At 38.0% G+C, this 144,179-nt stretch overlaps 3 protein-coding genes across 3 annotated transcripts in view; all 3 read left to right on the forward strand.

The window, feature by feature from the left end:
• The first annotated feature begins 1,361 nt into the window (after positions 1 to 1,361).
• LOC127527283 (Fc receptor-like protein 5) lies at positions 1,362 to 38,006 on the forward strand. Its single transcript, XM_051925471.1, has 6 exons — positions 1,362 to 1,523; positions 19,157 to 19,192; positions 26,796 to 27,074; positions 30,150 to 30,443; positions 34,196 to 34,495; positions 37,650 to 38,006. Exons 1-6 carry the CDS (start codon positions 1,472 to 1,474, stop codon positions 37,952 to 37,954), a joined length of 1,266 nt encoding a protein of 421 aa, XP_051781431.1. The 5' UTR covers positions 1,362 to 1,471; the 3' UTR covers positions 37,955 to 38,006.
• A 2,454-nt stretch (positions 38,007 to 40,460) lies between these two features.
• Positions 40,461 to 61,389, forward strand: LOC114648139 (Fc receptor-like protein 2). Its single transcript, XM_028796988.2, has 8 exons — positions 40,461 to 41,171; positions 43,903 to 44,175; positions 44,269 to 44,550; positions 46,362 to 46,463; positions 50,933 to 50,977; positions 51,875 to 51,940; positions 52,018 to 52,084; positions 60,591 to 61,389. The coding sequence occupies exons 1-7, from the start codon at positions 40,859 to 40,861 to the stop codon at positions 52,068 to 52,070; spliced, it is 1,134 nt and encodes a 377-aa protein (XP_028652821.2). The 5' UTR covers positions 40,461 to 40,858; the 3' UTR covers positions 52,071 to 52,084; positions 60,591 to 61,389.
• Positions 61,390 to 138,260: 76,871 nt separating this feature from the next.
• The window catches only part of LOC114648140 (synaptotagmin-2-like), a 392,683-nt gene continuing 386,764 nt past the window's right edge, over positions 138,261 to 144,179 (forward strand). Inside the window, exon 1 of the mRNA XM_051925469.1 lies at positions 138,261 to 138,523. The gene's annotated coding sequence lies outside the window, so the exon portion shown is untranslated. The remainder of the gene's footprint in view (positions 138,524 to 144,179) is intronic.

Below are 144,179 nucleotides of genomic sequence, written 5' to 3' on the forward strand. Positions count from 1 at the left end.
CCTATGCTACCTAACTATGCTTTCCCCTGCCACTACTGTGCAGTCTCCAATCTCCTTCAGACTGATCCTCCTGCATAGGATATAATCCACCAATGTGCATCTTCATCCATTCTTGTACATCACCCTGTGTTCCTCCCTCTTCTTAAAATACGTATTCACCACAGCCACGTCCATCCTCTTCACAAAATACACTATCATCTGACCTTAATCATTACTCTCCTTGGCACCATTACTTTCTCATCCCACCTGTTCCCTTCACCAACATGTCCATTGAAATCTGCTCCAATCACCACTCTCTCTCTATTGGGTACACTCTCCACCACTTCACCCAACTCACTCCAAAAGTCTTCTTCCTCATCTATCGGACACCCAACTTGCAGGGTATATGCACTAATAACATTCATCATCACACCTTCAACTTCCAGCTTCAATCAACACTCTGTCCAACATTCTTTTAACCTCGAAAACACTCTTGACATACTGTCCCTTCAGGATAATACTTACCCCATTTCTCCTCCCATCCACACCATAGTAGTATAATTTGAACTTGCCTCTGATCCATTTGGACTTGCCCCCCTTCCATGTGGTCTCTTGCACGCACAATATATCAACCTTACTTCTCTCCATCATATCAGCTAACTCTCTCCATTTACCAGGCATTCTGCCGACATTCAAAGTACCAGCCCTCACTTCCTAACCTTCCTCCTCTCCCCTGGCCTCCAGGCACGCCTTCCCCCTCTTCTTGTCCTTCTGCCAAGTAGCTCAATTTCCCCCAGCACCCTGTTGGTTAACAGTACTGGAGGCAGCCATTGTTAACTCGGGCCTCAACCCAACTGGTATAGAAATCTGTATTGTTGTTCACATAGTGATCTGTCAAAATTTTTACACTTGATGCCTTTCCTGACATAGCCCTCCCCATTTATCTGGGCTTGGGATCTGGCACGGAGAAAGTCTCTGGTTTGTGCATCCTCTGTGGCTGTGTTAATGTGCCAATACTAGGACCAAATATGTGTCTTGGCTTCAAACTAGCCTATCAGCACTTTTTTAGGAAGACCATTGAAGAGAAACTTGTTACCTGTATCTATTTGTCTACAATTTCAACTTTACTTAATTTTTGAACAGGTTTTCAAAACTATGTTGTGCTCTAAATTTTACATTTCTGTTATTTTGCATGCAACAATAATGATGAAGATGTACATTATTAGTGACTAAAAGACTAGAGCAATGGTATCTAGAGATTGAGAGTAAAAAGCAATCAACAGTACACTTATGCGCTAGAAATAAGTTAAATATGTGGTAACTGACATTTTTCATAGGACGAGTGGTTGACTCATGTTTTATATCTGTCCACTTAACAGGTTTTAAATAAAAGAGAACTGCAGCGTATATACTCTGTAAACCACAAGATGATGGTTTTGAGATCATTCTTGCTAGAAAATCCATATAAAGAGTTAGTGTTTTAAAAGGTTACATGCAACTTTTGTTCTTGCTCTCCACCATGAGGCAGCTGTACATCATGCTCTGTAAGTATCTGAGACTGTAAATCTTTAACACTTCTTCTCTTGTTTGAACTTTATTCTATCAGAAGTCTTAGCTGTGTGTTAAGTTTAATACCTCTTACAGAAAAAGGTTGACTTTAATCATAAACAATTACATTGATAAAAATATGTAATTTTTTTAAGATATTCACAATTTTCCCACAGCAACAGTGACATACAGCAAATTCTTCTTATCACTTTTTAATGCTTGCTGTCTGTGTAAGTAGGTGAGAACAGAGAAAAGAAATCATGTAGTATTTAGAATAAACAGTTTAACAAGTCGGATTTTTAATCTCCCTGATTGGATAGATAGATAGATAGATAGATAGATAGATAGATAGATAGATAGATAGATAGATAGATAGATAGATAGATAGATAGATAGATAGATAGATAGATAGATAGATAGATAGATAGATAGATAGATAGATAGATACTTTATTAATCCCAAGGGGAAATTCACAAGATACATAGCCTTATAAATCACTATTCATAGTATTTCTGTTATAAATCAGTGTCATATAGTTTTAGTAAGTGGGAGTATTTAAAGAATAGCCTAACTTTTGACCTTTTAGAAATAATAACCTTTTCAACAGCAGAAATTAAATCTTTTGTTATTGTTACCTGTTTCAGTTTAATCAGAAATACAGCAGATGTGATATGTCTGTGTACAGTTCAGATATGATCAGTTTAAAGGTAAAAGTAAAGTGCTAGTGCTGTGCTGATGGAAATCATTTGTTGAAGTGCTTCAGTGGGCAGTGGTTTCTATTGCTGAGCTCGTAGGCTCATGTTTTAAAGTGTTTTTGCTAGTTATTTTTACTTTCTCCATCTTTCACATATTGAGAACTATTGTTTTAATGAAAAAATCAGCTTTGAGTTTTAAGTGTAAAACATGTTTTGGTATCCTTAGAACACATTTTAGCCATTTTTTAAAGACGTGTCTATGAGTTTGAGTAACTGTGAACACTATAACTCACAAATCAATGGAATGGTTCTAAAGTTTGCCAACAATTTGAATCCAATAGTTGTAACAGCTGAATTGGTTTTAATAATAATAATTTATTTTATTTATAGGCACCTTTCAAGGCACACAAGAACACCTTACAGAACACATTAATAGCAACAGTCACAATATAAAATTAATAGAATATTACAGTACAATAAAACCAGAATAAATACAATAATAAAATTGAATTCAAATTTATCAGCTAAAATTATCGAACAGAATAAGCCAGTTTAAAAAGATGTGTTTTAATATGAGATTTAAGGGTGGGAAGAGAGTCAATATTACAAATAACTTGTGGGAGAGAATTCCAGAGGCATGAGGCTGCTTGATTGAACGCTCTAAACCCCATAATAGTTTATAATAAGATTGATAGAGGAAGGAGATCTAAGGAAACGAGAAGGAATTGAGATCTGAAGACGATCAGAAAGATAAGGAGGTGCCAGATTATGAAGGGTCTTGTAAATAATAAGCAGAATCTTAAAATCTTAAAAAAGTTGCTGGAGGACAGGAGTAATGTGTTCTGTGTAAGGGGTTCTGGTAATAATACGAGCTGCAGCATTCTGAACCAATTTAAGTTTGTTAAGGAGTTTGTGAGGAAGACCAGAAAGGATAGAATTACAATAATCAATATGAGATATAACCAGAGCATGAACAAGAATAGAAGTCCTGGTAGCTGAAAGAGATGGACATAAACAGCTGATATTATGTAGATGGAGATATGCAGACTGAATAACATTATTAATATGTGCCTCGAATTTTAAGGTACTATCGAGAATAACACCTTAGCTCTTAACCTGGGAGGAAGAAGATATTAAAGAATTATCAATAGTCAATAAAATATTATCACATTTGTCCAAAACAGATTAAGTTCCTACCAGAAGAACCTCTGTTTTATCACTATCTAATATAAGAAAATTAGCAGACAGCCATGATTTAACTTCTTGCAAACAGCCTCTGCTGCTGCAGCCTTTTAATGCAAGATTGATACAGAGACATTCAAATGACACATAGAATGAACCTTATTTAACTTTAAACAATGCCTTACAAAGAAATCATGCTTTTCATTAGTTCAAACCATAATATGTCCTCTAGCATCCGCCACACACATTTCAATATCTGTATATTATTTTTTCCTAAACACACATGGCCATTTCAAATCTAGTAACATGAATATTGTGAGTCATTCTAAGCAAATTATGGAAGTACAGAAATGGACTTATCAAGTCATGGAAACTAAAGTATACATCAAGAATACACCAGTAAAAAAGTTCAACCAACATCAGGCCTAAAGATAGAGCTATCTATTTTCTTGGTTTACTTACAGATTCAAACTTAATTTTATACAAGTGTATACCAACAGATTAATAATTCCATTTTTACATTGGTGTGGTTAAATAGTCACTTTATGAGCAAGTATAAAGTAAAGACTGAATAGTTGATTTTAGATCTTTATCATGTTAAGTAACACATTCTTTATTAGTAAATCATTCCTAAAAGGGACAATGGTGTTATTGTTAATTGTATCTAAGTGTATACACTGTACATTTACTTGCTCCCTACATTTATTTTTATATTGAATAAGAAGAAGAAGCAGGCTATGTTTATATGCACCATTGCCTTCCAGAATAGATTGTAACTTCCTTAAACCCAGAATTCAAGAAAGCAAACTCAGATGTTGAGTGAATACATTTAATATACTCTTATAGAACCATCATTAAAAAATCAATACACAAATGTATGAAGTTTAACTTTGAATTTATATATTGTGAACTGAATTAAAAAATCCAAGCATGAAGGCATCACATTAAGGAACATGCTGCAATTGCATCCTGTAGCCACATTGTTTCTCTTCCTCTTTCTGTTTTATTTTTGCTGGTAACCAGAGCAGACCCACTGTGATAAAAGTATAATAAAATGAGGGGAAGAAACAATATGATTTGATTTTAGACCCTGAGCCTATCCCTCTATCTCTACACCTGTCTTGTGTTTGACCTTCTGAGCTTGGTATACAATGGTTAAAAATGCGCACACACACAAACACACACCCACAGAGAAATACACAGAGGAGATGTATATAAAGAATGTGAACAGGCTACTTATTATAAGTTGTCTGTGTAAGATTTATAGAACAGGAAGACGCCCCTACTCCAGGGTAAATGCACACAAATATTATCATCATTTAAAATCTAACTTTTGCTCTCATTAAATTTCTTTGACTATGAGTGAAGTAAACAGTTTTTAATTTCCACTTAGAGCAATAAGAAATATAACATGCACCTGTAACTTTGATCTCATGACGAAAACATTGGTTACAAATAGCCAGCTGATATAAATGTATAGGGATACATGGTTCTGGGTAGTGTGGCTTAGTGGCCGGGGCCCTGGACTTTAAAACATGTGACTCCCAGTTCAGTCCCCGCCTCTTTTTCATTTGGTTGACCCAGCGCAAGTCACTGAACTTGCCTGGGAACCAGTTGTAAAAATATGTGTAAACAATTGTAAAATGTCTTGGTCTTGTATGTTGCCTTGGGTGAAGGCATCTAGTACTTTAAATATACAATAATAATAATAATAATAATAATAATAGTAATAATAATAATAATAATATTGACAAAAAAATGTTGAAAACAAATGTAGTAGCTACATTTCTAACATGACTATATGCTACAGTAAGTGTCCTTGCATAGACAGGGAGTGTAGCATCAATCTATATGTCTATCTATCTACATGTTAATGGTTTACTGAATTCCTCAATATTCCAATGACCTCTGCTGAGAATGCGTAACACCAGATGATTCACTATTACCTTGGTATGTGTAAGTCTGTGCAGTTCCATCCTGGCCAGGGCTCCACATAACCTTTAATTGAGTTAATGGGTAAATCAAAGAATACATTCAAATTACATCTAATTTTTTCTAAATATAAGTGGATTACTATAACAAGGAGTAGTCTACCATGGCAGGTTCCAGTGTCTGCCACAGTGTTCTTTTCTCAGATCTCACACTTTGTGGATGGGTATTTTATGGTTGCTGTCATTTTCCCCCCATATCCCAAAGATGCTCAGGTTACACAGGCTGTGATCTTAAATCCCCTTCATATGTGTTTGTAAGTGTGACCAGCAATAGACTGCCATTATAGGTTGGATTGCTTCCTGCCTTTTACACAGTATTACCAGAACTGCCTCTGCTCCTTTGGGAGTTTGAATTCCGAAATAAGAAGAATTAGAAAATAGAAAGATTGAGCCATTTATAACCATATGAGGACTGTTCTTCTTATCCATTGCTAGTTCTTACCTTGCATATGTTGCAGTTATTTTAACTAATGGCTTCCTGTAACTGTCTAAAACATGACTAAAAATAAGCAGAAGGATTAGAAGTTGGCAAAGAGGAATGTATACTTTCAGTGTGTAATAACTGGAATGGCTGTGTTAAGATTTTGTTATGTTATGTTTCTTGAAATTTGTAATCACCCCCTATTCCATTTTTTGCTTCCTGTTTATGTTTTTTTTAGTATTTGTAGATTTGCCATGGTACCATTCCTCACTTATTTACAATTAGGACTTTCCGGTGTTACCTAAAGTGCCCTATATATTCCTTCTGTTTGCCTCAGTTCTGTACTGAGGCGTTAGCTGTCCTGCTCCTAATTAGCCCTTTTCACAAAATCTGAAATGACATATTGACAGGTAAATCTACTTTCTGCTAGTTTGTCATTAATAGTAGGTGTGTATTCTGCTTTTCTATATCAACGTCTAATAATAGTTTTTTGCAATGTAAGAAATATTGTTGAAAAGCACTACATAACAAAAGAATCAAAATTGGAAAAAGTAAAAATTAATTGTGAGGAATTCTTTATTAAGGTGTGTCTGTTAACTTTCTTATGCCAGTACACTAACAGTTTCAGGTAACCTGGTCTTTTTTTCATATTTAAAGTTAGCTCACTCCATTTTGACAAAGTCAATCAAGTCAAGTTGGGGAGCATGCACTAGTACATGTGTTGCCACACCCACCACACGACGAAACAGCTCAGGATCCTGGTTGGCAACCCCCGAGGCAGAGACGCTGTCCAGTCCCACCCTCTGGAAATGACCCTCTATCTGCCGCAGCCAGGTGTTACGTGGGCATCCCCTTGGCCTGGTCCAGCCATTCAGGTCCTCATCAATGAGGCTCCTGCGAGCCGGATCACCCTCAGGGAATCGCACCACATGGCAGTAGTGATGTAACTGACACTCCCTCACGATGCAGGTAATGTGTCTCATTCGGGACTCCATGAGCAACCACACATTCAACACAAAGACAAACCAGCAGTACCCAATGATTCTCCAAAGAGACACAGTGCCAAAGGAGTCCAGTCTTCATCTCAGGTCACTGGATAGTGTTTATGTCTCGCAACCGTATAGCAAGACAAGAAGCACCAGGACTCTAAAGACTTGGACCTTCGTCCTTTTGCATAGATATCGGGAGCGCCACACAACCATTTCCAGCGACCTCATGACCCCCCATGCTCTCCCAGTCCATCTACTGACTTCTTAGGAAGAGTCACCAGAGACATGAATGTCACTGCCCAGGTAAGTAAATCTCTCGACAAGGTCGACACTCTATCCGCAGACAGACACACTGCTGATGGCTGTGCCGAAGAGGTCATTAAAGGCCTGGATCTTGGTTTTTATCCAGGACACTCGCAAGCCCAGACCCTCAGACTTCCTCGCTGTGTCTCTTGAGAGCCCCAATCAGAGCCTCCATTGACTCATTGAAGATCACAGCATCGTCAGCAAAGTCAAGATCAGTGAATATTTCTTTGCCAACAGATGCCCCACAACTGCTGGACCCCACAACCTTGTCCAGCACCCAGTCCATGCAAGCACTGAACAGATTTGGAGCAAGAATACACCCCTGACGAACCCCAGAATTAACTGGGAAAAACACAGAGGTTCTGCCTCTACTCTGCACAGCACTCACAGTACCAGTGTATAGGCTGGCCATGATATCCAGCAACCTTGAGGGGATCCTGCGAACCCTCAGCATATCCCACAGGGCAGCTCGATGAACTGAGTTGAACACTTTACAAAAATCGACAAAGGCTGCAAAGAAACTCTGCCGATATTTGCATTTGCACTCCATGAGAATCCTCAGTGCCACAATGTGGTTGATGGTAGACTTCTTAGGCGTAAGACCAGACTGCTCCAGTCCATGGTAATCACGGATCCCATTGAGGACGACCCTAGCAAAGACCTTTCCAAGCACCAAGAGCAGTGTTATCCCCTGTAGTTGCCGCAATCCACGTTATCACCATTCCCTTTCCAATGACAAGTCCCGTTTTCCAGTCAGTTGGGATGCCAGGAGGACATTGTTTTCAAAATGTTTGTTGTATGTAAGTTATTAAGTTCCTGACATGAAACATGTAGACACACAACATTTAAACTTATGGCTTATATTGTTAATCAGGAAAAAATAATAACATTGCGGTTATGTTAAGTTTACCTATGACTATGAGCAGTTGCCGTTGTATTGTTATGTTACATCGAGAAGGTACCTGCTGTACTCACACATTTTCTCTGAGACAAGTTCGGTGTCGGTAAAACACTAAAGTTGTTCCAAAACGGTATATCAACAATCTTAAGGCAGCGTGTGAACTTTAAGTACTCATCAAATAAAAAAAACAGTCATTACTAAACTTTTTTGGTTACCATAGAGGGATATCTGAACTGAAACTGAAGCAGTATGATGCAGGTGCTATGCATGTCCAAGCAGCATAAAGACAAGATGACACAGAGAGGAATTGAACAGTTCCTCCTACCTCAGTATGATTTACTCAAAGCAAACATAGTATGTTGTGATTGTTTAATTTATTGTATTCTACCTACTATAGCATTTCTTGTAACCTAAATTAGACTATATTATACTGTAACCAATAAAACTAGGTAATAATCAGTGCAAATTGATCATGCTGTGGGGAACAGGCCGGACACAGACAGGCAGACATGGTTTTGTCACCCAAAACATGTTTATTTACAGATATTTACAATGGTCAACACGCACAACCCAGTGCCGCAGCACCAATCACCCAAAAGTCCAGGCCCTCTACACAATGCCTTTCTCTTCTCCTAACCGCCTCCACTCCTCTCCTCCAAGCTCCATCATCTTCCACCCGACTCCAGCCATCAAATGGACGGAAGCGGCCCCATTTATACACACCCAGATGTGCTCTTGGTGTCTTCTGATGAGCTTCCGCCGGCACTCCTCAGTGTGGCGGAAGTACTCCGGGTGTCCCTAATCCTCTTCCCCCCAGCACTTCTGGGTGTGGCGGAAGTGCTGAGGTCATTGAGGCACCCCCTGGAGATGACCATGGGCCCCTACAGAGTTGAGCTTCAAAGCTCTGTACCCGTGGTCCCCAAAGCCACCAGGGCGGTCACCCCCACGTGGTCTGGGGGAGGCATAAGCCCTCCTCCGGTCCTCTGGGGCATCCTGGCTGGGCCGCCCCCCAGCACCCTGTGACAATGCTAATATTTCCATCCATTTAGACTGAAGGTTAAAATAGTTACATTTATTTTACAATTCATAAATGATGTAAGAGGTGTGCAGAATACTGATTTAACAAGTGTAAATTTAGATATTGCCAATAGAGTTGTTTTGGAGAAATTAGAGAAGTTATTTTATTTAGCTGGCAGTTTAAATGTAGATGGTGGTGAGGGCACAGCAGTAATAGCAAAGGTGAGAGAAATTCTAGAAGCTGTGACCCATTGTGGCTGCTAAAGGAGTCTCTCTGGCATTGAATGGTAAAGCTTATTAAAGCTGTATAAGAAGTAGTATGCTCTGTGGAAGTGAGAAATGGCTGATGAAAGCAGAACATGAAGCAAAGCTAGAAAGAGCATATATTTGGACGAGGTGTCAGATGATATGAAAAGAATAAGTCTAATCCAAACTGATGTCCAGGACTGTGAAGAATGGAGGAAGGAGATTTGGGGGCAACTGACTAATCAATGTAAACCCAGAAAATGTCTGTTAAACTGGTGATGATAATGACAAAGGCAGTGTTCTGAGACCCTTTGGTACAAAGTTGACAAAACAAACTTTTTCCAAGTAGTATCTTAATTTAACATGAATCCTGGTTGTTAATTAATTTTTTCCTCAGTTGTGTGTTTGCAGAAAAATGTAATTGTCAATAGTGAGGCATTTGCTATTCTTTGAAATTCAGAAAGATTTTTTGCTTTTTTAGTTGGACTTGCTTGTTCTTCTTAGTTACCGTATCTCTATCCTTTTTAAACAATTCAGTTTCAGCAACAAAGATCTATGTGTATTCATCTCAAAGAACCTGTTTTAATTTAAAAAAAATATTGAACAATTGAGAAGTTTTTAAATGTTTGTAGCTAGCAGCCAATCATCACTGTGAAAGAAGATAAGCAACAGGTTAGAAGAGTCTCGGCTCAGATGAAAAAACCCTGTTTTATGCAGTTGATTCTAGAAAGCAAAAAGTGTGTAAGCACACCATTGGTGATGGCTTTTTCACTTATGATAAGCATTGAACCTTGCTTCCATTTGATTTAATGTACAAATGGTAAATGAGTTGAAGTGTACTTTGATATTGCTGGAGATGTGAGCATGGTTGGATTTAGATATCCAGACTGGGATCTGGTTTTTTAGGATTGGTGACTTCCAATTTGTTGAACAAACAGGCAGGCATGTTATCTTCCCCAGTCACTCCTACGTCCCTTTTCTGTAGTCTCTTTCTAGTCTGGCAAACTCTGTTGAAGAGTCACATTTTTCACACCAGTGGTGCGAAATTGCAGCTAAGTTAGTACCATTTCCATTTGTGTATTGTGTATTCTAAACATTTTTTGAATTATTCTAGAAAGGGTATTCTATGCACTGCTAGGGAGTTCTGAGGCAACAGCATTCTAACATTCAGCAGAGTGCTCAATTCATTAAATAGCATGTTGCATTAGTTATAAGAATTAATATGCAATGAAGAAACTAGTTGGAATGAAAGTCATGTCCACTGCACCCTCCAGGACCAGGTCCAGGACTTTCCAATCTGCTTATTTGTTCAAGTACTCTAATTTCTCTTGCAACCTCTGACTCACAAAAACGAAATCAACAATTGTTTTTTTAAAAAATGTAACTTTTTCAGCTCCACAATCTTGCTATGAAATAAACTTTTTTTAAAATTACAACTAAAGAATTAACTAAATAGCAATGTTACCTCTTACCTCTAAGCACTACTTACTACTGTGTGTTATAACTATTCATATGCAATAATTTATGTGCATTATAAAATGTATTAATTAAAGTGGCATGTTTATATAAACTATTCAGACAGAAACAACTGATTCATGATTGGTTAAATAAAATGGCAGTTTCTCGTCTTCTTAATTTTTCATAAGGTTTAAAGTGTCAAGGTTATCTTTGTTTTAATGATTCTAGATTTCAATCCTCATTAATTTGTCATTGTGTTCAGCTTCTAGTCCATTCATCATTCATTTTTGAATTCCTCTTCACAATCAGCACTGTAAGCATGAAAAGTTCCATAAACATCCAATACAATATAAAATTAATTTTCTTAGACATAAAGTATCTTAAATTCTCTATACTGTTGACAGAGCACCTTTCCAAAATAAGTTTCTTCTTTTTCAAATATAATGTAGCATTATTCAGCCAGTCTGGTAATCTTTTCACATCCAAATGTAAAATCATCAGTATTGGACACAGCTACAAAGCAGTCTTTATCAATGCAGACGATTACCGCAAGTTATGTTAATAGGAGCATTGCAAAATGACAGCAATTCTTGTCCAATTTCTCTGAAATTAACTTTCACTGAGATTTTTTGCGATCTTCGCTTTCTGGTTTTTGATTTTACAAACTGAAATATTGTCAGTACTCAAGGAGATTCTTTCATACTTTGACTATGTTTCCTGTTAAATTCCTCAGAAAGTCATTAAGAAAAAACAATACCATACATTATTCTTCATTATTGTATCTGTCAGGACAGAATGTATGCACAGGTCATTGTGATAGAGATTATTTAGATTATTTAAGTTTTTCTTTTAATCCTTTATAAATGAAGTCTCTTTCTAGGCATCATAAATACCCCAATCCTTTAAGGTGGCCGTACAGTGTTGTTCTATGAGGAAGTGATTAACACAAAGTGTAGCCACACTATGTCTTCCAAGCGTTCACTGATGCACCACCTGATATAAACATCATCGTTATGTTCTGTAATTTATATCACAATTAAAGTGCTTAATTGTTGTAACTAGAATAGAATGCCTTTTATTGTCACTATACACATGTACAATGAGATTAAAAGCAGCTCCTTCAGTGCAGACATATATGCAGAACACAACAAGTAAATAAACAAATAAACAAATGGTGCAAAAAGTTGCAAAAAAAAAAAGTTCTGTGACGCTATATACAAATGGAAAGAATAATAACTAAATCGAGTTATTGCACATTATTTAAATACTGGAAAGAATAAATAACTATTGCACTATTGGGTTATTGCACATAATTTAAATATTGCACAATAATGATGATCATGTGCAGTGAGTAGTGGATGTTGGACCCTGAGAGTAATGATATTGTACAGTATACAGATATTACAGTTATTATTCAGGCCCATTTAGATATTGGATATTGCACAGTTGATGGATAGAAGGAAGTCCAGGGGCTGGGGGGTTAGACTGTGTAGTCAGTGCATGTGTGAGTTTAGAATGGTTATAGCTTTTGGGAAAAAAATGTTCTTGAGTCTGTTTGTCCTTGTTGTGATGCACCTGTAGCTCCTCCCTGAGGGCAGAAGGTCAAACAGATCAGAGCCAGGGTGGGAACTGTCCTTGATAATGTTTTTTGCTCTGCTGAGGCAGCGGGAGGTGTAAATGTCCATCAAGGAGGGGAGAGGGCAGCCGATGATTTACTGTGCTGCCTTTACTACTCGCTGAAGCCTCTCCCTGTCTGCCATGGTGCAGCTGCCATACCATACTGTGATACAATACGTCAGCAGGCTCTCGATGGACAAGCGGTAGAAGGTCAGTAGCAGGTTGGAGTCCAGGTTGTGCTTTCTGAGGACCCTCAGGAAGTGTAACCACTGCTGAGCCGTCTTGATGACTGCTGTGATGTTGTCTGTCCAGGAGATGTCAGCGGAGATAAGGACGCCAAAAAACTGGAAGGTATGGAGCCTCTCCACACACTTGCCGTTGATGTAAAGGGGGCTAAGTTGGTGCTGTGCCTCCTGAAGTCGACAATGACCTCCTTGGTTTTCCTGGTGTTCAGAGCCAGATTCTTCTTTGAACACCAGGCTGCCAACTTCAGGACCTCCTCTCTGTAAGCTGCCTCATCTCCCTTTGAGATGAGTCCGACCACTGTAGTGTTGTCAGCAAACTTGACGATGAGGTTGTTGTTGTGGGCCGGACTGCAGTTGTGGGTGTAGGGACAGTACAGAAGGGGGCTCAGCACACAGCCTTACGGGGTACCGGTGTTCAGCGTGCGAATGGAGGAGTGGTGGGGTCCGAGTCCCACAGTCTGGAGGCGGTTGGTAAGAAGGTCTTTTATCCAGACACATGTGAGAGGAGGGAGGCCAAGAGTGACCAGTTTGGTGATGAGAATGTCAGGAATGATTGTATTAAAAGCTGAGCTGTAATCCACAAACAACATCCGGATGTAGCTCTACTGCTGCTCCAGATGGCTCAGCACAGAGTGGAGAGATACAGCAATGGCGTCTTCTGTGGATCTGTTCATGCGATATGCGAATTGGTAGGGATCGAAGTCTTGGGGGAGATAGTCCTTGATGTGCTGGAGAACCAGTCTCTCGAAGCACTTCATGATTACTGGAGTGATGGCCACAGGGCGATAATCATTTAGGCTGGTGATGGGAGACTTCTTCGGCACTGGAATGATTGTGGCTGATTTTAGGCAGGATGGAATGACTGCCTGGGCTAGGGAGAGGTTGAAGATTTTGGTAAAGATAAAGGTGAGCTGGTGGGCACACGCTCTGAGCACCCTACCAGGCACTCCATCTGGGCCGGCAGCCTTCTTGGGGTTCACTGCCAGGAGCACCCGTCTGACATTGTGCCCCTTTACAGTGAGTGGAGTAGTGCAGGAACCCGGTGAGAGTGGGAGCAGGGCTGGAGCAGGTGAGTGCTGCTGTTGTGATGATTCAAAGCGAGCAAAGAAGCAGTTTAGCTCCTCTGCTAGCGGTGCACTTAGATCTCCTGTTGTTGCATCACAGCCTCTGTAGTTTGTGATGTTTTGTATTCCCTGCCACACCTCCCGTGTATTGTGGCTGGACAGGTGGAACTCTATGCTCCTCTTATGGTCCGTCTTGGCTTTTTTAATTCCACTTTTCAGAGCGCCTCGGGCAGCCCTGTACAGAGCTCTGTCACCTGACCTGAAGGCAGCGTCGCGGTCTCTGAGGAGTGTACGGACCTGGCTGGTCATCCAGGGTTTCTGGTTTGGGAAAACCCGAATGTTTTTGTCCACAGTCATATTCCCGATGCAGAACCTGATATAGTCCAGTACCGTTCCTGTGAATGTTTCCAGCTCTTGGTGTTCAAATATGTCCCAGTCCGTCTGTTCGAAGCAGTCCTGTAGTTTGGAGAGTGCATTTTCAGGCCAGGTTGTAACAGTCTTTATGGTGGGCCTGGCACTGCGTCTGAGGGGGGTGTAGGCTGGGGAGAGCAGGAGAGAAAGATGGTCGGACTGTCCGAGTTCAGGGAGGGGTATGGCTCTGTATGCGTGCTTGATGTTGGAGTAAACATGGTCCAGAGTGTTCTCCCCTCTAGTAGAACACTTAACATGTTGATAAAATTTCCGGAGTACAGTCTTCAAGTAGGCCTTGTTAAAGTCTCCTGCAATTATATGAGCACCGTCAGGGTGGGCTTGCTGCTGTTCGTTAATTGTATTCAGCAGGAGAGAGTGCCGTGTTTACATTAGCATCGGGTGGAATGTACACAGCCATGACAATCACTACTGTTAGCTCTCTCGGTAGAAAAAATGGCCGGCATCTTACAGATATATACTCGAGGTCAGGGGAACAGTGTTTGTCTATAATTGTCCCATTGTTGCACCAGTTCTCATGCACGTAAATACAGAGCCCCCCTCCCCTGCTCTTACTGGATTCCTTTGTCCTGTCCCAGCGGAGCAGAGTGCGACCTGCTAGCTTCAAGCTAGCATCAGGTCTCCCAGGGTGAAGCCAGGTTTCAGTGATAATGAAAACACAGCAGTCACGAACATAGCGATTTCCAGCGTTCACTATGGCTCTCACAAGCCGCTAACTTAACAATTCACCAATTTAATATGCCAAGTCAATATTTTTAAATAGAAATATACATATTTTCATCAATTATAAGGGTATGCCAAGCTGACTGCCATATTTCACTGAATACTTCAGAGACCATGTTTCAATGAATGGTTATGCTGTTTATGCATTTGATTAATTCAAAAGCATAATTTTTCCTTCTCCAGGTGTCTGGAATTTTAGTGCATTTTGTTAAGTTATAGTGCATCTTTTACACAAAGAACATTGATGAATATAGCTTGACAGTGCCAGGACATTATCAATTAAAACCTTTCTCTCATTGGCAATTGATGTATTCCATGTTACATTTTGTTTCCACTAATTTTGGTTTTCAGGTTATTCAGTCAATAGATTTTTCAAAAGTCTCCAAGTCTAAATTTAAAGTTTTGTGAGTGTGTCTTATGTAGGTTTTATAACTAACATGGTGCTTCAGATAATCTAATTTTATTTTCAATCTACATTGAGCCAGAATTCCACTCTCCATTAATGCCAGGTTTCCAGCCTGTTACACGTAACAAATGTCAATTTCCCAGAATTCAAAAGTTTCCCCAAGGCATATGCTGTAAAGACCTTTCGTGCTTGGCATAACAGTTTCAATGGAATCATCAGTCAACCATTCTTTCTTGAAGGTTGAGTATCTTTTCTATTGAAGACCACCAAGTTTTTTCATGGTTAAGACATACTGTGTGTTGCTCATGACCCAAAGATTAATGGAAGGCACAAGCAGTTTAACAGCGCAATTTCTTTAATAGTGCATATGCATACATATAGATCATTATAGAATTGCTACAAATCACATCATTTCATAGATTTAAAGCATAGTTACCTGCCTTATCATATTGTGGACTTGCAAGAATAACTGCTGACCAGAAATGGATTTCATTTTTTTTTAACAAATAATAGTTTTAATTCTTTCATGATCTACCTAATTCATCCCAACAGCATTTAAGTGCAAGAGAGAAATGAAAGACATAAAAAGTTATTTCTTGACAATACAAAAATAGTACAAGAAGTTGTACTAGTAGAAAAGTAAAGGAAGGAAAACTGTGCACCATTGATCAAGAACATTAAGCCATCTTCTAAAAAGCAAGTGACAGAGGGTAATCCCTCCTCCATCGCGGGGGTTGCGTTCCAGAGCCACCCGCGAAATAAGAAAATCCGCGAAGTAGAAACCATATGTTTATATGGTTATTTTTATATTGTAATGCTTGGGTCACAGATTTGCGCAGAAACACAGGAGGTTGTAGAGAGACAGGAAAGTTATTCAAACACTGCAAACAAACATTTGTCTCTTTTTCAAAAGTTTAAACTGTGCTCCATGACAAGACAGAGATCACAGTTCCATCTCACAATTAAAAGAATGCAAACATATCTTCCTCTTCAAGTCAGGAGCAGATGTCAGAGAGATAGAGAAAAAAAGCAAACAAATCAATAGGGCTGTTTGCTTTTAAGTATGCGAAGCACCGCGGCACAAAGCTGTTGAAGGCGGCAGCTCACACCCCCTCCGTCAGGAGCAGGAAGAGATAGATAGAGAGAGAGAGACAGAGTTTGTTTTTCAAGCAAAAATCAATACGTGCCCTTCGAGCTTTTAAGTATGCGAAGCACCGGGCATGTCGTTTCAGGAAGCAGCTGCACAAAAGATAGAAACGTGAAGATAATCTTTCAGCATTTTTAGACGAGCGTCCGTATCGTCTAGGTGTGCGAACAGCCCCCCTGCTCAATCCCCCTACGGTCAGGATCAGAGAAGGTCCGCGCAAGAGAAAGAGAAAAGTAAGCTGGGTAGCTTCTCAGCCATCTGCCAATAGCGTCCCTTGTATGAAATCAACTGGGCAAACCAACTGAGGAAGCATGTACCAGAAATTAATAGACCCATTGTCCGCAGAAACCCGCGAAGCAGCGAAAAATCCGCGATATATATTTAAATACGCTTACATTTAAAATCCGCGATGGAGTGAAGCCGCGAAAGGCGAAGCGCGATATAGCGAGGGATTACTGTATATCTAAACAGGAGTGCAGCCTGACATGTTATAAGTCCATGACTTTAGGTGTTACTTACAGTACAGGCTCTGAGGTCCTTATCTTTTTATGCAGTTCCCCTTCTTTTTTTGTCCTTGTCAGATCCAGTTTACCCTCTTCCCTCAAGATAATATTAGACACCTTTGTGTGAAATGTTCAGTTTCTTGTCAATCTGCCATGAAATAACCTTCACTGTGCAAAAAAAAAAAAAAAAATACTGACAGGAGTCTTAAGAAAGCTGTTTCATTTTGGCCATTTTTTAACCCAGAATTGAACTTAAGGATACCTGTACCTTGCAACCCAAGTGAACTGAATAACCAGTGCTAATGCATTTAGAAAGGTTTCTCTAATAACCAATTAGTGTTTACACATGACTTTTTAAGAATGAACTAAGACGGGAAGAACTGCTGAAAATGGAGCTTTACAGACATACTGTATGTAAATAATAAATTAAAAATGTGTAATTTCTAGTAGTAACAGCCACTAGAAATACTACTATATAACACTTTTTAAATCAATATAATGGTGTCTTGATAAAAAAGGCTATCAATTTCTATAAAAAAAATTCTCAGTATATCCAGACTATTTCAATGTATATGCAGTATCCTTATGTATATGTATGTACGGTATGCAATGATCTGTGTGTAAACTACGTTTAAAAAAATTAGTCAACACCACTTTCCATGTAGCTTTCTGAAGAAAAAAAAAATGAAAAGAAAAAAATATACATTTCACTGTGCAAGCAACTTAATTTTTAAAGTTTTAATAATTGCTTATGAATGCTTTGAAATTACTTCAGTTTTGTTTGGTCTGGCACCTCCTGACTCATTGGTATGAGAAATCCTCCACATATGATATACCATTTGATTGGTCTTGATGTTTACTTATACAAGAGGAAAAGTTTTTTGGGGTCCCTTTTTGGCCCACTAAACCCAAAATATCCTCATTTTCAGAACATGATTTGCATAGGAAATTACACCTTTTTGATAAAGAGTATACCAATAGGTGTCTTCTGTAAAAATAGTCAGAAGAACTTGAGTATGCCACATCAACTGACCCCAGTGGTTTACCCCCTAGTGGGATACAAGGGGTCAAAGTTACTCCATTTCACAAAACTTTGATAAAATGGATATCAGTAATATAGGAATGTGAAGTGCCATTTTATATTACTTAAACATTGCTGATCATGAATATAATATTTTTAATATAAAATTGTTTATTGGGGGGCCTAGCCCTCTAAGAGCCACTACCAGAAGGTTAAATATGGTACATTTCAAATGTAAGCATGGGGAGTTAGACTAATTCAAATTAAATAATTATGAACATATTATTTTTGATTTTTGATCCTTTATTGGGGATCTAGCCCTCTATGGACCTCTATGAGTGGGTGAAAAATGACAAATTTCCATTACAATCAAGAATATTTAGACTCTAAATATTTAAATTGAAGCACACATTTTAATATCTATTCTTTAATATCTATAACTATTCTTGTTTAATATGTACATCTACCTCATGAATTTTTGCATTTCCTATGAACACCCCAAATTAGGGTGGCCCATTTCTTTTTACTCTGCAACTCTGATGTCTTTAGAAGTTAAGTTTTATGATTATGTCAAATGCTTTGTCCAGGCATGGATTGGGTTTGTTAAGAGCATGACCTATGGATTTCAAAGTTGTCTTTTTGTCAATAGCCTCATTCCTGTGCCTCCATTAAGCTTGTAATTTACTTAAATAAGCACACAAATGCCAAATAGCCATTCATGGGGCAGGTATCCCATTTGCCTCCCGTTACAGAAATAACATGAGACTAATGCTTTTCCTTTGAAAAAAATATTCTTCATCTTTTCTTTTTACTTCCTCCATCCTGATTGTTGTTTTTAAGGGTGGTGAGCTTTATTACACTGTTTGGATACCCAACATTTGCAAAGGAATAAAAAAGAATAATTTGTATGGTATCTACAGACAGTGCCATGTGGTAATGTATTTTTTTTGCCTTGTATCTAAAACAGAAAGAAGTTTGGATGTTCAGTTCTTCTCTCTTTTGACTAACACTGCTATATTTTCAATTTTTGCTTACTTTTTAACACCTACAGTAGCTGTTTTTATTTTCTCAGTTTTCACAGGTGACAAGCTGTGAAAAAAACATATTAAATTTTTCTTTATGCTTATGTGACACTTCACTGCCTACCATCCAGGTTTCTTCACAAGAAAGAAAGAAAGAAAGAAAGAAAGAAAGAAAGAAAGAAAGAAAGAAAGAAAGAAAGTATATTTAGAAATCCCCCTCATTTTTTTCATCTTGATTTTTTTCAGTTTTAACCTCCATGAATTGCAGTATGCACTACAAAGGTAAGTGTTTTAAAAACATCTCTCAAATTAGGTCTTTAGGGCCATGAAGGTCATCAAATATTCAAGAGGACCATTCTTGTAAATCATATACTGCCTTTGAAAACTCAGAAAAGAAGCTTTCACTTAAATTGCAATACATTTGTACAATTTGATTACAAAGGCAGTTTCAGGTGGTTGTATATGTCCAAACAAAATAAACTGCTCAAAAAAATTAAAGGAACATTTTGAAAACAGATCAGATCTCAATGGGAAAAAAATCCTGCTGGATATCCATACTGATATGGACTGGGTAATGTGTTAGAAACAAAAGGATGCCACGTCGTTTGATGGAAATGAAAATTATCAACCTACAGAGGCCTGAATTCAAAGACTCCCTGAAAATCATAGTGAAAAAATGATGCAGCAGCCTAGTCCATTTTACTGAAATTTCATTGCAGCAACTCCAAATTGTACTCAGTAGTTTATATGGCCCCCACGTGCTTGTATGCATGCCTGACAACGTCTCGTCATGCTCCTAATGAGATGACGGATGATGTCCTGGGGGATCTCCTCCCAGATCTGGACCAGGGCATCACTGAGCACCTGGACAGTTTGAGGTGCAACCTGGAGACGTTGGATGGACCAAAACATAATGTCCCAGAGGTGTTCTATTGGATTTAGGTCAGGTGAGCTCGGGGGGCAGTCAAGTGGTATCAGTTCCTTCATCCTCTGGGAACTGCCTACATACTTTCGCCTCATGAGGCCAGGCATTGTCGTGCACCAGGAGGAACCCAGGACCCACTGCACCAGCATAGGGTCTGAAAATGGGTCCAAGGATTTCATCTCAGATACCTAATGGCAGTCAAGGTGCTGTTGTCTAGCCTGTAGAGGTCTGTGCGTCTCCCCATGGATATGCCTCCCAAGACCATCACTGACCCACCACCAAACCTGTCATGCTGAACAATGTTACAAACAGCATAACATTTTCCACGGCTTCTACAGACCCTTTCACATCTGTCACATGTGCTCAGGGTGAACCTGCTTTCATCTGTGAAAAGCACAGGGCGCCAGTGGTGGACCTGCCAATTCTGGTATTCTATGGCAAATGCCAATCGAGCTCCACGGTGCCAGGCAGTGAGCACAGGGCCTACTAGAGGATGTCAGGCCCTCAGGCCACCCTCATAAAGTCTGTTTCTAATTATTTGGTCAGAGACATTCACACCAGTGGCCTGATGGAGGTCATTTTGTAGGGCTGTGGCAGTGCTCAACCTGTTCCTCCTTGCCCAAAGGAGCAAATACCGGTCCTGCTGATGGATTAAGGACCTTCTACGGCCCTGTCCAGCGCTCATGGAGTAACTGTCTGTCTCCTGGAATCTCCTCCATGCCCTTGAAACTGTGTTGGGAGACACAGTAAACCTTGTGGCAATGGCAAGTATTGATGTGCCATCCTGCAAAAGTTGGACTACCTGTGCAACCTTTGTAGGGTGCAGGTTACGCCTCATGCTACCAGTAGTGACACTGACCGTAGCCAAATGCAAAACTCGTGAAAAAACAGGCAGAAAAGATGAGGAGGGAAAAATGTCAGTGGCCTCCACTTGTTAGACCATTCCTGTTTTGGGGGTTGTCTCACTGTTGCCCCTCTAGTGCACCTGTTGTTAGTTTCATTAACACCAAAGCAGCTGAAACTAATTAACAACTCCCTCTGCTGCTTAATTGACCAGATCAATATCCCAGAAAATTCATTGACTTGATGCTATACTCTAATTAAAAAAAGTGTTCCTTTAATTTTTATGAGCAGTGTAGTTTCTATATCCTGTAGCCTTCTATATCCTTCTTTGTGTCCCTTTTTTTGGAGGCCAAGCTCAAAACTTTATATTGCTTTTATATGCAAAAGTGAAAAGAAGTGATAGAATTGAATGCTTATCAACAATTAATTAAAGCTGATCATGAAAGCTGCAGGGACATTTTCCCACAACTGTTTTGAATATTACTGTGTGCCGACCTGTTTATGCTTTATTAAAGTCTTACTCCATTTTTTTATTGTGTTATCAGTTCACCTGAAAAATGTTCCTACTACAAAAGGTACCAACTAACCTTTTAGGCTCTTTTCATAAAGGGGAATTGGAAGAAATGTCAAAAACAGCTGTACACTTTACCTGGAACCTCTTACCTGTCTAACTGTTCTTATTTTACCCTGCACATTCAACTCTGAGGACCTCTATCAGCATTCTGCTTCTCTGACTGTCTTTGGTTTCACTACTTTATTTCAACCCAGTTAACCACAGCTAGACAAGGAATGAACAATCTAAACTCATTAGTAGTAATCAGACAGAGATATTTTTTAAGCTTTCATTTAAAAATTATATTTATTTGCATCCAAACCAATATCAGAAAATATGAGCAAGAAAAATAATTATATTACCTGGGCGAGTTCATGCATTCATCATTCACATCCAGATAACAATTCCAAGATGGTCCAGCTCCTTAGTAACAGATGATACAGTATATTCTTTTTTATTGAATTCATTAAAAGCAAGTAAAATTCCATACAAACAAGTCGAACTTAACAAAACTGAATTCAATTCAACTCCCACCCCAGAGAAAGAGAGGAAGGCCAACAGCCAGAGTAAAACTTTAAGAGTAGAAAAGAATGAAGAGAATCCCTTTACCCAATATAAAAGCTTATTCTAAAATGCTATTGATTAGATCCTGTCAGGTTTTTAAAAAGTTTTGAACAGATCCTCTCAGTGAGAATTTGATTTTTTATAATTTCAAATAGTATATAACAATCAGTTACCCACTGACTTAAAAGAGGTGGGCTAGGATTCTTCCAGTTGAGCAAGACAAGTCTATGTGCCAATAGTGAAGTAAAGGTAATTACAGTTTGTTTGTCCTTCTCCTCTTTAAGCCCATCTGGGAATACACGAAACACAGTGGTTAATGGTTTAGGAGAGATTGAGACACCAAGGCTGTCTAAAAGGCATTTAAAGATTTTGGTCCAGAATGATGTTAATTTGGTGCACACCCAAAACATGTGGCCCAATGAGGCTAGAGCTTGATTTCAATGTTCACAGGCTGGATCTTGCCCTGGGAACATTTTGGACAATTTTAAACGAGATAGATGTGCTCGATAAAAGATTTTAAGCTGAATAATTACATGCTTTACGCATATGGAGCTAGAGTGAATTTTGTGCATGGCTGCCTTCCATTCCTTTTCTGAAATGTTGAGATCCTTTCCCCACTGTACTCTGGGATCTTTGAAAGGAAGGGACTTTAAAATGTTTTTATATATTATAGAAATTCTGTCTGAATCCTCAAGACTGATCAATATTTCTTCTGGAATAGAAATAGGTGGGAGGTGAGGAAACAGGTGATATATTCCTAATCGAAAAATGGAAAGAAAAGTTTACTTGCAGGAGAGAGAGCTTTTTTGTTAATTGTTAAGCAACTAAGAGAAAGCTCCATTTGAGTGTCTGTTTTAGTTAGAAAAAGGCTCCTTGCAAGAGTCCATGTTTTGCAGCTGCACTGAGCTTTGTCTAAAAGTATCAGAAAAGCAAAAACTGAGCTCCATTAAAATGTCCATGTCATCTTTTGCATTTACGCCTGGTGCTGGGGAGAGCTTCTGTTCTCTTTCTCTGATGTAGAACCTTCATCTTCATCTGAGTTCAACTCTGTTATAGCACACCTTTATTTGAAAACTAGCAGTGTCAGATCGGTGGGGGTGGGGTTGGCGTGAATGTGACTGAGAGAATAAAACTGAATAATAAAAAAAAATGATAACTTTTACAAGTACCATAAATTTACACCAGCTGTTACAGACTCAAATAAATCTAATGTATGTTTTTATTGTATAATAGTAAGAATAAGAGCAGCTCTTTACTCAAAGTGGTAAATCTAGGAAGAGCCTGGAATCAAATCCACAACCTCTTGATTATGAGTCAGCAGTTCTTACCTCTGCAACACCCAAGTGGTCGTGTCAGCATCGTACCCTAACCCAATTTCCTTTTTTTAGTTATATTCTTGAATAAAAGCACACTTGTTTTGTTATACAGTACTTGTACCTTTTGTGAAAGTGTTTATTTGACATTTTGACTTCAGTCTTCACACATTATACACTTCATCTCTATATTTTGTCAATTATTACTAAAACATGAAAAACTTTTCTGTTTTAGTTATGTGTTCAACAATTCCTGCCTTGCATTTCCTGATATCCTACATTTACATAGATCGCTGAAGACACGGAACACACATGAAATGTATGTATTTCAAATGTATTGGATAAAAAAATATATTTTTTTCCTTCTACAATTCCAGGCACCTCACACCCAGATAAACAGACTTGAAATCTGAAGATCTTCTGTGCGACTTGAGCTGTGTCAGTAGGGGGATGGGATAGCAAGCTTCTTGCTGCTTGTGCTAATTGACACATTTGCAAAACAAAATACGCTAATGGAGAGGTGCGAACCAATTTAAGGTGGCCCAGGATTACAAGTTTTTTTGTAGGTTTCAGGGAATCTAGTATTAAGAAACTAGACTCAATGATAATCTCATTATCTGGAATTTGAGACATTCGCGCATTCAAAAAATTAATCCTACAAAGACCTAAAGCAGAAGATGGCATGGCACTACCTAACTTTCAGTTGTGTTATTCTGTGGCAAATATACAAACTATAAACAACTGGAAATCGGCACATATTAATAAATTTACACCATCCTTGTCGGCAATGGAAATTAAATCTTGCTATATTTCTTCTCTGTATGCCCTGCTTTGGGTTCCAGTAAATATTATGTTTTGTCAATTTATCTATAATCCTGTCATCCAGCAGTCATTTGGAATATGGAATTATTACAGGACGCATTTCAGGCCAGAGAATCTTTTACTGTGTCTGTTGCTCCTCTACACGATAATTACCTTTTTCAGTCTTCTCAGACCTACTCAGTATTTAATCTTTTGAAAACATTTGGGTCAGAGGCACTTAAAAAACGTTATATAGATCACACATTTGCATCTTATGAACAATTAAGCTTCAAATTTAACTTTCCAGTAACACACTTTCATCACTATTTTCAAATTACATTTTTTTAAAAAGAAACCTAACCATTTTTTCGGTACTCCCACCCTTTTCTATTCCAGAGACAATACTGCTCAGTCTTGGAGACTCAGACAACACCTCAGCAATATAAAAACATGTCAAAAAAAACTTCCCTACAATGATCCAAGGGTGCAGTGGGAAAAGGACTTTTCAGTGAATATCTCAGAAAAGTAGTGGAAGTAAGAGCCATACATGGAATTCACTCTAGATCTGCATATGCGCCAAGCACTCAATAATTCAACTTAAAATCTTTCATTGATTACACTTATCTTGTTTAAAATTGTCCAAAATGTATCCAGGGCAAGATCAAACTTGTTAGTGTTGCCATCTAACTTCAGCATCAGTAGGTTATACTTACGTGTACTTTCTTCATCTCTCTGACTATACCACTTCTTCATCACAAACCTCTTCCACTGTATACTCTCCTGTACTTCCCCATTCCACCACCAGGTTACTTTGTCCTCCTTCTTCAATCCAGATGTCACACCAAACACCCTTCAAGCTGTCTCCCTTGCCACCTGCTGTAGTTGCCCAGCTGTTTGGTAACTCTTCACTGCCACCCAGTGCCATCTTACCTCCTCCCAGAACTCAAGTTTGCAGCCTTCCTTTTTCAAATTCCACCATTTGATCCTTTGCTTTGCCGTCACTCTCCTCCTCTTCTTGATCTGCAACGTCATCCTACACACCACCGTCCTATGCTGCCTAACTACACTTTCCCCTGCCAACACTTTGCAGTCTTCAATCTCCTTCAGATTGATCCTCTTGCATAGGGTATCATTTACTTGTGAGTATCTTTCTCCACTCTTATATGTTACCCTATGTTCCTTCCTCTTCTTAAAATACGTATTCACCACAGCCATGTCCATTCTTTTGGTAAAATCCACTTTCATATGACCTTCTTTATTCCTCTCCTTGACACCATACCTACCCATCACCTCCTCATCTCCTCTGTTCTCTTCACCAACATGTCCATTGAAATCCACCCCAATCACTGCTCTCTGTCCTTTGGGTACACTGTCCATCACATCATACAAAACACTCCAGAAATCTTCTTTCTCATCCATTGCACACCCAACTTGCAGGATATATGTGGTAACAACACTATCACACAATTCTAACTGTTGCTCTGGTGTACCCATAAGCATCATGATTAATAGTGTCATTATTTTTTATAGACAGCATAGACCTATTCTATAAGGGTGTCACAGACATTGGTGAAAAGGGGTGTGAGGCCTCCTAAGAGTCTGACAAAGCAGGCAAGGACCTTCACCAACCTGCCCAGAAGTAGCCTCACTACTAAACAGCCAGTCTTCAGGCTCCACAGGCAGGCTGCAGTCTTCTGGGCTCAAAAATGGTTGACTGGTGTCAGAAAAACGACCAAAAGACACCAAGAAGGTTTGGGGCAGCCACCCATTTAATCGATTATGGCTGCAAAAGGTATCGAAAAACAGAAACATGCTCATTCAACCGAGTCCAAAACAGAACTGATCTCCAGGTAGCAAGATGGCAGCTTTAAAGGCCAGTAGCGGAAGTGATGTCATCCCGACTGGAACCAGAAGTGACGTCAGTGGCTGCCCCAGAGCCGGGTGGGATTTCCCTAGAATGGTCTGCAAAAGATCGAGAGGGAAAATTAGTGCACTCCGCCACCCCCTGGTCTGGCATGGAACTACCTGTATTTAAGCCCTTTAGCTGTCTCCTAAACACACGTGTGTGACACTGGCTTTAAAAATTCTAATGCCCTAAATATTCAAAAAATATACAAAAATGCCATTCAAGAGAGAGGAGCCATCAAACATCTGGTTTTATGAGACAAGTCCAAACAATGAACCTTTATAAATTAATCATTTATTTGGAATAAACAGGGTCACAAAAACAAGGAAAATGGACAAAAAGGATTTACCTATAAAGACAATCCAGGGTGAACAAGTTCCAACAAGAAATACATAATGTAGGTACAATTTACTGAAATAATGTTCATTTATCCATCCTTACTCTCTAAAATGGGAAAAGGGAAAACTTTGTGAATTAGATCTGCTGCTTCTTCATGTTGAACAGAGCTAGTTGAGGTGGTTTGGAAATGTAGTTGGAATGTTCCCTTGGTGTAACTTTTAAATTACAGTGAAATTTATTAAATCCTATAATCTAAAAAAACTTTTGCCATTTTATTTGTTTATTGGCCAAGCATCATGCACTGAATCAATGTATCCCCCATGTGCAATGCTGGCCTGCGTTTTCCAAATTCAGTTCAGGACGTTTGACATGACACCCAGTAAGGTAAGGACCACACATGCCCAACACAAAGCTTCACTGTTGTAATTCAGACTTCTAAAATTAATCACACACTTTTCATATTTCCCCCAATTTTAGTCCAGTGTATTGTGCTTAGGTCCTACTTGGGTCTGTACCTTGAAGGAAAAGAGAAACTTTAAGAAGATATAACATTTCTGGTAATTCTAGCAGTAGTATTTTATTTTAGTTAATGAATGTCAAATTGAGTCTTTAATACCTGTCACCTTATTTATTTCCTAAAGGAAGGGTCGTGATTGTCCTGGATCCACCCTGGGAAGATTTATTTGAGACAGAGTCAATCATTCTGAAATGTATGGCTGAGGATGGATCTTCTGGATGGAAGTATGAGTGGGCAAAAGAAAATAAGGGAATGCTTGAAAAGCTGAAGAACACCCCTGGCAGCAATGGAGATACATACAGAATCATCTCTGTTAAAGAGTATGACAGTGGAATTTACTGGTGTCAAGCTGATAGAGGGACTGAAAAAACTGAGAGTGCATCATGCACCTTAAACGTCTTAAGTAAGTCAGAAGCAAATTTACCTATGAGGCACATTCTGTGGGGCACAAAGAGCACAGTCAGCAAGATGTATGGTGTGAGCAGTTAATAATGTGTTACATTGTGAGATGCATTGGTAATTATTATGCATTACTATACATGTCTTCATTTAAATCCTTAGTTTATCTGAGAAATTGATTATGTAACATTTGTTGTTACTACTTTAAACACACCCAATTGCACTGGAGGTGTACTGTATACTATAAAATAAATTAGCGTAGATATGAGACTGAATACATTGTTCATATAAATATTAATTTGGTGAGCATTCAAACCAAGTGTCTGAAATAGTATTAGCCATAATAACAGAATGGATCAAAAGAGAAGAAACGTGGAGTCCTTTGGATGAAATAATGCAGTGTTAAGTGCAAAATAAACACAGACTCTTTGTAACCCTAAAATAAGTTTAAATAGAAAACAACAAAAAGAATTGAAAATAATGAAGCAAATATGACATTGAAAATGTCACTAGTGCAGCTTCAGCCTAGACATTAAAGATGGTTTTCAAGCAGAAAAAACAGTAGTTGAGAATTCAAGAAATCAAAACTAAACAAGTGTTTAATATTTTTTTTTCACAGTTGAACCTTATATGTGAGTTATGTTACAAGACATTGCCTATAATGGAAGATGGTGCATAGTTAAATTAAACCAACATCACTTATTAGCCGAACGGCTAATGAGCAGAGTACTGCAGCAGACTGTGAGAGTTTTTTCAGCATCATAAGATCAATTCAAGTTGATTCAACACTCATCATTAAATCACTTTTACATTGTTTCTTTCCTTTTTTTTAAATTATCGAAAGCCTATAACTTCATTATGACTTAAAATGGAACAAGTTTGAGAGAAAAATGATTGTATGAACCAATTCTAAAAATGAATTTCCTCTATAATAGTGTTGAAGAGAGGTGGCCCCTATTCTGGTAGTAGTTGGTTAAAGAGGGGAAGTAACTCTGAATGGTATCATGATTCCAGTCTTTCACATTGGAATAGTCCAATACACAAAAATACAAACTCATATTTATGACAAAGGCAGGTTTATAATAAACAAACTGCACGAAATTCAAGTTCCTGGAAGAACCTCACATTAGCTTGTGAGCATATGAAAACTCCATATTATATGCACCCCAAATGCAAATTTAGTACGTGTTCCAACAGCACTCTTTGCTGTAAAACTGTCTCACGCAAAAATCATTATAGTACAAAATATATTAAGCTGTATGTTTGCACACACTATAGCATAGGTATCAACATGACAAGCTCGTCAAAAACCAAGAATAACATAGAGGGCTGCAATGAAGTGTCACACATTAAAGTTAAAATTATCATCTCAATTAAAATGGTTACTTTTCCATTTTGGGTTACTTTTTTGTATGTAAGGGACAGATATAAGAATACAACAACAACAACATTTATTTATATAGCACATTTTCATACAAAAAAGTAGCTCAAAGTGCTTTACATAATGAAGAAAAGAAAAATAAAAGACAAAGTAAGAAATTAAAATAAGACAACATTAGTTAACATAGAATAAGAGTAAGGTCCGATGGCCAGGGAGGACAGAAAAAACAAAAAAAACACTCCAGACGGCTGGAGAAAAAAATAAAATCTGCAGGGGTTCCAGGCCACGAGACCGCACAGTCACCTCTGGGCATTCTACCTAACAAAAATGAAATAGTCCTCTTTGTATTTAAGGTTCTCACGGAAGGACTTGATGATGATGGTCATGCAGACTTCTGGCTTTTAATCCATCAGTGTTGGAACATCACGGTGCTTTGAGTAGATGGTGGTGGCACAAGCCGCCACCACAAAGAAACCTGAAAAAGAAACAGAAGTGAGAGTAGGGGTTAGTACGGATTTTAGAGCCACCATGAATAGTTATTATAATGAATTGGATATACAGAGTATCAGGATTAAAATAAAGTGAAATTATGAGAAAGCCATGTTAAAGTAATGTGTTTTCAGCAGTTTTTTAAAATGCTCCACTGTATTAGGCTGGCGAATTCCTATTGGCAGGCTTTTCCAGATCTTAGGTGCATAACAGCAGAAGGCCGCCTCACCACTTCTTTTAAGTTTTGTTCTTGGAATTCTAAGGAGACACTCATTTGAGGATCTAAGGTTACAATTACAAGAAGCAGACAATTTACAGCATAGGAAGTGTGAAGCCCTTTTCAAAAGATCTAAGACGTATTTTAATATGAAAAATATTTTTTCTATATTATTCTATATGATTATATTAGGGTTTTGAAAATCAAAAATATTCAACTTCCAAATTCTATCATTACTATAAATGCAATATTATCTGGTTTTAACTTTTTATTATTTTCAATCATTCCCCTTCTCCTTTCCTTCAAAAGCAACATTTAAAATAAAAGAACATTGACTTGCTGTACAGTTTAAAAGTAAAAGTGTATCCAAGAAGGCTTGCCATATTTTGTTTGCATAAACGGGGTTTGCAGTTTTAAATAGTAGATGAGTTACAGAAATACACAGGCTGGGAATGGGTGCAGTGGAGCTGGCTGAAGTGTAGCTCATGTTTGGTGTTTAAGAATTTGCTTGGAATAATTGTATAAGAATTGTACTAAATCTATGTGTGTAGTACATGGTAAAATAACTACAGTATATGACTACCATATAACAAAATAAGTTCAGTTTAAAATACTTATTTTAATATTGAGTTTCAGTATGATACTTAAGTTTTAATTGTGCCTTTTTTCAATCACAGTTCAGCCAACAAAATTATCTGAAATATTGTCATTAAAATTCAAGTTGAATGCGGCTGAGCAGGTATGTAAGCTTGGCGGAAGTACATTCCATGCCATGACTGATCCACTTATTTAAGCTGATGGCGTGATCGTAAAAGGAACTATAAAACAAATGTACAATATCCAATTGGTTAGTTCATATCACTTTTTCAAAAAACTATATAATCCCACAACCAAAAAAGTCTATATCATTCATTAAATTATTTTCAAGCTGATCTTTCTGTTTCGTAGTTAGTATTGTGTGCTCATTGTTTCCTGCCTGCTTGTTTTCTTAGAGGGGCATCCAGGAGTTTCAATTACTCTGCAACCACCTTTCACAAAAGTTTATGTGGGAGAGTGGATCAGTCTAAAGTGTGAGGTGAAAGAAATGTCTGCTGGCTGGAAATATTTCTGGAGTGGTGGCTCAGATTCAAACTTAATTCAAGCTCAATACATACCTGATGCCACTGCAATTGGAACCGAACTGAGATTTAAACCAGTGAATTTATCTCATCAAATGCTGTACTGGTGTCAAGCTTTGAGGAATTCATTTCAGTCTACTTCATCCTCCTTCCTTCTTAAAATAACTGGTGAGTGCACAATAATAAGAAATGTAAGAGTAGTGAAAAGTGTAGTACTAAAATAATCTGTAGAACATACTGATCTGATTTATTTTTCCATTTATGAACTGTTTTGGGAACAGAACTAGAATTTGTAATTTGTATCAAAATCTACCAATGTATATTTACTTATAACGTAACATAATATTTTCCATCCATGCTTAATTCAATTCAGGTTCACAGACAACAGGGAAACAAAGGCACAAGTCAGAAAACAGCCCTGGACAAGGTGCCGTTTTTCACAGTGTCCACTCATTCACACACACACACACATAACCTCATCCTCACACAGAGACAAATTTTGAATCACTAGTCAATCAAATCTTCAGGTCTTCGGAAAGAAGAAGGGAAAAGGAGAGCAACTGAAAGGAAAACCAATGAAAACATAGAGCGAACATGCAATTGTTAAATACACAATATTCAGACCCAGGATTTAAACCCAGAACACTGTATCCATGAGGCAGCAGTGTTAAACATAGTACCTACCTCATGCCACCCTCAATTGAATTAAGTATGTTTTGTTTTTAATACTTTGTTAATAGTTTACTATTATTTTTTGTATGTTGGTTATTATTGTTTTCCTCAAACTGCAGGATGCAGTTGCTGTCAGTTGGAATAAAAGTTTGTATCCATAACACAGAACTGATGCTAGTATTAGGTGGTGATTGTTGTTTTGGGAACTATGAGTGTATAAACTCTGCAGTCTTCAACAGAGTGCGTGGTAGACTATATCTGAAAAACAAGAAGAAGACCCTAAATTTAAATTTCTTGGTTCTTGGTTCCACACCATAATATCTGGTTTTCTCTTATTTCCCTTTTCTAATCACATAATGTTAACAAATGAGGTTTACAAAGGTGGTTTCCACTCATCTCAGGTGTCCCTTTTAAACTATTCTCAGTAGATATATGCTAATAGACTCATTTATAGCAGCTAATCTGAGAGTATTCTAAAACATATTCTTTATGAATGCTATCAATTAGGTTATTGCCAACTGTACAACTACCCCAGTTTGTCAGGATTCTCCAAATACTGAAGTATATACAAGTAGCTGACTTGGAATAATAATCAAGCTAGTGTTCAAGGATCTAAGAGTACAACTGAGAATAAAAGGAAATAGGCACTCCAAAGTTTAAGAAGGATCAACATTATTCAGCAGGTTATATACCATTAATAGCATTTTAAAATAACTTCTGTTACATTAATTTTTTCCATTTTTGACTACTCATTTTTCTGTTTTTTCTTTGATCAGCTTGAGGAAATTACAGCTCATTCATTATGAATTACAAGTAGGACATTGGATCAGAGGGCACAGAGCTTGAGGGTCTTCCACTACTATAGATAAGTAACTCTGCATGTCATCTGCATGACTGTGGTAGTTTACCTTGTGTAATCTAGCCTAAAGGATACATGTAGATTGAAAATAACAGTGGGCCTAGATTTGATCCTTGTAGTGCCCCATGTAAATGTGGATCCCTGAACTACAATCACCACAACTAACAAGGAATATTCTACCTATTAAACAAGACTGAAAGCAATTAAGACCCTACCAGGGAGACCCAGCTATTGGCTAAGGCGAGGAGGCATTCCATTGATTTAGCAAGGTTCAAGCAATAAAACTCTTGGATTTCCAGGATTATCGTATATAATTTTAGAAACATAGGACTCTCTATACTGTATTTAGTTATATACTTCTTCAGAATTTTATAGTGAACTGTTAATTTAGTTTTCCTACATTTACGTTCAGCCTTCCAACAGTCTCTCTTAAGTTCAGATACTCTATGTGTAAGGTCAGAGGTATTTTAGTAGTGTAAAATGTCTTAACAATTTTTATAGGGGCTACATCAGATGTAGACCTCACCTTAACATCAGAATTTTCCACTATACTGGTTACATTGCTGACTGTATTAGAACATAATGCATTCAGACTGATTATTTTCAATATTAGCACACTTAGCAGCTGCTGTGGCATTAAAATGAGGTTTTCTAACAACATGCTTCTCTTTAGTTCTAGTCATTGGTATTTCTGTGTCAAATGATATGCAAAATCAATCATAAATACCAATATCCTTGACCTGCTTCAAGTCCATTTTTAATCCTTTTGTAATTACTAAATCAACCATGTGGCCTCCCTTATGTGTATTTTGGTTAACAAGCTGACTAAGTTTAAAATAATGCAGCAAGATGATAAATTATTTTCTTTTGGGGTCACACTGTTTTTTTATAGTTCGGAGTTGCTGCTAACACTGTAGCCCCATCACTGCTAAGACATGTTCCACTCAATGTTAGAAAGTCTATTTTACTCTTACTGATAAGGTCAATAATGCAAACTGTCTTACTGGTTAACACTGAAATAATAAGTAAGGTCATACTGTGGGTTTCGGAAAATCATAGCTGCATCAAAGTTTTAGGGAAATTAAGCTATTCACTTTTATACTGGTTTGTCTGGACCTTTTAGCTAAACTCTGATCTATTATTATACTGCTAGTGCATATCTATAGGTAAACCCACTGCAAAATCATCATATCGTAACATGAGTTTATAGGTTAAATTAGACTTAAAGTCACATAGTCATGAAAGAAAACTGTATTTTTCCACTACTTAGACCATTTTTAGATGTAAGGGAAGCATGTTTGTATTCTCAATTTGACCAAGGTATACCTTTATGCTCATTTTTTAATTTAACGTCCTTCTACCTCTTTAGGTTGATATTTGAAGTTTCTTTTCTATTTTTTTCTTGCACATTGAATCACTTCATAGCCATCACTATTACTGAGTTTTCCCATTTTGTCTATAGTTGCCTCTATATGTCAAGGTCTTTACCTATCAATTCAGTGTCAAACTTGCCTTAGCCTTGTGATGCATTATCATGTAAAGTAGTGTTTGTCACTGAAACGTCTGACAAATGTGCCCAATTATTATCCCTCTCTCAAAACCACTGTTGTCTCTTCTTCAACCGATACTAGACAACATAAAGAACATGTAGATCTGCTCAACATTTTTATTTATGCCATTAAGAATGATGGAGCATTAACTTTATAATTATTTCAATGATCACATCTGCATTGAACTATCTGCTTTCAATATAATTCTATCGACTCAATTATTCAAGTGTTTCCTTCATTTTTGTCACTTACCTGTATTTAATCGCATTCTTGTCTTAGTATTCTCACATTTACTTTAGCAATAAAATAACAATATACCATATATTGAACTGAACAGAAAATAGCCTTAACTATTTTACTGCAAGAACTTATGCTGAAGTTTCGCAGTAATTTGAAATTGATAGCGGGTTGGAAAATGACTGACTGACTGACTGACTGACATGTTTACATTTACAGTTATTGTGACTAACACAAAAGATGGAAAAATCATCTTAGTTCCTTTATATTGCAAATATTTTAGGAATGTTCAAATCTAAATGTCTCATCTCCATAACCCAAATCAAAAAAAAATTATTTGGATTCCAGAACTAATTGATCAATAGATTTAAACTTCTGAAGGGTTGCAAACATTTCCACAAATTCAGATACAACATGTCAAACTTTGCACACATGTTTAAGCTACTGTAAAGAAATGCTGTAACTGCACAATTCTAACTGATATGTAAAGTATGTAAATTAAGCTCTGTCATATTTATTTTAGAAAACTTTGTTAAGGATAAATTTTAAAGAAACATAGTTATCATGTTTAATGTTTTCATTGTTGTTGAATTTTCTCTTAGACAAAGTGCCTATGGTTCTATTATCTATACAGACCTTAAAAGGACCTATTTTCTCAGGAGAAACTGTATCTATGAAGTGTGAGCTGGATGGAGATTCTACTGGCTGGATCTATATCTGGTACAAGGGCATGGAGCATAATTCTAAGTTTCATACCAATAGTAGTAGAGATCCTGCTGGATCCAATTATATCATTACCCAAAGCAGGATCTCAGACAGTGATGTATACCGATGCCAAGCAGAGAGACCAGCAACACATTTTTTCTCCAAGTTTAGTGAAACAGCCACTTTAAAAATATACAGTAAGTATGATATTCTATGTAAAGCCTTGACATTAGTTTGTATTAAAGAAAATTGGAATAAAATGTGAACATTACTGATAACTCAGTTTGTTTTAAATGATTATTTTTTTGTGCAAGGTATCTCAAATTGGATGCTCTAGATTTTTGTTTTATATTGGTATATTCATGGTTACCCACATAATGTGAAGTGAAAATAAAAACAAAAATAGTTGCTTGTAAGCAAATGCGTCTTGTGGTGTGCCATTTAGGCACCATCAGATTTTAATGTACTTTAAATAAAGGTAATGTGTCAAAATGCAAGTAATACATGCAAAGTCAAGTATTTTTATGTTTTCTATAACAATGTAATTATTTTTAGCAGAATAACATTTGAACATAACACAATCTACAAACTATATTCAAAATTAAAATTAGGTCTTTGATGCTGCTGTAAAAAAAAATTAAATCCAGATAAGTGATATATTAGAAAATAAAAACTTATAGACTCTTTATACTCTTGATATAGTAGTTCTGTGAGTGTGACTGACTCAGGTACTGCTGTCTTTCTTAAAGTGGTAGTATGTAATTCCCTAACAATTTTTTGCATAAAGTCAATTAATATTGGGGATTTTAGGGTGTTGTTTCTCTTTAGTTATAGGATACAACTTATTTATCTTTTTACAACATTTTCTTAACAATTAATATTATATTCTAATAGAACTGGATCTACACATTTATTGTAATCTTTTCAAAATGTTTCTAAACCTTTTTTCGGAATGCTCTGTATTCTTGATGGAGTATAGCAGAACCTGTGTGGAGTTTGCAAGGAGTGTAATACATGCCTGCTGAGAGCCCCAAAAGGGCTTTCATTTCTCCTTCAAATGTTCTGCAGAAACAACATTCAACATTTACCTGCAAAAATTATGGGTTGAGGATTGGCAACTAGAAATCAATCACTCATTGGTTAGGCCGTGATTTCTGTCATTGTCCTCACTTTTTTTCCATGGTGCTACTTTAAGAATAATTTATGCAAAAGATTCTGTTGTAATACACTGTATGACTAAAATGACTGCACCCGGAAGCATATTGCACATTTCTTGAAAATCAGCATGGAAGATCAGCACAGCCAGTTAATTCAAATAATTAGATTTGCGTGTCTGTAGTAATCATCACTGATAGTAGAGAGCCCAACCCTCAATGGTTAGTAACCAGGTATGATAACTGTAAACTAGAGATAGTTCTACTTCTATTACAATACATCAAGAATAATCTGATAATGCTTTTATCAGTCTTACAAAAAACAATAAATTTTACTGAGCTGAATACTTATTATTCATGAGATCTGGTTGTTAGCCTGAAGTAATACAGGCCACATTGGCTATGATAGAGTGATGCTGCTAAAATCAAGAAGGATTCGAGTGAGCCATAATTCCTACACAAACATTTCACCACCAAATACAGACATGTAACACTTTGTGAATCACTGGATAACACCGTGGACCATGGGTGGATGACATAAAGGGAGATGGAGAATCTCCCTTTGTAATTTATAAAAGAGTATTAACATAGCCACCTGTTTCATAACAGAACAATGTTAGACTGAATTATTGGTAATAATGAGTTATGGGGTCTCCTGCTCTTTTTTGGCTAGTGATCATGAGATTTGCAGTAGGGGATGATGCAAAAAAATGGTGCAATTTAGGCAAGGATCTTGAACAGTAAATCAAACAGCCAGAGAGTGATGTGTTATGGTGCTCCATCACCTCTTATAACAAGTCACAAAGGATATTTTTTAAGACAGTATGGTGCAAATTTTCAATGCTACCATCTCACAGAAGTGATAATAGCACTATTGTTTGTCTTGTGTACATGTGTCTAACACTAAGTAAAGGTCCCCCTTTTTAGCCTATAAAGACCACTGCTATTTATTGATGTTAAATAATTCTTTGGATGTGCCAGGACACACCTTTTGGTACCTATCCATGATCCATAGCTACTTGTGTCACTGTTCTGGTACAAACCCACATATACTGTATAATCCCATGGTGGATCAAAAAATTATTCATTTTGTCTGGTTGTAGAATAATTTCTTAGTCGCATGACATACTGTATATTCCATATGTTGCTTTTTAAACAAATTAGACCTCCAAACCTTTTTTCATTGTGTGTATTCATTGATGAATTTTTGAATGCCATATTGGAAAATAGTTTCTGTTTTGTGATAAAAATCAATCAAAATTGGCAGAATGGTGTGTCTGTTTTAGGAAGTTTGGAAGTCTGTGAAGAGCCATGAAGAGCCACATAAACTGGGCATGTAGGTCTTGGAGTATTACACTATATTTCTTAGTATTTTGTGATGAAACCTCAAAAGATGCCAGTGCAGGGAGGTGAATGAATAACCTGTCATTAATCTACCTTGTGAACAACACCAGATTTGTCTTGAATGCTCTTACACAGTTGCAAAACTCATGCACAAACATATTTTTCTCTTTTAGTTTTAAATTCATATTGTTCAAATGGCCTAAAATAAATGTAAAACAGAGCCACCTGTCTTCACTTCTCTGTCCAGGAGGATGCCAAGTTTCTCTTTCAAATCATTTACCAATTTCAGTACCATAACTTAGCCAACAAACATTTCAATGATAGATCAGGTCATCAGATTCTGCCTCAGTGTCTAACAGTAGCGCTATGAATTTACAATGATTCAAACCCCTGGTTCTGACAAATATAACTGGTTTCACCACTTATTTTAATAACATGTTCCAATTTAAGCATGCTTTTGTAAAGTGCCTCTTTGTAAATGATGCAGTGCAAGAAATTACCTCTGAGTCTAGAGAAAATGTGTTCACACCTTGTCATTGTTTTTTTTTTTCAAAAGCCCTATTTTTTTCCTGTAACAATTGGAAATCCATTAGTGGTGACACTTATTAATTTATCCAACGACAACCTTAGTTATGTACAGAGAGAATCCCATTTTTGGGAGAAGAGGTCTGTTTTTAGGCGTCACTTAAGTTTACCTTGTCTTATGTGACTTTTAGGCAACAGTTATAAGTACTTTATTCTTTACAAACTCACCACAAGGAAAAAGTAATAACATTAATAATAATAATATAAATATAGAAACAAATATTGGATCAAGTAAAGTACTACCTCTAAACTGTTTTTCTGTCAACAGATACGCCAAAACCTCGTCTGACTATTGAGACAAAATGGATGAAGGTATACCCAACAGAAAAAGTGTCTTTAAAGTGCAAGATTGAAAATTTTACCAGTGACTGGATTTACACATGGTACAAAGATGGCATTGAACAAAACACCTGCAGGAATAGCCAAACCTGCTCTGTCTACACTATTAACTCTGTGGCAGAGCAGCACAGTGGAAATTATACTTGTCGTGCTAATGCTCACTCAAGGTATTCAGAAATAAGTGACCCTCTTTCACTTCATGTTTTTAGTAAGTACCACCTCTGCTTTCACTGAAACTAAAAAGCTAATGGTTTCTGTAGTCATGGCTCACCAGCAAATGACCAACATTGTCTCAGCACTTTTCTTTTTAAACTGATGATGGCTCCAAACATATTCATTATATTTTTAGAAAATGTGCACTTTTAATAAAAGAGTCTTTTGATGTCTTTTAGTCACTTCAGAATAAGTGTTTACAATAAGTCCACTTTTACATATTCAATATTGACATTTTTATTTGGCATTGTTTAATGTGCTTTTTTTTCTCACAGTAACTGGTAGAAAGAAGAAATTTGTGTTCTTTATTTGACAAAACTTCTAATCTTACAAGACCATCAAACTTTATAATTTTACAGTGAATTTTTACAGTTGGAGCACAGGAGGGATAAGTGAATTTCTTACGGTCCTTTAGTGACTGAACTCATATTTTTGTGGCCTAGCCACTGGTCCATACCGATTATTTAACATGTATATTATAAAACCTTTTCACCACTGTTCAACTTGAGCCTTTTTTTCACTCAGAAAAAATAGATTTGGGGAGCGGTATTACATTCCAAATTCAAAACTCCTTTTTTATGTAGTGTATTATTACAAATTGCTGTATTGACAGTATAGCACACAAGGAAGCTACAAAAAAGACAACTACAAAATTAAGCGCTGTTTCTTATTAAAGCAGTGTGAGTGTGAATCTGTATTTAAGATTTACAGTCAAATATTGTTTAAAAGTAATATCAACTTTCTTAATTGCTAGTATAACCAGGAATGTTGGCCTGACTAATGCTCAGACATTGACTGGGTGCGTTCTACTGAAGCACATAATATGTAGTTCTGAATCTGACTACTAGCACTAAAAAAATCAGATGTAGAGGTCCACCATTAATTGGAATTAGAAGTGAAAATTGTGCAGTCAGAGAAACCTAAAATTAAAAAATTAGTTTGAAATACCACGAAGAATATGACCAGTGTTTACCTATGAGATGATACAATCAAGTGTGAATATGTAAGTAATAAGTGTAATAAGTAAGTATTAAGTAAGTAAGTATTAAGTAAGTAAGTAATAAGTGTATTATCCTGGTAGCTATAAATGTTCTGCTACCTTCAGCGAAACTTGGTGACATTTCAAAGTCATTTCAGTCCAGAGAGGTAATCATTTTATTTATAAAAACATTCAGTAATGTTTTAGTTTAGGTACTACAAAAATGCATCTATTACTCATTTAATTTATGTAACAAGCCTTAACCAACACTTCTTTGGGTCTTAGTAACACTTACAAAGTATCAATAAAGTGTTTATTCATCTCTGCAGTGTGACCTACTAATAAAATTTCACTTTGGAGTGGTCTGAGGTGGCTTAACTGAGAAACATTTCTCTTTTTTTTAAATAGAATCAAATACCATTCCATACACATAACTCAAGTTTTACAAAAAAAAAAAGTTTGAAACAAATCAACCCCCATTCCTGAGAAACAGAGCTAGGCCAGCAGTGTAAAACGTAAAGCTAGTAAAAATAAGTGAATAGATAAATTAATAAATGAATAAAGATATATGGAGTAAAAGAGGGGAGAGAACCTGCTTCCTCAATGCAAATGCTTATTCTAAAATTTTATTGATTAGATCCTGCCAGGTTTTGAAAAAGTTTTGTACAGATCCTCTATGTGCGAATTTTATTTTTTCCAGTTTCAAATAGTATATAACATCAGTTACCCACTGGCTTAAAATGGGTGAGTTAGGATTCTAAAAGCAATTAAGATTTGTTTGTCCTTCTCCACTTTAAGCCCATCTGGAAGTAAACCAACACACCTGTTAGTGGTTTAGGAGGGATTGTGACTGAAAGGCATTTAAAGATGTTGGTCCCAAATGATGTTAATTTGGTGCAGGCCCAAAACATGTGGCCCAGTGAGGCCAGAACTTGATTGCAACGTTTGTAGGTTGGATCTTGTTAGTGCTGTTAGGACTGCAGGCACAGTATTTTGTGGATCTGATATATACAGTACCATATCATCTGCATATAGAGAAACTTTCTGTTCCAGTTCTTCTCTGATAATCCCCTTTATCTCAATAGCATTTCAACAATGAAGCTGAGTTGAGAATTTCTTATAAAATTCGGTAGGGTAACCATTAGGACCTGCTGCTTTCCCACTCTGCGTGAGTTTATAACATCTAGTAATTCTGATAGTGGCAGAGGTTTATCCAATCCTCTGCACTAAGAGCATCTATTTGTGGTATCTGTAATGCATCCAGAAATGCATTAGATTGTCTCTTGTCTTCTTTAATCTCAGTAGAATATAAGGATTTATGCTTTATAAGTGTTGCAAAGATCATAAGAAGCCTTTGTTAAGGTCTTGTTACATAAGAGTAAATGAGTAATAGATGCATTTTTGCAGTGAAAAAACTAAAGTATTCTGAAACTTTTAAATCAAAAGACATTGTAAATAGGGCTTGACCTACTTTGACATATCTGCGACAATAACTTGCTTTATTTATTCTTGAACAAAAAATATTTTCCAGTAGACCTTGTTTAGAGTTTTAAAATAAACTGAGGAAATGTGATTTTTTTAATCTATTCAATGAAAATATCCTCAAGATAATCTATAAAAATAAAGTGCAATGAAAACTGATTGATCAATCCATTTTTTATGCAGATGATGGTACTAGTGGAAAAAATATTATGTTTTTTAAGATGAACTGGATGGTTTCTTGTCAGTGAAAATGTCTTACAATTGTAAAACCTAGACATGGCGCATTGGTTTAATGATGTTTTTGATCAGCAGGTAATATTGCTGATTCTGCACATGCAAGTGGTCCTATTTTTTCAGACAAAGCACCTCTCTTCATTCTATAAGGTAGAGAACTATGAGCTAGACAGAAGGAAAATATGCTATTCATCTGTGTCAAAAGATACATTTGTTGTTGATTTTATCAGATGTATATAGAACTGTTTGTATTATTGCTTTCTAGAAACGGGCCACAACTAATTCTGTGGTCATCAAGTGTTGTGACCTACACAGGAATTCCAGTTAATTTGAGTTGCATGATAATGGGAGAATCCAGCAAATGGGAGATTTTATGGTATAAAGAAAGCCAACAGCTGTTTGCAGAAGATCAAGGTAACACTGAAGTACCTAATTACATCATTGTTTCTGCTAATGTGTGGGACAGTGGAAAGTACTGCTGTCGAGCAAAACGAGAAGAGTTTCTCTCAAGCTGCAGCAATCAAGTGGAGATTCAAGTCTTCCGTAAGTTGATTTTCTTTTCTTTTTATGTTCTAATGCAGTGTTTCTCAACCTTTAATTATTTTGCGACCCAAGTTTTCATAACAGTTTTAATCGCACCCCCCCTAACGTTTTTTTGAAACCCTAATAAAATTTATTCCTATATTTTTTGCTGCCGATACACCGCTACAAGTTTAAAATTTTCCTATGAATAGCAGAATTACGCCACATATGGCAACATTCACGCCCCGTTTTTTGTTACTGCGTGCCCCACAGTTTGAGAACCACTGTTCTAATGAAATGTTCATACTGATAATTATAGCAGGTAGACTACAACTTTTTCTGCTGCCTTGACAAGACCACAATTGTGAAATTTGTAGTTTTTCAGCCTTCCTGGTGTTTGTTTGCTACTGTACTGGCTATTTAAGTAATGTTTGTTGTGCTTTTGTTTATATTTTGCATGTATTTATTATTTATATGTCTCTTTAAATGTCTGAATGTACATCAATATGCACAATTTTTTTTATTGTATAGGGAGAGTGGGATTTTGGGCCTAGGCAGTGCGAATGGACATTAACTACCACTACTTATAAGGCAAGAACAGGGACGTGCCGGTATGGAGTACTTATTTTGTACCGGAACATTTCAAGCAATGTAGTGTCCATTTTATGCAAAAAACATTACCTTATCTAATAAGGGCCTACCACTGGCTATTTTGTAAGTACACCGCCACTCAGTGTAATATTTAATTTATACAATATGCACATACTGCAGGAGAGTTTTCAGCTTGTTGCATTTAAGTCCTATTAAGTTTCATTTTATATATAAAGAGTAGAAAAATTATCCATAAGTTTACTGACATGGTAGAGTAAGGAATGATACAGTGATTTACTGCTACTAGAAAATTAAACTAATTGTTATATCTGCAATTTTTTCTCTACTTTATGATAAAAGAAACCTATAGGCTCACTCCCACTAATATTAGGTGTCAAACAGTTTAGAATTTGGACTGCACATTGATGCAGTGGTTTGTGCTACTTCACAGATCCAGAGCCCAGGTTTTGAATCTCACCCACAGTTGTTGGCTTTGCGGGGTTTGTTTGTTCTCTGTTCTTCTAATCTTAAGGAGTATTCTCCTACTTACTGTACTTTTTATCCCACATCTCTAACAGGTTAGGTTAATTTTTTATTCCAAATCAGTCTTGTATAAGTGTGTGTGTATGTGTGTAAGCAAGCCTGTGATGGACTGGCATCCCCACCTATGTGTAGTACCTGCCTTTCTACCAGAATATGCTATAGCCCTATGTGTCCCTGAACTGGACTAAGTCCATCCATCCATTATCCAACCCGCTGAATCCGAACACAGGGTCACGGGGGTCTGCTGGAGCCAATCCCAGCCAACACAGGGCACAAGGCAGGAACCAATCCCGGGCAAGGTGCCAACCCACTGCAGGACACACACAAACACACCCACACACCAAGCACACACTTTAGGGCCAATTTAGAATCGCCAATCCACCTAACCTGCATGTCTTTGGACTGTGGGAGGAAACCGGAGTGTCCGGAGGAAACCCACGCAGACACGGGGAGAACATGCAAACTCCACACAGGGAGGACCTGGGAAGCGAACCCCAGGTCTCCCAACTGCGAGGCAGCAGCGCTACCCACTGTGCCACCGTGCCGCCCACTGGATTAAGTGTACTTGAAAATATTAAGTCATGTTAATGTAGTTCAGATTTTTCTGGATAAGCTATTATTGTATATAGCCTTGTAGGCTATTTAAATTTTCACCTACTCATTTGTATACCTTACATTAGAAGAGAAAAAAAGAAAAAATGAAATTCTTTTTTTTTTGATCCACTACAGAATTAGGACGAAGTTTCCTAAAATTCTAACCTAACGGTGTCTATTTATGTTATGGAGCTTCTGTAAGAGTTTTCATTGTTTGGCCATGCTGTCTAGATATCTCTCTCTGTGCATGCCAGTCAGAAACATCCTAGTAATTACTCATGCATAGACATTAGCACAGAGTCATTAGTAATGAAAAAGTTGAGAAAGGAATTTATTTGAATCAGTCTTTGGGGGGAACACTAATTATAACATGATAAAAAAGTCCCATGCCCACTAAATGCAACCCTGGATTTCAGGAGATGTCACAACAGGAAACAGGGGTAGTCACTGTTCCAATCTGTCACAGGGCTGGAATAATAATTATGAATTAAAAACATGTTTAGATAACTGTTTTAATAATATAAATATAATACATATAATTTCCATCCTTCTATTCCAGCAGTATATGTATCAACCACCAGCAGGAAACAACCCTAGTAAGTTGAATTTCAGCCCGTCAAAGGACATAGCTATTCATACACCCACACTATCAGAGCTAATTTAGCTGACCTGCAGAATCAGCTGTAATCGCTGTGGTTCAGTGCTATCCTAAAATATGTTAAAAAAATTGTAATCAACATAAACAATTATTTTAACAATGTTTTAATTACTGTATGTGCTATGGACATTTAAAGAATTCATATACTGCTAACTAAAATTAATCTAAAGTCTAAAATAGTATGAAGCATCAAAGAGCACATATTCAGGAAATTCCATTGTGTATTACCAAATGAAGCTTTTGGAATTTAAAGAGAAAAGAGGACTTGAAAAGAAAACTTTATGCCCAATGAAGAAATTTCCCTTTAATCTTGTTGTGTGAAAACTGAATAACATTCACTGATATAACCTTTTATTTTCTTTTCAGAGAGCCACTTAAAACCTATATTAATCGTAGAACCTGATGAAAGAGACTTCTACAGAGAAGATGTGTTTATAATAACCTGCTGTTTTAATGAAACTATTACTGGCTGGAATTTCAGTTTATACAAAGATGGGCTGAAGGTAACAGACAGTAGTCCTTACACAGTCAGCTCGGCTAAGTCTTCTGACAGTGGTGAGTACTGGTGTGAAGCTGAAAGCAAACTGGATGCAAATGTCAAATCGAATCAAAGCAACGCTCTCAATATTACTGTACAGGGTACGTTACAAAGTGCAAAACCTTTGTATTACAGTATTCCTCAGAGATGATGCTGGAAGAAATTGGCTTACTTTCCTGTTTTAACATTTACAGCTCTTCCTGAAGCTCTTCTGACTGAAATGTTATGGAGTGAAATATTTAATATTATTTTTAAGGGTCAAGTGACACTGAAATGTGAAACTAAATGGAATTCCACTGACTGGAAATACAAATGGTTCAGAAATACTGCTGTAATAAACGAGGATCATCAGGGCAGTCTATATATCATTTATACTGGAAATGACTCATATGGTGTGGAGTACAGGTGTAGGGGACAGCAGTTTACCAAGCCACCTTATTCAGAATACAGTGAGGTTGTTACACCCTCAGTGACTGGTAAGTGAAATTTAGTTGTTCAAACAAGTTTATTTCTTATCCTTTCACCTGTTTATTTTGTAATGTATAGACACATATATTTTAAAATAGAAATTTTATAATATGGAATTGGTCTTATGTAAAAATTCTAATAGATTCAGCTCTACTTTTGTTCATTCAGAAAAAGGCTACTGGCTTCTTCTTAGGGTGGTGGGCCCAAGTCTTGAAAGTAACATGCTGCTCTGTTTAATGCACTACCAGGTAAAGAGAGTAACATTAAAGAAAAGCCATCTAAGCACTGCTAGACGGAGTCCAGAGCTATAGTTCCAAATGTGGCGCAAACTAGCACTTCAGGAGCTTTGCATCTTTGCTTGATTTGTTTTGTATAAAATCTAATACAATCTAGCAAATGTATGTACTTGTAGTAAATGTGACAGAATTTTATCTCTCACAAACAGTTCCTGCTCACATGCATCAGGTGAGTGAAAATACCGATTTGATGTTTTTCTCTATGCCTGTCACACTCACATCCATGTTCTTTGTAGAGTTCTTGTTCTCCCTCAGCTGGACTATATACATCTATGGTGGCTTGGCTCTCAGCAAGTGCTATTCAGTTTCTTCTGCTCATCCAGAGTCCAGCTTCTTAACTAGTATATTCTGTCCCTTATTTATCCCACACTACTCCTTCTGCTTCTGCTTCTACCTTTTCACAAACGGTAATTCCAATTGCTGCTAAATCAGTTTAAAACTCTTGTCTTGACCTGCACTATCACTACCAACAGTCTGTGATACAGTATTCCCCTACATCTCTACAAGAAATCTCCATTATCTTTCAGCCTGTGTGTGACCTGTATGTCCTCTAGCCATACAATCTAAACGTTTAGGCTTTTTCAGAAATATTCCAAGTCAGAACAAACTTCTTATCATTCAAAATTTTGCCATCTTCAGGAAGGTAATATACTGTAGAACTCGAAACTAGAAGACTCCCAGTTTATTCCCCACCTGCAGTTCATTGTGGCAATTGAACAACATGTACTCAGGCTATAAAAATATTAGTTGTGTTACCTGTTTGTATCAATGAGATGTCTGGGAATAATGTTAAGTATGACAAGGTGTTTTATGAAATAAAGGTTATTTAACTTCTTTCACTTTTGTTCACATAGCTTTTGAAAACAGAGCTTTTTACAAAGGCTCTTGGAACATGAGTGCATCTGTGCTGAACTTTTTTCAAATGTTAACTAAATGTGCTTTTGTTAGGCTGTTATTTTTAATTAGGCTGAGGACAAACTGTTGTACAAAACATTATTCTTCTTTAAAATCTGGTTCTGAGTCATTTGTTCACTTTCTGTTTTCTTGTTAAATACTCAAATTTACTGTTTTTATATTGCTTTTTGCAAGTTGCTTTGAGTAAAAATGTCTCCTAAATACAAATAATAATGTAGAAGATCAATGCATATTGACCATGCCAAACTGCCAAGGACATCAAGAAAACCATTTTCTTCAATTGAACCTAAGAAATGCACTGGCATGGACAAACATAGCCTCAGAATTGACCTCCAAATAATGGAACTAAAGTTTTTGCCATTCAGCTGAGAGTCCATTCCTTTGTTTCTTTGGCAGCATCAGATATACAAAGCTCTCGAGTTTAGTTTGCACAGTTTACAGTATGCTAGACTAGTTCATGTTTTATGGAGCTAGTTTATGGGACAAATTCCCTACAAATCCTTTTGCTGGTTAAATTGAGTTCAGAAAATAGTTGTGTACATATTGAATATACGTAGATGAAGTATTGAAACTTAATCATATGGTTCTTTTCTTACTTCTTTTACCAGTTCTTAAACTGAGAATGATTGCAGGTGCATCGCTTATCATCGTACTGCTCATTTGTGGCACTTTACTTAAATATGAATGTAAGCGACTTCTTAGAGTAAAAGGTGAGTGTTTTGAGAATATGCCAATGCTTTATTTTTATTTAAATAAACAAGATCAGAAGGGACTCAAGGTGTGGCATCATGGCACATTGGTTAACACCCCTGCTATCCTAGATCCAGAGCCATGGGTTCAAAGCTTACGCCTGGTCATCATATCTGCAGTTTACATGTTCTCTTTGAATTTCCTTGGGGTTTTCTCTGGCCACTTTTTCCCACAGACATTTAAAGATATACAGTATAGTACAGGTGTGGGTGTACATATACCAATGTACACTATGATGGAACATTGATCCATCCATAGTCTCGTGGGGCTTGATGTTATTCTCAAACAAGAATACACATCTAGGGACACCTAGTCAAAAATTTCTAGTAAATAGCTGAGAAATCCATTGCTGCAAAGGCTCCACCAACAGAGTTTCTTCTTAAATCATGTGCTCCCAATTTCTCAAGTCCGTGCACTTTAATATGTCAGTGTTTCGGGAAGAGAGCAAATAAAACTGAACAGAGGACTTGATTAAGAGAGAAAATAAAAAGTTACAATTGCTATCATTTTAGGAGCTCATTGTAATAAGCATGGTGACAGAAGGGACAGACACACACACACATAGTCCACTGCAGCTACTTGGCTCAGTGTGTTTCAGAAATGTTTCTGTTATTTTGAATATAATACCATCATTATATGGCTTAACAACAGCAAATAGAGTTTAGATAGGCATTGTAGTATAGATATATGCTATGTGTTACACTGATATAGCTATATTCTGACAGGGCATGTGTGTTTTTCCAATTAGACAGTATTGCTAACTTACTTATTTATTCATTTAGATGTGCAGTCAGATAGTGGATGTTGTGTAGCCTCATATGTTCTTCTGCTGGTGTTGTTAGGCATATTTCTTGATTCGGGTGTTTTGAGTACTGAAATCTGCATTTCTTGTGGATCTTCATTATCATTTTTCTTAAAAGCAATCCCTTTTTATAGTGTGTAAGACATTGTGTACTTCAATTGCATTATTTGCAATTCATATTTTCATGAAAATACCTGCCAATTATTTAAACCTTACATCGACTCAGACTCTGTTGTCAAAACTGAACAAGAAGAGTGTGTTCACCTCAAGCATTAGTCCATTGATGGCTTTGAATGGCAACATAAAATCTGATGATACAGAATGGTTTTCTCTTGTAACAAGTTATGTATATTTTAAACACATTTATATGTTTAATGGGAGTCTTTTCAGAAGGTTTTTTGGCTGAAAACAGTTTATTGTAATCAGAAGCTTGCTCTCTGTGAGATCTGGTTATTGAAAGCACCATTACTCTTTGTAGTTTAAAATCACCACCCTTAATTTGAGCTCCACCTTCAAGAAGTATTGGATTTAGGTAAGGTCAGGTAGGGGAGCATGCATTGGTACAGTGTGTTGCCATATCCACCACACGACGAAACAGCTCGGGATCCTGGTTGGTAACCCCTGAGGCAGACACACAGTGTAGTCCGACCATCCAGAAATTACCCTCTATCTGCCGCAGCCATGTGTTACGTGGGCATCACCTTGGCCTGGTCCAGCCACTTGGGTCCTCAACAATGAGGATCCTGAGGGCCGGATCACCCTCAGGGAATCGCGCCACATGGCCGTAGTGCCTTAACTGACGCTCCCTCACAGTGCAGGTAATATGCCTCATTCGAACTCTGCGAGCAACTGCTCATTCGACACAAAGTCAAACCAGCGGTACCCAAGAACTCTCCGAAGAGACACAGTACCAAAGGAGTTCAGTCTTCGTCTCAGGTCACTGGATTGCATCCATGTCTTGTAACTATTTAGCAAGACAGGAAGCACCAGGACTCTAAAGACTTACATTTTCATCCTTTTGCACAGATACTGGGAGCACCACACACCCCTTTCCAGTGACCTCATGTCTCCCCCATTCTCTCCCAATCTGTCTACTGACTTCATAGGAAGAGTCACCAGAGACATGAATGTTACTTCCAAGATAAATAAGCCGTTTGACAAGGTCGACACTCTCTCTGCAGACAGACACACTGCTGGTGGTTGTGCCTAAGAGGTCATTAAAGGCCTGAATCTTGGTTTTTACAAAGGAAACTCGCAAGCGCAGACACTCAGATTCCTTGCTCAGTCTCTCGAGAGTCCCAATCAGAGCCTTCATTGACTCTGCAAAGATCACAGCATTTTCAGCAAAGTCAAGATTAGTGAATCTTTCTTCACCAACAGAGGCCCCACAGCCACTGGACCCCGTGATCTTGCCCAACACCCAGTCTATGCAAGCATTGAACAGAGTAGGAGCAAGAACACACCCCTGACGAACCCCAGAAACAACTAGGAAATACAGAGAGGTTCTGCCTCCTCTCTGCACAGCACTCACAGTACCAGTGTACATGATATCTAGCAACTTTGAGGGGATCCCACTAAAGTCGATCAACCGAGATGAACGCTTTACAAAAATCGATAAAGGCTGCAAAGAAACTCTGCCGATATTTGCGTCTACGCTCTATGAGATCCCTCAGTGCCAGGATGTGGTCGATGGTAGGCTTCTTAGGCATAAAGCCAGACTGCTCCGGTCACTGGTAGGTCAGCAAGTGATCATGAAGCCTATTGATTGGATTGGTTTAGAAATTTAACACTCAGTGCATCATCTACTTGTTCCCATCCACAAATTTCACTCCTGGTTGTCTCCAGATTTGTATATTATATGTCTGGTTCAGTGAGAATAACCTATCCAGGGTTGGTTTCTATTATGTTTTCTATGTTTCAGTGTTAATTTGTTTTTGTTTTTTTTGCATTTTATGCTGTTTAAACAGTCTCTGTAACCTTTGTTTATGCTTTTGAGGTGTCATGCTTTAATGGCATAATTGTGTATTGCAGAAGATTATCAAGACTTGTGTTAAGCGAATAACATCAATTTAAAATTGAAAAAAAAACAAACAAATATTACACATATATGTAATAGGCAAATTACTCTTTAAAGGGGCTTACCAAAGTTAACCAAAGTTCAACTTCTGGGTCTACTGTATGTCTTCACTGGATGTCTGAAATATTTAACAGTTTTCTTACTGTTTAAATGGAATCAGTGCACTGCAGGCAGTTGATATGATTAACAATGTGGAATGCAGCAACACTACGAATATGGAATAGCAAAAGAAAATTGACCTAATGCATCCATCCATCCATCCATTTTCCAACCCGCTGAATCCGAACTCAGGGTCACGGGGGTCTGCTGGAGCCAATCCCAGCCAACACAGGGCACAAGGCAGGAAACAATCCTGGGCAGGGTGCCAACCCACCGCAGGACCTAATGCATCAGAAAAATAAATGAAGCAACTTTCCACATTATGTGTTTCTCATTAAATGAACCGTTACTGTGTTAGAACTAAGAATTACACAATTGCAAATACTGCAATGTACTTATAATACTATACATTTTCACCTTTTCTATAATTTAATGGCATTTATTTTACTGATATAACAATAACATATAGCACAGATAAGTATCACTTAAAATTAATGATATGACTTTACCTTAGACCTTGCATTTGCTCTACTTCCTTTTTGGAAGTATGGACCATTTAACAATGTGGTGCAAGTAATAAACTAATACTCTTGGAGGCATCTCAGTAATATTTGTAATTCTGTGGGTGTTATATATAGTGATGCTGATGGAACAAATTTTTTTAAAGAGCTATTTACAGCATTCATCCATTATTTGAACCTTTTTTATCCATTGCAGCATTGTAGTTATTTAGAGCCTAGTATAGCAGCATCAGAAATAGGGCAGGAACCAACTCTAGATGGGAACTAGTCCATCACAAGACACACAAACAGACACCTACACACTGACTCACAGCATATATAATTGGAATTATGTCTTTGGGATGTGGGAGAACCAAAGTAACCAGAGAAAAGTCATACAACTATAGGGGGAATGGACAAACTCCAGAAGTAGACAGTGACTAGTCCTGGAATTACATTCAGGTGCATTGCCTGTGGGCCAATATGACTAGCAAGTCTCAGCAATTAGAGATTGATAAGATACATTTGTGGTGAGATTTCTAATGCTGAGTAAGATGATGTGCTTTTGCTATTGACTCTATAAATGGATGTTTTTCCATAACCTTGGACTTCTGTGTATAAACAATATTACAGACATAAGTAGTATTGATATGCTTCTAAACCAGAAGCTGCCTGAGATGTACAGTAATCTCAGGTTGTTGTATGGAAACATTTTAGTTCATTCCAAGTACATTTTAGCTTTTCTCCTGTAATGAAGATTCACTACTATGGACTCACAAAGTGTAAAAAGTGAGTGGCTAAAATATTATTTTGCTGTGTCTGAGTACAGTTTCTGAAAGGCTTTACATTTTGTGGAAACACTGTGGTTTAGTCAGTAACCTGATTGCTCTTTTTTCTATTATAAGAAAGCACACTATCATAAAGCTAAATTAAAACACCACATTTCTACAGGTACTGACAAGAAAGGTGTAGAACCTAGTATGAACATGCAAAACAGTAAGTACATTTGCACTTTTATCTGTACAATATATAGGGAAATTCTATTAAGAATGAAAAAATGTGTTTTTGTTTAGTATAATTTTGTTAGAACCAGGGAAAGGTGTAATGATCATTATTAATAAGTGTTTGTAATGAAAGGTTCATTATAGATCTTTGATCACATATAAAATGCAAAAGATTCTTATTTGTGTTTACCATTTGTTTTGATTTTGTTCTTTTACAAATAAAAACTTCAACTCTGTCAATGACATTTCTTTGTCATGTATGTGTTTGTTCTTCTCTGGACTCCATCACTTTTTTAAAAGGTTTTTTTGTGAACGTAATGCACACTGGTTGTAGGGACCACTCCTACACTGCCAAAAATTAAATCTAAGCAAATCTAGGCAAGTGAAAAGTTTTTATACTATGTCATTAAATTTTATTTTTATTATTTTATGATTATTTAAATTATTTTAAGAAATCTTGACAAATAAATGTTGCTTACTCCATTGGTAGATTTTTTATTGTAAAATAAAAAAACAAAACAACTATTTTATTTAGCAATATAATCTGCCAATGAGGTAAGCTAATTTATTTGACAAGCTAGTCTGTCCTTTTTCTGCTGAAATAAACAGCACCATCTACTGACACATTTTGGAATTTTAAGCTGCATGTGCTCAAAATACACATAGTATACCCATCAAGAAAAAAATAAACTATACAAGTGAGAACAACATATGCTTGAACTTATATCTCAGGAGCCTTTGATTACTTATATTCCTTAGCAAAACAACACCATACAAGGCAAAAAGGAATCAGGAACGGTTTGCAAGGCCCTTTGATTTTGGGTCAGTAGATCAAGAATGAAAGAGAGAAAAATTGGATTTTCATAGTTACCCTGATCATATCTCTTAGGTGACTACACTCAGCCCACTGAAGCTATGTTTTACTCCATGGCAAGGTTGAATTTTACATCTCTGGGTAGGTGTTCTCTTGTATTCCCTCATTTCCACTTCCAACAGATCTTTCCAATCTGACATTTTTTTTATCATTGACAGATTCTGCCACTAAGAACGAAACTAATAATACGTTGTATCATACTATTGAGTAACTGCCAACAAAGTTGTAAGTAAACATAATTTTTTCTACTTTACAAATAATTCATATGCTGGCTTAGTTTTATAACTGTATTGTTAAAAGTTGAACTCAGGCCTGAAGAAGGGGTCTGAGTTGCCTCGAAAGCTTGCATATTGTAATCTTTTTAGTTAGCCAATAAAAGGTGTAATTTTGCTTGGATTTTCTCTACATTCATAATGGCTAACACGGTACAACATCCTAGTACTATTGTTAAAAGTTGAAACTTTTTCTTTACTGATTATTTTGTATTTATTTAAATTATTCTTAATTATGATCATACATACTGTATTTTGTAAGCCTTGGTAAGTGTTAACTAAAACTTTATGTTGTGAAATGGGTCACACGTGATTAATCAAGGATTCAACTAGAAACCAAAACACCAAATCAAAATGTAAATTTAGAAGTTCTTTACCAAAGTTAAAACAAAACAAAACCCTACAGCTGGCCTATTCAAATGCTGGCCCGTGGGCAACATACAGCCCAGAAGCAACCTCTGAGTGGCTCAGCCTGTGGTTCTGTCAGAAACGCATAGAGAAAAAACGAGAAAAACACATTTTGCAATCCTTCAGAAATTCCTACATATAGTAAATTCCTAGAGTAGTACAGACCATGAATACAAAACTCTGAGTAGTCTGGTGACATTCAACTCACAATGCAACGCTTTGTTATGTGTCTAGAAGTGGTGGTAGTGGTCTATAATGCAGTGATTTTTTTTTTTGTGCCAGCTACGCTGCTATGCAGCACCTCGGCCGTGACAGGTGGTTGTGACATCGACTACATATGAAATGAATTAATCAGTTGTGTGCAGAGTTTTATTCCAGTTTCATCAAGTGAGTGCAAACATGGGTTTTCGCAAATGAATCTAATTGCTACTCTCTTGCTACTCCAATGAGAGCCTTGTTACTGACAAGCCCTGTCTTCACACTTCTCGTCATATGATTGGTTGGCCTTCCACTCTCACACTTCGATCCTGTGGATTCATGGCTGATATGGGGATGACGATCAGCCATTGATACATGAAGGAAAGAATGAATTAGGAAGACTACATTTAATGAAAACATGCAAAAAAGTTTGTAAATTTCTTTAAAACTCAATCAAATTAAGCACTGATTACTTGGCAGGACTACATAACAACTTTTTTGTAGAATATAGAGCTCATTATTAACTTGACTTCAGAAATTCTGTGTTTGTAATTTTAAACTATGAAGTACAATTTTATGCATTACTGTGTTATGCAATATTATGATAGCGTAATGGTAGCACCACTGCCTTGTAATAAGGAAATGATGGGTTTGGCATCCAGGGTCCTCACTGTGTGAAGTTTGTAAAGCATTATATAATGTAAAACAAACAAAACATGCAGCTCTAGGACTCTCAGCCTCTACATATCTTATTCTATTAAATGAACTTTGTGATGTGACTGGGTCATATATGACCAAGATATTTATTTTATTTTGAAAGGTAAACAAATATTATTGCTAATACTGTGTGGAAGATTGGGGGTTGGACAGTCCCCTAACCCGGACTCAGACAGGCTCAGGGTCCCAAAAGCACACTTTTTATTTTCTTCTCTTTAGCTCACCATGCACAAATCACCAACACTAATTACTCAGTTCCTTTCCTTTTCTTTTTCTTTGTTTCTTTCTTTCTTTCTTTGCCGCTTCCACTCCTCCACACAAGCTCTGTCTTCCACATCCTGACTCTCTTTATATTGTACCCAGAAGTGGTTCAGGTGTTGTCCCATTAATTTCCAGCAGTACTCCCTAGTGTGGTGGAAGTGCTGCATGTGCACCCGGAAGTACTCCAGGTGTCCCCGGATCTTCTTCTGGCAGCACTCCCCAGTGTGGCACAACTACTGCCGTCCTGGGCTCCATAAATGTCCAGGCACACCCTGGCAGTGGCTACAGGCCCCAACAGGGTTGAGCTTCCAAGCTCTGATCCCCTGGTCTTGATACAAACCAGGCCGGCTGCCCTCTTGCATCCCAGGGGAGATATTGTTTCTCTCCCAGTTCTTCCATTCTCCAGGCGTCCTGGCTGGGTAAGAGCCCCAGCCGTCCACCACAACTGCTTACTTTTTTGATGTTATGCACTTTGAGATGTGCCTAGGTCAGATTTTTTTTTTTTCAAAATGAAAGCAAATCTTATTGCTAATACTTTGCACTATTTTGTTTTTATGCACTTTTAGATGTGCCTAGTTCAGATATAATTAAAATGTTAACTTTTCATTACAAAAGTGAAAAAAAATATTGCTACTACCACATTCTGTTCACTTATAATTTTTTTTATTTCTTTATGCACTTTTTGATGTGCCTGTGTCAGATGCGACCAAATTTAAAAGGAAAATAATGAATAAACATTGCTTGTTTTTCAAAACAATTATTTGTTATTACCTGCTGCTTACTGACCACTGAAAATGTCTGTCCCAGCTAAATTTCTTGGTTTGAAAATCTGTCCCAACTAAATTTGTAATTGAATAGCCCTTCCCTACAGAGATTTTGTATTTAAATAAATGCTTTTTAAATGAAGTTTGTTAGTGTTTCCCTTAGTTATTTGAAAGTTTAGACATTCAGACAGGCTTCTTTCCATTTGGACGGATTTGCGCTTACAATGAATGTTACTGTTCCCAGAATGAAACATTTTGTACTTATGTATATACGAGGGATGCTGAAAATGTTTCTGCACTTTTAAATTTTATTTGAAAATGGTGAAGGCAGGAGGAGTAGTAATTGTGCATTAAAAAGTTGGGAAAATTGCATCGCAAACAAAGGTGACTATGTAGAAAGTGATGTAATTTGTTTCTGAAATTCTTAATAAATAGAGTTTTTAAAAACTTTTTGAACATCCCTTATATTAAATGCTGATTTTCTAGTATTTGTCTGTTTTAAAGACCTTGTATTATTTTGCTGCCTTCTCAATGTTTGTGACACCTCCAGTTTACATTTTTTTGAACAGTTTCACTCACTAACAGTTTCAGTGCTCACTAAATCAGAATATAGAGAGTATCATTTGTATAAATTAGAAAGAGACACATACTGAACATAAATTCATGATGGAATGCACTAATGTCCTCATTCCTAGTGGAACAATCTCCTTTTTTCTGCTCTATGTGTTTATAGTCTTCTAGCCAGCAAGAAATAGTTTTACAAGTCACCACTGATGCCAGTAGGTTTTAGCTTCTTTTATTCGTTCAATAAGTATCTTCTTTTACCTGTTTTCATAGAACCAAAATATCTGTGTAAGGGTATGAGTTTTTGTAGTTCTGTGATATCAGCACTGTCTGAAAATAGAGCACTAGAGGTTGTGAAGGTGTTTAATGAGGTGTATATACTACATGGATAAGGTTTATCAAAATACTGGTAAGTACTTCAACTAAGAAGTTAAACAAGAATGTTCATATGCTTAATAACGTGTAAATCTGCATGTGCATCCCTGTGAGGTAAAGGTAAGATTTCACTTTAAGGAACACTGTAAGTAGCTCATGGTATGAAGAGTAAATACTGTACTTTATGGTATTAGGAAGGCCTGCACATTTTAGATTTGAACCCAACTATACCTACATTGAATTTCCAGTTCAAGAATTAACCTTGTATCAGAACTTCGAATTATAAAATTATATAATACTGTTTGGGTACTTCCTTTGGGTTTAGTTGCTAGCAAAACAATAAGCCTTTTATATTTCACACATTTTTGTAAGATTAGTACAGCACATATTTTGTAGATCAAATTTCCTCTTACAGCATGGGCTCTGCCAGCATTCTAATTCAGAGATAATGTGGTGGTGCTGTGCTTTCTTAAAGGAACAGGTTTTGTGAACTTCCTCAATTCTGAGGTATAAATGGCAGCCACATAGTCCTAAGCGACATTTTAAATGCTCCATAAGTATCTGACACATTATGCTCCTCAGAGCTCTTTTATGCTGCAGCATATGTGTTCTTCTGGAGTCTCAGAAGTCTATGTGGCTTCTTTATTGCTGTATTAAATCATCTGTTGAGCATCATTTGTTGGTAGGCTTTGGTTAAAGTTAAGGTGGTGTTTTTGGAAGATCTTTCTATATAAGAAAGGGTGAGAAAACTCTTTTTTTTCTTAGGAAACTGCACTCCTTTAATGTGTGAAGTGACATCCTTTACATTTTCTACAACTCTGTGAGGACCTGTGAGATTTTCTACTCTGTGGTGTGCTAGGCTGGTTACATCACTTTAAGAGAGGACCAGCAAATCAACAAACTAAATAAAAGGGCAAGCTCAGTTATAGGAAACATTCTGGACTCCCTTGAAGTAGTAGTGGAGTTGAGAATGAAAAAACTCAATTATGAACAATGCTGCATATCCTGTACTTTCAGCCAGCAGAAGTGTGTCAGGACACACAACTGGTGTGAACCTTTATACCAACAGCAGTACTGTGAATTTTACTGCAATAAATATATATACAGCATATATATATAATATATATATATATATATATATATATATATATATATATATATATATATATATATATACATACACTCTATATACAGTATATATAAAATCCTAAGCCTAAAAGTGCAACAATTTTGTGCAACGATTTTATGTCACGTTTTTATGTCATGTTTTTTGTCACGCTTTAAATTGGGCTTATATTAAAACCTACATATATATGTTTGGTATTATGCGTTTCAGAATTTATCGAACTTTAATGTGATGTTGTTAGATTTTCAGATTCATATTCCGTTTTTAAATTATAAACTAAAAAATATCAAGAACTCACGTCCCGCAAGACGAGAAATTTGTGCCAAGACATTTAACCATGCCAGGGGTCGGAAATAAAAGACAAAGAGTAGATGACAAAGAAAGCTGCGGTACAGACTTTTAAATGTTCGAAGCACCACACAAGATGCAGATCACACGGCACGGCAGCAGCAGCAAGTCAGCAGCTGATCAAGCAATCAAGAGGTAATAAAAAAAACTCTACTTGTTTCCCATTGAATCACTGTTTAAGAGGGGGTTTCAGAGGAGCAATCGCGTCTCCTTGGAGTGTGTTCAGCCCCCCTCTTCACAACACAGCCGGCAGAGATGTGAGGTGGCAGGCATGTGACGCAGAAAAGGGGGGTTGGCGAGCGAAGCAAGCAGCGGGAGACCCCGTACTGTATATATATATATATATTGTAAGAAAACAAGGGGAACAAGATAAAGGTTTGGGGGGATCTGCCCCATATATTGTCTGGATTGCTGTAAGGCAAAATAACTTTGATTAGCAAAGAGAGTAGTCATTTCTGAGTCATATATCAGACTGAAGAACAGGAGGATTGTCAGCTTTATATGGTTGAGAGGGAGGAAGAGGCGGGTCATCAATGGGAAGTGACGTCATCCCGGGGGAGGTGTAATGATGAAATAGGAAGTGAAGTACTTAATTGTTCCTGCAAAGAATGAGAGAAGGTATTAGAGCACATAATCAGTCCCATGCAACACTTCAACAATAAGAAGACCCTGCTGTTGTCTTCGATGCACGCGTATGTGACAATATATATATTGTCAAGCTTGGGTCACTAAGGATCAGGGCACCACCAGTGCTGAAATTGCTCAGGAATGGCAGCAGGCGGGCATGAGTGCATCTGCACACACAGCAAGGCGAAGACTTTTGGAGGATGGCCTGGTTTTAAGAAGGGCAACAAGGAAGCCACTTCTCTCCAAGAAAAATAACAGGGACAGACTGATATTCTGCAAAAGGTACAGGGATTGGACTGCTGAGGACTGGGGTAAAGTCATTTTCTCTGATGAATCCCCTTTCCGATTGTTTGGGACATCCTCCGAGAGCAACTTCTCCCAACCATCCAAGAACAGTTTGGTGATGAACAATACCTTTTCCAGCATGATGGAACACTGTGCCGTAAGGCAAAAGTGATAACTAATTGGCTTGGAATACAAAACATCGAAATTTTGGGTCCACAGACCTTAATCCCATTAAGAATTTCTGGTCAATCCTCAAGAGGCGGGTGGACAAACTAAAACCTACAAATTCTGACAAACTCCAAGCATTGATTATGCAAGAATGGGCTGCCATTGGTCAGGATTTGGCTCAGAAGCTGATTGACAGCATGTCAGGGCGAATTGTAGAGGTCTTCAAAAAGAAGGGCCAACACTGCATATATTGACTCTTTACATGAACTTAATGTAATTGTCAATAAAAGCCTTTGAAACTTATGAAAAGCTTGTAATTATACCTCAGTATACCATAGAAACATCTGAGAAAAAGATCTAAAATCACGGAAGCAGCTATTTTGTGAAAAACAATGCTTGTGTCATTCTCAAAACTTTTGGCCATGACTGTACTATAGTAGGCAATGTGGCAATATGGCTGTATGACACAGTTACACAGCAGTACCACCAGAGGGCAGAAATGTTTATCTACAAACCTTTCAAAAGAAAAAGTGTTCAAATTTAAATGATGCTTTTAAATTATGATTCTTCAACAAATTTATCGGCAATCTATAACAAATTAGCCTTGTTCTACCTTATTTTGGGCTTAGTTATAAAGAGCTCTTTAATTGGAAAAGCCTGTTAATGAATTAAGAATTATTTGTCAGTTTACTAGGAAAAGCACAGATACTGTAAGCAGTATTATAGACACAAAAGTTACAAAGTATGACACAAATATTAAATTAAAAAGCAAAGTCAGTTAACACTAAAATACTACACATAGTCATGGTAGTTTTATATTTATTACAATACAAATTCATATACTGTTAATGAATTAAAAATTATTCAGCAGTTTACTAGGAAACTCACAGATACTGTATACAGTATTATAAACAATAAAGTTACAAAGTATGACACAAATATTATAATAAGAAGCAAAATCAGTTAATACTAAAATACTACACATGGTAATGACAGTTTAATATTTATTTAATGCTAATTCATATACTGTACAATGAACCATCTTTAAATGAATGGGTGTATTTTGTAATGCTGTTGTTGTATTTTAACCTGGTTATCACTAAACAGGGGTATGTCTTTTCTCTCTCTGGCTTTCATTGTTGGTTCATATGTGAACTAATGCTAGTCATGTTTTTAGTAGCAGTTCCTGAGAAAAGGAATGTGTACCAAACATATAAGGTACACATTGTGGTTTGTAAGTGTTCAACATGACAAAACAAAACAATATCTTTAATAGAAAAGTATCAGAAGGAGATACAGGGGAACAATAATGTATAACCAAAAAAGAAAATAATAAACACCTATAAATAATAAATACCCAGTTCTTAACTAAACAAAAGTAACCCATGAATACTTTCTTACCTCATTTCCCCTGTTCGCGTTACACAACTTAAGTCTCCTTCTTCCCTCTGTCTACCTGAGCTCTTACCACCAGCTGCCTCCCACCTCCAAGCTCCTCTGAGAGAAGGAAGCAAGACCCTTTTATACTGTACCCCAATCACCTTCCAGGTACCTCCAAGGTCCTATCTGACATCGATCTCTGGTGCTGATTCCTGCGTATTAGCCCCAATAGAGCGGTGTACTAGAGATGGTTATATTGGTTGTCTTCCCAACTGCACCCGTGAGGGCACAACACATCACCCTCTAGCGATCTGGGGAATGTCAAACCCCATTATAGGGCTTATATCTTGGTGTGAGGATATCATCCTCTGCTGGTTAATAAGGGTGGAGTCTTACTTTTTATTATTTAAAAAACATTTCAGTGGTAGGGACATGAGTGAATCATGGGAAAGAAAAAACAAAGAATGGAGCCAAATATAGGCAAGTCATTGAGGAGAACCTGCTTCATTCTTGAAAAAGCCATTGGCTAGATAATATACAGTACAGCAAAAATAGTGTAATTAAAATAACGCTTGACGTTCTTATATGGAACAAGTTTAAGGGTTGCTTTAATTCTATAAAAGTCAGACCAGTTAGGATTATATTTTGTTAGTGCTTAGTAGTGAAGCAAACCAAATACTTACTTTTGTAAGTTTTTGATGTATAATACAAGTAATGTCCCTTTTAATTTCTTAAATTTCAAATAAGAAAGAAATTAATGTAATAAGAATTTATGGAGTAACATCATTATTTGCAGTTTTCAGTAGAAGGTGGTGTGAATACTTTCTAAAAGCACTGTATGATATCCAGTTATTTGACCTGACACTACTTTTGCTTGAATGTCACAAATGCCTGTTGACTTAAAATGTATGGCATTAGACATGATGCCTAAAGCCACTTATCCAGTATTTTGTTTGTCAGTTCAGTGATGGAGCTCTACCTTTGATATTTTGGAGTCAAAGTAGGCAATACCTTCTGATAATGCAGAAAGCAATGTGAGTTTATACTTGATGTGGCAAATGAGGCAAAAACATCTGGAAAATTGTATTAAACAATATGAGTGATTCACTTGCATTGCCTTCCAACAGTTATTGTTGTTCCAGTCAGGTGGTGGTGGTTCGGTTGAAATTCTTCTTGAAACCATACTTCACTTGGAATTCATTAAGTACTGACATTCTTTTTTCTGTCTCTCTCTTCAGCTTATTGACTGTTGGATATCTTTGCAAGCCACTGACAGCTTCATGAAGATGTACAGGCAAACTCAGCATCAAACAGCAAGACTGATGAGATCCACCAGACTCATTTTAAATCAGACCCAAATAGGGATGCTAATTGAATAGTGGGAAGGCTAAATTCTTACAGACATGGGCTTTTGATATGTGCTAGTCCAGCTTTTCATATATGTCAGCTATCTCCTGTTCACTTTCTTTCATTCATTGACCGAAACTAATCAATGACCGAGCCATCATCACAATTATGTGTAATTCATTAGTTGCATTATCATTGTTATCCAAATCTAAAATATTCTAAACATCCTTTAAAGAAGCCTTCTGTTGGGTTTCCAGGAACCACATAATCCTACATGTTTTTTCTCATTGTTTCTGGTATTTCTAAAATTTTATAATGCCCTTCTTCCAAATGAAATAATGTAATTTCTGTTGTTTTGGCCTTCTGGTTTATTTTTTTATTTTTCAAGAAGCAACATTGTGCATTGCATATTTTAATATTAATAGTTTCTGTAAATGTACCTATTTGTGTGGAATATTTTGTTTTTGACCCTTGTAATATTGTTTGAATTGAACAGTTCATTGTGCTCTGTATGAAAAGCACTATTTAAAGGTGTAATCTAAAGACATAGCTAATCTCCTCCACAGCTTTCCAGGGTGAAGAACTTGGGATTCTCACCTTCAGAAATGCTCTGCCCACTTACTAGCTTAAAATGTTGTGTAAAATGCTTTTTTGTACCAAGTACAAGCCGTTCCTTATGAACATACTATTTTAAAGAAACTACTATATATACACCCTTGCTTCAAATCCAACTGACTTTCAAGTTGTGATCAATTGAAAGCTCTGGCCCTCTCTTCACCCGAGGTCCAAAACATATGGCCTCAGGTTGGATAACACAACTACAAAGTCTGTCATCGACCATCGGCCCAATGTGCTCTAGTACCAGGTACAGTTATTTATGCCTTGTGTTCAAACATGTTGTCTGTTATGGACAATCCATGTCTAGCACAGAAATCAAAAAACAACTTACCTTTCTTGTTCAAATCTGGCAGACCATTCTTCCCAATCACATCCCTCTAGTTATCTTCATCATTACAGTGGCACTTGTTCAAGTACTTCACCCATCTTCTCTTAGAAGACTGAAAATTCCACAGAGGTGTTTGGTATATACACACAAACAACAGTCAAAGTTTTACTCTCTGTGAATTGTAGCCACATCAAGGCATCTTTCTTGTCCTCCAGAGAAACCTCCAACTGCACAGCACTCAGCTGGGTGCTTGAGAGTTTCCCCACACCAACCTAGTCTTTCACACATTGTAACTCCAGAGTGGTATAGACGTCACCCTTGATCAAGAAGTATGGTTCCAGAGACCATACTATGTGTGAAAGTGATGCCAACTATATCTAGCTAATACTTTTTCACCTCCTGCACCAGCTCAGGTTTCTTCCCTGGGAGAGAGGCCATCAGACTGAAGAAGGTGGCCTTTAGGGAAATTTTCTGTGTGGGATCTCCTGATACTGTTGAGAGAAGCAGAAGACTACTGCGAAAATAGTTGTGGGAGCAAAAGGTCAAGTGTGGGAGGAGTTTGGAGATGCCATGAAGAAAGACATCAGATGGTCCTCAGGAGAGGAAGACATGACCTTGCCCAGACTGTGTTAAGCAGGGATGGAGAATTGTTGATCTTTTCTCAGGAAATTTTCAAGCAGCAGAAAAATCATTTTGAGAGGCTCCTCAACCAATTGGATGTGTCCTCCTACCAGACTGCATGATTGGGCACATCCTTTGAATGTAGTCCATCACTTTTGGTAAAGTCACTATGATGGTCAGGCAACTCCATGGTGATAAGGTTGCTGGGGTGGATAAAATCCAACTTGAGATGTTGAAAGCACTGGACAGGGTTGGGATAACACGTGTATTCAATGTTGCATGGCAGGAAGGTAAAGCACTGCTCTAATGGCAGACTGGAGCAGTGCTCCTCATATTTAAGAAGAATACTTCAATGCTGGGGAGAAGACTCTTTCTGATGATTGAGCCAAAGATACAAGAGGAGCAATGTGGATTCTGTCCTGGCCAAGGAACAGTAGACCAGCTCTTCTCCCTGGTGCAGTTGCTGGTGGTATAGTGGCCGAAGAAGAAGAAGGAGAAGAAGAGGGGGGGGGAGATGTTTGCTCTGAGGATGTTGATGAAGAAGTTTAGAGAAGGCCAGAAGGAGTTGCATTGTGTCTTTGTGGACCTGGAGAAAGCAGTGGCAGAGAAGTACGTAAGAGTTGTACAGCATATGTACGAGGGAAGTGTGACAGTGGTGAGGTCTGCGGTAGGAGTGATGGATGCATTCAAGTTGGAGGTGGGATTACATCAGGGATCGGCTCTGAGCCCTTTCTTATTTGCAATGGTGATGGACAGGTTGATAGACGAGATTAGACAGGAGTCCCCATGGACTATGATGTTTGCTGATGACATTGTGATCTGTAGTGATAGTAGGGAGCAGGCTGAGGAGACCCTGGAGAGGTGGAGATATGCTCTAGAGAGGAGAGGAATGAAGGACAGTAGGAACAAGACAGAATACATGTGTGTAAATGAGAGGGAGGTCAGTGGAATGGTGAGGATTCAAGGAGTAGAGTTGGCAAAGGTGGATGAGTTTAAATACTTGGGATCAACAGTAATGGGGATTGTGGAAGAGAGGTGAAAAAGAGAGTGCAGGCAGGGTGGAATGGGTGGAGAAGAGTGTCAGGAATAATTTGTGACAGACAGGTATCAGCAAGAGTGAAACGGAAGGTCTACAGGACGGTAGTGAGACCAGCTATGTTATATGGGTTGGAGATGGTGGCACTGACCAGAAAGCAGGAGACAGAGCTGGAGGTGGCAGAGTTAAAGATGCTAAGATTTGCATTGGGTGTGACGAGGATGGATAGGATTAGAAATGAGTACATTAGAGGGTCAGCTCAAGTTGGACGGTTGGGAGACAAAGTCAGAGAGACGAAATTGTGTTGGTTTGGACATGTGCAGAGGAGAGATGCTGAGTATATATGGAGATGGATGCTAAGGATAGAGCTGCCAGGGAAGAGGAAAAGAGGAAGGCCTAAGTGAAGGTTTATGGATGTGGTGAGAGAGGACATGCAGGTGATGGGTGTAACAGAACAAGATGAAAAGGACAGAAAGATAAGGAAGAAGATGATCCGCTGTGGTAACCCCTAACGGGAGCAGCCGAAAGAAGAAGAAGATAGTGAGAACTGTGTTAATTTCACTTACTCTGGGTTTTGGACTCCATCAAGACTGTGTCTTGTCAGCAATTCTGTTTTGTTTATTTTTTTTCAGCGGATGGGCTGTAGTGGGAATGCTAGGGGCAACATTGTTGCTTTATGTAGATCATGTTGTCCTCTTTGCCAAACTGTGACCTACAGCATGTACTCAAAAAATTGGCTGATAATTATGAAGTGGTTGGGATGAGGATCAGCACCTCCTCTAAGTCTATGGTCATGGTTGTCTGTTGAAAAAGAGTGGATTATTCTCGCAAGATGAGTTCAGGTAACTTGGGATCTTGTTCTCAAGTAATGGAAATAGGGAACGTGAGATTGACAAGTGGATTGGAGTAGTGGCCAATCTACATTTCTGTCCTCACCAATGGTCATGAGCTGTGTGTAATGGTGAGTGCAAGCAATAGAAATGAGGTTTCTTCACTGGGTGTCTGACTCTCACTCAATGACAGGGTGAGTCACTGCTCCTTTACATCAAGAGGTTGCTTGGACATGCTATAATGTTGCCCCTAGAGCTGCTCCAAGCATGCCCCACTACCCAGAGACCCATGAAACCACAGAGGGACTGTATATCTTGGCTGGCGTGGGAATGCCTGGAAATTACCCAGAAAGAGCTGAAATATGTAGCTGGGGACAAGGACGTCTGGGCAAACCTGCTTGACTGGCTGCCATGGGGCCCCTTAAAAGGATAAATAGTTTCAGAAAATAAGATGAGATGGGATAGATATATAGACAAAAGAAGTAAAAACAGTCCAAATAAAGAGAACAAAACCAAGCCCTGTGGTTTGTCTTTCTTTTCTTTCAGTCCTCCAGTTTTCTGTGCATGTGTGTGTGTGTGAGAGTGTGAGTGTGGAGCCTTCTTCTGTGATCAGTCAGGGGATTATAGCAGTGTCTAAACGCCCGACTTTACACTAGGCTGTTTTAAACCTCCCTCCGTTGATAGTTTCTGAATAGGTCTGAATTAAATCTGGGGCTGATTGACCAACTTCTGTTGCCACTAGGACACAGTACATTTTGGTAGCCCTAACACCATTATAGCCCTGAAGCTTCCATAAATATTAAAGAGCCAGGCAATATGGGACACCTCCAGATTGATTGCCTGTGTTGTATTAGGAGTAGCTTAACCCCAGATGTCTCAGATGTTTGCTCACTAGATATGGACTTCTTTGTTTCTAATGTTAGGAGATTGAAAAGACAAGTATTATTCTGCTTTAGTTGCTTACACATGGTATTGACATAAGTTTTCCTGCTTGACATTTGTCTAAGCACCTTTAAAGAATGGGGGAATGTTGGACCTTAGAAATGCCTGTTCACACTTTCAAACCCTTCCATCTTCCTTCACCGCAGCTCATAAAGTGTTGGGGCAGTGAGAATATAGGTCTGATTAATTCTTAACTCTCTAATGGTTTTATATTTATTAATCCTGATAAGTTGTAGTTTTCTTCTTAAGCAATGCAGGCATTGTGTGTGCTTGGTGTACAAGAGTTATATACTTCTACAAATTTTTTACTGAGCTCTACATTATTTTTTAGTATATAGTCTCTAACGTGGTGCTTCATTGGATCTTGTCTAGGTCTAAAATCAACTAGAAAGAACAGTCCAGTCCAGTGACATTGGCTTCCAGTTAAGTTTAGGACAAATACTAAAATAATCTTTTTCAAATATAAAGCTGTAAATTCTGTACCTCCGGGCACACATTCCAAACTCAAGATGAAGACAAGCTTTAGCTCTAAACAATGAATAAAATTACAGTTAATAACAGAGATTTTAGCTATTAGAGTTCTGAACTCCAGAGCAATTCCTCTATGGTGTTAGAGAAACCTATTTAGTAACAGTGGTTAAATCAAAGCCGAGACTTCTAAAATAGCACTTTCTCAGTAGAGCTGCTGCTGTTCATAAAGCTTTTTGATAATTGTAGTAGTCATTATAATTAGCTGCCACTAACCATTCTCTTTTGTTTATTGGCATCCTGCAGTGGTACTTGATGTTGCTGCTTCATAGAAAAACGTGCCCGGGAGTGGATGGAATTAACATCACTTACCAAATATCTAGCATCACACATTTGCTAAATTACATCAAAGTCATCTATACTAGCCTGTGGTATAGTATATTCCAGACAGCCCAGAAGAGTGGTCTGGCTGGCAAGCTGCTCTTTAGTAGGTTTCATAGAGTTTGTCCTGCTTTTTGTAAGGTCTTTGGGAACTGAAGGGCTTATTTTGTCTGGTATGTGTATAAACAATATCACATAAAATTATCACTGTCTAGTTTACCTAACATGTTTGTCATTAGAAGTGAATGAAAGTCAGAGTCTCCAGAAGACAAACAAAGATCAGAAATGTATCCAGCAAGGACAGAAGACAAATATTTTTAAGGATTCTGAAAGAAATGTATCATTACAGGTAAAAGGAGGGAGAGGTAAAAAGACAGTGAAAAGTACTGCTTTGTGATCAGAGTCTCAAATCACTGCTATGTTGTCAACAGATAAGCCAGATGTACAGATCAGGTCCAATATATGACCACCAGAGTGAGTAGGAAAATCAACATGTTGCACCAACTTAAAACAGTCCAGCAAGGACAGGAATTCATTCCTCAGTTTATATATAGGAATGTCAATATGGATGTTGAAATCACCAAGAAGAATGACTCCCTGGGAAAGGGAACGTAAGTGGGTTAATAATTCAGTTGGATCAGAGATGAAAGACCCATTGTATTTTGGGGATGATAGAGTTTAAGGGCCAGACACTCAAAAGACAATGAACTGTCAATTGTGATTCTTTTGATGTTTAACTCAGATCTAACAATTACTACGACCCCACTACCTTGTCTTGAGCCGTAAGCCTCTGTGAAGTAAATGTATCTGGATGGTGTCACCTCTGTAAGAGATGTAAATGTTTTTGGTTTTTGTCAAGTTTCTTTTAAGCATAGCACATCAAGGTTGGAGTCTGTAATGATTTCTGATAGCACCAATGCTTTGTATTTTAAGAGATCTTGCGTTAAACAAAGCAATATTAGCTAATGAGAGTTTGTTGTGCACAGATCCATAACAAGAATTTATTTTAGCATATTGCAAATTTGGCACATTGACATACTTATTTCCAAAGCCATGAGTAGGACAGCATATATCTGAACAAATGCTGCCAGTGAACTCTCCATTTGAAGCCTGGAGGTGGCAGCAATCTGACCCGCAATGTAAATATTTCAGGTGCTGCACAATACCAGTGTCTTTTAGGATGTTCCAGTCTGACCATTTTCTCTGGACAAACTTTTTAATATGGATGGATTTATCACAAGCCAATACTTATATGACAGTAGTAGAGCACATTAAAGCAGCGCAGCGGAGAAGGTGAGGCGGACGGAGTGGTGTGGCACAAATAAGCAGCAATAGCAATGCAGCAAAAATCCAGTAGAAGCACAGACTGATGCCACTGGAAGACTGATCCATTAAAAAAAAAGGTGATATAAGACGTGCATGAGGATAATTAGCAGAATTCGGACTTTCCAACATATACTGTAATCATATACATATAACCGTGGGCATCACAGGTGTGATCGCCTTAGCGCTGGTGGGTGTGAACATCAGACCATTTCTTCAGTTGATAATAATTTCTTGAGTTGACTCAAATCTTTGAAACCCAAAGAAAATAAATGATGGACATTTCCTACTGGGATTTATTTTTTTTCTGAAGAACAGCAGCTTTCCTGGGCATCTGAATGCAAATTGCCACATTATTTCAGCGGGTGAGTGAACAGACACCAGAGAGGACTTCTGTGTCCTATCATAAGCCACCTTTCTTTTAGCTTTCTGCAACCCTATAATGAAATAAAGTAGTGTAATAAAAGGGATGTATGAGTCTTTTCCTCCACCTTGAATTTAAAGGAAATTTCACCAGTTTTTGTTTGTATTAGTGAATTTCACAATATTCTGGCCATTAAGACATGTCAGAAAAGAATTGTATTATGTGAAACTGCTTCATGCACCCAGCATCCTCCAATGATGTGTGGCATGTTGATTAGCACATCCAAGTAAAAATTCTACTGCCTCTTGTACATGTAACAATTATGGCCCTATAAACAATGCGCAGGTATGTCTTCTGTGCCACGACTGGTGGTCTTTCCTATCCTTAAAACTAGTGGAAGGGCATTTGCTTTGAAATTGAAAAGCCATAACAGCAGGGAACTAATAAATTTATTTTACAGTATTCAAACTTTTGCTGCTGCTGCCATGTATATGTCTTTTATGCTTTATGTTTTAGGATTTTACAATAATTTCTATTTTAGTACAGTGATCTCAACAAAGTCAATCCATTAAAAACTACCTATATATCTTGATTTTATGTTACAAATATGTTTTTTTTTTATTGGAACACTAGGGGGCACCACATACCAGACTTTGTGCAGAGCCAGTAGTGGAGCGTTGCCGACTAATTGTTTAGAAAACAGCCTGTTTTTTAAATTAGTTTTTGACTTTATAATTTGAATCTTACTGATGTAATCATTTGACCTTTTCAGCTCATTTCATTAACATTTAAAATGAATGTACAGAGCTCGCTCTGAGGTTTGATCCAGCTATTGATCTACAGTCTATACATTGTTTAGAGATGAACACCTATTGATAGTGCATCATGTCTTGGAAAGGGATTTTAGAAAAGCCTTAATGCAATAGAAACAACACACAGGAATTCAAACAGTGCACCTTGTATGGGGTACTTGACAAGAGGGAACAACTAAACTCTTAGTTTTTAAGCAGTCATGCTCACTTTTTGCAAATAAAAAGTTCGAGATTTTTGAGAGTGTGTTGGTAGTGTTAATTAAACTTGTGTGTTGCTTTCTATACAATTATACCTGTGGAAATTCTAATGTCAGGTTTTTTGGCAGGATAAAATTTTGGCTTGAGTACATGCACCTTTACTATCCATTTTTTTAATTAATCATGCTTGCAGGACATCCTTGGAGCTGTCCCAGTTCACCTACTCTATAATACTTTTCCTCCTTGTTGTCCAGCTGACTAAATTGGGTTGCTCTAACAAGTATGTGTCCTGGTCCTTTTTGTAAAGAAAGAAGAATAGACTTTGATGGACCTACAGATCTAAATGGACATCCCTTCTTGTATTCTCACAGAACCTAGGGAGTCTGTATTGATGCAATGGGCAAAATGTGACAATTACTCCTGTTTAACACAGAAATTGATTAGTCCAGTGGCTTTTCGCATAGGATGAAGAATTTGGTATTTTGTAATGGAACTGCTAGGCAGATCAAAACCATGAGGCCACTGTTTGGCTTATTCTCGCTCTCTTTCTTCCCATGTGCTGAAGGGAGGCATGCTCAGTAATAAGGGTAAAGTTGTAACTAGCAAGTCTTACATGGCTGACTGTAACACCCATTTTTTTAGCCTGCTGTGTTTTTCTTCCTCATAACTCATTTAGATTTTTGGATGCATCGTTCTCTCAAATATATGTATGTCAATAGTGCCACAAGTATTTTTTAGGATTTCTCTTTAAGAAGAATTGTAAGCTGATTCTGGTGTTCTAAGCAGGGAGCTCAACACACAGTGGCTTTTGTCTGTCTGGGTTTCACATAACTGTTTTTGATGCCCATTTGCTTGTCAGCTTATTGATAGATGATGATCTGTAAGATTCATATTTTTAATAGCATTATTACAGTATTAAAATCACTATAGTTACTTCCTTCATTTATATTTGGCCCACAATGAAATTGCCTGATTTTTTGAATTCCCTAATTATATCATGTCCACTTGCATATCCCAAGAAACTGCCTCACAGAATTTTGTTTTTTCAGGAAGATAAATGCATAAGTCAGTTTGGAAATCTTGCTGAAATTGTCTCCCAGTTGGGCAAGTAGACAACAATGTTGTCTAAATAGACTGAGTACTAGTTATCATGAGTAGTGCATGTAATGATTATTTTTCAATGCACCGCCATTTTGCACTTAATTTTGAATTACAGAAGCCACCATTTTGTGTTATTCTTCAGTGGTTATGTTTGCCTTTGCATTAGCAACAGTGTGTTATTGTTGTAACATGTTTGCCACACTCAACAAGAATGTTGTCATTTACTGATACGTATTTATGGATGGTAGCACCGATGATTCTTTGTTTAAGTATCTAGATTCTAACAATTAAACACACAGTTGGCTAGAGAGATGGGGAAAGAAATTTTGGACAATCAGAACTTTGTCTTTGTTTAACAGGTTCACAAGTTTTGTTTTGAGTTTTAGGTTTTGCCATGGTGCTTTTTGTCTTTCTAGTTCTGACCAGCGCAGGCAGTGCTTTCATTTACTGGTCCTTGTGTTTTCCCCTCACTCGTAATTGATTAATCACAACACTTGGTAACAAAAGATCAGAGTAACTAGTAATCTGAGCCAGAGGACAACAACTACTGTAAACATGAATTCTTAAACACCGAAGTAAAACTAATCATAAATTTGAGAAAAATTTTAAAAAATGCATACAGTGCTATTCTCTGATGTCCAAAATGATAAAATCACAACAATGTAGTGGTTAACATTGCTGCTATGCAGATGAAGTATCATCATATCTATAGAGCAGGTTAAATGGCTGTTTCAAACTGGCCCTGATGTACGATTCAGCTCTACAATGGACTGGTCCACAGTTGCCTATTGTTGTCCAGAATAGGCTGCAGCTTCCTGTGTTATATTATTTCTAGTTAATATACCAGATATTAGAAGGTTGTAGGTAACACAGGCAATCCAAATGTTAGAAAATGGTGCTACTAATGTACACTAGAGGTGCTGAATGTGCTTTATTGATTTTGCTTTTTATATAAGGGGAAACAGCTAATACTCATTATCCATATAAATGATTGCAATGAACTGGGGATTTTCCAATTAAATTAACTGTTTGCATATGTTAGGCACAACAATTGGAAACTTTATTGATCTGATGAAAGTCATTTCAGAAGCATAAAGAACAATGTAACTTGGACATCAGAAGAAATACATTGAAGAACTGCCTTGCAGGCTGTTCTAATGTTGACATCTGGAATCCTATAGTGCCATTAGAACACAAATACATTTCCCTAGAATATGGTTCTTTGTCATTCAGAAGTTTACTAAAGTTTACTGTTAGCTGATGAATCTTTTGAGACCCTGTGAACAAATTCCAAGTTATGATATGAAGCTCATTAGAGACCTGTCTTGGTGTTCCAGTAATATTTGTGTATCAGAAGCTGTGTGTTTGCAAGAACGTTAATTTAGTAGGGTCCATCCAGCTTGCTAATCAGTCAAATTGGGAATTCTAAAATTCCCCACACAATGTTAGCGCATTTTTTACATAATTGCTTATTCCAATTCATTGAAGCTTGTCTGCTCTAAAAACTTTGTTGGCAGACCCTCCCCTGCTTTGGCTATGCCTGATTACTTGAAATCTGTTCTTTCTAATTAGTCTGCTCTGAGATTTATGACCACTGTCCTGCTGCTCTTAACACTCAGCCATTATTCTCAGTTCATTACGGATTGACTCTCACACTTCATGCTTTCAAAACTTCCTCCCCCTATGCATGTATATGTTTTTTAATTAATCTGCATATACAGATTATTACAAACTGTTTTTGAATCAAATCTCCACAGTAAAATTACTTGCTTTATAGCACATAAATATTGTTGTTTTTAAGCCACTTCTGTGTACCCTTGGCTCTATGCTTTTCTCAAAAGGTGCAGGTTACTTGCAGTCTATCTTAGGTTTATTTCCAGGATTTCCCTGTATTGTGCTGTATTCATTTTACCCTGTACCCTCACAAACCTTTCAGGGCCAACTGCAGAGAACCATCTCCATAGCATGATACTTCCACCATCATGCTTTGTGGTAAAGATTGTGTGTTTTCGATAATGCATACATCAAACATGACATTTATTCACATGACCGAAAAACTCAATATCAATCTCATCAGACTATAGAACCTTCATCATATTGACTTCAGAGTCTCTATGTGCCTTCTGGATCACTTTAGTTAAGGTGTCATGTGCATTTTATTTTCGGTTGTGGTGAAACAGTTGTATGCACATCTCCAGTTTCAGTCACCGTAGTTTATAGTTCCTTTGGAGTTATCATAAGTTTCTGGCAGCCTCCCTCACTAGCCCTCTTCTTGTATAACCATTCAGATATTGTGGATGGCCTACACTATGCAGATTTAGAGCTGTGCCATACTCTCCAATTTTTAATGACTGGATTAACTGGACTCCTAAGGATATTCAGTGACTTACTTGGAGAGAGAGGGTGTGTGTGTTTGCGTGTGTGTGTTCTTTCTTTCTTTCTTTCTTTCTTTCTTTCTTTCTTTCTTTCTTTCTTTCTTTCTTTCTTTCTTTTTCTTTCTTTCTTTCTTTGTGAAGGTTAGGCCACAATACTGATCCACCACAGATAAGTATTAGTGAGCATTTATACTAAAATCAGTGAATACCCCAGACAGATGATCTTCATTTAACTAATTATGAAACATCTAAAACTGATTGGCTGTACCCTTTATGAGTTAGGTGTGTCATGTTAAAGGGGGTGAATACTGATATGATCAATTATTTTGTGTTTTATATTTGTAATTAATTTAACCACTTAGCCTTTTTCTATTGATCAGTATCTGAAGAGCCAAATTAAATTCTACGGTGATTCAATGTTGTATAACAGGAAAGAGCATCATCAGTCCTGGAGGGCCACAGTGGTTGCAAATTTTTGTTCTAACCTTGTTGCTTAATTAGAAAACAATCCTTACCAATGAAAAATCTAATCTTATGGCTTGTTAGTGTTTAGCTCTGCAATGTCAGGTCATTCTTATATTGTAGTTTCTTTCCTTTCCAAGGATATCACCCAAATGATTTAAAACCTAAAACAGATGAGTAATTCTCAGTCCTTCACTTTTTTGTCTTCTGTTTCCTTCTGAATATTTTATTAAACCAGAGAGTTCATGATGAATACACACAAGTTAAATAGAGAACTGCCTTAATCGTGGACACCTTATTGTTAATAAGGAGTCATGTAAAACAGTGAATGCATCTGTTTAAGAGTAACATGAGCAATGAAGGGTTAAAAATCTTAAGAAACAAAACAACTAAAATGAAGAATATGTGTTTTATCACTAATAATTGACTTCTCATTAAGTAAATAGGATTGGAACAATAACTTGGAGCCCTCCAGGACCAATACTGCTCACACTATAACAATACAATGTAAAAACTTAAGAGAGTGGATATTTTTTGTAGGCATTGTATGTCCATATAATCTGTACTGCATATATACCCTTTAATGTAGCTGCACTTTTAAATAATCTTAAGCTTTTATATATTTGTAAGGATTTTTTTAGTTTGAATAAATTCTGGATAAATATCACATACAACACTGCATTCTGTTCAGGTTAGATCAGAAGCCCTTCCTCTATCCATTTAGAGAACAAAGAAAGAAAGAAATACCACAAAATCAATAGTGAAATATTTAAAAGATTAACAATAGTTCAGCACACCTAAAACAACATTAAAAAATACCTGACAAACTCAGAATTTTGAGACTGTTTCTTGTAAGGTTAATTTTAAATTAAATTATACAACATTTTCTTGTTGTGTTATTGCTGGAGGGTTAGGATTTTTTTAGTTCAGGACAATAACACATTGTGCAAGCAGTGTAATGTAAGTTATCAAAATAGATTCTTTATTAAGTACTAATGCCCCATAGTACATAAGATTAGAGATCATTTTATATTTACAACTGCCTGTTAAACAAGGAAATATTTTATTTCAAGAAAATTTGGGCAGTCCTAAAACATGACTTAGAGAAGCTGGTGCCAAACAACATCATTCAGAAGTAAAGTCTTTACATGAATAAATTTTGGATAGTCTAAATTGATAAAGGTTTGCAGTGCTTAATTTACAGATTGATACTGAGTTTGATTATGTTTTGCTCTTGTTTCCAACAATGTCTCTGAGTTAAAAAGTCTTGTATATTTTGTAATAATTACCAGGTTTGTTATTGCAGCTAGATATAATAATTTCTACAGCAGATGACAAGGAAACATTAGGAAAGGCAGTTTCTTTTAGTAAAAGCTGCATCTTTACATGCAGTAACAGAAATGAAACTTATACTCATAACACATTTGTTCAAAATGTAAGTGAATTCTCAAGCTACAGATCCCTTAAAGGAACAGAGCACTCAAAAAATATTTTTATATGTTACTTACCCTATAGAGTTTGTAGTGATGGCAGAGAAAAAAATTTAATCTCATGTTTTCTTGCAGAACGAGAGAAAAAAGTTCATCATTTAATTGACTCTAATGGAGGCCCCTGCTGTTTAAAGGCAAACAGTGTTTAAAATGCCCATGGAAAAAAGAAAAAATATCTCACTTTACTTGTTTCAAATAATCCACATGTCTGTTATCCAGTTGTATGCTCAAAACATGCTAAACGTGTATTTTTTGCTAAAACACTATTAACAGTTACTTCCAGAAAAATCAGTTTACATCGTAAACAAAAAAGGCATTAGAATATAACATGCTTTTAAATGGTGAATTACTATAATTTCTATATATCAGCTATAAAATGTTTCAAGAAAACTGATTACCTGAATTAAATAATCTAAAATACTGTGTCTTTTACATAAAGAGATACTTTTTGTTCATGTCTAATAATAATTTCCCAAATCACTGGTTGTTAAGCAAATAGCTGGTGGTGGATTTCATGGCAATGAAAAATATCCTAAGTGACAAATGTTTTTCTGATTTTGGCCTTCTTATTTCAATCAAATCATGACTCTCAGAGAGCTGTTTTTTGGCTGTAATATACGGCATATTACATTGACCATATGCAGGAGATTTGATGGTAATGGTGGGAAACATTTATTTCTATAGCACATTTTCATATAAAGCTCACAGTATTTTACAAGATGTTAAAGAGGTATTTAGAAGCAAAGAAATCTACAAGTTAAAATTAGATAATAATAATAATAATGAATAAACAGTTTACAAAAGATAAATAATGCATACTTACATAAGGCAGGTCTATAATTAATAGACGTATAGTCCGTAAATATAGAATAATTTTTTTAAGTCTCTAAATGAAAGGCAGATGATAAGGTCAGTTGGCCAGAAAACATTTTCAAAACTCCCCTTAATCTGGAAGAAAAAAAACTAAATCTGTAGGCGTCCCAGGCCAAAAGACCTCCCAATCCCCTACTGGCCCATTTTAGCTAAGTAGTTCTTCACAGGCAGCTGCACAGAACATTGATCAGAATGATAAATTGAAACACTTTCCCTATTCTGTTTTTTAAGAAATTTTGGCAAAACCTTATTGAACATATCAATATCTGCCGCAGTGTTTAAGATTAGAAATGTCCCACTCTGGTTTTAATGAACACAGATAGGGTTAGTTAATTTAACAGATTTTTTATAACATTCTACTGGATAGACTCCTTGGCCTGCAGGTCTTTAAATAATCAATAGGAAAAAAGTTTAAACATCTAGATAAAAGAGACTAATGTTCTTGACAGGTGGCATGTGATATATCTGTTATGGGTAAAGTCTGAACATTGGATAAACCTAGCATTACCCAGGTAAAGCTTGCATTATCCAGCAGACCTGGGTAATGCTGGAATAACATATGAGTTTCTAACTTTACCCAGGTAATCTCTTTGGATAATGTGAGCGCTACCTCTGTAATGCTAGGTTTATCCAATTTCTGTTTTTATCCGTAACATATCCACAGTCACATCCCTGATTCAATCTAAATTGCTTTGGTAATTTGAGCCTATTTATTTTAGCTTGCTTATTAATTTTAGCATTATTCTAGTAATGCCATTTTGTTTTTCATAAGACTATTACTATTTTATGATTCTCTTTACATGGTTGCAGTCAGGTTGTTCTGCTCAGTGGCAGTCATGTGATGTAGAAGTCAAGTGACATCTTAGGTCATCTTGTTCCACCTATAAGAAATGGCAATGCAGAGCTTTAGCCATCCAAGTATTGGATTAACGGCAAAACAAAAATGGACAAATAATGTATTTTGGGGCAAATAGTCAAGTTAGACTTTATAAATATCTTTAGCCAAAAACTTCGGTTTTACATTTTAGTTTTGATGGTTCTGGTGTTTCTTTTTTTTTTTTACTTCACCTAATTTCCTGAGCATTAACTCCTTCCATCTTCTGGTCATTTTTTCCATCACCCAAATCATTTCTGACCATTTGTTTTCTCTTGGGTGATCTTAACATATACTATACCAGATTTATACGGTAACTGAATAAAATGAACAAAGACTGTTTAGACCTTTCAAGCCAGTGATACCCTTCTTCTACTACAGGTTTGATGACCCAGATGCTCTGTCCGCTATGTCATAATTTTTATTATTCTGTAAATATTGGCTTCCAAGAGGGAAAAAAGGCCCAAGAATGTGATTTACTGGCATTTGGGAATCTAGTGCTCCCATCCAAACTCAAATTCATAAGGAAGAGAATAGTTAGGGTGACAATGGATTGGCACTGAAATGAAAAATGTATCTAATTGCAACAAGGCCTCTTGTACTACATGGTTGCAAAAATAATTGGATATGACAGGGGCAATAATAGTACTAAAGTGCTTGGTAAATTTTCTATAATAATTGGCAAACTGAAATCTCTGTATTTGTTTTATCAAGGTAGGAGATTCCCAGGCTTGTATAGATCTGACCACTTCTAGCTTATATTGTAATATTTTATATCTCAGCAAAACCACAAAAGACTTGGTAAAAAAATAACCTCTCTCTCAGGAGTGAGAAGTGTAATTTTCACAAGTCTAGGTGAAATCTCACTTACATGCTGTATATGTGTTTCTCAACCTGTGCATCAGGACCCACATAAGGGATTAAGTTAAAATCAGCCACCTCTTTAATAATTTAGGGAGCCACTGATGGCTGATTTCAGTTCTGCTCCAAGTCAAAGGGACATTTTGCTCCTGCAGAATTGAAACGCTTAACATAAGTCCAACTACAAGTAGATGACAACTTGATGTACACTACACACTTCATTATGAAAGCCAATGAACAAGGACAAGTTCCTCAAAATGCCTTGTAGAATCACCTAGTCCAAACTCTTTCAATTATGTATCAACCACAGTAGATTTACCTCAACAATCTGAACCAAGCAGGAAAATTAAAAGAACATACAACCCAATTTTCTGAGGTATGGATTTACTTTTACTGTGATGCATATAAGAAGGACCAATTGTTTTAATTATTGAGTGATAGCAACCAAAAAACAAAATGGCAATAGCCATGAAAAACAAAACAGCACAGTGACAAAAAATGAAACAAAGACAATAGAAATTTCTATTTTAGAATAACGCTTCCAATTGTGTAATTAAAATTACCCAGAGATTCTCTGATATGACAAACATGGATTTTACTCAGAGAATACAGCAAAAAAAAAATATATTGGCTCCAGGAAAATTTTTTAAAAGTACTAAGATCATGACAATGATGATAATTGTTTAGTCATTCCAGTATCTGACCCCCATCTCGTCAATGGCTAGTCTTGTTCTTTCCCATTTTGATTTATCTTAAAAATACTTTGAACCTTTTTGACCACCCTCTTCCATTGGGCCTAAAATGCACAAAGTGTGATGGTTCTGGCCATTCACACCTTTAAGTTGGACAAGCACCTTCATAGCTCACTTGACCATTGAAGAATTTTTTACATGGGTGATGAATTCAGTGCTTGTTTGACTTTGGTAGTCAAAGTATTTTTTCCCATTTGTATTAGTCATTTTCCATATAGTTTATTCTTATGAATATGATACTTTGAGTGTTGCATGAAGCTGAAGCATTGTTACATCACAGTACTATTAGGGTGCCAGTAAGGTGATAGGCATGAGTGGGATGGTGTGAAATATCACTTTCATTATTTTATATTCGAATGATGTCAATTTATTATTTTATATTTGTGAGATGATTTGTGTACATACTTTTAGTGACTTGCACAATGTCAGACAGTGAGACAAAGCGACCTGAACCAACAGTCATCAAAGTTCACTGCCTTAAGACAACAACAACAACATTTATTTATATAGCACATTTTCATACAAATGATGTTACTCAAAGTGCTTTACAGGATGAAGAAAGAGAATAAAAATACAAAATGTATAAGAAAATAAAATTAGGCAATACTAATTAACACAGAATAAAAGTAAGGTCTGATGGCCAGGGAGGACAGAAAAAAAAACCTACAAACAGCTGGAGAAACAAAATAAAATCTGCAGGGGTTCTGAGGCCACGAGACCACCCAGCCTCCTTTAGGCATTCTACCTAACATAAATGACCTAAATCAGTCCTCATTGTATTCAAGGTTCTCATGGAAGAATTTGATGATGACGGTCATGTGGACTTCTGGCCTTTAATCCATCAATGTAGGGACATCACGGTGCTTTGATTAGGTGGTGGTGACGCAGATCAGAAGAAGAACAGCAGAGAAAGTAAGGGTTAGTACAGTATTTCAGGGCCATCATGAATGATAATGATAATTAATTGAATGTACAGAGTATCAGGATTAAACTAAAATGAAGCTATGAGAAAGCCATGTTAAAATAATGAGTTTTTAGTCATTTTTTAAAGTGCTCCACTGTATTAGCCTGGCGAATTCCTATTGGCAAGCTACTCCAGGTTTTAGGTGCATAACAGCAGAAGGCCGCCTCACCACTACTTTCAAGTTTAGCACTTGGAATAATAAGCAGACACTCATTTGAATATTTAAGGTTACGATTTGGAGTGTAAGGTGAAAGACATTCCAAAATATAGGATGGAGCGCGATTATTTAAGGCTTTGTAAACCATAAGCAGTATTTTAAAGTCAATTCTAAATGACACAGGTAACCAATGTAGTGGCATCAAAACTGGAGAGATGTGTTCGGATTTTCTTTTCCTAGTTAAGATTCTAGCGGCTGCATTCTGCACTTGTTGCAATCGATTGATGTCTTTTTTGTGTAGTCCTGAGAGGAGTGCATTATAGAAATCTCGCCGACTGAAAAAAAAAAGCGTGAACTAATGTCTCTGCATCTTGCAATGTTATGAGAGGTCTAACGTTTGCTATATTTCTTAAGTGAAAAAATGCTGCCCTAGTAATCTGATTAATATGTGATTTAAAATTCAGGTCATAGTCAATAGTTACCCCTAAATTATTTACATCCATCTTGACTTTTAATCCTAATGCATCACGTTTATTTCTAATACCCTCATTATATCCATTTTTGCCAATCACTAAAATTTCTGTTTTCTCCGTATTTAGTTTGAGAAAATTACTACTCATCCACTCAGAAACACAAGTAAGACATTGTGTCAGTGAATCAAGAGAGTTGGGGTCATCAGGCGCAATTGATAAATACAGTTGTGTGTCATCAACATAGCTGTGGTAGCTCACGTTATGCCCCAATATAATCTGACCTAATGGAAGCATGTAAATCTAAAAGAACAGCGGACCCAGGATACAGCCTTGTGGAACGCCATATCAAATACTAACAAAATACCCACGCTTCGCAGCGGAGAAGTAGTCTGTTAAAGAGGTTATGAAAAAGTAAAGGAAACATTTTAAAAATAACGTAACATGATTGTCAATGTAATTGTGTTGTCATTGTTATGAGTGTTGCTGTCATATATATATACATATACACATATACACACACATATACACACATATACAGATATATTATATATACATATACACATATATTTTTTTTTATATATATATATATATATATATATATATATATATATATATATATATATATATATATATATATACACACATACATACATACATATACACACATAGATGCACTTACAATAACATAGAAATCAATATAAACAACATTAACATCATTATCATATGAGAATATGAAGTAATATATAAGAAGCACATTTCATATAAATATAAATTATTAAACAGTAAAATCTTCTTGTATAATTTGCTACCGTGGCTTTTCGTTGGTCTGTCCAGGATTTTAAATCACATGTAGCTTGCAAACCGTTTCACGTATTGACTTGAAATGTGGTACACATATAATACGTCACGTCTGCTATCCGCTTTATGGGTGATGAATGTATTACTCTTTTTATGTTTATTTTATTTTAGAATCAACTCCTATCTGCGCACACCAGGGCGGCCGTGGGCAGATGCGTATGGTGTATTCACTCCATGTTATCGTGCATTGCGCTGTCACTGGTATTTTGATAAAAGAATTTGAACAATATATAAGAAGCGTATAAATTATTAAACAGTAAAACATTAACATTTAAGAAGTAAAGTTACATTGAGTACTACTGCAGTGCCTTCGGGTATACGTCATTTTTTCTTTGCCCATTACATGCTTAAATGTATACATTTTTTGGTGTACCTACCCGAGAACACGCAACATATAACCGACCGTGGGAGAAGCATGGATTTTAAACACGCGTTGAGTTCATCTGCTGGTCTCCCTCGTGGAATAACTGGTAATGTTTGAGTAAAATCTACAGCGAGTAAAACGACATTACCTCCTTTTTTTTTTTTACGATCTCTGAGATCTTGCTTTTTTCGGTTCAAGGCTTCATAAGCTCTTTTATGTTCAATGTTGTACTTAATAAGTACTAATTATCCCAAACCATCATCTTTGAATGTTGCAAGACTTTCGCCTTGTATGTAGATCGGGGTAATTACATTCATTGCATTCCTAGTCTGAATCACAATCTGATTGTATGGGTGGTTACCTGGCACTGTAGGGTTGCCACCCGTCCTTTAAAATACGGAATCGTTCCGCGTTTGAGAATGAAATTGCGCGTCCCGTTTTGAATCAATACTGGACGGGATTTATCCCGTATTTTTTTTATCATTTTTTTTTTAAAGCAGCGTCTCATGCAAATCATCCCACACGCATTTTATGAAGATGCCTCCTTTCCTACTTTTGATTGGGTAATACTTGATGTCATCGTTAGTTTGATTGGTGTTTTTAACTGTCCAGTGAGGAGGGCGTGTCTTTTAAGTACAGTCTGCAAAGTGTTGGCACTGAGATGTTGCGTCAGCGCCATAGTTGAAGCCCCTAACGTTGCGGTCAGCAAGTCGGCTAACATCCGCCATGTGCTGTCTTTCAGTTGCGAGAAGCAGATCATAGAATGGTTGAAACTGTTGCCCCTAACGTTGCGCCACGGCGTGTGCTTCGTTTATACCTCGTGTCTTCTCATTAAACTTTTATCTCGCAAATATGTTATTGCAATCCGCAGCGGGAGCGTTTCTATAAACTTAATTTAAAGTTACGTTTTACACCATGCTTTGTTTCCCTTATGAACATGCTTGTATGCTTAACTCGCTCCGTTCTCAATTGTTTAATTAATTTTTTTGCTCTTCGCTGTTTGCGGCTGTTCCTCCATTTCCCCCTACTTCGTTCTTTTATCTCGCGAATATGTTATTGCAATCCTTAACGGGAGCGTTTCAATAAACTGATTGAAAATAGTTTTGCATTTACCTTTTTAGTAAAAGGCGAGCTTTTAAGCCTGAGAAATCACCCCGTAAATGCACACGTTTAATTGGACATGTGTTAATATGTATGGTTACACAGTATTAAAAGACAGTGAACAACGTCAGTTACCTTTCTTCCCGCGTTTGATAAAAGGTGAGCTTTTAAGCCTCAGAAATCACCCCGTAAATGCACATGTTTAATTGCACATGTGTTAATATGTATGCTTACACAGTATTAAAAGACAGTCAAAAATTAACGTCATTTACCTTCGTTCCCGCGTGTGACTCATGCTGTAAATGTCTTCCTTGTTTTTAGTTCACGTGATTACGTAGGAGGCGTGATGACGCGATACGTGACTCCGCCTCCTCCATTACAGTGTATGGACAAAAAATATGTTCCAGTTATGACCATTACGCTTTGAATTTCGAAATGAAACCTGCCTAACTTTTGTAAGTAAGCTGTAAGGAATGAGCCTGCCAAATTTCAGCCTTCCACCTACACGGGAAGTTGGAGAATTAGTGATGAGTGAGTCAGTCAGTCAGTGAGTCAGTCAGTCAGTCAGTGAGGGCTTTGCCTTTTATTATTATAGATCATGTGTCTTTGAAGTATAATTACCACAACTAACAAAGAATTTTCTCCCTGGCAGGTAGAACTCAAACGAATTTAAGACACTGCCAGAGAGACCCACCCATTGACTAAGGCGATTTATAAGAATATTATGATGAATGGTATCAAATGCGGCACTCAGATCTAAGAGGATGAGAACAGATACACAACCTTTGTCTGCATTTACCTGCAAGTCATTTACTACTTTAACGAGTGCAGTTTCTGTACTGTGATTTGTTCTGAAACCTGACTGAAACTTATCAAGAATAGCATGTTTATTGAGGTGGTCATTTAGCTGCATAATGACTGCCTTCTCTAGGATTTTACTTAAGAAAGGCAGGTTAAAAATAGGTCTAAAATTTTCAAAAGCAGAGGAGTCAAGATTATTTTTCTTGAGCAGAGGTTTAACTACAGCAGTCATAAGACAGTCTGGGAAGACCCCCGTATCTAATGACGACTTTACTATGTTAAGAATACTTTCAATTAGCACGCCAGATACTTCTTTGAAAAATTTTGTTGGTATTGGGTCAAGGATGCAAGTGGATGGTCTCAGCTGAGAAATTATTTTATATCCATCCATTTTCTAACCTGCTGAATCCGAACACAGGGTCACGGGGGTCTGCTGGAGCCAATCCCAGCCAACACAGGGCACAAGGCAGGAACCAATCCTGGGCAGGGTGCCAACCCACCGCAGGACACACACAAACACACCCACACCCCAAGCACACACTAGGGCCAATTTAGAATCGCCAATCCACCTAACCTGCATGTCTTTGGACTGTGGGAGGAAACCGGAGCGCCCGGAGGAAACCCACACAGACACAGGGAGAACATGCAAACTCCACGCAGGGTGGACCCGGGAAGCGAACCCGGGTCTTCTAACTGCGAGGCAGCAGCGCTACCACTGCGCCACCGTGCCGCCCCAATTATTTTATATAAATCAGCTAAATCTATCCAGGTGAAAGAATTTAATTTGTTTATAATGGAGTACCGGGGTTTAAGAGGATCAGTATTGGGGAGATGTACTATATTATTTCTAATATCAATAATTTCTAATATTATTATTTCTAATATCATTAATTTTTGATTAAAAAATACAGCAAAGCCTTAGAAGTTTCACTGGAAGTTGTGTCTAAACCATGCACACTTAAATCATACTGTTAAAAGATAAGTAAACAATTAATTTTGACCAAGAATAGTGAACTTCATTAATACATGATACTGTAATAGTACTAGATATGTATACTACATGCAGCCAGCCCTGGAATTTGCTAGGTTCTCTTAGCATAAGCCCTTGAAGGAAATGATTTGAAGTTCCTTCTATCCTCCACCATTCAGTGTCTGAGCAACCTCTTCACGGATCAGTGCTCTTCCACAAACAAGACAACAACAGTTAGTTATGTCCAAGGAGAGCATTTTCTAGTTGTCAGACAGCACATTGTAACAAAAAAGGAATTATTTTAAAGTAAAGGGCATGGATACACTGAAAGTTGTTACTAGTGGTCTGATTTAGAAAAAGTGGTGACACGTTATTTCTGTTTTCTAATTTCCATCTTTGAGAGGAATCAATATTAAATCCTATATATTTGTAGTTTGGTAAGTTTATTACTGTATATTTATATATACAATAAATTTAGATGTTTGTGTTATTGCATAGGTATGAAAATACTGCAATGATTTTTCATATTGTTGTTACTGTTTTATGCGCTTTGAGCCAGCTAAAATAACATGGCATGATATTCTTAAACCAGTCTGATAAAGTTTAAGATCATGGAGTGGAGCTACAGCTTATCCCAGCAGCCTCAGGTACAAAGCAAGAATCAATCCTTGTGCCAGTCCATCACAGGGATCAGTTATGAATAAGGTGAATTGGGTATCATTTGGCAGCTCACACACAGTTTAGTCACACAGTCTCAAGTTTAATTTTTCCTATCCAATTTCAGATTCATATTTTTTATATTTCTTCCAAGCAGAGTTCAATAAAATAGCAGCTATAGGAAATCAATGTGAATTGGGCAAATTTGGGTCTCATACTGAATTCAATGATCTTGGATTTTGCTTATTGTTTAGTGTTTGAGAATCTTCGGCTATCAGCTTTTAATTACAAACTAGCCGCCCCCCGTGGGTCTGCCTGTGTAATAGTGAAACAGGACAGTGAGGAGGGCACCGCCTGGCTCCCCACTCCTGACGTCACGCTTCCCCCTCCCCACAGCTAGCAGCTTCTGTCTCGGATTAGCATGAATATACCACTCCTGCAAGCGAACTATGATTATTAGCGCAATGAGAGAAGTCACAAAATCAACCAGAATCCAACCATCCATTTTCCAACCCGCTGAATCCAAACACAGGGTCACGGGGGTCTGCTGGAGCCAATCCCAGCCAACACAGGGCACAAGGCAGGGAACCAATCCTGGGCAGGGTGCCAACCCACCGCAGGACACACACAAACACACCCACACACCAAGCACACACTAGGGCCAATTTAGAATCGCCAATCCACCTAACCTGCATGTCTTTGGACTGTGGGAGGAAACCGGAGCGCCCGGAGGAAACCCACGCAGACACGGGGAGAACATGCAAACTCCACGCAGGGAGGACCCGGGAATCGAACCCAGGTCTCCAGGTGTCCCAACTGCGAGGCAGCAGCGCTACCCACTGCGCCACCGTGCCGCCCATCAACCAGAATGTTCAAGCAAATTCTAGAAAAAAACACAATCTACATCTGTTAAGTAGTTCTCTAGTTCGCTAACTAAGTGGGGGTAAGGAACACGCCCCGAGGCTGGTGCGTGAGTGAGGAGGGCCCTGCCTCCCCTTCCCTCGCCCCACTGCGTGTCTCCTGGATTTGCACAAATAAATTGGTACCACAAGTGAACCATGATACATAGCACAATGAGAGAAGTTGCAAAATCAACTGGAATGCTCAAGCAAATTATAGAAAAAACCTGATCTAAATCCGTTAAGTAGTTCTCTTGTGAAAAGCGGAGACAGACATACAGACAGTAGACAGACGTTGGATTTTATATATATAGAATATATAGAAATAGTTCAAACATCTACAGTATTGAAACATTTTAGAATGGTATACCACAGTAGATAAAAAGCTTGATTTTAGTTTCTTGAATGTAAAACCATGGAAAGACTAATGGGCTTTGTTCACTCCTAAAACTATCCTTAACTCTGACGTGCACTTGCAGAACTCAGCTCTTCCACATCAAGTACATAACTGATTAATATAAGAGCTGAGAAAACCGTTATGTTTTCCCACTTACAGTATGTTCTGGGGATATAAAGGTGGGCCTGGTAGCATTTATAGATAAGCAATTGTCAATGGGTCCTGTAGCAATAGCTGATACTTTTCATTTGCAATTTATATTATCACAAAAGAGACAAAAATCCCATTTGCTACTGTGACGGAAGTTGTGTCTTCTAATGTGTAAAAGTATGCTATAGTATGAAAGGTTTTGTGGAGAGCAGTGCACTTAATTAGACCAGAAATGAGAGCTGCATTACATGACAGGCCCTGAACTCAGTGGAGACAGTGAGAGAAAAGAGGATGAAGACAACGATGGAAATCTATAACTAATGCTATTTTCTCTGAGACTTGTGGTCCACTATGATTTTCTCACTTTCTTGCCCATATGCATCTTTATCATGCATCCTTTCATCTGACCAAGATGTGATTCTAAGAAGAAGAGAGTCTAAAATAAACTGGCAAATTCAAAATCCAATAAAAACTCAGTGAACTGTGATATTAATGCAAATTAAAAGTAATTAAATAGAACAGTCTGTGCTTCCATCAGTACAGGATTTTCCATTGTTACAGCCATCTATTGTATTCTACCCTGAATGTTCACTTATGTCTGTTTGACTTATGGTAATACAGTTATATATAATGTATGAAAATCATTCTAAATATGTATTGAAGTCTGATTTATATATGTGTGTGTCTGCACATATATATTTCTGTTCATCTTCCTAACCCAGTTATCCAGGGCAGGGTCATAAGGCAACTGGAGTAGTCATCCAGGACAATACAGGAACAACACCTGGACAGGGCACATGTCCATCACAGGGTGAACACACAGATGTGCATGCCAGTTTAGCAACACCATTACACCTAACCAATATGTCGTTTGACTGTAGAAGGAAATCAGAGTATCTGGAGGACACCCAGCCTCAACTGAGGAGAACCTGCTAGTTCTAGGCACTCGGGCCAGGACCTCCAGTCTCTTTACTGCAGGGTAGTGTGATGCCACAGGTGCCCACATCCTTGAACTTGTTTCTTTTCCCAGGACATCAATAGTCATGAACCAAGTTACTGGTGCAAAGTGCATTTATGTGTTAATTAAAACTAAAGACATTGTCCAAAACAAACTGCAGTACAGTTCAGTGTCTTCAATAAATAAATAATATATAAAAACAGTACTCAGTGAGGAAGTTAAAATCCAATATATAGTGACAATAAATGATCAGCTTCTCTCACTTCTCACAATGCCTTGCTTACCCATCAATTTAGGCATGATCAGCAAGGCTAAGATACCAGCAAATGCAGTCCACCATGGCTCTAGTCCAAGCCACCTTCTGCCAGATATCCAATGGGACACACTCAGTGTGCACCGACTCCACCCTTCTACTATCTCCATTGATGTCCTGGACCCCTTGAATACTCAATCGCTCCTGTTCTCAGCTGTTCAGAGCGCCTCTGCGTATACACACCTCCGTGGGGATTACCCTTCCACTTTGCCACCTCCTTTAGCACTGGCTCCAATCTGACTCTGTCCTCCATTGCCACTAATCTTCCTTCCTAAATTAAACTTGTTTCTTTTGTTTTTCCATCCCCATTGTTGTCCTACTGAAACCCCTTTTATCCTTTTATGTCAGGTGTTTTCATTTATAGTGACGACACTGTTAAATTATGCAGGACCACTTGTCATTGAAAATGCTGCTCGCTGTAGGGTGTTTTAGGCTTTATGAGTTGGTCATCACCAAATTATCTGTTAGTTTCGAAAAGCAGATTAAAAGATGCATTATTAGTATGTGGCATTCTAAATGAAGCAATTCAAAAGAGACACATCTGACTTTCCAACAAGCACTGTTTCAGTAGAAATGGTGGCTAAAGGGACATTAGAATTACTGAGTGGAGCAAAAACTGGAAATATGAATGAGCTAGCAGCATCAAAGGGGGCCACACTCAAGTGTGCAGAGCAAGATTCAAAAATAAAGTGTGTAGAAAATTCTACAGGACAGGATATATTTGCTGTAGTACAAACAGAAAAAATAACATCCAGAAATAAAAATGTACATAATACAGAAGATGCACTTGAGATGAAACATAAAGGTTCACTGGCCACCTTAGAGTTATTTAACATTCAGAACCAAGACAAACAAACCATCTGATTACACATTAGATAAATGGTAAAACAGTGAAAATGGAGTTAAACTCAAACTGTTGTTAATAAAGCAAAGCTAAAGCCACCATCCATTCTTCTGAAAACCGGCACAGGAGTAGTATATGAGGTATGCAATATCAAAATGTCATTCTGTCAACCAGAATCAAGTATTCAAAAAGTGCACCCTGTGGTTCGGGAAAATAAAACTTAAGAAGGAACCCTTGAAAAGCCTACAAGTAGCCCCTGTTGTGTCACCGCTGTTATGGTTCAGCCAGGGGGATTGTCCTGGTTTATGTTTATTTCACATTTTTCTTGTTTTATACATTTTCATCTTCTGATATTAATTCTGTTTTTATTTTGCCTTTAAAATTTCCTTGATATGGTATTGTTTAGTCATTTCATTTGTAAGTAATATGTTATATATTTTTTGATGCTATTCTCTGTGTTGTGTGGGTGGAACTATCAGAGGTGGGATCATCTTTATGTCACAGCTGGGGGGGTTGCTATTAGCCTATAGTCCTGGGGAGTGAGTTTTGAGGTTTGTGTTATGAATGTGCACTGTGTTATTATTGAATTACAGGGTTCGATTATGCAGCCATGTGCTGTAGGTCTGCTTTTTGTGAGATGAGTTTGACTGTAAAAGAAAAAGAAGTGTAAAAGAAAAGAAGAAGACAATGAAAAAGGTTTTTAGGGTGTTGCACTTACTAGCTGTCAGCATCTCTCTCTTAGACATAAAAGTTTGTGTAGAAAAAGTTCCTTTTGAGTATTGTACTTATTTTTATGGTTTCTGAATTTTTTATTGTCTTTGGATTTGGACTGGTTAATTTTGGATTGACTTCCAGACAAATCCTTTTTCCTTATCTGTCCTTTTTTCTATTATTTATTTTCTTTCACTTATCTAAATAAATTTGTCTGCATTGACTTTATATTTCCAAGTCAAAGGTTTTTATGGTTTTCCTCTCCCTTACAGGATATTTCTGAATTTTTAAATTCAGTTCCTCATTTTGGGCCTGTGCAGGTTGAAGTCTGCCTGTGAAGTTTAGAGTCAGACTGCCTGGAGTGAGGTCTTCTATAGGCAGGTCACTGACAGTTCAAGTCTGTTTGGTTGATCTGTTTTTGGAGGCCATATCTGTAATTCTCAGCACACTGTAGAGGCAAGATTAGGCAGAATACTTAAGGAGAATGCACCCATATGTAAAGATAGCATATTTGCAATGCAATAGATAAATGGAAAAATTATGTTTAAAAAAAGGGGCATTCCATGATTTCACTAAGTATGCTTAATTCCATACGCTATATGACAGTTAGTACATAATCGACTTAATCACATGGAAGCAGGTGGTATATATTGTCAAAATTGCACTGGAGATGAAAAACAATAACACAAAACACAAAACATTGATTATAAAAGTTTAGTTGAACTTTTTCTCTTCCATTGAAAAAGGCACATAACTTATGAATTTTTGATCCTTCTGTTCATGTGTCAAAAATGGATCGGTTCTTTAGCTAGTTATTAAGCTTATCATGTTTGTGTTGTGGCATTCAATTTCTCACAGCTAATTTACCACCTCCCCTCACATTATTTTCTGTGTGTCAGCGTGTGATTATGAGATGCTGCTCTGCACTTTCTTACAAGAGTTTGGATAAAACTTAATAACAGCTATAACTTATCCTTCATGAGGTTAGCACCTTCTAGTTACAGTTACACCAATACTAAAATACATTAGTTGGCTTTGTCCTAACATCATGGACAGCATCAGCAGCAAGTTGTCTGCTAAAGCTGCTTTGCTTCAAAATAAATGTATCATGGGTTGTCCTGTCCACTGAGCCACAATATTTATCAGTCTCATCTGACCACCACAGATGATGGAATGGAATATATCTGCTTACAGTTAACAAACACAGCTTTAATCTCATTAAGTGGGCTTTTTCTTCAACATGAGTGTGGTGCGGTGGTTAAGGCTTTGAACCTCAAACCCTGAGGTTGTGAGTTCAAATCCCACCACTAACACTGTGTCACCCTGAGCAAGTCACTTCATCCACCTGTCTTCCAATTGGAAAAACAAAAGAAATGTAATCAATTGTATCTCAAATGATGGACGTTGCTTTGGATAAAAGCATTGGCCAAATAAATAAATGTAAATGAGCACAGTAACTTGCAGTAATGTTAGGAAAACCTGAAAATGCTGCAAATTGCCTTTTTATATTGGTCTGTACACCCACACCATAGACAAACTGAATATAGCACCTTGTCAGACCTTTACGCATTCTAGTACAGTGGGCATGATGGAGCTGAAGCTTGACTAATTATTCCTGACCTGTCGGCCAGAAACCCAACCATTGTTAAAGCCTGGATATGAACAATGATAGCCTGATTTCAGGCTGTTTGTGTTTCTAATGCCAAATTCAACACATAGTTTCAAAAGAATGGCTCCTAGGAGCCTAATTCAGCTTTTAAGTCAGTCATTGTCATGGGCAAAAAAAAGGCCCCTGAAACCCTGCTTCCTTTGTGTTTGTGTTCATTTGAATACTCTTCAAGGAGCACAAAAAAAGCCATACTGTGTCAAACCTATGGGTTATGAATGGGCTATAGGGCATGGGATTTGATGCTTTCTGTATGCAGGGAGTGAATCATGCCTGTGTAATTGTATTAGTTTCTAAACCTGAGAAGTGGTAAAAAATAGCCAATATAAGCTGACCAAAAAACAAACCAAAAAGCTGACAAACTTCATTGCAAAAGAACAGCATTGGTCACCTTAGGGAACTTAAATAGAGTCTGTACATCATAGCCATCACCTTTGAGATTTAACATGTTTGTCACATCAAGGTACATTATAATAACAGCTTGGTGTGTGAATTATTATGCGTGTGAGTCATCATTTAGTTGCTTTGGCTGTATCTCCCTACTTTATCAATGGTTTCATCATTTCATACATTTCCTGAAATGTTGCATCCAGATGGGTCAGAGCTGCCATTAATATACTCAATATCTACAGTCATGTTTTCTTTTATAAATCATGACTTTGCGTGGACAGTTGCATACGCACATTACATGCCTCTTGTTGTGTGTATGTAAGTTTTATAAATCCCAGATCTGTGGTTCTGCAGTACTAATCACATTTTTGCTTACTAAAAGAAAAATAAACTAATGTAAAAAAATTTCTGCTTACCAATTAAACAAGTAAAAGTAGGCTTGATTTTCTTTTAGCTTGCAGCTCCACTGACAGATTATCCCCTGAATGGCGATTGCCTTTGTTGAAGTCTGCTGGAATGGGCCAGGTGGTTGCTAAATGAAAATTCCAGAAAGCAATAAACCAAAAAGCCCTTTTCTAAAATGACTTGTATTGCATTCAAGCTAAACCATTATGCAGCTGTGTCAAGGAGGCCTCCACTGCAGTTGAGAAACAGACTTTGGTTGCTTGCCACCCTTTCTGGGGCTCCTGGCGCCCTGCCTGGCTATGCAATGGCCATAATGACTTGGCTCTGTCACTTGCAGTCTACAGCTCAGAGGCTGATCAATGAGGGATTCGAGACTCGCTTCTCCTAATTACTTTCCACAATGCTGAGCTTTATTTTTTACAATGTCTTAAGGCAAACTTAGTAAATAGATGCTGAAATTTTTCTTATGTGTATTTTTTATAGCCAAATTTCTACATTCCTCGAAGGGATACAGCCTTTTCATTAAGTGTTCATTGCTCCTTTGGATTTCTTGCTTTTCTCGTGCTCTAATGAAAACATCTTTATCCTGGATTTTCGGACATTTAGCTGCTTGATGAAGTCAGAGTGGAGATAACAATCTAGACTTTTTGTTTATATAATTTAAATAAAAACCAGCATGTCTTCAACCTCAAATATTCAAATTGAGCCTGAGTTTATCCAGTTTCTGTATGCTCTTCACCAACAGGACAGGTTCTTTTTTTCAGGTTGACTACTCCACTCTAAATAAACTCTAAGAACATACACGTGTATGATTTTATGAATCATGCTGTGCATTATAGTAACAATATGCACACGATCGAAGAATGTCTGGTGACGAATTATCAAATAGGCAGAATCACTAACAAAAAGGAGAAAATAACAATCCAAAACTGACTGTCCAAAGAACTAACAAGCACTATTAGTCATCATTTAACTCAGTTGGAATCACCATTAATTTTACTGAACCAGGCTGCAATTTAGGTGTTATCTTTGACTCTAGCATGTCATTTAAAGCGCTCATTACAAAAGTTGCCCAAATCATGTTTCTTCCATCTTAAAAATGTTGGGAAATTAAGGCGCTTTCTAAATAAACAGGATTCTGAGAAATTAATTCATGCATTTATTTCTAGTAGGATTGATTACTGCAATGCGGTGTTCACTGGATGTTCAAACTGTTCTTTATACAGCTTCCAGTTAATCCAAAATGCTGCAGCAAGAATTATTATAAGAACAAGAAAATACAAACACATAACTCCAGTTCTTAAATCCTTACACTGGCTCCTGGTTAAGTTTAGGGCACATTTCAAAATCCTCCTTTTAACATATAAAGCCTTAAATGGCCGAGGTCCGGCTTACTTGTCTGAACTTATCATGTCTTACAAACCAGAGTGCACATTAACATCTCAAGATGATGGTCTGCTTATGATTCCAAGAATTATTAAAATAACAGTGGGAGGTCGAGCTTTTAGTTACAGGACCCCTAAACTGTGGAATTGTCTGCCTGCTACTATAAAAGATGCCCCTTTGGTCTCAGCTTTTAAATCCCAGCTGAAGACTCACTACTTCAGTTTAGCATATGCTGACTAGAGCTGCTGATTAACTGTGCAGACTGCATCTCTGTTGTTAGTCATTAGCACTAAAACATCAGTAACATGATAGTTGTAATTTGTTACTAACCCTCACCTATTCTGTTTCTCTTCTCGGTACTCAAATGTGGCACTTGGTGCCACTGCCCACCTGTCAAGTTGTTTTGCCTGCCTAAGGTAAAGGGCTCCTTTCATAGGATTGGCTGGCCATTCACTGACTCAGCTGTGGAATGGGCAATAGGGGGAGGCAGCTTGATGGCTGGGGTCTCCAGGACTCTAAACAAATCCAAATCATATTATGTGATATCATCTACTGTTAAATTCTGCTCCATACTTAGATAGATAGATAGATAGATAGATAGATAGATAGATAGATAGATAGATAGATAGATAGATAGATAGATAGATAGATAGATAGATAGATACGTTATTAATCCCAATGGAGAGAAAAGCCAAGCAAAATGACACCTTTTATTGGCTAACTAGAAAGATTACAATATGCAAGCTTTCGAGGCAACTCAGGCCCCTTCTTCAGGCAAGATGCCTGAAGAAGGGGCCTGAGTTGCCTCGAAAGCTTGCATATTGTAATCTTTCTAGTTAGCCAATAAAAGGTGTCATTTTGCTTGGCTTTTCTCTACATTCATAATGGCTAACACGGTACAACACCCTAATCCCAATGGGAAATTCACATTATCCAGCAGCAGCATACTGAAAAAATAAATAATATTAAATTAAAGATTGATAAAAATGCAGGTGAAAAACAGACAATAATTTTGTATAATGTTAAATGTTAACGTTTACCCCCCCCCCCCATAGCCCCCCCAAGCCCCCCCCCCCCCGGGTGGAATTGAAGAGTCACATAGTTTGGGGGAGGAACGATCTCCTCAATCTGTCTGTCGCTGAAGCTGCTCCTCTGTCTGGAGATGATACTATTTAGTGGATGCAGTGGATTCTCCATAATTGATAGGAGCCTGCTGAGCGCCCTTCGCTCTGCCACAGATGTTAAACTGTCCAGCACCATGGCAACAATACAATACAATACTTGTAATATTTTTATTTTTATATTGTATTGAGGATTACTTGTGTTCTGTTCTGTGTATTGTATTGTATTGGCCCCATTCTTTTCGACACCCACTGCATGTCCAACCTACCTGGAAAGGGGTCTCTTTTTGAACTGTCTTTCACAAGGTTTCTTCCATTTTTTCCCTACAAGGTTTTTTTTGAGAGTTTTTCCTTGTCTTCTTAGAGAGTCAAGGCTGGAGGGCTGTCAAGAGGCAGGGCCTGTTAAAGCCCATTGCGGTACTTCTTGTGTGATTTTGGGCTATACAAAAATAAATTGTATTGTATTGTATTGTATTATGATTTCCACAAAATGACAGGAAGAGTTGTTAGAATTTGTTGCACTTCTTTTTAAATAGGTAGTAATGTCAGAAGAATGATGGAACATAAGAAAGTGCATAAGAAATTTTACAAACTAGAGGAAGCCATTCAGTGCATCAAGCCCATTTGTTTAGCTGTCCCAATATTTCATCCAGATTCATCTTAAAGATTGTGAAGGTTTCTGCTTCATCTACATGTCTCAGTAGTTTGTCTCAGAGCCCCAGGACTCTTTGCGTAAAGAAGTACTTCCTGGCTGATGTTGTTTGATGTCACAAGCACAAGCGGAAATGGGAAAACTGAAAATTGATGTGGAAATTAAAGCAGAGCTGAACCAATAATCAAGATGTTAACAATTTGCACTTTGTTTTTTCATTGATATACAGGTACATGTTCTGTGTCTGCTGTATGTACACATTGACAGTGCATAAGTGAAAATGCAGGAGATGAATATCTGGAAAGATATCAGGTAAGGACACCTATTGTAAAAAGGGGAAGTTACCAAGGAGTACAGTGAAGTCAGCTTTCCCACTTTTGAAGATGATACCTAATTCCTAAACTTTTAATTGGCCTTGGACAGAATTGGGAAAGGAGAATTTAATAGGGAGCATATGAAATCTGGAGACTGCCCACAACTTTGGACTTTTACAGTTTATAGGTAGAGAACAGATTCAGACCTGCCCTAAACCTAAAAATGACTCAGGAAAGACCAGACTTGACACCCCAAAGCATTTTTTTTTTCGAGCCACCTTCTCCCTGCCAGAATCTAGTTGAGTGTGGACCTGTGGGTGGGTTGTTGGCAATAAATGTGTTTTGAGTAGTGAGAAAAGTGCTATATAAACGTAAAGAATTATTATTATTATTATGATGAGAAACAGTGGCCAGAGTCAACTGGAAATGGAAAGAGAAAAAAGATGTCTGTTTGTTAAAAGGGATAGGGTTTTGGGAATGTGGACAAGTGGACCAGGAGGCCTTTGATAAGGAGGCCCAGAGAAGTCCTAGGTGGTTATTGTTTGTCTCTTCATTACTATTATACTGGGAGACACACACATAAATATATTGAGCTTACATTTACTGTAAAGTGTGTAATTATACAAAATTGTTAGCCTGTTATAGCAATAAGCTTTTTGCTTGAACTTGGATTCTGTAAAACAAATTTAAATTACTGTAGTAATCAGCAGCAAAGTGAGATGAGCTAGCCAAAGTCAACTATAAAATACTGTCCTTCACCTGGAAAGTTGCAAAATGAAGTGTGAGAAAGACACTATATAGCACCCGACCCGACACAGACTGACACAGAGGCACGTGTAAAATCCAAACAAGACTTTTATTTTCTTCAGCTGGAGGGCACATCTTCCCCGTGAACCCCCCAGCCACAACACAGTCCCAAAAGCACTGAACCCATAACATACAATCCTCCACCTTGGCACCACCACTCCTCCCAGGCAACCTCGTCCTCTTCATCCCGATTCTGGCCCTGAGTGGTAGATACTGGCCCTTTTTATAGCCCACCTGGAAGTGCTCCAGGTTCTTGATCACCTGTTGCTAATTGCACTTCCGGGCGGGGCTGTAGAGGTGTCCAGGTTGGCTCTGGGATCCATGCAGCACCCCCTGGTGGCCACCCCAGATCCCCACTGGGTTGTGGAGAACTCCATCTCCCATGGAGCCCTGCCGGAAATTGAGGCACCATCGTCACCCAGGGAGGCTGCCACCAAGCGTCCCCGGGGTGGTACTGAGGAGCCCATGGCTGCTCCGCCTGGAACATATGCAGCAGGGGCCGCCCGTCACAGAAGCAAATAAGAAAGAGAGTGGTAGGAGGAGACATTTGTGTGATTATGAAGATATGTATGTGTACATCTGTACACATTGAGAGTATTTTGAAGGAAATGTGGACATTTGTTATTTAGACTAAATTTCTATAAACAGTTATGACATTGTAACCACTTCATGCTTGGAACACAATGCTTATTATTATTGTATTTTTGTCTGACAACATTATCCAAAAGCAAATTACAGGATCAATATGCTTTACAATTGATTACTTACTGTACATGCCTATTTGGAACAAAGGCACTTAGCTTAACTTTGCTTGTTTAGCGTCTCATAAAAATGGCTGTAGAAGAATGGGAAGTATGAACTTATCAGTATCAATCTTGAAGAGTAGGAAATTGGCAATCCTTGTCTGCACTAAGCTCCAAACTCTGTCCTGCCTAGCTCAGGTGGTTTCTCAGAATGTCCGATTATTAGATTTGCCAGCAGAATGGCAGGGACAGTGAGCAGTGAGAAGCATCGATCAAGTCAGAAGTCAGACAGTGTGTTGTAGTGGGTAAAGGCACTGGGCTTTAAGAAATAAGGTGGCCAGTTTACTCCAGGCCTTTGACCCATTGTATGATATTGATCTTGACTATTATATATAGGATTATAGCTTCGGCGCTGAGCACCACAACAGGTGGATTCTCTGCTCTTTATATAGTTCCTTGAGGTGGCTCGCTGTCCTTAAAAAGACTGCTTGCCTTTTGCCACTTTGCGGAGTGGCCGTTTTCATAGACGCTCCAGCTATTTGATGATGTAATCCCTCCTCATTCTTTTGGTGACTCATCCCTTGCTGATATAACTTGTCCAGTGCAGTGTTAAATGAACACTTTAGGTGCAGCCAAGGAGAGAAAAGTGTCCAATTCATTGGCTTCTGTATCACATCTCTGCTTTTTGAGGATGATATGGTCCTCCTGGCTTCATCAGGCTGTGACTTGTGACCAGTTTACAACCAAGTCTTAAATGGCCAGGATTAAGATTAGTACTTCCAAGTCTTTGGTCATGGTTTTTTAGCCCGAAAAGTGTGGATTGCCCTCTCTATTTTGTGAAGTATCTTGGGATTTTGTTCACAAGTAAGGAGGAAGGGAGTGTTAGATCGACATCAGATCAGAACAGTGTCTACTGTCATGTAATCATTGTACTGGTCAAAAGTGGTAAAGACATAGCTGAGCCAAATGGTGAAGTTCTTGATTTACCAGTATGGTCATGAGCTGTGGGTAGTGACCAAATGAATTAGATAACGGATACAATCAGTAGAAAAGAGTTTCCTTCACAGGGTGTCTGGGCTCAGCCTTAAATATTACTAAGGCTTCTGTGACCCTGAATTGCATTAAGCATATGTATTTGATTGTATGTATGCATGTTGTGGCGGACAGCCACAGATAGGGTGAGGTGTGCAGACATTCGGGAGGAGATCAAAGTAGAGCCACAACTCCTATGGATCAAAAGAAGCCAGCTGCGCAGTGAGAATTTGATTAGGATGCCTCCCTGGGGAGTTTTTGGGCATATCCAACTGAGAGGAGACCTTGGGGCAGACCCAGGACACAATAAAGAAATTATATATATCAGATGGCATGGGAATGCCTTGTTATCTCTCCAGAGTTGGAGCAGGCGGCGAGGAAAGGGGGCATCTGGGCGTTTTTGCTTAGACTGCTTCCTCTGCAACCTGAACCCGGAGAAAATGGATAGATGGAAGGATAGATACAGTAATCCCTCACTACTTCGCGGTTCACTTTTCGCGGATTCATGACTTCGCGGGTTTTTAAATACAAGTGATTGCCCACCTATTGCGGAAGTTATGTTCCAGACCCATCAGCAACAGGAGAAAATCCGCGATATAGAAAGACCATTTAAATAAACATTTTTATAGTTTAAGTCTTAAAATACCCATCCCACATGCTTTAAACACATGTAAACTTAAAAAACACACTTTGTTAACACATATGATATGTGGATGTCGGGCTAAGGATATGAGTAACATCTCACTATTATAAAACATTTTAACTTCACGCAAGACAAGACAGTGAGACAGGAAAATAGGTGCTGTACAGGCTTTTAAATTATTGACACGCAGAGCGACAAGCAGCACAAAGCCAGCACAAAGTCCACGTCTCCTTAGCGTTCATTCAGCTCCCCACCCCCTTGACAATGCGAAGTGGAAGGAGCGTACTGCGCCTCCAGGGAGGGGGGTTTGAGCGAACATACGTTCAGCCCTTACACACCCCCACTCCTCCTCCTCCTTCCGAACGCGCAGAGCGACAAGCAGGCATTTTGGCAGAAGCAGCACAAAGTTCATTTCTGCTCAGCGTGAGTTCAGCTGCCCCCCTTCACAAAGCGAGTGCAGACACATCGATGTCTGATCACTGCGTGCAGTGTGCAGTGTTGGTCTGAGGTGTTTAAGAATGTAGAAAGTGTTCAAGAGCATAGGAAGTGTTTATAAGAGTGTGGGAAAGGTTAACAAGAGAGTGAGAAAGGTTTATAACAGTGTGGGAAGGGTTTATAAAGCCTTAAAATATGTATAAATAATAAAATAAATATAGGTCCCTACTTCGCGGATTTTCACCTATCGCGGGGGGCTCTGGAACGTAACCCCCGCGATAGGTGAGGGATGACTGTATACTGAAACACTCACAGATATGACAATATGACACAGGAACACCTCACATCTCCAGCAGATTGAATCTCAATACTGACTGGGTCTCTGTCTGTGCTAAGTCTGCACACTCCTTCCATGTCCATGTTTCTCTTTTTGTCAAAGACATGCAGCTACGGTTTTAAGGTCAAATTAGGAACGCTGTAAGTGAATGTGGTTGTGTGTGAGTGTGACCTGTACTGGACTGGCACTCAATTCACGGCTGATTTCCACCGTGTTTTCAGTGCTGTCAAGATAGGCTTTGACTCCCACTAAACTTGAACTCGTCTAAGAAGGTTTAGAAAATGTATGAATGTTTGGATTTTGATTTTCAGTGAAGCTTCAGTGGGCTCTTATGTTTACAACTTTGAGATGGAATAAGACAAAGTTAATTGACTACATAGACTGCATTGTGTAACACCAGTATGCTGCACTTCTTAGACTAAGGCATGACACTGTGTCAGTCTGTTAGGCTATTGCATAGCGATTTGAATCAAGTCATTGCATGCAACTTTGCAGAATGTACATTGCATAAACAGAAAAACAGACTTAAAAGGATGACCTCTGCCTCAAACAGCACGGGTAGCAGTGCAAGCCCAGGACTAATTCAAAGGGCATTAACAGTTAAAGTCTCCTTTGTGACCACACTGGGCTTTGTCTGTTTCTTGCTGCTACGGACCAGTGATTCTCTAACTTACAGAGAATATGTTTCTGAAAGTACAGTTCCTCTTGTTGAAAAGGCAGTCACCTCTGATTAATTCACCTTGGCTTTGAGGAAATCACGACACAGGAGGATTGCAGTTGTTCAGGCAGCACACTGGACTTCGTTTGCTTTTCTGTAACTCCTTATTTTTAAACAGTAAAGCACAAAAAGCCAGAGTAAGTTATGCAAGGCACTATATAAAATAATTATAAACTGATAAAGGAAAGCCCAAGGCTGTGCCTCAATGCAACTCTGATTAATTAAGGAACAATTTTCAGAAAAGTATAAAGTAAAACTTTAGAGGGCATTCTGGACATGCAGAGATCTACAATGAAATATTAGTGAATTTAAGAAGCTTAGATAAATGTAAATGTCCTAGTGAGTTTTTTTGCTTTGATTTCTGTATGTGGTGTCTTCTTTGTTTTGTGGGGTTTTGAAATCTATGGTGTAAGTTGCATACCCAGCAGTGCATCTTTTTTCATCATTCAGCTTAGGCAAATGACACAGTGAAATATCAGACCTAAAAGCATGTTAGTGTGGGCTTGTTCTCACTTTAAAATACTTCATATATTTATTGCATGATTATCATAATAGCAAATTACTGTTTAGAAAATGTACTAATATTAATCAAAACCATGGTACCCAACTGACATCATGTCTATCAGATTTATCTACTGTATGAAATACAACAGGACTCAGGTTGCCCCTCTGCTGTGGCATACAAATTACCAAATGGTGCTAAGAACCCTTCAAAGCTCTCATCCTGATTTACAGATTGCACTGACTCACACTGATGGATAAAATGCTGAGCAATACAACACACCTATGGGACACACATAAGAGCTGCTGAGCAATGAAGTTAGTGTATCTCCATGCAGCTGGTGCGTGTCAAAAGGACAGTCTATGGAATGATGAAAAATGCATTCACAAACACAAACAATCTTCCATACAAGGCCTATACTGTATCTTCATAATGAAATGAGCACACCATCTGCCGTGAAAATGGCTCTATGGTCAAATCCTCCAGTGACTGGCTGGTATTTAGATGAAAAAGTAAACGTGCAAATTACATGCAAGCTTGGTTCGTGATTTACCAATTTCATAGAGCTGTTGTCAAACCTACATGTCAGCTAGTAATATTTACACATGAATTACAAGGCAATAACAGTTCTATCAACGGAGGTAGAGAATGATGAGAAAGACAAACACTCATGGGATGACCAGACATGCTTGCTATTCTGATGGAGGAGGAGCGGCGAAATAGCAAAAAATGAAAGGGCATTTTCTGATAGATTAGGCCACCCACCTGAGCTCCTAATGTTGCATTTCTCTTTATGTGTATATGTCAGACTGTGATGATCTGTTGACATCCTCTATCGGCGTTCATTTCAAAGTGTTTTTAAAGGATTAAAGCACAAGTTTATTTTCATCACCTTTATAAATCTAATAACATCTGTATACTGCAGAGAAATGTGTCTTTAATGCCTAGGTTTACAGAACATTAAAGAAAGAGAACAAAAAATGGATTTCAACATTTGAACCCTAGAATAATAAATTATAAACATTATGGCCTGAAGGGGGTGCTCCAGCTCCCCAGACCTGGCCCAGAAATACACAGGCACAAGTTTAGCAACACACAAGGGTTTTATCTGGGAAGCTCTTGTCCGTAAGAGTTTCCCACAGTACAACCAAAAGTACAGCAGTAGAGCAGCACAGAATACTTGTCTTCTCTGCCTCTTCTTTCTCTGTTTCTCTCTGTCATTCTCTGCCACTGCTCCTCCCAGCAAGCTTTGTCTCCTTCTTCCAGGCTCTGGCTCCCCAAGCTGAGGTAGCCGGCTTCTGTTGTGCAGTACCCGGGAGTACTTCCAGGGGTCCATTACTGTGGTCCATAATCACTTCTGGGTGAGGTGTGAGCCTGATGAAGTAGGGTTCAGGTGTCCCTGCAACACTCCCTAGCAGGGCCCATGGACCCAACAGGACTGGGTAACAGAATTCCATCTCCCACGAAGCCCTGTGGGAATCCAAGACACTGTAACAACCCAGGGGGGCTTCCATTGAGTGACTCTATGTACGCTCTCTTCCCCGGTCCTTCCACTATAAAGGCGTCTCAGCCGAGTAAGGGCTCCGGCTGTCCTCCACAACATGCATACATACAATCAAATACATATGCTTAATGCAGTTCAGGGTCACAGAACCCTTAATAATATTTAAGCTGTCATGTTTTACTCAGATAAAGGACATCTGTATCAACATTACTCAGCAAAAACATTAGTGTGCAAAAAGAAAGAAGTCCCACTGTCCCAAATTAGGAATTTACTACATGAGGTGGATTGGCTAAGTTTCTTTTAGGTGTGTATAAAAACAATGATGAGCTCTCCTGTTGTGAGTACAGGTATTGGGAGAAGAAGGGACAGAAGACTTCTGCAGAAAAGTGCATACCCAATATTTTCCACTTTCCAGCAATGACAGGTGGTAAGTAACAATTTGGCACTATCAAAACCAATCTGATACTGGAGAAGAGGAACATATGTATATTATTGTATTAGATATATTATATTATAGAGAGAGATAGATCCAGCTTAGTAATTTTAAAAATGAGAACAATATCTTGGCAGGGAAACCAGAATTTTTGGAGAATGTCTACATGGACACACAGGGTTAATGCAAATACCTCCAAGTTTCTGACTTTGAGAGGCAACAGCATAAACAACAGTGCCACCCAAATTTCCATCATTGATAATTCTAAGTTTATATTGAAACATAAATGTTTAGTGATGTTAAACTTAATCTACATGGCATATTATCTGATTGGAATAATAGGAATGTATAATAAACGTATTGTGGGTGACTTGAACATGTCCTCCTGTCTGTGTCCGGGTCATCTTCCACACTGTATAATGTAATAAACATATTTTGCTGCATTTCATCTTAAAATGATATCGTCATCATATGTAAATATGCGCTAAATTGCCTCAGGTTGTGTAATATTATAACTGTATCGCAAGTTTCCAGTAAGGAAATTGTACTTACAGTTCTACAAGGAGCACTTGATGGACTGATTGAGTGCGTTTATAGTTCTTGGGATGAAACTGTTTCTGAACTGCGAGGTCCGTACAGGAAAGGCTATGAAGCATTTGCCGTATGAAAGCAGTTCAAATGGACAGCATGGCTGAGGCAGCGTGTACTTGATGTTGTATACCGATAATTCTTTTTCCGATCTGCTGCTGTAGAGCTGTGATTCCACACTCAGATACAGTGAAATAAATACTCCGAGTGGTGCAATGAGAGTAATATGGAAAAAGATGATCCACTGTGGCAACCCCTAACAGGAGCAGCTGAAAGAAGAAGAAGAAGAAGGTGCCGTGAGAGTAACAACGCTAAAGCAGCTATGGTATTTGGAATAGTTTGGCTATTCCGTGGACCATTATATTGTTACAGGTTAATTACAATCAGATGCCTTAAACTAATAAACAATATGCGGTTAATTTCATTGTATATCATAAAGTCGCATCAGGGATGTGGATCTAAAAAAAAAGGGAAACCGCACTGGAAGAAAAGCACTGCTTTGATGCTGGGTGCTGCCAGTTTGCAAAACCGAGCAGAGAACTAGTGTACGCCAGGGATTGAGGTTGCATGAAAATGTGTGTGGCTTTACGCCAAGTTTAGTTTTTATACATCGCGATGTGAGCGCGGAAACGGGCGTACGCAACATTTTTGTTCATACACAACATTTATACATGTGGCCCCTGGAGTGTAGCAGAAAGCTTTCAAAAAAGTGCACTCACAACAGTAGCTTTGCTAAAGCTCTGTTTAGAGATACCCTTTCTAGTATGGGCCTACAGATTCAATGTTTATGTTTATGTAGTGTGAGGAGAAGCAACATGTAAGATGTCACCAGAGAGAGTGTCTCAAGTGAGATAAATTGAAAACAGATAAAGAAATTATCCAGTAACTAAGGATGTGACAGCAATGGTAATTTAAAGAAACGCTCAGCAGCTTCCACTGGGGGAGACTTTGCTAAAGGCCAGCTTAATTGAGAAATAGCTGCAGTTTATGAGCAGTGGCACAGTTTTTATAAAAATACATTAGATCAGTAGAATACATATGGTGAGAACAAGCCATTCAACTGAACAAGATTGTGTCTCCTAGTCACCAAGACTCTCCAAAATAACATCAAATCAATATTTAAAGGTCTTTAAATTTTTACACTCTTAAAAATAATGATGCTTGTGTGTTTCTTCACAGCAAGTTCCATAAAGAACCACCCATATGAAGGTTCCAAAAAGGACATTGCTGCGTACAATAAACACAGGCTAAGCTCTGATTTTCTTCACCTGTTAGTGGTCTTCTAGGTAGCCCTCCACCCATCCTTTTGCTGATACCAGCATAGGAGAGACATCCCGACCCACAATTACAGCAGCGCAGGTGAGCAGAGAGCTGAAGAGACTTCGTGCCAGCAAAGCAGTGGGTCCAGATGGAGTATCGCCACGACTGCTGAAGGTCTGTGCGCTGGAGCTGGGGAGTCCACTACAGCGCAACTTCAACCTGAGCTTGGAACAGGGAGGAGTCCCAAGGCTTTGGAAAACATCTTGTATCACCCCAGTCCCAAAGGCATCACGTCCTAGTGAGCTGAACGACTTCCGGCCTGTCACTCTGACGTCACATATGATGAAGACCATGGAGCGGTTGTTGCTTCACCACCTGAGGCCACAGGTATGCCACGCCCTAGACCCTCTGCAGTTCGCATACCAGGAGAAGGTGGGAGCGGAGGATGCCATCATCTATAAGCTACACCGATCACTCTCCCACTGGGACAGAGGCAGTGGTGCTGTAAGAATTATGTTTCTAGACTTCTCTAGCACCTTCAACACCATCCAACCTCTGCTCCTTAGGGACAAGCTGACAGAGATGGGAGTAGATTCATACAAACAGACCTCAGTATGTGCGTCTCAGGAACTGCAGGTCTGACATTGTGGTCAGCAACACAGGAGCGCCGCAGGGGACAGTACTTTCTCCCATCCTGTTCAGCCTATATACATCGGACTTCCAATACAACTCAGAGTCCTGCCACGTGCAAAGGTTCGCTGACGACACTGCTATCATGGGCTGCATCAGGAGTGGGCAGGAGGAGGAGTATAGGAACCTCATCAAGGACTTTGTTAAAAGTGTGCAGAGGGTACAGACATATAAATACCTGGGAGTGCAGCTGGATGATAAATTGGACTGGACTGCCAATACTGATTCTCTGTGCAAGAGAGGACAGAGCCGGCTATACTTTCTTAGAAGACTGGCGTTCTTCAACATCTGCAATAAGATGCTGCAGATGTTCTATCAGACGGTTGTGGTGAGTGCCCTCTTCTACGCAGTGGTGTGCTGGGGAGGCAGCATAAAGAAGAAGGACGCCTCACGCCTTGGACAAACTGGTGAGGAAGGCAGGCTCTATTGTAGGCATGGAGCTAGACAGTTTGACATTCGTGGCAGAGCGACGGGTGCTCAGCAGGCTCCTATCAATTATGGAGAATCCACTGCATCCACTAAACAGTGTCATCTCCAGACAGAGGAGCAGCTTTAGCGATAGACTGCTGTCACTGTCCTGCTCCACTGACAGACTGAGGAGATGGTTTCTCCCCCCAACTATGCGACTCTTCAATTCCACCCGGGGGGGTAAACGTTAACATTATTCAAAGTTGTTGTCTGTTTTTACCTACATTTTTATTACTCTTTAATATTGTTTTTTTGTATCAGTATGCTGCTGCTGGAGTATGTGAATTTCCCCTTGGGATTAATAAAGTATCTATCTATCTATCTATCTATCTATCTATCTATCTATCTATCTATCTATCTATCTATCTATCTATCTATCTATCTATCTATCTATCTATCTATCTATCTATCTATCTATCTATCTATCTATCTATCTAAATATACATTAAAGATTTCTTATTTGCCATGATATTAGGAACCTTTTCAGTGGCCAGAGAACCAATTGCATATGCAAAGACCCCTTTACTTAATGAAGTGATTCATTGTTAGGCAATGGTACTACGAGGATCTACACAATCCAGTAAAGTGTCATCTGAGAACCATCTCTTATATATATTTCTCTTCTGGTTTGTCCTGCTTCCACTTCAAAACCGGTCCCGCCCACACGCAGCCGACACAGCATTTCTCGATTCCTATTCGTTGTCTTCCATGTCATGCACTATACTGGCCTGCTGAGCGTAATACATCCAACAAGTACTCAAGGTGCTGCCACAACGGTAAAGTAGCTTTACCACCCTTGCGGGAGCCACCTGTGTCTTTACAACAGCTTCTTACACAGCAAACATCAGAAGCTAAAAATTATTGTGAACGCATTCAAGAATACAACCCTTCTCTAGCGTTTGCTTCCATGGGTGCACAGATAACTCAACCTCCTGGCCACGGACCATACTGTTTTAAAATACACGGGCAAATTTATCACCAAATCTCTCCACTATACGCTAACACTTCTACCTCTCCAGGATAGGGACAGTTGTATGTTTTTGACACAGTGCAAGCTACTAAAGTATGCTTACAAAATAAAGCAAATTCTGCATGCAGCAAAAATGTACTTCTCCAGCTAGATTCCTTCTCAGAACCATCAACCCCTTCGCTAAATCATACAAACACATGCATGAAATCGCTCAGTCCAATCCAACAGCATCTGTACGAATGGTTTTCAAGGAAACCCCTATGCAGGATTTACGACAATACAATGCCCCGATATGTCACACCAATGTTGCAGCGATTTTCGTCGGAGAAGATGGCAAAATGCCTGCCGAAAGGGAGATTTGCATCTATCCCATTGGCAACTCCTGTAAACAGATTTCCACGCTCAATATGAATTGCGATCCTATGGTTTACCCACTTTTATTCCCTTACGGAGACATTGGCTGGCACAAAGATTTACAACATGTTCCCGATAAAAGAACCGCCAAGCGAATAAGGCTTACTCAATGCCAATTTTACACGTACAGATTAGCAATGAGGAATACATTTAGTATTTTGCACTCCAGCAGCAAACTATTCCAACAGTACGTCGTAGAGGCGTATGTTAAAACAGAGGGTGCGCGTTTCAACTATCTCAGATTACATCAACAAGATCTGTGCGTGGAACTATCAGACACATTGCAAGCAAACGCTGAAAATAACAATGTTCGTGTAGGCAAAATGATCATATTACCGTCCACATTTCCAGGGAGTCCAAGATACATGCAACAAAACTATCAGGAAGCCATGGCCATAGTACATAAATTCGGAAATCCTGATTTATTTATCACTTTCATGTGTAATCCTGCTTGGTCGGAAATTCTATATGCACACTGCGTCTTTCAAGAAGTATTTATTTCTTCTTGATTTCTGAATTCCTTTCTCACCGTTTTCCGTTCCTGTTCTTACACCGGCGTATGGTACGGCAGGCGTCGGCTAGTTATTAAATATACTCTCTACCATGCTACTTGGTAAGTTGTTCCACATGCATATGATTCTTTTTTATTAAAGAAGTTTACCCTTAACAAGTTTTCCCATGTTGTTGTTGAAGATTTTATTTTAAAGTAACATCAGGCATCCACTATACTGGTGAAATGAACATTGAATATGCTTTGCTACATGCAGAGTTTGTCTTCTAGATGGTTTTCCATTGTGTCTAATCAGAATATACACATAGTAAGAAACCCTGTGCATCTTCAGCAGGTACCTCAGTGTCACAAGCATTTCACTCCTTAAACTGTATGCTTCGCCTGAATGGGGCAATGATGGCTAAGTCAGCCCTCACTTGCAAACCGATTCCAACTGTGAGATCTTGTCAGCCACAACCATCTTGAGCTGGTCTCTGCTGCCATGGCTATCTCCCCTATGACTTTGTTCAGGGGTTTAGGCTTCAAACCGATCCTCTGTAAGAAATAGCACACCGCAGCTGACGTCGATATGGAATAAGGTTGCATGCCATCCTTTGACTAGAGCTTCATTGAAAAAATCCCGGTACTTGGCCTTCTTGAATTGGTGACAGATGGCTAGCCTGTCCTCCCAGGGTACTGTTAATTCAACCATCACAATTGCTCTTGTACTCCTGGATAGAAGGACCATGTCTGGATGGAGTGAGGTTACTATTATTGAGAATTTCTTCTTGAAGTCGACCTGCATTTCCCAGTCTGATGCTTGATACAAGATGGAGGGTGGGTTCTTGGCAGTTGTCCTTACCTTTGGGACCTTATGTCCTTGCCTTTGAAAATGGATAATCTCGGGTGGTACTGTCTATTGTTTGTTGGCTTTGACCCGAAGATCCATCCACTTATCGATCTCTGTAAGTACTTTGTCATGCCTCTACATGTATCAGCCTTCTCCTAGTGCTTTTGGGCATCCAGGCAAAATATGATTTAGGGTACAAAACATTGTTCCACGCTGGCCCCAGATCTTTAGGTTGCTTGGAGATGGCGATTAGGATAGCCACTCCACGATGAAGGAAAGCCAACTTGCCCTGGTCGGTGCCCCATAGTTCCCTTCATTGCTTGAGTGCCTGATCCCACATCGTCCACTGCCCCTGGCATGCACGCTCAATGGCTCTTAGCCGGCAGTCTTCTTCTGCTGCCTCTCTGACCCTCTGCATGACCAGTTCTCTCTTGCCTTTGGCACTGGCCATGCTCCATTTCCTAGTGCTATAATTACCAAGTGCCAGCTGTCCTTGGCAAACCAACCCAACAATCTCCTAATGTTTCCAGTATATTTCAGCTTCTCTCACTGATTCCTGAGGCTTCCACTTTAGATCTTGGATTTGCACTTTGGGTGGCACAATGGTGCAGTGGTAAGGAGCGCCAGGGTTTGTGTCCCAGATACTCCTTGTGTGGAGTTTGGATGTTCTCCCTTTGTGTGCATGGGTTTCCTCCGGGTACTCAGGTATCTCCCATTATCTAAAGACATGCAGATTATATGAACTGGTGACACTAAATTGTCCCTAGTGTGTGTCTGGTATGTGTATGTCTGTGTGTGTCTATTTGCGTGTGTTGATTCTGGGTTGGACTGTTGCCCTGTCCAGGGTTTGTTTCTGCCTTGTGCCCTACGCAAGCTAGGATAGGCTCCAGCACCTACTGCAGCCCTGGTCTGGATTAAGTGCATTAGAAAATGACCAAGCACTCTGCCAAAACACCGTGAAATGTGTTATATTATTGTCATTAGATCCTGATGGTTCAATCACATCTATCCCCTAAGTCCAAACCTGATTAAAACAGAATAAAAAAATCTCGACTGGCTCTCCAAGCTCCTTGTTGGTGCTTTAACATACTTCAACATACTTTGTTAAAAATAAAGCATGCCTCAGAGCTCCGGTGTGCCAACTACATACAGGCAGTGATTACCCCAGGTTCCTTGACTTGTGTGGCGCCAGCACTAAACCCTAAATTATGATAGTAATAAAATTATGATCATGGTTGATGCCATGGTTAACAGTGCTTCCTCATGGATGTAAAGGTGTTGGTTTGAATACTTACCCAGTCCTTGTTTGTGCAGAGTTTCCCCCATGTCTGGAGTTTTCTCATTGTTTTTGTGAAAGATGTGTGCAGTGAGTTGACTATTGACTCCAAATTGATCCAATGTGAGTACGATTGCTCTGGCATAGACTGACATCTTGTCTAGAACTGGTTCCTGACTTGTATTTGGATCTTTTGGAATAGGCTTCAGCAGGTTTAGATTGGACAGGTTTAGACAATGGATGAATGGGTGGAGGTTATTATAAATGCAGTGCTTTATTTTTTTATATAGCACCTTCCACTGGAAGGTTAGTTTGTTGATGGTCACTTGAAGGCCTACTGACTGTTTTACTTGCTGCTGTTTTTTTTAATTTTAATTGTGCTTTATCTCCATAATAAAACCATTCAATTTGGACTCATTTTCTGCCTGGCAGCTTTTTCTTTTGAGTAGTGCTCTGCATGGACTTCTAACAAGTTTTTTGTTAATTTGTCTGTTTCACCAAGAGACACTGCAATAAACATATCACATCCCTGCTCTGAAAGTGTGATCGAGCAGCACTCTAACAGAAAACTGGGACACCTGGGGTTGCCCACAGGAAGATCAGCAATATAGATGTATTTTTTTATGTTGCGGGTTTTCTGTTTGTCTTTCAAAATGTCTCCTTAAATTTTTAAATCCCTTTGCAATGCTGTTTTTTCTGTTAGGCTCAATACTAACAACACACAAGACATTTCCAAAGCACCACTCTTCATTATGAAACAGACTATGAGGACTATAACAGATTTAAAAAGAAATTGTACTTTCAAAAGTTAATGGGCTAGCATCTTGTCCTCAGGCACTTGTAGGCTGTATACTCTTGTGGCTCAGATTCACTGTATGACCCTGATTTGCTTATTCTGTCAGGGTTCCAAAAATTAAATAAAAGAAGAAACTGTACACAATTGTTGCAGAGTGGGTATTTCTTGTACCTCACACTACTAGGACCTGGGATCAGCTACCACTTGGATCAATGTCTGTCTGTCTTCCTAAATCAAAAGTTGAATATTAAAGGTTAATTGGTGTTTTTGGATGGCACAGTGGTTAGTGCACAGCTTTAAAGAATTGTGATGTTTACATATATTTACATTATATTTATTTGGATTCAACCCTTGCAATAAAAAATAGTACTTGAGGTTAACTGATGACTCTAAACTGGGCTCATAGTTAATTATTGTTTTAGATCTGAATGTGGCTTGAGATGGACCGGCACCGGTGCCACACTGCTTTACTTAGAATTTCAAAAAGCCTTTGATACAGTCCTGATGATTTATTTTGAAACTAGAAGCTGTTGGCTTCAGAGGTCAAGTTGTTTAATCAGTAGAGAACAAACATCTCTCTATTATATAAAACCAGTAACGGCGGACTGCACGATAACATGCAGTGAATACACTTGACTTATAGTTTTCATCTTCTTTCTCTATACGTTTAGTATTCATTTGCTCAGAGGTTGATGCGCTTGCTGCTTCATGAGCAGCTCGTTTTCTTCACTCTAGCAGCCTGCTTCTTCTCTTTTTCTGTTGGCATTTTTTCACGCTAAAACTGATTAGGTCAGTTTTTGTGTTGCAATTACTTAGTACGTTTTTCTTAATTTTTCACTTAATCTGGCACTTAAGTGTTCAATCTGCCTCAAGAATGATTTAAGATATGAAGAGGTAGAGGAAGTGATTGCGAAGCTGGTAGGGATGAGAACGGCGCCCGTACGCATGCGCCGCACGACTGCCCTGCTGCTTAGAGTTGATTCTACAATAAAATAAAATAAAAATAAAAAGAATAATAAAAATCATCACCCCGAAAGTGGACAGTAGAGGTCACGTAGTATATGTATACCAAATTTCAGGTCAATAGGTCAAACAGTTTGCGAGGTACAGGTGATTAAAAATCCTGGACAGACAAACGGACAGCCACGGTAGCGTTTTATATATGAAGAAAAACTTGGGACGGGACGTGACCTTATCAGAAAAACACTTTCACGTCCCGTAAGACTAGACTGTGCCAAGAGATTTAACCACGCCGGATGCCGGAAAAAGAAAAAGAGTAGATAACAAAGAAGAACGTCATAAAAATATTGGTGCGATACACATGCAGAAGATTGCATTAGCGCAAACGGAATATATTACTAAGTGAAATAATGGAACAGCGAAAAGAGATCGAATACTGTTTGTGGATGTCTGGGGAAGAAGATAGACAAGGCAGTGAGACAAAAGGACAGCTGCTGTACAGGCTTTTGTTCGAAGCGCCACGTGAGATACAGATCACGCGGCACAGCAGCAGCAAGCCAGCAGATAATCGAGCAAAGAGGAGGTAAAAAAACTGTATTTGTTTCCCATTGTATCACCGTTTAAAGGGGGGGTGATCGAGCGAAGTGAGCAGGGGGCAAAGCCCCCTAGTATTGTTTAAAATAAATACTGTGCAGCCTATTTAAAGGCATGGTTTGAAAGTGGCAATAATGGGGCACTTTACCACAGCTCCAAAGAAATCTTTGTACTTCACAGAAAAAGCACAATTTGTATTTTTCTGTAAATTTTACACATTTCATCAGTTTACCATTCTATAATTTATCTATTTTCTGAAACCACTTGATTAACTGGAGTTAATTTCAGATTATGTTACAATCTGGTGACACCTTTGAAAATAGAGTAATACACATAATTTCAATGTTATCCTGTTTTCGCTAATTTCATATGTCATGTTGGGTTGTAACTGTATTCTTTCTCTTCATTTTATTTTTGTTGAGACATTTTCTGCCTTTTGATATCTGAACAAAGAGCCAAAGAAAATGCAAATAAAGACCATTCCACATGTAATAAATGCATTGGTCACACTCAGTATGTGACTAACATTTTTTGACATAAATTTCAAAATAATCTGGAGACTTGATTTGGAGACATGGTTTCAATTTAAATGGCTTGAAGTAAAGTTGAAAACAGTAATTATTAAAACTCACAAATGTGTGACACTCAAGAGCCAAATCACCTTACCTATAAAGGTTAGTTTTTTTAAACATATCTGAAAATGCTTCTGATTTGATTAAAAATAAATCAGATTTTTAAAACTGAAAATATTGTTCTGTCTTAAGATATCCACTATGCATTTTAAAATATTACAAATAAATATCAAAGTTATATGTTTTCCATTTGAAAACCACATACATTTCCTTCTAGATAAAAATGTCTTATCTTTCAAAAAGGATTGCCTTTTGATCTAGAAACACACTAAACATACAATAAAAAAACAGGAGCTAGTCAGTGAGCTAATATAATATAGCATCATCAAAATGTGATTAAGAAGGGAAAACAAGATTGTGATACTTATAATAATAATCACACCATGTGTAATGCAGTCCAGGGTTACAACACTGGGCATAGGACAAGGAACAGCCATGAAGAAGGCGCTAGTCCAGGGGTGGGCAAACTACGGCCCACGGACCACATGCGGCCCGCCAGAGTATATTATGCAGCCCGTAGGCATGCACATGTTGCAATCCTACGTCGATGTTAATTTTGTTTGATTAGAATTTTCACTATATTTTTGAAATTATATTCCGAGTATTTGATTCGAATCTAGGGATATTAAATTGGTTTTTATGGCTCCAGAATTGATTAGTCATTAATCGTCAACATCCCTGTTCGAAACTGCGTTTCCGCTCAACCAGAAGTGGCTTTTGTTCACATTTTGAAAGGTTTTGTAAAAATTGTAATTTAAAAGCGAATAGACGTTGATTTAACCATGAGTGCTGCCAAAAAAAGAAAGATTGAGGACGAATGTCGTGTTTTTAATGATGAATGGACTGTTTAAGTACTGCTTCACGAACGCTGGGAGCAAAGCAGTTTGCTTGCTGTGCCATGAGTGTGTGAGCGTCTTTAAGGAGTACAATTTAAAAAGACACCACTAAACAAAACATTTGGATTTCGGGCACAATTTAACGAACGAAGAGAGAAAAAGGAAATGCCAGGAGTTGGTTAACAATTTAAAGAAGCAGCAAACTGTTTTCACCAAAGTCTTTAATACAAGATGCTGCAACCGAAGCCAGTTTGGTGCTGTCTCATAGGATTGTAAAACGGAACAAGCCTTTTTCTGACGGCGAGTTCATGAAGGAATGCTTGTCAGATGCAGCAAACATTGTGTCCAGAACAGAAAACAAAATTTGACAGCATTTCTTTATCAAGGAGAACTGTAGTCAGTCGTGTTGAAAAGATAAGTGACAATTTGATGCACCAACTTCGAGATGCAAGCAAAGACTTTTTGTGGTACTCTCTTGCGTTGGACGAAAGTACCGATGTACAGGACACAGCACAATTGTTGGTATTTATACGTGGAATAAACACCCGTTTCGAGCTTACCAAAGAATTACTTAGTGTTGAGTCACTCAAAGACACAACCACAGGCCAGGATTTATTCAGTGCTGTTGTGAACTGTGTTGAAAGAACTGGGTTGATGTGGAATAAGATGGCAAGTGTAACAACCGATGGAGCGCGTGCTTTAACTGGGAAAAACGTAGGTCTGGTGAAGTTGATGAATAATAAAATTAAAGAAGAACACCCTGACCACACACTCTTACCTCTTCACTGTGTCATCCATCAGGAAAGTCTGTGTAAAGCTGCATTGAATATCAAGCATGTTATTGACCCAGTTGTCTGTGTGATAAACCTCATCAGAGCCAGGGCACTTAACCACAGGCAGTTCAAGGCACTGCTTGAAGATTTGGAAACTGAACATTCTGATATTATCTACCACAGCAGTGTCCGCTGGCTGAGCCTGGGCAAGATATTGAGGCGAGTGTGGGATCTCAAGGAAGAAATAGTTATGTTCCTGGAGATGAAGGGTATTGATTGTGACTTTGTTACAAACATTGTTAATGAAGAGTGGAAGTCAGACTTCATGTTTGCTATTGACATTATGGAAAAGTTGAATGAACTGACTGTCAAACGTCAGGGCAATAGCTTGTTTGCACATGAAATGTATGTGCATGTTAAATCATTTCAGGCAAAACTCTCCCTGTTCTCCAAGCAAGCAGGTGAAAGCAGGTTTTGCCATTTCCCTTTGCTGAAACAGAAAACCATTTCTGGTGAAATGGCTGACAAGTACAAGGCCCAGTTGGATGCCTTGGTTGTGGAATATGAAAGGAGGTTCCAAGACTTCAAGAACTTGGAACCACTCTTCAATATCCTCAGTTCGCCATTTAGTGCAGAAGCTGATTCAGCCCCAGAGGATATACAGTTGGAGCTGCTTGACCTACAAGCAGATTATGACCTGAAGGAGAAGTTCAAGTCAGTTCTTCTGCTGGAGTTTTAAGGATCTTTGTCAGCAGCAGCATTTCCACACTTAAAAAACTTTGCTGCTAAACTTTTGTCACTATTTGGGTCCACATACATCTGTGAGCAAGCTTTTTCTTGTCTGAAAATAAACAAGTCTAAGAACAGGTCGATGGTGACTGACTGCAATTTGAATGCAGTCATGCGAATCACAACCAGTAAACTGGTTTCACAGTTCAAGAACATTATGCAAAATTGTGAACAGTTGCATACTTCTCATTAACTATAATTGTACTCTGTGATCAGATTTTATGTAAATTAAGTTCCTTCTTCTTCATAATTATTATGATAGGTAACAATAAACTTTTGTTGAAATAATTATGAATAGTAAAATCTTATTACCAAATTAGAAACCGTTTCAAGTTCGTATTTTAAAATATAATGTGCATGTGTAATACAGTGTGAATGTGAAATAAAATGACAAATACATGGTTATTATCATTAATTCGTATTTTCATACATTGTAAATTGTAATTGAAGTAGACAAAATATATATGCGGCCCCCCGATAACAATAAAGTTTTCAATGTGGCCCTCCGTAGAAAATGTATGCCCACCCCTGCACTAGTCCATCAAAGGCCTGCTCAAACACACTGGGCCATTTTGGAATCACAAGTTAACTAAACCTTCATTTCTTTGGAGAGATTGGATGGAAAACCCATACAGAAACAGGGAGAACATGCACACTCCACAAAGACAATGTCCAGACATTGGATTTGAACACTGGAGCTGGACCAGTGAGGCGGCAATGCTATCTACTGCACCACCCTTCGTAATTCCTCATAAAATAACAATGTTAAAACATTAATAGAAGGGACAAAACTCTAATATCATTAATTCTCCGTGGGGTTATAAAAGGGTTTGACATCAAAAACAGAGAGTAATTAACAGTCAAATCAGACAAGTCAGCTTAAACTGGTAGAAATGGTGCACAGTTAAGTGTGACATTAACAAGTATTAAATATAAAAAAGTATATCTTTAATCACAAAAAGGTGCTGCTGTGTTGTCTGGACTGAAGCAACAACAAGGAAGCACCATGTAGTTTTACAAAACTTAACCAATCTTGATATTAACCTGAGGAAAGTAGCTGAAAAGTTGAAGGTATTATAATAAAATTCATAAGGGTATATTTGGCTCAACTAAATGTATGTGGTCAATGTGAGTGCCTTCTTGTAGTGAATAGCTCTTAATGAAGCGCAAGTCATTGCAAAGGTGAAAGAGAAACACAAGGAACATAGAGAAAACATTAAAGATCTTATTATCTCTTCCAGGCCCACCTTTACATTGAGTCTCAAATTTATTAACAAGTGCTTACTTACCCATCTTCTACAGAACATAAATACTGTGCATTCAGTTTGCATTTTTGCATATTTCTGTATTTATTTCAGTATATTTCAGGATTTCATTATTTTTATCATTATGTTAATATACCGTTTTGCTGTAATTTTGTTTCACACTAATGCTACTCTTTCTGGTTGTTGTAGTGGCTCAAAATATGGCCTGGACATTACCAACATGCAGTTGGTTCATTATGCAGCTGTCCAGGTACAACGAACTAACATGCAATGTGAGGATGGGTCTTCTTTAGCATCACATGCTGCCAGCAGAGCATCTTTAGGGGTGAGTACGGCATAGTGCCAGACTGGTGTCACTTGTGCTGGTAGTGTTGTCATGGGATTAGAACATTGGAATATTAGAACATTAGAACACTCTAGATGAGAACAGGCCATTCATTCCAACAAAGCTCGCCAGTCCTATCCAATTATTTCTTCCAAAAAAACATCAAGTTGAGTTTTGAAAGTCCCTAACATCTGTCTACCACACTACTTGGTAGCTTATTCCAAATGTCTATTGTTCCTTTTGTAAAGAAAAACTTCCTAATGTTTGTGTGAAATTTACCCTTAGCAGGTTTCCAACTGTGTTCCTGATGAACTCATTTTAAAGTAACAGTCTCGATCCACTGTACTAATTCCCTTCATAATTTTAAACACTTCAGTCATGTCACCTCTTAATCTTCTTTTGCTTAAACTCTATAGGCTCAGCTCTTTTAATCTTTCCTCATAATTCAACGCCTGTAGCCCTGGAATCAGCCTAGTTGCTCTTCTCTGGACATTTCTAGCACTGGCCTTTTTGTAGCCTGAAGACAAAAACTGCACACAGTACTCAAGATGAGGCCTCACCAGTGCATTGTAAAGGCTGAGCATAACCTCCTTGGACTTGTACTTCACACATCGTGCTATATAACCTAACAGTCTGTTAGCCTTCTTAATGGCTTCTGAACACTGTCAGAAAATCGATAGCTTAGAGTCCACTATGACTCCTAAATCCTTCTCATAAGGCGTACTCTTGATTTTCCGACCATCCATTGTGTATTCAAACCTAACATTTTTACTTCCTATGTGTAATACTTTACATTTACTGACATTAAATTACATCTGCCACAAATCTGCCCAAACCTGTATGCTATACAAGTCCTTCTGTAATGATATAACGGATTCCAAATTATTTGCTAATCCACCTATCTTGGTATCATCTGCAAACGTAACCAGCTTGTTAATTATATTCCTATCTAAATCCATCCATCCATCCATGTTCCAACCCGCTGAATCCGAACACAGGGTCACGGGGGTCTGCTGGAGCCAATCCCAGCCAACACAGGGCACAAGGCAGGAACCAATCCCGGGCAGGGTGCCAACCCACCGCAGGACACACACAAACACACCAAGGCCAATTTAGAATCGCCAATCCACCTAACCTGTATGTCTTTGGACTGTGGGAGGAAACCAGAGCGCCCGGAGGAAACCCACGCAGACACGGGGAGAACATGCAAACTCCAGGCAGGGAGGACCCAGGAAGCGAACCCAGGTCCCCAGGTCTCCCAACTGCAAGGCAGCAGCACTACCCACTGTGCCACCGTGCCGCCCCCTATCTAAATCATTTATATATATTAAAAATAGCAGCAGTCCTAGCACTGACCCCTGTAGAACACCACTCTTAATATTGGCCAATTCTGAAGAGGTTTCTCACACCATCACCCTCTGCTTCTTATGTCTCAGCCAATTCTGCACCCATCTAAAAACATCACCCTGAACTCCTACTTCTTTGTGGCACCTTATCAAATGCTTTCTGAAAGTCCAGATAAATAATATCATATTCTCCACTTTGATCGTATCCTTTTGTTGCCTCCTCATAGAATTCTAGCATGTTAGTAAAACGCGACCTCCCTCTTCTGAACCCATGCTGAACGTTCAGACAATCTCCTGTCCTTGCCAGATGATGCTCAATCTTATCCTTAATAATTCCTTCCATTAATTTTCCTGTGATGCATGTTAGGCTTACTGGCCTATAGTTGCTTGTATCTGCCCTGTCACCCTTTTTATATAATGGGATGATATTTTGCATTTTCCACTCATTTGGAATCTCTCCAGTGCGCAGTGACTTCCTCAAAATATGTGTCAAGGGTTTATATATGTACTCGCTAGCCTCCTTAAGAACTCGAGGGTAAATATTGTATTGTATTGTAAGATTCTTGTGAGGAAGGGTGGTATCAGAGAGTAGCAGTGAGGCCATGAAATGGCCTATCTAACTTACTGCACTGTTATTGTTAATGATATCAGTATCTTCAAACATCTCACTAGTATCCTTGTTATTGACATCATCACCCATGACCTTTTCTTCCTCACTCTTGGTTTTTACAATGGACTTTTCCAAAGACCCTTTCTTCTTACTTTTTCTTTTCTCAAACCCACTGTAAATAATTTACTCTCATTCCTGTTTGGGTTTACCATTTTCAATCTTTTTTTCCCCCAGCCTAGTTTAGTCGTACTGCATTATGCAAATACTTTTAGCTTGTAACTGACGACATAGTTAGTGAAGGATGGACTTGCCCAGAGTTTTGAATAATGCATCTGCACTCCCAATACCTCCAGATTTTATTGTGAGTAAAGAGTTTTATGTGTTGCTTTACTAAAATATGTTAACATATATGCATTTATATTTTACACATGTATTAAAAGAGATTGTAGATTACGGAGGTGGCAAGGCTTGGGTTTGGCCAGTACAGGGCACCCCGGAACATGGACTTCTGGGTGGCTGCATGCTTCATCAACCCCAAGCCCAAGCGATGACTCTGGCTGCTAGCATATTTTTATTTTTATATTTCATTGGTGTCTTTATCCAAGGTAACTTACAAGATCTGGACACTGTAGAATGTTTGGAGATTCTTTGCATTAAATATCACTTACTAAAGTATATTTTTGCAGTAATTACTTGTATAATTAAGCATTATTACCAGGTAGCTGCTGCACACTAATAAAGGTATGGACATATTTCTCAAGCTAATTTCATACCTTTCACACGTAATAACTAATTATAGGGTATAATTTAATAACAGGCACTTAAGGTACAGTGTAGCCCACTTGCTATTTATTACAAATGGAGAACAAGTGTTTTTTAGCATTTATTCTGAGAACACTTTTGTGCAAGGCAACTTAAAATATTAGTATAAATTTCCCTACGGCATATCCACTACACTGGCAGTTGGGTTTGCTTTCTTGGAGATATAATGAGTCCAAGTGACAGCATTTATGCCAATAACATTTCCACCAGCCTAAAATCATCAAAGTAGGCTCATAAAATGCATGGATGGGTGGAAGAATGATAATTTAATTACTGTTGAAAAAGACCAGCGCATGAGGGAGAGTCAGACACTTTTAATGTAGAAGCTGCTGTTAAAAGGAGCTTAAAATGTCTCCTTATTGACTAGGCCATTTCTTGCTGATACAATAATTCACAAGTTCTTCTCTCAAGTGCTCAGTGCTTGCAGCTCTGGCTGATTTGTAGGCGGATAGGGAAACGAGGGCACCAATCCATCATGACTGTAAAACAGAGTGTGCGGCTAATCTGTCAGTCAGAGACAGGTCCTGGTTCAGTGCCCTCTAGGCACCAACTGCACCATTCATTAGCAAATTCATCCTGCCTCCCTCAATAGCCTATTAGTATTTGTTTGTGTTTTTCTTTTCTTTTTTGTGTGTGTTTAAATCTATTAAGAATATATAAGAACATAAGAAGTCTGACAAATGAAGGAGACCATCCAATCCATTTGGCTCTTTTGGTTATTTTTATAGCTAAATTGTTCCAGAATCTCATTCTTTTTAATCTAATCTAAAAAAATCACACAGATGTAGTTATCTTAAAGACAAAAGCCAAATCTACTGAAGACTGACATAAATATATATATGTTTTCACTAAACACTTCCGGCATTCACTGTGTTTTCAATATTGAATTAGGTATCTTATGAAGAATACAGAAAATATGTTTGGAGCAGAAGTTCATCATTTTTAAATAGCACATCTGAAAGACTCATACTGTAAGTAACAGCATTTTTGTGATTTTTTTTTTTTACCTAAAGAAGTTCCTTCACCCATTTACTAAACCAGCTCACTCCAATAAAGAATCCTAGGTTGATGGGATGACAGTTTATTTATTCATGCTTCCACCCACACTAGGCATATCTTTGTCATATCTGAAGAATTGAAATACCTGAACAAAACCTAACACAGACATGGGAAGAACATTAAGACAAACTTCAAATAGCCTGTGAATGGGTCAGGATTTCAGTCCAGCTTATGGTAGACAAAAGAGCTAGCCACATTCCGAAGCAGTATTATTAAAATCAGACACATTTGTGATACCATTAAGATCCATCCATCCATCCATTTATCAGTTAGTGGACCCTTCTTATCAAGCTCAGGACCACAGGAGCTGGAATCTGTTCTGTCAGCACTGGGCTCTAGGTAGGAGCCATCACTGGTTGGACCACCAGTTCATCCTAGGAAACATTCACGCTCACTGGACTAGCCTGACATTCACAAACTTGTGTTTCAAACCAGAGTAGATGGTGAAAACCACGTGAAAACAAAGGGAGAACATAATGACCAGGTTAGGACTGAAACCCTGAGCTCTGGTATTGTGAGGCAACCATGCTAGCCATTGTCTTTTCCCATACCACAAGTATAAACTGTCTGATTACTCTAGTTTGCTTTAAAATATTTTCTCCCTGAAATGAACATCTTTTGTTAAAGTATAAATAAAAACATTTGTTCTAAACAGAGACTCTAACCTTTAAATTGGTTGCATATGAGTGAAAGTGGGTGCTTGTGTGACTGGCACCTTGTCCAGGTCTTATGCCGGATGATTCTGGAGCAGTCTGTGGCCACTTATAACCTTTAATTTTACTATGCAGGTTACAAAAATTGATAAATATGTAAGATTTATTGAGGATTGTAGGATGGTCACTCTACACTGGCTACACAGGATTTGTTTTTCCTACCACACTAGACAAAGGAGCATGAGTGACGGTTCCTTTGTTTACTGTTGCAGGTAATAATGTATGCGCCACTCTGATCTGTGAGTATAATTGTTGTTAATGTGAGTATTTACTGTATTTATTTAATATACCACACTGTTAGCATGATATAAAAACAAGCATAACTTACCAAAAGCCAGACTTAAACACATGCCATAGGAAAGCTTGGTAGAATTTTGCAGAAAACAATATGGATGTTTAACAAGGCAAAAAAGGTTGAGGTTGTGGATGTCTTTAAAAGACATTTAAAAGTAATAAAAGGGTAAAAAGGGACTAAAGTGGGTGGGTTCCCTAAGAGAAAAAAACATTTTAGATTAGATCTTTTAAAAAATGTACACTTACTTGATTTATTTGCATGAGACAATGAACTTCAAGAAGTATTATACAAAAGAAGCAGGAAGCATTCCAACTGACTAAGGAGATCAGAATTCTACAGGCTTTGCAGAAACAGAAATCTTCCCCTTTGTAAACTGGACGAAGAAAACAAAGGCTTAAAGACTTCGCTGTGATCATCTGTGTTTCAAGGGACTTGTTTAATTTGTTCTTCCTGGGGAATGTATGCGAGCAACATTAAAAGAAAACAGGCTCTTAATCTCATGGAGTTGTCTTTTTCTCTACGGTACAGACTGAATTTCCTCACAGGACTTTAATTACAGACACACAGTATGTTCATAGCACCTTGATTCCAGTATTTTTACTTTGTAACATGGTCTCTGCTTGACTGGTCACCGAATCTCCTTGTGGATCCACTTGTCCTCCTTGTACAGTATCTGGCTCAATTCACTACAATCTATTGTTCTTCCTCTGTCCCTGATTCTAAATATTCATTCTTGACTTGTTTTCTTCACTACATACGCAAATTTGACAGCCTGTTTTCTGTACCGCTCTGCCTTATTAGCCTGGCATTCTGTCTTTTCTTTAGCTTTGCTATTTACTGGCTAAGGGTTTCAATTTCACAATGTTACACAATAAATGTTCAGTCTAGAATACTCATAAAAACTTGTCATATGGTAGTACTGTTTGTTCAGAACCACACCATTCAGCTCAGAGTGCTCATCACAAGAGTATCAATTTGTCAAAGCTACATTATATTGAAATAAACCTTGTATATGGATCTGTGTGCAAAGAACTTTCTACCACTAACGGAGCTTTGCGTAACACAAGGTCTTTCAATGGCTGAAGCACTGGTACTGTATGACTTGATCAAGAGCTGCAGTCTTTGTATGTTATGCTTTACTGAAATATTGCAAATACTTACAGAGTTTGCGTCTCTAAATAAAGTGACTCTGTCTGCTTACAATAGGGTGGCAGTTTGACAGGAATTGTTAGATCTGACTTAAAACATCAGAAGAAAATCAATTAAATGTTCATTGTCTCTCAAGTGGTTGACTCTAAACTGACTAGATAAAAAGTTTCTATCTTGCTTAAAGTTCTTTATCAGCCTCTACAATACAATGCATCTTTTTAAAGTGATTTAATGTGACTCAACTACAGTATGTTGACATTTCTACATATAAACTTACAAAAAATATTATTTGCTCATGGTTCTCTTTTCCCATTTTGTGTTTTTCTATTCCTGCTTATTGTTTTTTATTATACACCCTTATTGTTTTTTATTCAAAGCATTTTTATATTTTTATTGATTTTAATTACAAACAGATAACTTTCCATACAGTCAAGTCCAATTTAACAAATCCAAGCAAAAATTCAACCCCCACCCAAGACAAAAAGAGAGGAGCCAGTAACTGAAACTAGTCTATAAAAGGAGAGACAAAATAAGGGTATCCTTTTCCTGAAATGGAAGCTTATTCTAAAATGTCTATTGATATTTTAAAAAAAAGTTTTGATCAAATCCTGTAATGTGAGAATTAGATTTTTTCCAATTTCGAGTAGTATAGAACATTTGTTGTCCACTGACTTAAGAGTGGTTTGGTGGGATTCTTCCAGTTGAGCAAGATTAAGTCTATGTGTTAGTAGTGTAGAAAAGGAAATTACAGTTGGTTTTTCCTTCACTTTAAGGCTGTCTTGGAATACATCAAACACAGCTGTTAATGGGTTAGGAGTGACTGTGACACCAAGGCTGTCTGATAGGCATGAAAAGATTTTTGTCCAGAATGAGGTTAATTTGGTGCACGCCCAGAACATATGGTCCAGTGAGGCTGGTGCTAGATTGCAATGTTCACAAATTGAATCTTGCCCTGGAAACATTTTGGATAATTTTAAATGAGATAAATGTGCTTGATAAAAGATTTTAAGTTGAATTAATGTTTGCTTTGCACATATGGAGTTCAAGTGTATTCTGTGCATGCTGTCTTCCACTCCTTTTCTGAAATATTAAGTGACAGATCCTTTCCCAAATGCACTCGGGGGTCTTTGAAAAGAAGATATTTTAAAACATTTTTAAGATAAAAGCTTTTCTCTCTTAAAGTTTTTCCTATATTGGTTCCATATTCCTAGAGTATGGAGGGTAATTGGATTTTTAGTGTAATGTAACGGTAGTTTATATTAAATGGGGCACAGAAGAGGAAATATACAGAAGTATTTCATGATTTTATTTCTATTACAGACTAGACTTGTGGATATTCATCAATTTTTGTCAATGCCTGGGTCTGTATAGCTTGTATATTTACCACCCAGTAATAAAATTAGTGCAAAATATTGTAGTGCCATAACCCCCCTTCTTCTTTAGGTTGTGGATGTTTCAAATTTCAAATAAATGAAGTTATGATTGAGTCTAATTTCTTAAAAAAATATTTGTTAATGTATATGGGGATGCTTTGAAATAGGAAGTCTTCATTCTTAGAATAGGATGGTCTTCTTAACAATGTTGAGTCTACCTGCTGATGTAAGGTGGAGGATAGACCACAGCACTAAGTGTATCTACTGTTGCTGTGGTATCTCCAATGAATCAAGAAATCAATTAGATTGTGTCTTATCTTCTTTAAACTGAGCAGAATATAGGGACTTATAGTACTCTCTAAATTTGTAAGTTATTGTGAGGTTTCTGAACTCTTTTTAGAACCCCCCACCACCCTAGCAGTCTGTTGCCGAGGCAACCGCAGGTTCACAGTGAAACAGCATAGTGCCTCGGAAACAACTACGAGCCAATCAAGATCGCACTATAAGCGCCTGTCGCTGATTGGTGATGCACGGAACATTATACGGTAAATGCAGGGAACTTGCCCGTTTGCTCTGTCTGTGTATAGGAGAGTGGTAGCTCCCACTGCAATAAATAACCCTGCTGGTCCTGTTTCATGTTGAATAAAGCAGGTTTTGCTAAAATACTGAGAATCAGCCTTGTGTTTTGGGGTGCAAGACAGTGACTCACCCGTCACATTATATTTTTATGGTCAGTAATTTTATCTCCATCTGTGCGAAAGTACTTTCTTTCACTTTAATTCATGATTGAGACCCTTCACATTCCAAATCACAAAGTTTACTATTTGGTCATGGAAATATTTCTTCTGAACATTAGTTGACATTTTGTAGTCTTAGCTTAAGGTAGTACTTTGTACATATGATAGCTATGATGTAGATTTCATATTATTGCCAAGTGATACAGCTATGGAGTATATTATACCACTTCTACAACTTTCATCTAAACAATGAATAACAATACTGCAAAAGTTCAGTCAGTTTGGGATGTTATAGATTAGTTCTAGTTTTTTAATCAGATTTTAAAATTTCTTGCTTTCAAAGGTGTTTTTCGTTTACCTTCAAGTTTCATATTAGTTATGTCATATCAGGTCATATTTTGTATCACAAAATTGGATACAATTTAATTTTATCTCATTCCTACTAATTGCTGCAGTACCCTAGTGCTCTTATGTTATACAAAGTCCTGCCCCTTGAGTTCTGAAATACAAGGAAAATAATTAACAACTAGAAAGAGTGGGGAAAGGATGACACATGAATGAGATCTTGATGAAGAGGCCATTGAACCCAGTACACATAACGTTAGTGCAGCATTTATTTCAAGTTAGCATCGTGGGGGTCTGAAACCTATCACGCAGATATTAGGCATAAGGCAGGAGCCGTCCACAGAAGGGGCACCAGTGTATTGCAGGATCAAACATATTTTGTAATTAGTTTTCCTTCATCTAGCTAATGTTTAAACATCTCCAAGGTGCAGTTTTCAGCTAAACCACATGGTAACTCATTTTCTGGGTCTACAGTTCTCTAATTTGGCATACAACTCATTTTTGTTTTCAAAGTTTTCATTTTCTTTTTACGTTAATAAAAACATTTTTGATCATTTTTGCTTGAGGACAAGAAATTCACACTGAGACTTATTATTGAATCTTTTCTAAAAAACATGATTCGAGTTGTCATTTTTATCCCGACACAGTATTTACAGACATATTGATATGGCCTGCTTTACATGCACAAATTGTTTTGACTTAATGCCTGCAATGAAACAGAAAATTAAGGTGATAGATTTTGTGAAATATTGTTTTGAAAACTAGATGTGAATGACAGGAACCCAGTGGAGCACAGCTTTTACAAGAGTCAAATCAGCAAAGCAAATTTTCAATGTATGCTGAGTGATACGGTTGGGAGCGGTCTGCTGGCTGCTATATTGTACCCTAAAATTATTAATTTTTCCTTTTCTCTGTCCTCGGGAGATATTAGAAACTTCATGCCAGTTATTCCCTACAGTGATACATGTTTTTCTCACTTAAATAAAGGTTTGTAAGTAATGATACGTTCAGATAAGTAAGCAGTGCCTTGGCCATTTAAGGGTTTATAAGTTAAAAGGAAGGTTTTGAAATCACCCCAATAAGGTAAACTGGGAGTCAATATAAGGACTTGAGAATTGCAGTTATGTGTTTGTATTTTCTAGTTTTTGTAATGATTTTTGCAGCAGCATTTTGAATTAACTGAATACTACATAAAGAGTGAACTGAACAGCCAGAGAGTAACACATTCCAGTAGTCAGTTCTACTAAAAATAAATGCATGAATTAGTTTCTCAGTATCTTGCATATTCAGAAACTGTCTTAATCTTCCAACATTTTTTACTTTTGTCATGTGTTTTAAAAGTCACCCTAGTGTCCAAAATAACATCTAAAATGCGTGCCAATTCAGTAAAACTAATGGTGTTTCCATTTGAGTTCAACAGTGGCAGAATGTTTTTGTGGTCAGTATCATTTCCCTCAACAACTACATTTGTCTGTATTCAGAAAGAAATACTTCTCATCCATCCACTACGTTAAATCACTGACGCAATTAAATATGTACAACAGTGGAGAAATGTCTTCTGGTCTAAAATGTGGTATAATTGAGTGTTATTTGCATATGAGTAAAAATGAATGTCATGTTTTCATAGCTTTCAGTGGAAGCATGCAAAGTGAAAACACTGCAAGTCTCAGACGTTAAATATGGTGTCCCGCAGGGTTCAGTACTAAGTATAATAAATGAGTACTGTCAGTACATTTCGGTATATGCTGGTAACAATTTGATAAGTAAGAACTAAAGTGCCTATGAGCCCAATGATATTTTCTACTGTAATAAAATATGGTGTCAATGGTGTCAAACGCTGTGCTTAAATCTAACAGTATAATAGCTGTGGAATTTCCTTCATCAGATGATATCAGAATGTTGTTTATAACATGGGTTAGTGCTGTTTCTATGCTATGAAGCCAGTCTGGAATTTCTCAAATAAATTGTGATGTGTAAGATGAGACTGAAGCTGTGTGGCAACTACTGTTTCAAGTATTTTAGAGAGAAAGGGTAAATTGAAAATTTAAAAGGTAATAAAGTGGGAGAAACTATCATACCATAGTGGAGGAAGGTGTAATAGAAAATGTGCTAGACATGACCCTAATCATCTACTGTGTCTGTTTAAAATGCGTGTATTTAATTTCTCCTGAGATTTCAGGTCAGTGAGACTGTGGCTTAGCACCACTTTCATGTTGAAAGATGGAAAACGATAGTGTCCAAGAATTAGTAAACATGAAAATCGTGTCATTTGACAGAAACCAGGGCAAAATGACAAATGAGGTATGTAACCTCTCATTGGTCAATGCTTCAGCTGGATTTATTAAGTGTTCTCAGTGTAACATTGCTTTAAAATGGAAATTCAGTTTATTTTTGTATAGTGCATTTCATTGAGTGAAGGCACAGAGAACTATGACAAGGTGAAATTCAAATACCAACTTTACCAGCAATTACATAATGCGCACACATGAAACACAGATGTGCTTAAAAAGACAGTAAAACCATGTAGATTGAAACTGAGTAGTATAAATGGAGTCCAGAAATACTGTATCTGTCCATTAATTAATTGTTCAGCTGTGGGGAAAAAATCTCAAGCTAGAAGGCGCAGCCTAAGGATGCCAGTCAGAGTTAAGTTTGTTGCCATATGACAGGAATCAACCATGTGACTGTCCGTAAACAGATAGTTTAGTATTCAAGGATAAAAAAAATATAGTCACTTAAATTCTAGAAATGTATATTATAATTAAAAGTCTTTTTTTTTTTAATTGTTACTCTATCAATATCTTTACAGCTGTTTATTGTTGTGTGGCAACTGTGAGCATGAAGAGTATCTCCACCAGGCTGCGAGAACTGGTTGTAAAAGTAGCTGCATTCTCCCTGTGGAAAATGAAAAATCAGGTGTTGACAGGCAATAGAACTAAACAAAAATGTCCTCATTGTAGAGCTACTGACTGACAGTTTATGGTGAGACTTGTATATTTCATAACACATCTTATGTTTTTGAGCCTTGGATGTCTCTGCAGTGAAGAGCTCCCCAGTAACAAATCAGCTTGAATCCAGATCGTGGCACAGCTGAGATGATTTCTTTTTGACAGAACTGTTGCCTAACTACCATGAATATGCTCACCTCTGTGGATGTGACTACTATTAGTAGCAATTGCTTTGCCCTCTACGTGGGGTACGTTTTAAATTTGCTTGTGCTCTAAAATACTTTGAAGTAGACTCACTCATTTGAGTGCTGTGACACGTAAAAGCTGATTTTAAGTGAGGGCCAATTTGCAACGCAATGTATATTAAACCAAATGTTTTAAAATGAGCAGTTATTTTATACAGTAAATGCAGAACCATGATTGCATATTCCCCTGGTATTTAAGTGTTTTCATTCAGAGTTTCTTATCACAGTTGAAAAGCAGAGATTTGTTTATTTCAGATGACTCTAGGATTGCTATGGCGTATGATTATGTGATAATGTCCACCGATCGACTTGCATTCATTCAAGATGGCACAGCCGCTTGCATGCGTTGTTGCTGGCATAAAGAGACAGAATGCAATAGGTAGATTGATTTTTATATTTTATAATTTTAGTGAAAAAAAAACTTCACTGAAAAGTAGGAGAGCATCCGTGCCTTGAGCATGGGAAAGGAGCTATATAAATAAAATGTATTATTATTATTATCTGTGAAGTAGAAGTGTAACAATCTTATTCAATTAACAGTAAATGTAATAACAGTATAATACAACAAAGCCATTTCATATAAGCGAAGGTTTATGGATGTGGTGAGAGAGGACATGCAGGTGATGGGTGTAACAGAACAAGATGCAGTGGACAGAAAGATATTGAAGAAGATGATCCACTGTGGCAACCGCTAATGGGAGCAGCCGAAAGAAGAAGATGACAGAGTGAATAAGCTGTCATTATTTTCAGATCTTCTTTTCTTCTCTTGTTATTCATCCATTTCTTCCAACACAAGCAGAAAGGTGACAGGAATCAGAAATAAAATGATAGTTTTTGCTATAAACACCCAAATCTGGCAACACCTACAACACAAAAGAGTGTTATTTTATTATTTATTACTAGGGGGTTCCCCCTCACCAGCCACTTCTCGTCTCTGCTGCTCGTGTTGTGAAGAGGGGGGCTGAACGCACCCCAAGGAGACGTGGTCGCTCCTCCGAAACCCCCTCTTAAATGGTGATACAATGGGAAACAAATATAAGTTTTTTTACCTCCTCTTTGCTCGATCAGCTGCTGGCTTGCTGCTGCTGCAATGCCGCATGATCTGCATCTCGCACGGCACTTCAACTATTTAAAATCTGTACAGCAGCTGTCCTACTCTTTGTCTTTTATTTCCAGCCCCGGGAATGGTTAAATCTCTTGAAACAAAGTCTCATCTCACGGGATGTGAGTTCTTGATATTTTTTAGTTTATAATTTAAAAACAGAATAAGAATCTGAAAATCTAACAACATCACATTAAAGTTTGATAAATTCTGAAAAGGATAATATCAAACATATATACTGTATGTAGGTTTTTAAATAGGCCCTATTTAAAGTAAGACAAAAAAGTGACATAAAATCGTTGCACTCTTAGTAAGGGCTTAGGATTTCATATATATAGAGTAGATTATAAATATATAAAAGTATTAATATATATATATATATATATATATATATATATATATATATATATATATAAAATATGGATGAAGGATGGACTAAACGGTGTCAGTACCTGGTCGGGATGCCTTATAATCCCCGTCTTGGTTGTGATCTCTGAAGATTTCAAGAACTGGCAGAAGAGCACGGCAGAGAGCAGTTCATCCCCCACTTTAATAGGTGGCAGTGTTCCTCATATAGAATCCCAGTCTGGTCACCCACATGGCTGTATGGGAGTCAGAGTCGGAGGAGCAGTCCTGTAGGGATCCCTGGCAGATGATAGAGGGCACCGCTTTGGTATCTCCCTGGCTTTCTCACCCTGAAAGCACCCCAGAAGTGCTTCCAACTGATTTTGTCACATCATTGGAAGTACCCCTGGATTCTCACAAATGACACCACACTGCCTTGTCCAGGCAAGTCAGAGCTGGGAGCGGAGATTAGCAACATTCGACTGGAGGAGTAGCAGTGCGGTGTAGAGTGAGGGAGAGATAGAAGGAGGAAGAAACACTTGTCTATTTTTGGTACAAGGTATTTTTAAAAAAAATACAAATACAGTACAATACGTTAATAGCAGCTTCCACAATATTTCACACACAACAGGTTTTCAAAGAAGAAAAATAAATCTTTAAATTTAATGTGTTTTGATGTGAACTTTTGTTGTTAAGGTCCATTTGGTATTTCACATAACTAGAAGGAAATTCTTTTCTTTGCCCTTTGGTGTTGTTAAGGTGTATCATATTGAAAAAATAAAATATATGTGTGGTAGATGATGAGTCTGATTATCTCTTTTCTGATAGTCAGATACAATCAGCAAGCATGGACAAACATTTCTTTGCCAAAATTTTGATAAGGCCCCAGAAGTTATATCCAAAAACACATAAAACAAAGTTGCCACTAATCTGTGTACAGCATTAAAATGTAACAAGTCATGTCCCCTAAAGTGCTCCTTCTCTCCTTGTGAGCGACTGCGCACCAGAAGGCTGTTCATATTACTAAATCAATGATGCCAACACTCCTTAGGTTGATTGGGGATTTATCAATTTCAACTACCGTGACTCCAAAATATTGCTAATTGATCCCTAAACATGTGCACACACACACACACACACAAAATGATTATCTCTGAGACGGTGATTCAAAATATGGCTGTCCATTTTCATCAGAATGTCGAATATGGGCATTAGACATGAAAGTGAACCCTGTCTGGTCCCCTGGCTCATTATTCAGAAAGAACACTCAAATATTTTAACGCATGAATGCCGTTCTATCCCTCTAGAGTGTTCTATAGAGTTCTTCTTATCAATGCCTGCATCCATTCATTTTCCTATCTGCTTAGCCAGTTCAGAAATTAATCCTAACCTGGCAGATCAGTTGCATTGTGAGATTCAATTCTGGGCAGAGCCCCTTTCCACCCATACTACCTCACGTGTTGCCAAATTAGAGCTGCCATTTAATCCAGCCTTCATGTCTTGGAATGTTGGAGGACAATCAGAATGCCTGAAGAAGAGAAAGTATAAACTTCATACAGACTGTGCTTAGGCTGGGATTCATACACAGGGCTCTGGATTTCCGCACTTTCTGTCATTCTTTTCCAGCTCTAAAAGGTAGTCTATTTGCTTATAATTTTCTATGCGGATTATTGTCTATAATATTATAATGCTGTTTACAAGATACAATTATGCAGCACATGATCCCCCACATCACATTTTGTGTTAAAGTTAAAATGGCAAAGCTAAAAACTGTAAGTGCTTTGTCAGTCTGTTTGTTGGACCTTTCAAGGATAATGCACTTTTAGTTCCATTCTTTGCCAGAGACAAATAAATCACCATTTTTCAGCTGCCAATGAAAATGCCCAAATTTCCCATACATGTCTGAGAAAAAGTCGGCTTCCCATATTTATGGTGAGTCACATTAGAGCACAAAAGAAGTCGGGCTTGTGCCATTGTGACTGACCAGTGGGACTTGCCGTCAAGACATAGTGTTTTATATCTGCAATTGCAAATAATGTAGGTTATTAAATTATGGGCATCTCCAGTGTGGTCTATATTATTATAAATTTATGAGCACTTGTCTGCAGTGTTTTGTTGCCCTCACTGCTGATCAAAACACATTTAGCATTAAATTAGACAGCAGAGTGCAGTTATTAGAAAATGTTGTCAACACCGCAAACTTTTTGATTCATCCATTCGTGAAGTATACAGTATTTTTCCTCAGACAACTAGGTACATATACTTTCTATATATTCATGTAATGATATATTTTATAAACCTATCCATATATCCATTATCAAACATTTCTTAATCCAAGGTCATGGTGAACTTCTTGCCAACATTATATGCAGGGCAGCAACTCTCTGTGAATGGCCTGACCTCATTTCCCTGCACTTTATTTTAACATTGCCTAATTCCAGTTGTGTCTATTACTTTGCAACATATACTTTGTGATAGTCACATGATGAGCTGAAGCAACAAAAAGCATGAGATTGGTTGGTATCGTTGTTTAAGCATCATGTCAATCTGCTTTTACTACAGCGACCATTTTAACTCATACTTTTTTCCCTAAGCCCCCATCACGTGCCTGTCACATAATATGCATTATGTCAGATTAAACGTGGATGGAAGGAGCCATGGGTAAATGCAGACAAAAGAAATACTAGGCATTGTACTTCAGCCAACCTCTGACTCAAAGGAAAGGCTAGAAGTGTGGCGGCAGGAACCAAACATGCATGGGATTTCAGTCCGTCACGTGGCTAAACCCCCCATAACCAAACACTCACTCACAAAGGACCAATTTAGCCTTAAATTAACAAGTTTTTTCAGAAGTGGAATGAATTTCTGTAGAACATCCAGTGTGGACAGAGGGAGAATGTGCCAAATGCTAACAGAGAGAGACTGGCCCAGTATTCTAACCCAATTGCCTGAGGTTTTCAAACATGCAGCAGCTATTAACCTTAAATATAAAGAATTTGGTTTAAAAAGGTGATTTAAGAAGAGCATCCTTTATAACATGATAGATGCACACTTTCATAAAGCTTAGCAAACAAACAAAAGGATAGCATCTCAATTTTAAATTTATTGTCATCAGTGTGTCTTTGGCATGAGAATTCTGGTGGGGCCATTCCAGAATTTTATCGTATTCAATTCAATACAGTTTATTTTTGTATAGCGTTCTTCGCTGAGTGCAGGCAGAAAGCACTGTGACGAGTTCTCTAATAAAATGCAAATAAAACTTTACATAATAAGTACATAAAGACACAAAATAGTTTACCATAAATGGAGCCCAACACAATCTGTCCATTAATTACATGTTGAACTATGGCCTGTTGACATCAGAAGAGAGGAACACAAAAACTTATTTAAGCTCTGGAGGGTCCGCAGTCAATTGTAACTGACAAAGTCAGACACAGTCAAAGTCCTGGAGACCTAGGCCAACTGGCACCCACACCTCTTGGGTATTCTGCGGTAGAGTCAATGCTGGGTTGTTTAATCTGATGATAGAATCTTTCTATCCATTGATTACAGGGTTTGCAGTATCTCAGGTGTCTTTTCCATTAATAGGAAAACAGCTTTGAAGTAGGGTAGTGGTGCCAAGCGCAAAAGCAGGATACCAAGAAGAGAAATGGAATAGAGGAGGTTTATTGATGCTTATTATTGAAATACTTATATTTATGTACAGGTGACTAACAGAGATGCAATATGCGGTTTTTGGCAGCTTTAGTCAGGATGTGCTAAACTAAAGCAGTCAGTCTTCAACCTGAATTTAAAAGCTGAGACTGAAGGAGCAACTCTTATATAAGCAGGTAGATCATTCCACGGCTTTGTGGCCTTGTAACTAAAGGCTTGACCCTCCACTGTTATTTTATTAATCCTTATAACAGGGGTCCCCAACTCTGGTCCTGGAGGACTGCAGTGGCAGCAGGTTTTCATCCTAACCCTTTCCTTAATTAGCGACCCATTTTTCCTGCTAATTAATGTCTTTTGAATTAGTTTTAATTGACTTGGTCTTGAAGTCTCAGACCCCTTAATTGTTCCTTTTTTTGCTGTTAATTAGCAGCTAAACAAAAATGAGATACAAAATGAGCCAAAACAACACCAGCACACATCATACAATATCTGAAAATAAAGATGAATGTCTCAGGAATGTTGATCTTCTCAGGCCCCTAAAACATTTTAACAGTTCTCTTAGCCATAGAATTAAAGAACAGGTTTAATTAAGAACAAGAATCGATGCCCAATTAAGCAAATGACTGGAGTGAAATTGGTTGGAGTTTAATGCCCTGACTTAGTTTGTCTTCTGTTGGCTCACTCGCTTCATATTTAATTTCTGTTTAGGTGCCATTTAAGGAAAGAAACGAAGAAATTCATGGCAACAAATCTTAAAAAACAAGTCACTTAAAATTAATTCAAAAGAAGTTAATTAGCAGCAAAAATAGGTCACTAATTTAGAAGAGGATTAGAATGAAAACCTGCAGCCATTTCAGGCTTTCAGGACCAGAGTTGGGAACATATCTGCCTTATAATCTTTAGTAAGCTGGCATCTTGAGGCGTCTTAATTTGCAGTAAACGCAAGTTCAAAAATGTAAGCAGGGCTTTGGCCATTTAAGGCTTCATATGTAAGAAGGAGGATTTTGAAATCAGCCATAAACTTAAATGGAAGACAACGTAACGACTGCAGAACAGGAGTGATGTGGTTTACTTTGTAGTTCTTGTAATAATTCTTGCAGCAGCTTTTTGAATTAAGTGAAAGCTACATAAAGAACTATCTGAACAGTCAGTGAATAGTGTATTGCAGTAGACAGTCCTACTAGAAATATAGTATGTGCATTAATTCATTTTTTACTATTCTTCATATTTAGAAAACATCTTAATTTAGCTAATTCTTTATGATAGAAGAATGTTTTTGATTGTTTTGTAATGCATATTTTTAATAACATGCTACTGTCAAAAGATAACCCCTAAGGTGCATGATGATTTAATAAAACTAATGGTGATTCCAACTGAGTTTAAAAGTGACAGGACATTGTCATGCTCTGCATCATTCTCACCAATAACTAATATTTCTAGTAGTAATTATAATCCATAAATTCTTTTAATTCACTGACACAATTAATTAAGGGCAACATTGGAGAAATAATATTTGATCTAAAAGAAGAGTATATCTGCATATGAGTGAAAATGAAAGCTGATCTCTAACGATAATTCCCAATGGAAGCATGGTTGATGGTGTCAAACATGATTTTCAGAAATGGTCTGGTAACTGATTATTTAGTGTATCAGGAACTGTGCCTTGAACTATTGATAATAATAAGAATGGCCGCTGTCAGAACACCCATTGAGCTGTTCACTACTTTTGCTGAGAAAGATAGTTGGTTTTATTTTACAAATTAAAGTTTTAACTTCCTTTTTTGTTATCAAAGTAAAAGTACTAAAATGGAGTGTGCCATGCTGAAATCTTATATTGTCAATTTTATCATTAAAGAAGTAAATTAAATCAGAATTACTAATGTTGCATAGGCATATTGCATTGTAGTTCAAAATTTCCATTTGCTATTTTAGCAGTTGCTCTAAAAAGAACACAAGAATTAGTTCTGTTTTCATCTTCTAATCTAGAATAATAATCATAACGGTCCACAAAGACAATTTTATTTATACTTTATTACACTGTCTGTCCATGCAGTTTTGCTGCCTTTCATCTATGCTCGAGTTTTCTGGACTCTAATTTAAGAGCATGAGTGCTCTCATTAGACCAGGGTGAGTTTCTATGTGATTAAATCAATTTTCTTTCAAGGGGAGCCAATGTATTCAATGACTCTTTCAAAATCACATTATAATTAGATGGTAGCTGATCTACATCATTTTCCATAGTTTTGTTTGAGTTTCTCAAAATATCTTCCAGTTTTGTGGATGAAATATAATCCAGATGTCTTTGTTTTTGTATTGGCAAGGGCAAAAACAAGTCAATTGTAATGAAATAGTGATCAGAAACAATTTAATTTAATGGAGTAATATTAAAATTTTGACTCAACTCTGTAAATAATAATTAGATTTATTATGTTGGTTATGACTAGAAATCGGGCCATTAACAATCAGTGTGTATATATGTGTGGACTTTTCTAATGCAAATATTAACTTACCTAACAAATAACATCGTCCCTCTTTTGCTAATGACTAGCAAAATCATACACGTTCATGCAACTTTGGTGTCATAAAAAAATCAATCAAACAATGGGATGCTGGTGCTCGATGTGTCTCAGTTGCCATTGGATCATTGTGCTACACTTGACATCTTCATCATCTGACAAATTACAGCCATACAGATTTAAAGTCTGTAAGTAAAGTGAGAGCCACGCAATAACTGCAGCTCAGAAGAATCTATTGGCTATGAACTGCCTAAATGTAATTTAATTAGAATTAAAAAAAAAAAAAAACTTCAAACCACAGTAACATGGGCAGAACATGAAGACTACACACTGCACGACTGGAAATGAACACTGCACATCTGCTAGCAGTGTGCAGATTTTTTTTAACAGACTGTTTAATATCTTACACCAGGTTTATTATAAATGGATTACCCACCTTTAATAAAAGAACAAGTGTCTGTGTGTGTGTTTGTGTCTGTCCAGTTGTTATATGCCATTTGGTATGGGATTTGCAAACGCAGTGCTAATGCTTACAATGTTCCCTCTGTTGGAATGACAAATGCAATGTATGTTTTTACTACAAATGTTTGTGATTCACCAGCTGTTGGAATGACATGATTGATGTGCAGCGCGACAAGCAGAACCTGCAGCTCGCCAGCAGCAGCTACAAGCCAGCAGACCACATCTCCTTAGCGTGCGTTCAGCCCCTCCAATCCCCTCCACCCCCCCCCCCATTCACAACACGAGCGGCAGAGATGCAAAGTGGCAAAAGGACAGCTGTTGTACAGGCTTTTAAATGATCGAAGCACAGTGCGACAAGGAGAACACACAGCTCACCAGCAGCAGCAACAAGACAGCAGCTGATCCGACTGTAACTCCTTAGCGTGTGTTCAGTCTCCCCACCCCCCCAACAACGCAAGCAGCATTATATGTTCCGCGAGAAAGACATTTAACCGTGCCCGAGGCCGGAAATAAAGAACAAAGAGTAGATGACAGTCGTAAAGAAGTAGAACATCGTAAAGAATTATAAAATGTTGGCGCGGTACACATGCACAGCAGGTCTTCTCGGAAGACACTTTGAAGTCCCGCGAGACTGCTTGCACAGAAGACACTTAGAAGTCCCGGGAGACTACTTGCACATCACACCCTACTTACAAACAATTTCTTGGAGACATTTTAACTTCCCGCGAGACAAAGAAGTGGGACAAAAGGACAGCTGCTGTACAGGCTTTTAAATTATGGTCGTGCAGCGCAACATGCAGATCATGCAGCACGTCACAAGCAGCAGCAACTGCTGTATAGGCTTTTAAATGATTGATCTACAATGCGACATGCAGATCACGCAGCATGGCAGCAGCAGCTGCTGTACAGGCTTTTAAATGATCAACGCAGAGCGCGACATGCAGATCACACAGCACATCAGAAGCAGCAGCAGCAGCTGCTGTACAGGCTTTTAAATGAACGACGCGCAGCACAACATGCAGATCACACAGCATGGCAGCAGCTGCTGTACAGGCTTTTAAATGATCGACGCACAGCGCAACATACAGATCACGCAGCACGGCAGCAGCAGCCCTGGGTGGGGGGGATAACTCATTCACTACAGCTTTATTACTGGCGAATATCAAGAAATAAAAAATGAATGAAATGAAAATAACAATCTCTTTAAATTGAATATTTGGATAACCAAACCCGGGGATTGGCGAGTGAAGCGAGCAGGAGGCAGAACCCCCTAGTTCATTATAAAATACATTCCAAAAGAGAGTGCACTGCAAATGTTAATGCTGAAGTGTACATTGATTATTTAAAATTCAGCTCATCTTAAACAAGTAGCACAGCTAGTACTATTATGAAGATTTTAGGGTGTCTGGCTGCTGATTTCTCACTTTAATCTTTAATTCAGTGCTGCCAGGTGATTGTGATTTAGGTGTGCCCTGTCTCTTGGCATGTCAGAGCACTTTCCTTACTTTAAGCCTGGTGCTTCCATTGGCTCTGAACCTTCAGCAACCTGCTCCTGAAACAACAAATCAAGAGTACTGGAGCAAAATTAACAAGTTTGAACCAAAAACAAGTAGCAGCACATGCCTCACTGGTATCAGACATAGGTTGACATCACAGCATGGACAGCAACCACTTGCAGCTTCATTCAGTCAGGGCAGCAACATTTAACTTTCTAGAGATGCATTCACAGCTTGACCTCAGTGGATTAGGGCACCACATTTCTTTTGTTATGAAATGGCTGATTTTGAAAATGTTTGGTGTTCAAAATAATTTTTTTTATCTATGATCTAAGGTGCTTTTAAATAGTTACAACTCCTGTAGATTCATAATTTATTATTATTTTGAGCATCATATTTGTTTTGAGCTACAGTATGTGACATTTTGTTAGCATTATGATTTATTTATAGCATGGAGCCATTTTGTTTTTAGGGTCACTGCCATTTTTTGGTTCTGTCACTAAAGGACGTATTGGTCAGTTGCTGTGTGCGTTTCTGGAGGTTGACCCTTTATAACCCACATGTTCAATAGTTATTTCATCCAAGGTTGGGAACATGCGCTGATAGTGCATTGCTGCCCCCACCACATGACAAAATTTCACTCAAGCTTGTGGATAAACGCTTAAAGGTCGTTTGCACTATTGTTTTAGCTCTTTTTGTTTTCTGAATTATCTGCTTGTACTTTTTTCACATGCTTGGTTCTTGTTTGATCACTTGATTTGACAGTTTTCATTTCCCTGTTTGAACTTTTGGCCCATTTCAGGTCTACAATCCATATGTCAATATTCTTTCATGCCTCTTTCAACGAGGTATAACATCTATTTTCTCCAGTGCTGCTGTTTTCTCATCTGTCTTTATGCCACCCTGCTACTTCACTCAAAACACATGTCTGTATCCAAACCCTTCCCAAAAGAAAAAGATTAAACACTGTATGGTTAATTCCTGGAAGAGTGCACTTTGTACGTTATGTGCCACTCCAGCTAAGTTTCTCCAAGACAATTTAGACACCAGATCTCCCAGAAGATGTCTTCCAACTTTCTTAATGTGGAGACCTGTGCTGTTTGTGGTCCTCCCAGTGGGTCTCACCTTTACTTTCAGCAGCCCGATTCTGCCGGCTGTCATTATTGCCTGGTGGAGTGCAAGTTGCTCCAGGCACTTTTCAAATAAGGCTGCCAGTATCCTGTGGAGAAAGTGTTCATCTTGTTAAGGCTAATTTCTCCTTTCAAATGATTGTAGTAGGCACTTAGATGTATTTTAGACATTTATGATTTTTTCTTTTGTTAGTCCAGAATGCTAGCTGTACTTGAATCTTCACTGGATTAACTTTACAAAATGTCTTATAATGCCTTTTGCTCAGCTATTTGGCCTTACATAATTACAGCACAGATGCACAGATGCACAAATGCACAAGAACATGTTTTTTAAAGTCCTCAGTCATAAGATCAGGTTGTGCTGAAGAACTCCTCATATCTGACACAGGCAGCGAATGGGCATGTGCTTTTTCACTTTTCCGCAGAGCCTTGAGCCAGTGGTTTAATTGATGCTGTAGATTCCCAGTTCTTTTAACCCTGCATAATAACTTGCCTCCTGCCTCTGCTCGTCCTAGTACTTCATTGATTCTCTCTTTTTTCTCCCTCTCTCTCTCTCTCTCTTTCTCTCTGTCAGGCTGAAACTGCCGAGCTCAGCAATCCTCAATGCGGGCACTTAATGGGATGGGGGGGGGGGGGGGGGGGGGTCTGACTCTGCTGAAGACTCCACGATGCACCATAAAAGCTTCCCCCTCCCAATTAAAAGCAAGGACTTTCATTATTGAACAGCATATCAGCCAATCGGGTGGCACAGCTGGAAAATACAGCAGTGGTACATCAGCTAGTGGCCAGGAAAAACTGCAGCGTGCCTATAGTCTCCAGACAGAGGTGTGTGTGCGCGTGTTTTAAGTGATTTAATCGATTCAGAGCCTGCATGCCCAAGCAAGTGAGTGACTGAAGGAGACTCATAGTAAATGCAAGCAGCACTGCCTCAGTGAACAGAATTTGTCATTTCTTTCTACATCTATGGGGGACAGTGGTGTGCAGCATCTTGAAGAGTAGATGTTCTTTCTTTCTTTAAGAGTCCTTCAAAGTGGCCAGAAGAGACTGCTGAAGTTTACCTACCAACCGAGACGGGGACGTTTGTTCGGTAAGATGCAATTACTTTCATATTCCATCTCTATCAGTGTTTCTTGAGGGCTTGGACAGAATTGTCATAGTCCAGAGACAAACTGCAATATTGGCTTGTAGAAAAAAATGTACCTTGAAGGTCAATAAGTAGGAGGGGACACCATAAACGATTCAGGGATATTGAATGAGTTTTACCGATTTTTTTCTTTTTTTATATTAAACCAAAGTGGTTACTAGTGTTCTGAAGGTGCCAATTGCTCACTTATTCTACTGCATCCTTCACTGGGCATAACTTGCAGTGAAAAATGGATGCTTGGTGGATGAAAACAGTCAGTTGAAGGTCATTTTGTGCAAACTCCAAAGAGCAGTGAAAGCAACTTCAGCATAAGTTTTTATGAGCGATAGAGAAACTTGCTGAAGCTGTCTCTATAAGATTTAGTAGCCTTGGAGGCAAACAATGAGTGTTAAGGTTGAAGTTTTGGCTGCCAACTGGAGGAAGTCACTGAGAAAAATACAAATATGTGTTTATGCAGTGCAACTGAGGGAATCCCTAAGTATGGGTATTGAAAGTTTTGTCATATGTTCTGATTAATATGAGTGTTTGGCATGTGCATGTACTTTCATAAGGTGTAAGCTGTTATCCATCATTAGAAAACATCACCAAGAAACATGTTGTCAATTCAGTTGCCACCTGCTCACATTCACCCTGCCACATAAAGATATGTATGTAACTTTCATGCATACTCTATCCGCTCTGACTCTAACTTACCCACACATTTTAATAGTCCAGTTTAAGATGGATCCACAGTGGCCATGTGTCTCAGATTAGTAAAAGGCACCCAATGGGGTTTGCAAATCATTAGGCACTATATTTAATATGTAAAGATTCATTTTGAGCATCAGAAATAATTTAAACATGTAAAAGCAGCGCAATCAGATGTCCCAAATACATATCCCACTGGTAAGCATTAACAATTGGTAGTTGCTATGTTATGGGTAAGATAAGGCCTTGTACCTGGTCTCTGCTTTCTATCAAAAAATTGGTTCATTTTTTATTATTTGCTATTTTTTTCAATGATAATGTTTTTTGTTAAGTCTCATTCATTGTTATTTTTATTATATGCTTGTTTTTTTGTTTTTGATGCTTTCATTTTTTCGAACGTGTTCCTTATTCTCTGTATTTTGAGCCCAAGGGTGCATAACCCCTAACACCTAGCAGTTGTGGGTTCATTCTAACCCTTTACAAATACCTGCGAGGCCTCAGCCCAGTGTTGAGGCACTGGCTGTCCTGCTGTGTTGGTTCAGGTAATGTTTTTCCTGGATTTCTGATTCTTTGTTTTGGATGTGTAAGTTTTGATTTTGTTTCTTTGGTTTTGGACTCTGTTCTGTTTCTGGAATTAGATTTTTTGATTTACAGATTTGATTTTTTGTTCCCTTTTGGGTAATCTCTTTGAGGAAACAGTTTGTTTTTCCCTTTTCGTTTTTGTATTCTTCTTGTTAAAAATTTTGAATACCTTTTTCCCTCCTTAGCATTGCATTTTTTTCTCAAAAAAACATAAAAAGCGTTGAAGTTTTTGGCTTGAAAAATTACATTTTTATTAAATCTCATCTTTCTACTGTAAAATGTGAAAAACGCTAAAAGTACAAAGTCAGAAGTGAAGAAAGTATAATCATGATACAAATGATGAATAATTTGTCTATTATAATAAAAAAAATCCTGGGACGAGATGAAACTTTTTAGCCTGCGACAAGATGTGACTTTTTCAGAGAGATACTTCCATGTCCCGCGAGACCAGACCATTTGTGCCAAGAGATTTAACCACACCGGGGCCGGAAATAAAAGACAAAGAGTAGATGACAAAGTAGAACGTCATAAAGAATTAAAAAATGTTGGCGTGATACACATTCAGAGCAGGTCAGAGATAATTAAAGTACTAAAATTCAAAAGTCTCAAAAAATGATAGTAAAGATCGAATTAGTGTGACGATGCGGGTTTGATGCTTACTCCCATCTGCTGTCTGGGCGCCCTTAACCCGACACCTTCGGTAATGTTACCGATGAGCTAGGCAGTGAGGCAACAACATAGCAAAGGGATGGTGCAAAAGTGTCAAGTGCTTTTATTTAAAACAAAACAAAAACAGTGTTCAAATAAATAAAGTGCAGTGCTTCAAAAAGAGTCATTTAAATAAATAATCCATAAAAAGAGTAGTGAAAACGTGGAGGTTAAAATCATTAGAAAAAAGACTTCTTAAAAACAAAGAGGTTAAAATAAAGCAGGAAGCAGTCTTTTTAAAACAAAACAGCAACAAGTCCGGTGCCTTTATACCTGGCGGCTCCCCTGCTTCCCCCGTCTGGGCTTCTCAACAGGGGAGTCGCCCTTCCTGCAGTTGGCCTTCTCTTCACTCTGCCGTTTGGATTACCTCACCGATCCTTGGCTCGGGTAGGCACCACCGAACAGCGACTTGGGTTTCCCCAACGACGAGGGCTCTCACGCTGGGGACACCCAAGTCCCGACTCCCACTGCCTTCCGCGGCCTTCCGCGCATCCGCCCTTCATCACTGGTCACTCCCGCTACATGATCACTCAGCGGGAGTGACAACTACTACTACTCCCGAGTGTCGGCCCAACACCCAGGCTTCCTGCACGACTGCATGAGAGCCTGCTCTCTCTCTCCCCTCCTGCGTCCTGCTTTCTCCTACAACCTCCGTTTGTTCTCATTCTCTCTTTTCTTTTTTTTCTCCTAGCCAACTCGCACTTCTATTTATCAAGAGGGCATGGCAGCTCTGGCAAATTAGCAGACCCAGGAACAATCACAGATGCAGACAATTTCTCACCTGTGCACTTAGCTGAGAAACGCCCACACCGCAAATCACCCTGAGAACTGCTTCAGCCACACTACCACCACGCTCCCTCAACAAGCCGCAAATGCGGTGATTATTTTTTTTAAAAACTGGCCTTAGAACGGGAGCTGTGGACTCGCTATACCACAATTAGTGCAAACAAATAGAAATTATTACTCGTGAAATAAAGGAACAGCGAAAAGAAATCGAATATATTGTTCAGATTTAAACTTTAAGTCGGAGACTTGTAGATCGTCTAATTCGTATTGCCATCAGGGAAAAATAGTGTTTCTTCCCAATGAAGAGGCGTATCCACGAGAATTAAAAGATTTGCTGTTTTTTGAAAGTGAAATCCACATATGTGAGCGGCTGAGACGCAAAGTGTACGGTGCGTAGCGCAGGCCGGGAGGGTTGGCGAATGAAGTGAGCAGGGGGCAAAGCCCCTTAGTAATAATAATAATATGAACAGCACACACTGCACATGTGCAAGTGACATGAGTGTCACTTTTGGATTCACCAGATTCACTTTCAGATCCATTGACCGTTTCATTTTCACTGCATGAAGATGGATTCACCTCATCATGACTGCTGATGAGAGGTGTTTCTTACTAGACGCCATTATGAGGCTAGGAGAAGTTACATGTACCCTGATGTCTGGGCCTGATGCTTACAAAAGACACACCTATACCATTGCCAGAGTAACACTTGGCCCTAATGCTTTTGGCACTTTTACAGCTTTTGTAAACCTTAGGTCTTACATGAGATGCGTCTATACCTTTACCCGAGTGACTCGTGGGACTAACACTTTTAGCACTGCTTTTACAGCCTGAGTGAAGCTCGGTTCTAATGCTAATTACGTTAAATGAACATTATGTACTGATTAACTCAGAAAGCAACAATAAAAAAGATTTTAAAGGTTATTTTTAGGTAAATCCAAACCAGGAAGAGTAAGATGCTGTTGCAGTAATGACATCACGCATTGCACACTTCCAATCATCAAGAATAGCAAAGGCATAGCAACTGTTATAAAAATTATGACAGTAGTGGTGTAAAGAAAAATAATAGTATAAGAACATGAATCATATAAAACATTGCTAAAAACACATTGGAACAACAAGTACTTATCAGTAGTTTCCTTGATGTTTCAATTATGCATAAATAATTCTTGGAGACCAAGGAAGAGTTGCAAACAAAAAAAAAAAAAATCATCAGACTATTGTTTTGGTTCCCCCTTTACATTCTTTGTTATTTTATTGTATTTAGCTCCTTTAGGTCTGTGCAAGCAATAAGCCTGCTTCTTGAATTTTGAGCCAGGCCTGCTTTATGTTTCTACGCCTCATTGGAGTATTTGAGGAATAGTTTTTGAGTTGAAGGTTTTTTGTGAGTTTACTAAACTCTGAAATTCACAACACTAGTAAAAGGACTAATAAAGCAACTACCTTGACCATGCAGAATAGGGAATGAAATATCACATAAAACTATGAGATAAACTATTTAGAACTAGAGGCATACTGCTGATTTGACTGATTTGTCAACAATTACAAATCTTTGTCATGACTCACTAGGAACAAAAAATTGCCCTTGGAGACATTCACATCTAGTCCCTTAGGATTTAGTAATTTAGGGATGGAAAAAAAAAATTGGCCCTAACACTAGCATGATAAAAATGAGCTAAAACAATAGGTCTTAGATTCAAGCCAACAAAGGCTTCCTTCAATTTCCTTCCTGTATGTGGTTCATAAGAGTTCCTGCCTGAGCTGTCTATCTCCTAATGAGCACAAAAATAGCATTATGCTGGAAAAGTAATACACAAATAAATGAAAGGACTGCCTTATAAAAAATGAACTGCACAACGCACTAGTTCAAGAAGCAAAATTAACAAAAAAATAAATTAATTAAATATGATGAAATCTAACCCTTCTAAATAGGATTAGAAAAGCTTACAATCTTACTGATGTATGAATGGTTGAATTATGTTTATGCAATGGAGACTAACAAGTGTCTGTTTTAAAAATATCAAGCAGAGAATTGTCATTTAAGTCAGTTAACACTAAGAGGAGAATGATGTTTCACCAAAACTAAAATGAAAATCTGAGCTTAATGCCAGGAAACAAAATGAGGATGCAAACCAGACACATATCCTAATTATTATTTTTGTTTTAATTGTGAGATTTTACACCAGGTAAATCTTAATTTTAGTAAACCTCACTTCTTGTGCCACCTTCATCATGCAGATGTCACTAACCGAAGCAAAATTAGGTAGAAAAAATGAATAAAACATTTATAGAAGACATGGTATGAAAGACACTGAGCCAGTTGCAGAAACTGCTATTACAGTATGTAAGGACATGTCTGGCTGTCAAGACTTCTATTGCTTTCTTACTTTGCCCAGGATCTTACACACTTCGCACAAGCACTTTTCAGAGGTGAACGTCAACGTCTCCGGTGAACTTCTAGCATGAGAGGCAGGAAGAGGGAGAGAAGAAGTAATGTTTTATTTTACACACTTTGTTTTGTTTTGTGCAGTTTTAAGATGCATGTGTATACTGTAAGAAAGGTGCACTTTGCAGAACTTTGAATTGTGATGAGCTTATCAGTGCATTTTGACACCAGAATTGTGTGCAAAAGTGGCAGACGCTCTAAGATGTTACAGAAAAGCATGCTTGTTTACATGCATTACTGATGTCCTACGCTGTTCAGAGATATGAGCATTAAATTAATTGGAATAGGACAAAGCAGAGTGCCCTTTTGTTAATTAAAATATATTGTATGGGTCATTTGAGGCCCTTGAGTGTTGCAATTTTCTCTATGCTGTGTTCATTTCAAAAAAATATT

This window comes from Erpetoichthys calabaricus, chromosome 3 (assembly GCF_900747795.2).
Source record: "Erpetoichthys calabaricus chromosome 3, fErpCal1.3, whole genome shotgun sequence".
Classification (NCBI taxonomy): Eukaryota; Metazoa; Chordata; class Cladistia; order Polypteriformes; family Polypteridae; genus Erpetoichthys; species Erpetoichthys calabaricus.

Coding starts and splice junctions, on each gene's coding strand:
- LOC127527283 (XM_051925471.1), top strand. CDS start 1,472: ATGCAACTTTTGTTCTTGCTCTCCACCATGAGGCAGCTGTACATCATG. Junction 19,193..26,795: donor TTGCAGTATGCACTACAAAG/GTAAGTGTTTTA, acceptor TATTTCCTAAAG/GAAGGGTCGTGATTGTCCTG. Junction 34,496..37,649: donor AGCCACTTTAAAAATATACA/GTAAGTATGATA, acceptor TTCTGTCAACAG/ATACGCCAAAACCTCGTCTG.
- LOC114648139 (XM_028796988.2), top strand. CDS start 40,859: ATGTATATAGAACTGTTTGTATTATTGCTTTCTAGAAACGGGCCACAA. Junction 50,978..51,874: donor TAGTATGAACATGCAAAACA/GTAAGTACATTT, acceptor CATATCTCTTAG/GTGACTACACTCAGCCCACT. Junction 51,941..52,017: donor GTTGAATTTTACATCTCTGG/GTAGGTGTTCTC, acceptor TATCATTGACAG/ATTCTGCCACTAAGAACGAA.